This window comes from Phyllostomus discolor, chromosome 1 (genome assembly GCF_004126475.2).
Source record: "Phyllostomus discolor isolate MPI-MPIP mPhyDis1 chromosome 1, mPhyDis1.pri.v3, whole genome shotgun sequence".
Taxonomy (NCBI): domain Eukaryota; kingdom Metazoa; phylum Chordata; class Mammalia; order Chiroptera; family Phyllostomidae; genus Phyllostomus; species Phyllostomus discolor.
The window spans coordinates 89,836,162-89,944,420 of NC_040903.2; the positions used below are offsets into that span (position 1 = coordinate 89,836,162).

The 108,259-nt window shown below is 36.7% G+C and overlaps 3 protein-coding genes across 7 annotated transcripts; all 3 read left to right on the forward strand.

Annotated features, from left to right (window-relative positions):
* Positions 1-15,907: 15,907 nt before the first annotated feature.
* On the forward strand, positions 15,908-18,379 carry LOC114492639 (histone H2A.Z). The gene is made up of 5 exons (XM_028507060.2): positions 15,908-16,259; positions 16,701-16,778; positions 17,057-17,170; positions 17,512-17,641; positions 17,945-18,379. Exons 1-5 carry the CDS (start codon positions 16,257-16,259, stop codon positions 18,004-18,006), a joined length of 387 nt encoding a protein of 128 aa, XP_028362861.1. The 5' UTR covers positions 15,908-16,256; the 3' UTR covers positions 18,007-18,379.
* Positions 18,380-19,482: 1,103 nt separating this feature from the next.
* Positions 19,483-70,087, forward strand: DNAJB14 (DnaJ heat shock protein family (Hsp40) member B14). 3 transcript variants are annotated; one of them, XM_036026040.1, is made up of 9 exons: positions 19,517-20,047; positions 40,668-40,839; positions 51,171-51,316; positions 62,773-62,958; positions 64,541-64,635; positions 65,380-65,489; positions 66,326-66,498; positions 68,564-68,691; positions 69,621-70,087. In XM_036026040.1, the coding sequence occupies exons 1-8, from the start codon at positions 19,915-19,917 to the stop codon at positions 68,686-68,688; spliced, it is 1,140 nt and encodes a 379-aa protein (XP_035881933.1). In that variant the 5' UTR covers positions 19,517-19,914; the 3' UTR covers positions 68,689-68,691; positions 69,621-70,087. The 3 variants fall into 3 exon arrangements, with proteins under 3 accessions (XP_028361872.1, XP_035881933.1, XP_028361870.1); XM_028506069.2 differs by lacking the exon at positions 69,621-70,087 and having other exon boundaries at positions 19,518-20,047; positions 68,564-69,553; XM_028506071.2 differs by lacking the exons at positions 51,171-51,316; positions 64,541-64,635; positions 65,380-65,489; ... (1 more) ...; positions 68,564-68,691; positions 69,621-70,087 and having other exon boundaries at positions 19,483-20,047; positions 62,773-62,955.
* Positions 70,088-81,840: 11,753 nt separating this feature from the next.
* LAMTOR3 (late endosomal/lysosomal adaptor, MAPK and MTOR activator 3) lies at positions 81,841-100,759 on the forward strand. Of its 3 annotated transcripts, none has more exons than XM_036026049.1 (7): positions 81,841-82,101; positions 82,358-82,403; positions 85,317-85,351; positions 91,489-91,547; positions 97,191-97,324; positions 98,370-98,433; positions 99,924-100,759. In XM_036026049.1, the coding sequence occupies exons 2-7, from the start codon at positions 82,395-82,397 to the stop codon at positions 99,995-99,997; spliced, it is 375 nt and encodes a 124-aa protein (XP_035881942.1). In that variant the 5' UTR covers positions 81,841-82,101; positions 82,358-82,394; the 3' UTR covers positions 99,998-100,759. The 3 variants fall into 3 exon arrangements, with proteins under 3 accessions (XP_035881942.1, XP_035881943.1, XP_028363779.1); XM_036026050.1 differs by having other exon boundaries at positions 81,841-82,067; XM_028507978.2 differs by having other exon boundaries at positions 81,842-82,075.
* The last annotated feature ends 7,500 nt before the right edge of the window (positions 100,760-108,259 follow it).

Sequence of the window (108,259 nt, forward strand, 5' to 3'; positions counted from 1 at the left end):
TCCCCCTCTTTATTCCCTTCTGTCTTGCACACCCCCTCCCACCACATTCTCCTCCTTTAGTTCATGTCCATGGGTCATACATATAAGTTCTTTGGCTTCTACATTTCTTATACTATTCCTAACCTCCCCCTGTCTATTTTCTACTTACCACTTATGCTTCTTATTCCCTGTACCTTTTCTATCTCCCTCCCACTCCCCTGCTGATAACCCTCCATGTGGTCTCTATTTCTATGATTCTGTTCCTGTTCTAGTTGTTTGCTTAGTTTGTTTTTGTTTTTTCTTTAGATTCAGTTGTTAATAGCTGTGAGTTTGTTGTCATTTTACTGTTCATATTTTTGATGTTCTTTTTCTTAGATAAGTCCCTTTAACATTTCATATAATAAGGGCTTGGTGATGATGAACTCCTTTAACTTGAATTTATTTGGGAAGCACTTTATCTGCCCTTCCATTCTGAATGATAGCTTTGCTGGGTAGAGTAATCCTGGATGTAGGTCCTTCTCTTTCATGACTTCAAATATTTCTTTCCAGCCCCTTCTTGCCTGCAAAGTTTCTTTGGAGAAATCAGCTGATAGTCTTATGGAAACTCCTGTGTAGGTAACTGTCTCCTTTTCACTTGCTGCTTTTAAGATTCTCTCTTTATCTTTAATCTTGGCTAATGTAATTATGATGTGCCTGGGTGTATTCCTCCTTGGGTCCAACTTCTTTGGGGTTCTCTGAGTTTTCTGGACTTCCTGAAAGTTTATTTCCTTTGCCAGATTGGAGAAGTTCTCCTTCATTAATTTTTCGAATAAGTTTTCAGTTTCTTGGTCTTCCTCTTCTCCTGGCACCCCTATGATTTGGATGTTGGAATGTTTAAAGACATCCTGGAGGTTCCTAAACCTCTCCTCACTGTTTTGAATTCTTGTTTCTTCATTCTGTTCTGGTTGAATATTTATTTCTTCCTTCCTTCTTCTCTAAACCATTGGATTGAGTCCTGGTTTCCCTCCTGTCACTATTGGTTCCCTGTACATTCTTCTTTATTTAATATAATGCAACCTTCATTGCTGCCTGAGTCTTTTTTATGCTGTTGAAGTACCCAGTGAGTTCCTGGAGCATCCTGATAACCAGTGTTCTGAACTGTGCATCTGATAGGTTGTCTATCTCTTTGTCACTTAGTTGTATTTTTTTCTGGAGCTTTGAACCAATGTTTCATTTGGGCCTTTTTTTCGGGGGGGGGGGGCGTGGTTCAGCACACCTGTTGTGTAATAAAGGGCAGAGCCTTAGGATTTCGCCAGGGCAGGGCAACCCATGTTGCTGCATTGTCACACTATATGTGGGGGAGGCAGCCCAGAGGGAACAGTGCCACTTGTTCCACTCTCTGCCAGTTTTCAGTCACTTCCCCTGCTACCCATAATCAAATTGTGCCCTTCTGGTGCCGGTTCCTGGGTGAGTGGCTTTGTGTGCATTCTAGGACCCTGTGGGTCTCTCCAATAAACTCTCCTGTGAGGCGGGTAGTTTCTCCCACTGCTGCCTCAACCCCCACAGGTATTTTCAGTCAGAGATTTTGAGTCTTTATTTCCCCATGCTAGAACCTTGGGTTTCGAGGTCTATCTCACTCCCTATTTGTTCCTCCAGCTTTATCTGCAGACAAATGTAGGACCACCCAGTCTGCAAGCCATCGCCTCACCCTATCCACCAGCCTCTGCCTTTTTGCGAGTCCTCTCCACCCAGCTGCCCATCAACGCCCCTCCAACTGGTCTGGATGAATATTTTTTCTTTAACTCCTTGGTTGTCAGACTTCCATACAGTTCAATTTTCTGGTCGTTCTGGTTGGTTTTTTTTGTTTGTTTGTTTTTAAATTTGTTGTTGTTCTTCTTTTGGTTGTTTGAGGAAGCAGTGTGTCTACCTATGCCTCCATCTTGGCTGGTACATGGAATAATTCTTTTCTCTGTTAGAATACATAGCATCAACCAAATATCCATTTAGTTTTATTTCATTCCACTTGCATTCAATATTTACAGATTGCCTATTAAATTTTTAACTACATAAAAGCATTCACAACATTCAAAAGTAAAACTATTAAAAACAAGAAGTTTTTCTTTCATCCCTATTCTTTCTATCCTCCCTCTTGCTATAATAATTTTTATTATTTTTGTTTATCAATTCACTCTTGTTTTTTAAAAATATGTACAAATATGCAAATTGCTACAAGAACATAACATATTAGATACCTTGTTCTGTACTTTATGTACTTAATTTATTCTGAAGAGCACTATATATCAGTGTATACAGATTTTCTGCATCCTTTTTTGTAGCTCTTCTTTATGTTGACATAGTTTATTAATAAGTTCTCTTAATATAATATATGAATATACCATATATGAGGGGAGACCCCCAAAACCCAGAATTATCCTCTGGAGGGAAGGCCCCTTGTACTATAGGCTTTCCCTGCTAGGTGAGTGTTCTAGGAATCCATCTCTATCAGTGTACTAGCTGGTGTAGTTGTGAGAGGCTGTGTTTAGCTTCAATGAATTTTTTTTTTGAAGACTCTTTTGACACACTTGCCTATTTCACAATGGGTGACTTACAAGCACACCTGTCCATAGCATGCTGAGTGTTCAGCAGTTTTTTGACAAAAAATGGCATGATCCCCATGCCCCACCCTCCCTATTCACCTGATCTTATCCAAAATGAATTTTTTAATTTCCTCAGATGAAAAAAGCCCTCAAAGGGAAAAGTTTTGCTGATGTAGAAGAGGTGAAACAAAAATGGCAGAAGCACTAAAAGGTGTCAAAATCAACAAGTTCAAAAACTGTTTTGAGCAATGGAAAAAATGTCTTGATAGGTGTATTGCATCAAATGAAGAGTACTTTGAAAGTAACTGAAGATTAAACATATAAGAATAAATACACAATTTTTAATAAATAAATTCTGGGGTTTTGAGGGGTCCCCTCTCATATATCATAAATTATTAAAAAGTTCTGTGTTCATGATCATTTGGATTATGTCCAATCTTTTGCCTTTATAAATACTGCCACAATAAATAACATATGTATGTTATTTTGTATATTTGCAAAGAAGAGTTTTTTAAAAAGTAGGGAATAATAAAAACACTGATTCTTTAGTGGGGAAGCATTCCCCCACTAAAGAATCCCACAAAAGTTGCCTTCTCTTGTACAGTATTAGCAAATAAGAGTAGCATCCCAAAAACAATGGATTAGACAGTGCAAAATCACCTTCACATTGATTGTTTTGGCTATAAACTCTGTGCATTAGTCAGGGAAGGCTAACTACTATAACAAACAGACAACTAAATTGTAGTTAGTTAGCACAATAAAAAGTGTTGGTCCTATTACTGGTTGGCAGTTGGCCTTTAGAGTGATGATCTGGAGGATCTAACCTCCTTTCTTACTTTGGAATCTCCTGCTTTGTGTACAACCCTCAATTACAGAAAAAGAGGGTGGAGAAGGCACACTTATTTTTTAACAGCTTGTTGTAGAAATGACACATGCCACTTCCACACACCTTGATGAAAACCCATCAGATGGCCACCCTCCTGAGGGAGCAGGAGTTCTAGTGAAAGCTCAGGAAGGGGAAATGGTTTGGTGAACAGTGGGCCAGTCTGGGCCCTTCAGGGCTCTGATTGCCTACCTCATTCTTCAGTATATTTATCCCAATGGTTATATACAAATCTATAACCAACATAAAGATCATGTCAGTGAAATGGCACTGTGGCCCTCTTTTAAAAGAACCTTTGGAAATGTGTGAAGTAAATGGAGGGAGCTTACAACAGGTGCATTCTTATAAATGTATTTTTACATGAGCTATCAATCAAGGCAATCATTCAGCACCTAGGGGTGAATTGAGAGATCCAGCCGCCTCCATAACATGCAGTCTGAATAAAAATGTGATGCTTTGTGAATGCAGTTTCAAGCCATGCCTCCCAGTCTTTGAGACTAATCAGATTGCCACAGACAATCAAGAGTAGAGCCTCTGTATTTCAGATTCTACTCATATGGATTTTCAATTTGTCACTAGAAATTGAAGTATAGTTTTAATTATCCACAAAAAATGTTTATAGGCTAACTTAGAGAACACAAAATATAGAAATTTTCAAATATATACTTTAAAAGTTCTTAACTTTGACAACAGCATTACAATTAGTGCTGTTATGAATTGGTTTCTTTTTTAAGCAAATATAGTATTCTTGGCAATACTGTTTAACAGTGACTTGAAGTTTTATGTATATCATATATTAAAGTATTATAAACTTGTCACATATTTATATTTATACCTATCATATATATTATCTTCAAGTGCTCTAAAATTCATGATATTAATCAATTTGAACAAGCTCTTTCAAGTTAGTAAAATTTTGCTATGTTACAAAATCAGTGGTGTGATGTTGATGAGAATTGCATTAAATCTGTATATTGCTTTGTGTAATATACACATTTTAACTATGTTGAGTCCACCAATCCATGAACACAAAATATCTTCTTATTTCTTTGCGTATTTTTCAATCTCTTTTAATAATTCTTTATAGACTTCAGTGTATAGGTCCTTCACATCCTTTAAATTTGTTCCTAGGTATTTTATTCCTTTTGTTGCAACTGCAAAAGGAACTGTTTTTTCCATTTCTTTTTCTGAAATTTCACTGTTAGTATATAGGAATGCAGCAAATTTTTGTATATTAATTTCGTATCCTGCAACTTTACTGTATTTGTTTATTGTTTCTCATAGTTTTTTTTTTTAGTGGAGTCTTTAGTATTTTGTGTATAAAGAATCATGTCATCTGCAGAAAGTAACAATTTTACTTCTTCATTCTTAATTGGATGATATCCTAAATTTCTTTTACTTCTTTCTCTTGCCTGAATGCTCTGGCTAGGTCTTTTAGTACTATATCAAATAATATTGGTGAGAGTGGACATCCTTGTCTTATCCCTGACCTTAGGGGAAAAGCTTTCAGTTTTTCACCACTGAGTGTGATATTACCTGAGGGTTTCTAACATCAATATATGGCATTTACTGTGTTGAAGTACTTTTCTTCTATACCCATTTTATTGAGTGTTTTAAACATAAATGGATGCTGTAGATTATCAAATGCTTTTTCTACATTTACTGTTATGATCACTTGATTTTATCCTTTATTTTGTTAGTATGGTGTATAATATTGATCAATTTACATATGTTGAACCATCCTTTTGCCCCTGAAATGAACTCATGGTGTATTATTTGATTGTGATATACTTTTTACATCACATCAATTCAATTTGGTAAAATTTTAAATACATCAATTCAATTTGGTAAAATTTTGTGTAGGATATACAGATTTAATGCAATCCCCATCAAAATCCCAATGACATGTTTTTAAAGAAATAGGAAAAAAAAATCATCATATTTGTAAGGAGCCACAAAAGACCCCAAATAACCAAAGCAATCCTGAGGGAAAAAAAAATGAAGCCAGAGACATCACACTCCTTGACTTCAAATTATACTACAAAGCAACAATAATCAAAACAGCATGATATTGGCAGAAAACCAGACACACAGACCAATGGAATGGATTGAGAGCTCAGAAACAAATCCACATGTATATGGGCAAATAATGTTCAACAAAGGAGCCAAAACATACAATGGAGAATAGAAAACCTCTTCAATAAGTAGTGCTGGGAAAAATGGAAGGCCACATGCCAAAGCATGAAACTAGACTACTGTGTGTCCCCATATACAAAAACTCAAAGTGGATCAAAGACCTAACTATAAGACCTGAAACAATAAATTATGTAGAATAAAACATAGGTACTAAATTTATGGATCTTGGTCTTAGAGAATATTTTATGATTTTTAACCCAAAGGCAAGGGGAATAAACACAAAAATGAATGAATGGAACTATATCAAATTCAAAAGCTTCTTCACAGCAAAAGAAACTGCAAACAAAATAAAAAAGCAAACAAATGAATGGGAGAAGCTATTTGCAAACAACAGCTCTGACAAGGGGGTAATATCCAACATACAAAAAGAAGTCAAACAACTCAACACCAAACAAACAAACAATCCAATTTAGAAAAATGGGCAGAGGACCTTGACTGACATTTCTCTCAAGAAGACATACAAATGGCCAACAGATGTATGAAAAGATGCTCAACTCACTAGCTATTAGGGAAATTCAAATCAAAACTACAATGAGATACCATTTCACTTCTGATAGAATGGCTATTATCAATATGACAAGTAATAACTGATGGAGAGTTTGTGGAGAAAAAGGAACCATCATTCACTGCTGGTGGGAATGTAAACTGGTACAGCCACTATGGAAAACAGTATGGAAGCTCCTCAAAAAATTAAAAATAGAGTAACCATGTGACCCAACAACCCCTGTTCTGGATATCAGGCCTCCCAAATTGAAAACATTTATTGCAAAGACATATGCACCCCAATATTCATTGTAGTATTATTCATGGTGGCTAAGACATGGAAACAACCAAAGTGTTCTTCACTAGCTGATTGGATAAAGATGTGGTACATATATGCAGTGGAATACTACTCACCCATAAAAAGATGAAATATTGCCATTTGTGATGACATAGATGGACCTTGAAAAAATCATGCTAAGTAAAATGTCAGAAAGAAATAATTAAGAACCATATGATTTTATTCATACATGGGATATAAACTGAAAACAAGTGAATAAACAACAACAACAAATCATGGGCACAGACAACAACAGTATGGTGGTTACCAGGGGAAAGGGAGATGAGGGTGGGATAGTAAAGGATGAAGGGGCTCAAATATATGGTGACAGAAAATTTGACTTTGGGTGCTGGGCATACAATGTAATATACAGGTGATGTTCTATAGAATTGTACACTTGAAACCTATATAATCCTATTAACCAATGTCACACTAATAAATTTAATTTTAAAAAGATACAAATTTTATTTTTAATATATTTTATTCATTATGCTATTACAGTTGTCCCATTTTTTTCTTTTATTCCTCCATCCTGTACCCTCTCTCCCACCAACATTCTCCCCACCTCCAGTTCATGTTCATGGGTCATACATATAAGTTCTTTGGCTTCTACATTTATTATACTATTCTTAACCTCCTCCTGTCTATTTTGTACCTACCATTTATGCTTCTTATTCTCTGTACCTTTTCCTTCATTCTCCTTCACCCCCTCCCTGCTGATAAACCTCCATGTGATGTCCATTTCTATGATTCTGTTCCTGCTCTACTTATTTGCTTACTTTGTTTTCATTCTTGTTTTTAAGTTCAGTTGTTGATAGTTATGACTTTGTTGTCACTTTACTGTTCATATTTTTTATCTTCTTTTTCTTAGATAAGTCCCTTTAACATTTCATATAATAAGGGCTTGGTGATGATGAACTCCTTTAACTTGAATTTATTTGGGAAGCACTTTATCTGCCCTTCCATTCTGAATGATAGCTTTGCTGGGTAGAGTAATCCTGGATGTAGGTCCTTCTCTTTCATGACTTCAAATATTTCTTTCCAGCCCCTTCTTGCCTGCAAAGTTTCTTTGGAGAAATCAGCTGATAGTCTTATGGAAACTCCTGTGTAGGTAACTGTCTCCTTTTCACTTGCTGCTTTTAAGATTCTCTCTTTATCTTTAATCTTGGCTAATGTAATTATGATGTGCCTGGGTGTATTCCTCCTTGGGTTCAATTTCTTTGGGATTCTCTGAGCTTCCTGGACTTCCTAGAAGTCTATTTCCTTTATCACATTGGGAAAGTTCTCCTTAATCATTTGTTCAAATAAGTTTTCAGTTTCTTGGTCTTCCTCTTCTCCTGCCCCCCCCACCCGCCATGATTCAGATGTTGGAATGTTTAAAGACATCCTGGAGGTTCCTAAGCTTCTCCTCACTGTTTTGAATCCTTGTTTCTTCATTCTGTTCTGTTCAATTTGTTGATTTCTTCCTTCTGCTTCAAATCATTGATTTGAGTACCACTTTCCTTCCCTTCCCTGTTGGTTCCCTGTATATTTTTCTCTATTTCACTTTTCATAGCCTTTGCTCTTTCCTCTGTTTTTCAACTATGCTAAACCACATCTGTGAGCATCCTGATTACCAGCATTTTGAACTCTGTATCCGATAGGTAGGCTACCTCTTCAATGCTTAGTTCTGTTTTTTGAGCTTTGATCTGTTCTTTCATTTGGGCCATAATTGTTTTGTCTGGGAGGGGCTGTTACATTGCAAGGTATGAAGCCTTATGTATTCACCAGGGAAGGGCAACCTACCTCATATCCCCTGCTACTCACAAGCAAATTGGGCCCTTCTGGTGCTGATTCCCAGGTAGATGGGTTTATGTACATTCTAGAACCCTATAGGTCTCTCTAATGAACTCTCCTGTGAGGCTGGGAGTTTCTCCTGCTGCCAAAACCCCCACATGTTTTTTTCAGTCAGAAGTTTTGAGGCTTTACTTCCCCATACTAGAATCCTGGGTTTTGCGGTCTGTCTCACTCCCTAGTTGTTCCTCCTGGTTTATCTGCATGCAAATGTGGGACCACCTGGGCAGCCAGCTGCTGCCTTGCTCTGCCTTGCCTCATGTCCTCTCTGCCCCAGCTGCCTATCTCCACTCCTCCTACTAGTCTGGATGAATATTTCTTCTTTAACTCCTTGGTTGTCAAACTTCCATACAGTTCAATTTTCTAGCAGTTCTGGTTAGTTTTTGTTTTTAAATTTGTTGTTGCCCTTCTTTTGGTTGTGCAAGGAGGTAAAGTGTATCTACCTATGCCTCCATCTTGGCTGAAAGTCCTAGAAGCGTTCCAAAAAGATAAATAATTTTTTTAAAAAAAATCAATGATGTGAGCCCCGGTGGTATAGATGGATTGGTTGGAGTATTGTCCCATCACTGAAAGGTCATAGGTATCATTCCTGGTCAGAGCACATACATAGGTTGTGGTTCGATCCCCAGTCGGTGAGTGTGTGGGAGGCAGCAAAAAGATGTTTTTCTCTCACATCAATGTTTCTCTCTCTCTTCCCTCCCCTCTCTCTAAAACCAATAAATGTATCCTCAGGCAAGGTTTAAAAAAGTCAGTGATGTGAAGCAAGTACTTCCACATTATTATCATATACAATAACACTGATTTGCCAGACTTTTCCCTCTCCTTACAGATTTTGTAAAATTCCCAAATTTTCACTTAGTTTGGAGAAAAAGTAACTTGTTTCATTTTTTAGAATAAAGATGAATACACTGTTTTCATTTTAAAACAGGGAATAAAAATCTAAACAAGGAGACTGATTGTAAATTTCCATATCCTGTGGTGAAATATGGTAAACGACTGGATAGCTCTTGACTAGAGTTGTTGGGCTAATCTATTAATGGAGGAAGAAATCCTCTCAGACTGTTTCCTGCTGAGATTTTGAGCTAGTAGAGACATCTTGCTGAGGAAATTAATGGCTATTTTATGAAACATCAAGACCCTAGAAGACAATGAAAACAATATCTATCCAGAAAGAATGACATTGCCTTGATGTCTTAAAAGCTGTTCAGTTAGAGTGTTTATATATTTCACTTAAGACAGAGAAAATCACAGGTGTGTATGGTCATAGGTCCTACGACATAGGCACTCATTAAATCCTCTTCTGAGATGTTTTTAATTCACAAGTACAAAGCTATAGGAAGAGCATGAAGAACCTACATCTGTAAAAGTCCATTTCTTCATCTTTTAAAAATGAAGATAAGCTATGCTCATGTCTACTTCACACAAGTTTAGGTTGAAAAGGGTCAAATTTCATGGAAAATTCATAAAATGCCATATGAATGTAAAGAATCATTAGGAAACAGTTTTGAGCAATTGATCTTGCTTGATATCATGTCTCAAATATCCTAAACTTACTGACTCATTAAACATTATCTGATAACCATCTATCTACTCTTATAAGCAAAAGCACTGCTCTTTCATTCTCTGCCTGGGCCCTGACAATATTAAATCTCAATAAGTCATTCTATAACAAACTGGGGAAAACTGTTTATCGCAATTATAATTCCTACCAACATGACTCTCAGATGTGTTTTTAGCTGAGTAGGTTATTCCGTGCTAGCCAATAGTTCCAAACTACCCACCCTACACATACGATACCACACACAAAATGAAATTGGGAAATTCTAAGGTGCTGGAAAAGCCTTTAGATTCTTTTTTGAGCCATTTTTGTCCAGTTGAGAGGACAGGGGATTCACAGTTATCTGCACAGGTTGTAACAATAGGTGTGGTAACCACATCTTTTATGTGGTTTTTGCCCTGAGGCTGATTCTGTGTAGGGATAGGAGCATCTGTTGTAAGGTTTTAGATTCTTATCTTTTTTGTGGTGCCTCCCTTTCCTCTTTAGGATGACCATGGCACTTGGAATCCCTCTACTACTAAGAAAGCTCCATGGAATTTCAAACTTACAGAATTTAGCTACCTGGCTTTTCTTAGTTATTATCTTGTAATATTGGGCATAACAGATTTATATAATAATGAAGAGTGTTGATAAAATCAGATCTAGTCACAGAATCCATGGCAACATATCATCTTTGATAAACAGAAGACAGTAGTAAAGATAAAAAATAGATGAACATTCCTTACCCAGAGCTAGCAAACACATGTGGAAATGTTCTCAACATCACCTTGTTAGATGTTAGAATTACATGAAGTTTTCTAGTTTGGTATGAAATCATTACGCCTAGTGAGACACCACACTTAACTTCTTTGGGTCTGTTTCTTTACCCGCTCTTCAGCTTTCAGCTGTATTCACTCTTTTCCTTAGAATTCTTATCCATGGTGTTATTAAACAAGGAGGCCATTAGACTGAGGTGGTTCTAATGTTGTGGTGGCCTATGGCAGCAAACCAAAATTTAAGGTTACAAAATTAAAACCAAATTGATGACCAATGACAAACAGCCAAGTAGGATTTAAGCTTATAACCAATCAAATAATTTACTTGCTTTGCTTCCACAACATCTTTATAAATCTTTCCCCCAGGTCCCATCAGCAGTCTAAAACACTTCCAATTTGGTGTTGCCCAGTTGGATCAGTTTTTGCTCAAAGAAACTCTTAAAATTTTTAATATGCCTTGGTTTATTTTTTAATAATTCTAACATCACCTAACATTTTTGTTAAAATTCTCCTTGTGATATATCTTTGAAATGTTTTCCTTTCTTAAGCTCCTGACCTTATTGCCAATGTAGCTACTGAAAAATTCCACTTGGATTTCTTTAATGCCAACTGAAAGTAAATATTTCACAACTTTCCTTTTTTTCTTTCTCCTGCCCCCAATCTATCCACACCTAACTACTCTTATGGCTTTCCTATTTCTATACATTCTTTATACCGCAGATCATGAATCTAAAACACCTGGCTCTTTTCTTTGACTCAGTCTTTCACTTGTACCCATTTCCATCCCTTTTGCCTTCCTAAATGTCACAACCAGTCAGTTATTAAATATCAGTGATTCTTCCTTCAAGATGTTTTACATCATTCTCTTGGTTTTAGCTTTATACTGGTTTCAGGCTTTATACCCAAATGACATACATCATTAGCAAACAAAAACCTTGCTACTTTTCACAGCTGGATGTTATCTAGGTTCCTTTCTAGCTCTGGTGCTGTAGGCTAGGGGGGCAAACTTGGAAGTTTCCACACTTCTCAGGGGGAACCTCCCAGCCGTTGAAATCTTTCTGACACTTCAGCTTCTGCCCATGGGTGCCCAGCCAGCCCTCTCTTTTTTTCACACTCCCTACCAGTCACAATGTAGTGAAATGGTTTCTTCTGTCTGTCCATGGTTCTGAGGCTTCTCTCCAGCTAGTGTTCAGTTGGTTATTCAGGATGATTTCTCTACAATTTATCTGTAATTCCAGAACTGTCCTGGTAGGAAGTTAGTATAGCTTCCATTTACTCCTCTGCCACATTGGGTCTCCTTGGTTGATTTTTGTGTAGCCATTTTAATATTGAAGATGGAAGAAAATAAGCAACATTTTTGGCATAGCATGCTTTATTATTTCAAGCAAGGTAAAAATGCAACTGATGTAAAAAATAAGATTTATACAGTGTAGGGAGAAGGTTCTGTGAGTGATTGAACATGTTAACAATGGTTTGTGAAGTTTTGTGCTGGAGATTTCTCACTGGATGATGCTCCATCGTTGGGTAGACCAATTGAAGTTGATAGCGATCAAATGGAGATATTAATTGAGAACAATCAACATTATACCACACAGGAGACAGCCAACATACCCAAAATATCCAAATCAAGTATGGAAAATAATTTATACCAGCTTATTTATGTTAATTGCTTTGATGTTTGGGTTCCACATAAGTTAAACCAAAAAAATCCTTCCTGACTGTATTTGTGCATGCAATTCTCTACTTAAATGTAATGAAAACATGTTTTTAAAACAAATTGTGATACCAATGAAAAGTGGATACTTTAATATAATGTAGAATGTAAGAGATTATGGAGCAAGCAAAATGAACTACCTCCAACCATACCAAAGGCTGGTCTTCATCCAAAGAAGGTGATGTGGTGTATATGGTGGGACTGGAAGGGAGTTCTCTATTATGAGCTTTTTCCAGAATACCAAACTACTAATTCCAACAAGTACTGTTCCCAATTAGACCAAATGAAAGCAGGACTTGACAAAAAGCATCCAGAATTAATCAACAGAAAATGCGTAATCTTCCATCAGGATAGCACAAGACCGCATGTTTCTTTGATGACCAGGCAAAAAACTGTTACAGCTTGGCTGGGAAGTTCTAATTCCTTTGCCATATTCACCAGACATTGCACCTTTGGATTTCCTTTTATTTCAGTCTTTACAAAATTCTCTTAATGGAAAAAATTCTATTCCCTGGAAGACTGCAAAAGACACCTGGAACAGTTCTTTGCTCAAAAACATAAAAAGTTTTGGAAAGATGGAATTATGAGGTTGCATGCAAGATGACAGAAGGTAGTGGAACAAAACAGTGAATCTGTTGTTCAATAAAGTTATTGGTGAAAATAAAAAATATGTCTTTTATTTTTTACTTAAAAATAGAACAAATATTTTGGCCAACCCAATTATTTAGGGTATCAACTTACTGTGATGGTTAAAATTGGGTTCCATTGCAAGTAACAGATAATCCAAAATAAAAGTGGCTCAAACAAAACAGATGTAATCATTCTGAGAGATCTAGAGCAGGCTTGATACTCTATAGTATCAACGACCTTGATCCTTCTATGTCATTATTCCTTTATGGGTGGCCTACATTCCCAATGTCATTTCATGGCCCAAAATGGCTTTCCAACTCTGTCTTCATTCCAGTTGGTAAGTCCTACCACTGCTGCTTACACCCTTTCGCCAAAACTATTTCCATGGCCAACTGTACTTACATCCTGATGACCAAGTGTCCCACTACAAATTGGAAGTTCTATTACTGAGGGAAATAGGAAAATAGAAATAGGGTTATAACCAGCAATCTCTCACACACCTACCTTCTAGCAGCTACTTCCTTATACCAACCTGCCATTCTAGACAAACTCCCCTTGTTCCTTTAAACATAAATTCTCCAAAACACTCCAACCCACAGTTGTCTTTGCCCTTTAAACTAGAGGAACAGTCAACTTGGCACTCAATTGTGTACTTATTTTATAACAACCCTTAAAGTCTGCTGTCAAACAGTATGCCGTGTTACACCCACAGCAGCCTTATACATCTCATGTTTAATGCCACCTTTTGATCACAACATTTTCTCTAGTGCTTGATTTACTCTCCTGTTGTTTAGTACAGTAACGTGCTGTACAGGCTTGTAGCTAGGGGCAATAGTCTACACCATATAGCCTAGCAATGTAGCAGGCTATGCAACCCAGATTTGTGCAAGTGCACTTTGTAATGTTTGCAAAATGATGAACTTCCCAATGATGCATTTCTTAGAACACATCCTTGTAGTTAAGCAGTGTATGACTGTATGTAGTTAATTTGGTATGACACTAAACAATAAGAATTACATAGCTCCAGCTCTATACATGTATTAACATAACGCAAGTACAGGAGAGATAAGCCAAGAATATTAACATATTTTCCCAATACCTTTTCAGAGGAGCAAAGAGAATAAGAAATCTTCATACAACTGCTGTGAAAAGTGGAGAAACTGAAACAGTCCTGTTCTTCAAAGGAGGGGAAAAACAATTGAAAGTATTAAACCAATTTTGGATTTTATTCCGTATGTTGAATGACTTGGCTATGTTTACTTTGGGCAGGCTTCAGGCTACTTTCATGGTTGAAGAAGACAATGCAGTACATATGAAAAAAGATTTATGAATCAGATACTTTATTTTAATCCCTTCCCAGTATCCAATGCAGAAGATAACAGTAATTATCATTGAGTGATTATGATGTGAAAAATGCATGCTAGAGTGCACAATGAATACATCTATAATTTTTCAACAACCAAATGAAAATAGGTGTTCCTATACTCTTTCCACAGAAGAGGAACTCAAGGTTCCAAAAGGTTATTAAGATGACAATGGAAAGAATGCAGAGCAGAATTTACATCTACCTGTACCTAAGCTCATTCTCTTATCCACTATTCAGGGAGGAAACAGTGATTTTCTTTAATTGAACCTCATAGTAAATATAGCACCTATTCTCTAAACTGGAAAAGGTATTAATGTTGGCTTGTAAGTTATATTTCAGGAAGCCATAGTGAAGCTCAGGTTAACTATTACATTAGGTTTCATTGCTTTTTATTGTTATTACATCAGTTCAGTGGGGGAACTGATTAACTCTTACTATTGATTACATCATAAGAATTCTTCAGTACCAAGGGGAAGAAGTAAGAAGACTGTGTCAAAATTATTGGGAACCTCTTTTCTAGAATTTAGAAAATAAATACTAAATTCCTTGAAATAGGGAGGTTTTCTAATTTAATAAGAGCCTTCAAATTGAAACCCAATCCAAAGTACTTAAGAGTACATATTTCAAAATGTCATCACATCGGAAATATTAAATGTAATAAACTAATAAACACTACAAATATGAAAGATTTAGATTACTAGTATTACAAGCAGCTAGAGATGTACACAGGTGTTAGTTGGAAGACTAAGTAACTGGCATTATTCTAGTACTGTGTGTAGAGTACTAATTTTTAAGCCCACTATTTGCAATTTGTTGTATGGACCATCTTGCAACTACCTCTGAATCACAGTAGGAGTTACCCAACGACACATGTTAACAATTGTCATTTGTCATGTAGCAAAATGTTTATAGAAAAATGGACACATAATAACTTTAAAGTATCAATCAACGTTAAACACCAGGGTATGGGTGGAACGCACTGATGGGTAGTCCAGGAAAATCTAGCTTACTATCTGATTAAAGAAAACAGTAGCGTCTCACCCCAAGCCTTCTGTGCGAAGACCAAAAGGTCTTTTGTGTCCAGAGAGGTGACTTTGCTACGCTGTTTGTTCCCGTGTAATTGTCCCGTCGGGAGTTTCAAAAGTAGCGAAAAAGGAAGAGGTGGGAGATACTGCTGAAAAGGAAGTGGGGGCACAGGGTCTTGACTAGACGGTGGTTTGGGGACTCGCCTAAGGTGTAATAAGGCAAAACCGCTACGGAGGAGGAGTCCGTACTCCTCTTACAAAACGCATTCGCGCCACCTGTCAAACTCAAGGGACATATAGTGGGGCGAAGAGGAGGTTGCTCGGGAAGAAGGTTGAACGAAGCAGGTCGCTGACTTATGCGATGGGGTGTATGCGTGGGGTGGGGGGGAACAGGAAGGAGGGAACGCTAGACCCGGAGGCGACTTCGCGTGGCCACCGGAACCCGGCTAGGAGACCAGGGGGCGCTACTGCGTGCTCCTCCCCAAAGTCTCTCAGCGCCTCCTCCCAGACACGTGACCACTAGCAGACGGTGTCCTCGTTCCCGCAGTGTAGCTCGCTCAGTTTCTTTCCTCCCGCCGCGGTGCCCTTCTCTCCGGTTCCTATCCCTCCGCCCTCTCCCCCCTCCCCCCCTCTCGTCCCAATAGCGGTTCGAGCTACGAAGCGCCCGCCCCTCCGCCTTTTTCTCCGTTTGCTCATTGGCTGAAGCCTCAAGGACGCGTCCCCAGGGCGGATGGCAGCCATTGGTGGGATGAGCAATCCGAGTTCCCGGATGAGGGAACATTCTGCAGTATAAAGGGAGCGGGGAAGGCGGGAGACAGCGCAGTTTGAATCGCGGTGCGACGGAGTAGGCGGTGGGATCTCGCTGGGTGTCTGACTAGTCCTTTCTCTGCCTTGCTTGATTGAGCTTCAGCAGAATTCGAAATGGTAAACTTCTCAGAGGCTCTTGAAGGCTCCGCGGGTTTTTGCCTGCGGAGAAAAACCCGTTACACACGGAGATGAGGGTGAAGTGGCGACGGTTGGGAACGCGCGGAGATAGGATTTGGAAGAGCGGGGGGAGGTGATTTGTCGGTGGCGAGCGCAGCCGCCTGCGATCTCGCAGCAGGCGGCGACGGTTGGGTGGCGCGCGCAGTGCCGGTGGGGGCCAGCGGGTGGCCAACAGGCGGACGGGGGCGCGCGGCCCCGACGGGCGCGCAGCGGGGGGCGTGCAGGCGGGGTCGCCCTTGCGGCGCGCGGCGTACCGGAGACCCCGGCGGAGCACGGGGGCGCGCTCGCGCCCGGGCCGCGCCGCGGTGGGGGAGGGGCGCGCCTCCCTGGTAATCCTATATTCTCCGTTCCTTCTTCCTCGCGGGCGTGTGCGCGCCGTAGGCTGGCGGTAAGGCTGGGAAAGACTCCGGAAAGGCCAAGACAAAGGCGGTTTCCCGCTCGCAGAGAGCCGGTTTGCAGGTCAGTGCTTCGGTACAGTCTGGGAATCGTGACGTTTTTCTTTTCTCCTCCTTTCTTGTTTATCATCGCTCTAAATGGGCGTTTCGTCTTTGCGTGGGTGATGCGGTGTCGCGACTTGTTCTGCCCATACGATAAATATCGGGGAGGGGGTAAGATCACGTGTGTGGATACGGGTGAGCGTTGCTGCAGTAGTGTCCTTGCCACTTGCTTTGGCTCGCGTGTAATTTTTATAGCCTTTGATTCATATTTTTGTCCATTTGTTTGTGCTTAAAATTAAGTTTCCGGTGGGCCGTATTCATCGGCACCTGAAATCTAGGACGACCAGCCATGGACGTGTGGGCGCGACTGCTGCTGTGTACAGCGCAGCCATTCTGGAGTACCTCACCGCAGAGGTAAATGGGTATACGCCTATAATCTGAAAAGGTTTGGCGGTGGGGGGTGCGGTGTAGGTGGTGAGAGGGAAGGAGGAAAGTGATGCAAGAAAACTCGAAGGCCCTAAACGCGGCGAGAACGCTAGAGGGAGCTGGTGATCATTAAGGGATCATACTGAGCTTCAGCTGCTCTTGGAAATAAAATTGCGTGCCCCCTTTATAGTTTATGCTATCCTGACATCGAGGTAGTGGAGGCAGGAGGGAGACAATTGATAGATTTACGTTCATGAAGGTTCAGCTCTTTGGATTTTGGCCTAAACAAGAGTTGGAAAGAGACTGATTGGTTAGCCCCTGCCTTCTAGGTACTTGAATTGGCAGGAAATGCATCAAAAGACTTAAAGGTAAAGCGTATTACCCCTCGTCATTTGCAACTTGCTATTCGTGGAGATGAAGAATTGGACTCTCTCATCAAGGCTACAATTGCTGGTGGTGGTATGTAAATACTAAAATTTTACTTTAAATTTCTTTAGAGAAAATAGTTCTTTTAAAAAAAATTACCATTAGTAATTTTTAATCTAAAAGAGGGCGCTTGGGTATGTATTTCACTGACATACAATCATACTGTTTGTATGATTAAAAATAAACTATTAAGAATAAATCATACAGAAATGATTTATTTTGGGGGATCATTCTTCACATTTAAAGACGTCTTCCAAGTTGAGCAGTAAACAGTCTTGGTTTAAATGTAGTGTATAAAATATGTACTAAAACGTAAAATTTCTGTTCCTCTCCTAGGTGTCATTCCACACATCCACAAATCTCTGATTGGGAAGAAAGGGCAACAGAAGACTGTCTAAAGGATGCCGGGATTTCTTATTATCTCAGGACTCTAAATACTCTAACAGCTGTCCAGTGTTGGTGATTCCAGTGGACTGTATCTCTGTGAAAAACACAATTTTGCCTTTTTGTAATTCTATTTGAGCAAGTTGGAAGTTTAATTAGCATTCCAACCAACCAAATTTCTGCATTCGAGTCTTAACCATATTTAAGTGTTACTGTGGCTTCAAAGAAGCTATTGATTCTGAAGTAGTGGGTTTTGATTGAGTTGACTGTTTTTAAAAAACTGTTTGGATTTTAATTGTGATGCAGAAGTTATAGTAACAAACATTTGGTTTTGTACAGACATTATTTCCACTCCAGTGGATAAGCTCAATAAAGGTCATACCCCAACTAGTTGTGTCTTAAATTTGCTTGATTGTATTAGAAACATCTTTCGAATAGGCATCATCCAGCAATAATAAATTAAGCATATTTCTTACTGAGAAATTAAATTGAATTCTCTAAATCAATAGTTAGGTGGCCCAACTGTAATTTTTAATATGTTATTAGCTACTAAAGATTTTAAAACTTTAGCAGGAACTGGAATGGGGCAAGTTTTATAGGTTAGTTATCCATCTCAGTTTGTGTCTTGGTCAAAGTTTCTGTATGTGACAGCACTGCACTGGTAGAGTATTTCTGTGGTGGACTTGGGGAGAGCAGGTGTAGGGAAGCCTTGTATCTACCACCTCCCCAGGCAGAACTTCCAGCTTAGACATGAGATACCAGTGTTTTCTGTTGGCTAAGCACAGTTTTTTAAAGTCTCTGAATTAAATTATTAATAACTCATTAACATCTTGGTGGGATATTACATTTCCTAGAAGAGATTCAGGATTTCTTTTGGGAAGAAAGGTTCAGTTTTGGTATCTCCAACAGGCTAACAAACACTTGAGTGAACCTTGTAAACAGTGGTTATTTTGTGACTGGATTGAGGGGATTATTTTTACGTTTGGTTTCTGGCAAATTGTCTTAATTTTTGTTAATTTGGATAATATTCCCAAGTAGTAAGTACCTCCAGCCCCCAGTGTTTTACAATGGCACTGTCATGGAAATGGGTAAGGAAGAAAAGTGAAGTAGTTAACCTCTGATGGCAATGAGTTTCCAGAAAGCTGGTGCCTGCCTTGTTTTGGTCATAAAGGGGTTGGGGTTAAGGCCAGAATAACTGCAAACGATCTGCTTTGAACCTCAATGGTATGACACAATTCATGAATCTGGGTCAGGAAAATGGTGTGCAGCTTTAAAGAGAAAAAAAGCCAAACCAGCCCTAGAGTTAGGGTCTAACCATGCTCTACTGTGTTCGTCAACACCTGTGCCGGAAGCGCTGCCTCACGGATTGACAGCGCGGTCGTCACCTGACCAAATCCTCCCCGGGCAATGGGCGCTAGGGGGCGGGGCCTCCGGTATCTGGGAATTTTCCTGAAAAACGGTGTCCCCACCTCCCAACCTCCCAACCGTCGCTCCGGCCGCCTGGAAGGCGGGCTGCGCGAGGCTGTCAGGGGTTACGGAGCGGCCAATGAGGGCGGCGGTCCCAGCCTCGGCGGGACTTCCCCCGGAGCCGCTGGGCTGGTGGCGTCCGCCCGCCCGACCCCTCGGGTAGATCCGCTTTGAACCTTTTGGCGCCCCGCAGAGACCGCTGATTAGACTCGTACCCCGGGGTTTGGGGGCCTGGAGATGCCGCTTGCTCCTTAGCGGCCCGCAGGGCGGGCCGTGAGGAGGCGGAGCCGCGAGCCCGCCAGTCAGCCCAGGCCTCCGCAGACTGGGTCTCTGCGCTCCGCCCGCTCGCCTCCGCACGCCCCAACCCCGGCGAGCCTCGCCTCCTCGGAGGCGGCGGCTTCCGCCCCCTGGTAGCGGCGCTCCCGGAGGAAACGGAAGAAGGCGCAAGCCAAGCCATGGAGGGGAACCGGGATGAGGCAGAGAAATGTGTCGAGATCGCCAGGGAGGCCCTGAACGCCGGTGACCGCGAGAAGGCCCAGCGTTTCCTGCAGAAGGCCGAGAAGCTCTACCCACTGCCCTCGGCCCGCGGTGAGGCCCTCTGTGTCCCTTCTCCGCCTGTCCGGTCCCCCGACCGCCACGCACTCCTCCCCACCCCCACCATCGTCCTTTCGGGAGACGGCAGGACCCCGAATCAAGCCGACCCCTCTGCGGGACGCGTCCTGGGCCGGCTGGGCATGGGCTTTGGATGGGCTGCCCGAGACTCCCCATGCACCAGCCTGCCTGCGAGATGCGGGTTCTCAGCTGACAGGCGAGCGTTGTTGCTTCCCTCCCTGGTCCGTTTTCGGAGACTGTCCACGGGACATTTGTGTCCCGTCTTAGCCTTACTAGAGTGGGCTTTATAATTGGGTGTCCGGTTGTGCGGCCCTCTCTTTCCCCATCCTCACCCCCAAATAAGGCCTAGGCTCCTAATGAAGTGAAAGGAACTGGGAACTGTAGTCGAGAATGTACAGGTCCTCGGGTCCCACCATCTCTGGGGACAGAACATTGTCCCAAAGCAAACATTTCCTAATACCTGGGATGACGTTTTTACCTGGGAGGGAGTTCGTTTAGCAATGAACAACACAAATTTGGCAAGAATGATAATGATTTGCTAAATAGTATCTGAGTTGATAACACCATAATTATCGACAGATTAGGCAGATCTTTAAGGAACAGTCCTGGACATCTTTTAGTTGAATTCACCCTGTTCATGTCCTACCTAGACTTTCAAGTCACGCTCTCTAGACTTGAAAAGTAATTATAATGGCCAACACTTATAGAGTGTCAGACCATGTGCCTAGTGTTTTATATGAATTATTTCATTTACCCCTCAGGAAAATCCTGTGTACAGGTACAGGATTCATTTGAACAGAAATACCCATATGGAAACAGACTATCTTTTGGATGGGTGGATGGATGGGTTGGATGAATAAAAATATCTTAATACAAGGCTACACAGTAATTTAGTAGCCAAGTCAGAGCAGTACTTGAGCTTTCCTGCTCCAAAAAGCCTTTAACCATTATACTGCCTTGCTAATAGGGTACTGGTGTACTAGAGATTCAAGGTATTTCCAGGTTAAGAAAAAACTTATTGGTAAGAATGTGGGGTTACCTATTTTATTTTATTGTTTTCTTAATTTATTTCTACATTGTTGAAACTCTTGTGTTCTTTTGTTTTCTTCTATCCCTTCATTACATCACTTTTGAATACTATACCAGAGCGGAAAGGAAAGGGAAGTGAAAGAAAAGAGTTAATAATTTTTTAAATATGACAAAACACTTAAAGTATACTGGTTTAACCATTTTTCATTGTCCAGTTTAGTAATATTAACTATTTTCACATTGTTGTGCAACAGATCTCCAGAATGTTTCATCTTATAGAACTGAAACTCTACCAAGTTAAACAACTTCCCATTTTCTCTAGCCACCAGCCCCTAGCAACCACCATTTTACTTTCTCTTAAAATTTGACCACTTAGATACCTTACCTAAGTGGAATCATATACAGCAATTTCTCACCTAACGTAGTCCATAGTTTCTGCAACTTTAGACAAAATGACATGTAAAGAAACCAGATATGCCATAGGCTAATTAATGTAAACAAAAATTAACTAACTTCCTGTGGCCTCTCATCAACCTTATAACAAAATGAGGTTGAATGAAGCAGTGTTATTCAAGGACCTGTCTTTTTTAACTGGCTTAGTTCACTTGGCATGATGTCCTTGAAATACACCTGTGCTATAGCATGTAGGATTTCCTTTTTAAAAGCTGCACAATATTCCATTGTGTTTATATACCACATTTTCATTATCCATTCATCCATCAGGAGACATGTAGATTGTTTTTATATTTTGGCTATTGTGAATAATGCTGCTATGAATATGAGTATGTAAATATCTCGATGATTCTGCTTTCAATTCTTTTGGATATATATGTATATATGTGTGTGTATACATACATATATACACGCATATGAAGAAATGGAATTGCTGGATTATATTGGTAGTACTATTTTTACTTTTTAGGAAAACTACTATACTGTTGTCCATTGCAGTTGTACCATTTTACTACCAACAGTGTGCCAGAGTTCCATTTTTCTCCACCTCTTCACAAACACTAGTTATTTTCTCTTTGCTTGGTTTCCTTGTTATTGTTGTTGTTTGTTTTTTGTTTTTTTGATAATAGTCATCCTGACAAGTGTAAAGTGATATCTCATTGTGGGGTTTTGTTTTAATTTGCTTGTTGTCTATTTGTATATCATCTTTGGAGAAATGCCTGTTCAAGTCCTTTGCCCATTTTTTAATTGGACTTTTTTTTTGTTGTAGGAGTTTTTCATATAATCTGGATATTAATCCCTTATAAGATAGGTGGTTTGAATTTTTTCTCCCATTCTGTGGGTTATTTCATTCTGTTGATCGTGTGCTTTGATGCATAGAAGTTTTTAAGTTTGATGTAGTCCCATTTATCTGTATTTTGCTTTTATTGCCTGTGTTTTTGGTGTTCCATATAAGAAATTGGTGCCCAGAGTGAAAATTTTTTGAATCTCCTTACTGTATAAATACATGAGTTCATTCAGTCACTAGTCCTAGATGGAGAGTTTGAACATTAAGCAAGTAACCGCTTGAGACAGAGTACCACGGCCTTGAAACCTATGTCCTCCACCTACTAATTTACAGCCTATATTTGGGCAAGTTAGAGAACCTATCTAACCTTTAGATCTTGCATCTGCAAAATGGGACAATAATGTACTGATTTCATAAAGCTGTGAGGATTAAATGAGTTAATACATGGAAAGAATTCACAATAAGCACTCAGTTTGGTGTCACTCTTATTTTACAAGTGTGAGGCTCAGAATATTTAACCTTGTCTGGCATTCTGTCATACTAACAACTTGAATCAGTATACTGAAAGGATAGTATAAGAAATTAAAGCACAACACAATTATTGCTCTTAAAGACATGAACATGGGAAAAATTAAGCAATATGAAGTAAAAGTAGTACAATGTATTATAAGGCAGCAGAATGTGATTGCCAAATAAAGTGATGACATATAGTTGTGGTATAGTCTGAAAACCATAGTTCAGATGCAGACATTGCTTCTGACAGGTTTGTAACCAGAGACAAGTTACTTAGCTTCTCTAAGCTTTGTCTAGTTACGCATAAAATGTGGATTACATCACAGAATTGATGTGAGCATTAGCTGAAATAATGTTAGGGACAAACATTTAGCACAGTGAATTTTACATTAAATGTTTTCAGATGTTTATTGAATAATGTAAGAATTCAGAGAAGGGAAAAGTTTGAAATATTTTTGTAAGCTCCTGGTGAAATGTTTAGTGTACAAAGAAATTGAAGCTATTGGTTAAAATGAAATTTCATGTGTTTATCCCTAAATTTCACCAATTCTAGACTACTATCAAATTCTTATAACTCAGAGTTTTGACTGTATGTTCCTGTGGATGTGTTTTCATACTAAGATAGACAAAAGAAAACATTGCATTTTAACCTTCCTATTCTTGTACATATAGTCAATGGAAGGATACGAAACTAAATTCCAGAATTTTTGTCCACTTTACATTTTATCTTGCCAGGTGAGTAGTCTGATTAATAAAACACGTTTAAATACTGGCAAGAGGTTTTTTTGTGGAAAAACTCAGATCTTCAAATGGATCTAGGATATTACTTTTTCTGTGTGTTTAGTTGAGAATATTATTTTACAGTTGTTGTAGTGAACTTCTAAGTGAAGTGAATTTTACAGCTTTCAAATATTTTCATACTAGGAGTTTAGTTTATGTTTGAGAGGATTGATGCACATGAGTAGCTACTACTAAGGAAATACAAATATTCTAGAGAAATAATGTCAGCAGGCAGAAATTAAACTACATTTTAGTTTCTTCAACTATGTTTATTGAATTATTGATATGTTTTAGACTCACAGAAGGATACCATCTCACTGTTTTAGTGCTTTATGTTGCTATTTTAATACTTTAGTGTTTCATATTAATTGGGGGAACAGTTTGAGATACAATTTTTTTCAGAGAAAAGCATTTTGATTGTTCAGGAATTTCATAGTAATTTGACCAGTTGGAGGTCTTCAGCTTCAAGGCCATTCCCTGTCGGCTTTAATGAATGGATAGCCTATGTATAATTCATAGCATCTATTTGCATAATAATTAGTCTTATTTTTATTTTTTCTTTCATGTGAGAAATGTGTGTGTAGATTTTTCTTCCTTTTTTGCAACATTATTTTAAAACTCAAATCTAATAAAAAATTCAACTTTCTGTCCACTTTTGTCTCACTTAAAATGGTTAGTTTTTGAACTGTCATTACACATCTGAAGTATTATCCAACCTATTCCTTTTAGACAATTTTTTTTTATTTCTGACTTAATTAAAATTTAGTGCCAAATACAAATTATACATTCAGGACAATTATTTTGCTAGCATGAAGTGTTATAAAATGATTTCAACTAATAGCCACATGATTTCAGATATTATAGTTGAAGAAAAAATACTGAAATTTGGTTTTGAACCTTAATTTAGTGGTTGTGTAACCTTGCATTGTATAATTATCTTTCTGAGCCTCAATTTTCTCAGCTGTATAATGGGAAGCTAGTTATTCAACAGATATTTACTAAATGCACACATTTTTTAGTCATACAGTTCTGGGAACTAAGGAATCAATGAACAATAAGACAACGTCATTGTTCTCTTGGAGCTTACATTTTAGAGGAATGAAATACGAAGTTCCTGCTGGACAGTAATGGCTCAATTCAAGTGCTCTAAGAATGTCATGTGTAATTACTATGGCAAAAGTATTTGGTTAGGGCCTTGGAGTTAACAGTATAATTATCTCCTTTCTGTTATTTTTTTAGTTATCTGTTTGGGCACAAAATAATTGCTTTAAGTTAGCATTAATCCCCCATTTTTATTAAACTATTTCATGTTTAGTTAATATGTTAGTCCTCCCTGCTTTGCTGCTATCATTCTTTGTATTATCTGTGCATATAGCTATCCCTCTCTTAGATTAAAAACACCCTTGCCATTAGGGACCATTTTAATTTCAATGTCTTGTTAGTCTCATGGTGCCTAACTGTTTTGCATATACTTGTGGCATTTATAAGACTGGATTTTCGAGAACAATACCTGTTTATATAATTTTATTCCCTTCAGGTAAGATGATTTGTTAAACAAAGAAGGATTTATAACAGTAAGGCTTTTCACACTGATTTTTTTTTTTAATGAAGCTTTTCCATAATCTGACAAGTGTACAAATGTGTAATACAGGGTCCGGCAGAAGTAACACCTACTTGAATTTGGTTGGTAGGATAATAATATGGTTATAATAATTTATAGATTTATTTTTAATTTTTTCTATTTTATTGTTAAGTACAGTTATCTCCTTTTTCCACCCACTTCACCCCCTCACCCCAGCCATCCCTACCTCCCTCCCCTGAATACACCCCTCCTTGGTTTTGTCCATGTGTCCTTTATAGTTGTTCCTGAAAATCCTTCACCCTTTTCCCCACATGGTCCCCTCCCATCTCCCCTCTGGTTACCGTCCATTTGATCATAATTTCAATGTCACTGGTTATATTTTGCTTGTTTGTTTGTATTATAGATTAGGTTCCACTTAAAGGTGAGATCATGTGGTATTTGTCTTTCACCGCCTGGCCTGTTTCACTTAGCATAATGCTCTCCAGTTCCATCCATGCTGGCACAAAGGGTAGGAGCTCCTTTCTTTCTGCTGCGTAGTATTCCATCATGTAAATGTACGGTAGTTTTTTGATCCATTCATTTACTGATGGGCACCTAGGTTGCTTCCAGCTCTTGGCTATTATAAATTGTGCTGCTATGAATATTGGGGTGCATAGGTTCTTTTGAATTGGTGTTTCAGGGTTCTTAGGATATAGTCCTAGCAGTGGAATTGCTGGGCCAAAAGGCAGTTCCATTTTTACTTTTCTGAGGAAATTCCATACTGTTTTACATAGAGGCTGCACTGGTCTGCAGTCCCACCAACAGTGCACTAGGATCTCCTTTTCTCCACAACCTCTCCAACACTTGTTGTTTGTTGCTTTGCTTATGATGGCCATTCTGACCAGTGTGAAGTGGTATCTCATTGTGGTTTCAATTTCCATCTCTGTGATGGTTAACAGTACTGAGCATCTTTTCATACGTCTTTGGACCCTCTATGTCCTCCTTGGAGAAGTGTCTGTTCAAGTCCTTTGCCCATTTTTTAATTGAGTGTTTTGTCTTCCTGGAGTAAAGTCATGTGAGTTCTGTATGTATTTTGGAGATTAAACCCTTGTCTGAGGTATTGGCAAATATGTTTTCCCTTACAGTTGGTTCTCTTTTTACTTGACTACTGTTTTCTTTAGCCATGCAGAAGCTTTTTATTTTGATGAGATCCCATTTGTTTATTCTTCCCTTTATGTCCCTTGCTCTAGAGGACATACTGGTGAAAATATTGCTGCATGGAATATCTGAGATTTTCCTGCCTATGTTCTCCTGGAAGACTTTTATAGTGTCAGGACTTATATTTAAGTCTTTTAGCCACCTTGAATTTATTTTTGTGTATGGAGTAAGCTGGTCATCAAGTTTCATTTTTTTGCATATAGCTGTCTAGTTCTTCCAACACCATTTGTTGAAGAGACTGTTTTTACTCCATTTTATGTTGCTGCCCCCTTTGTCAAACATTAATTGACCATAGAGACTTGAGTTTATTTCTGGGCTCTCTATTCTGTAGCATTGGTCTATGTGTCTGTTCTTATGCCACTACCAGGCTGTTTTGATTACAGTGGCCTTGTAATACAGTTTGGTATCAGGTATTATGATCCCTCCTACTTTGTTCTTTTTCAAAATTGCTGCAGCTATTTGGGGTCATTTATGGTTCCATATAAATTTTTGAAGTGTTTGTTCTATATCTGTGAAATATTCTATTAGCCCTTTAATAGGTATTGCATTGAATCTATAAATTGCTTTGGGTAATATGGAAATTTTGATGATGTTAATTCTTCCAATCCATAAACACGGTATATGCTTCCATTTTTGTGTGTCTCCCTTAATTTCTTTCTTCAGTGTTGTGTAGTTTTCTGACTACAGGTCTTTAACCTTCTTTGTTAGGGTTATTCCTAGGTATTTTCTTTTTCTTGTTGCTATATCAAATGGGATTTTTTTCCTGATTTCTGTTTCTGATATTTTGTTGTTGGTGTACAAAAATGCCTTTCATTTCTGAATATTGACTTTGTATCCCACTGTTTGGCCAAAGTCACTTATTAGGTCGAGCATTTTTTTGGTGGATTCTATAGGATTTTCTGTGTACACTATCATGTCATCTGCAAACAGTGACAGTTTTATTTCCTCGTTTCCAATTTGGGTGCCTTTTATTTCTTTTTCCTGTCTCAGTGCTGTGGCTAGGACTACCAGTACTACATTGAATAGAAGTGGTGAAAGTGGACAACCTTGTCTTGTTCCTGATCTTAGTGGGAAAGCTTTTAGTTTTTGCCCATTGAGTATGATGTTGGCTGTCAGTCTCTTGTGTATGGCCTTTATTATGTTGAGGAATGCTCCCTCTATTCCCACTTTGCTGAGTGTTTTAATTATAAATGGATGCTGTACTTTATCAAATGCTTTTTTGCATGTATTGATATGATTGTGTAATTTTTGTCTTTTCTTTTGTTTGTGTGATGTATTACATTTATTGATTTGCAAATATTGTACCATCCTTGCATCCCTGGGATGAATCCCACTTGATCATGTTGTATGATCTTTTTAATGTATTGCTGGATGTGATTTGCCAATATTTTGTTGAGGGTTTTAGCATCTACCGTATTTTTAAGACTATAAGACACACCAGACCATAAGATGTGCCTAGGTTTTAGAGGAGGAAAATAGGAAAAAAATTTTTGAAGCAAAAAATGTGGTAAAATATTTAATAATGTAAATAACATAGGCTGCCACCCCCCCCCTCCCCCAAACACACACACACAGTGAGCCAGGTAAGCTATATTCGGACTCTAAAACATATCCCCATTTCCTCCCAGATTTGGCGGGGGGGTGTCTCAGAGTCTGAAAAATACGGTATGTTCATCAGCAATATTGGCCTGACATTTTCTTTCTTTGTTATGTCTTTGTCTGGTTTTGGGATTAAGATGATGCTGGCTTCATAAAAAGACTTTGGGAGTCTTCCATCTTCTTGGATTTTTTGGAAGAGTCTGTAAAGGATAGGGGATAGCTTTTCCTTAAATGCTTTGTAAAATTCTCCCGTGAAAACAGTCCGGTCCAGGGCTTTTGCGTGCTAGTAGTTTTTTGTTAACTGCTTCAGTTTTGTTAGCTTTTATTGGTCTGTTCAGGCTTTCTGCTGCTTGGTTCAGTTTTGGAACATTATATTTTCCTAGAAATTTGTCCATTTCACCCAGGTTTTCAAATTTCTTGGCATATAGTTGTTCTTAGTAATTTCTTACAATCCTTTGTATTTCTGTGGTATCAGTTGTAATCTCTCCTCTTTCATTTCTGGTTTTGTTTATTTGTGTCCTCTCTCCTTTTTTCTTGATGAATATGATTAAAGGCTTGTCAATTTTGTTTATCTTTTCAAAGAACCAGCTCCTGGATTTATCGATCCTTTGAATTGGGTTTTTAGTCTCTATGTCACTTAATTCTGCTCTGATCTTGGTTATTGCCTTCCTTCTACTTGCTCTGAGCTGTCTTTGTTGTTGTTCCTCCAGTTCTTGTAGGTGTAGGGTTAGGTTGTTTATTTGAAATGTTTCTATCTTTTTTAGGTATGGTTGTATTGCTATGCACTTCCCTCTCACAACTGCCTTTGCTGTGTCCCATAGGTTTTGCACTGTTGTGTGTTCATTTTAATTTGTTTCCAGAAACCTTTTGATTTCTTCCTTGATGTCATTATTATTCCATTCCTTGTTTAATAGCATGCTGTTCAGTCTCCATGAGTTTGAATATTTTTGAATTGTTTCCTTGAGGTTGGTTTCTAATTCAAGCCCTTGTGGTCTAAGAAAATACTTGATATGATTTCAGTTTTCTTGAATTTGTTGAGGCTTGTTTTGTGTCCTGTTGTGTGGTCTATCTTTGAAAATGTCCACGTACATTGGAAAACAATGTGTATTTTGCTTCTTTGGGATGAAAGTCTCTTTATATATCAGTTAAATTCATTTGATCTAGGACATTGTTCAGTGCCACAGTATCTTTCTTGATATTTTGTTTGGAAGATCTATCCATTTTTGACAGTGGGGTGTTAAAAACCCCTGTTGTAATTGTGTTGCTGTCAATATCTTTCTTGAAGTCCTCCAAGATTTTCCTTATGTATTTGGGTGCTCCTGTGTTGGGTGCATTTGTTTATAATGTTTATGTCTTCTTGATGGAATTTTTCCTTGAGTATTTGAAGTGTCCTTCTGGGTCTCTTTTACGGCCCTTGTTTTGAAGTCTATTTTGTCTGGTACGAGTATTGCTACCCCGGCTTTTCTTTCCTGTCCATTTGCTTGGAATATTTTTTTCCAACCCTTTACTTTCAGTCTGTGTAGGTCTTTTGTACTGAGATGGGTCTCTTGCAGGGAGCATATGTGTGGGTTATGTTTCCTTATCCATTCAGCTATTCTATATCTTTTGAATGGAACATTTAATCCATTAACATTTAAGGTTATTATTCATAGGTATTTGTTCACTTTTCCCCCCTTTGTACCTGTGTTCCTCTCTCTTTCACTGCTTTTCCTTTCTCTTGTTATAGTAGTCCGTTTAGTAAATCTGGTAGGGCTGATTTGGTGGAGATGTAGTCTTTCAGCCTTTTTTTTTGTTTGGGAAAATCCTTATTTCACCTTCCATTTTAATTGAGAGCCTCTCTGGGTAATCTTGGGTGCAGGTCTTTGTTTTTCATCATGTGGAATATCTTTTGCCATTCTCTCCTATACTGGAGTGTTTCTGTTGAGAAATCAGCTGTTAACCTTATTGGAGCCCCTTTTTATGTTATTTCTTGTTTCTCCCTTGCTGCTTTTAAGATTCTCTCTTTGTCTTTAATACTTGGCATTTTAATTGTGATATGTCTTGGAATTGGCTTCTTTGAGGGCATCTTAATTGGGACTCTCCTTGCTTCTTGAACTTACATGATTTTTCCCTCTCCAGGTTCAGAAAGTTTTCTGTCACTTTTTTTTCAAACAGGATTTCTATCCCTTGTTCCTTTTCCTTCTGGTATTCCTCTGATTCTAATGTTGTTGCGTTTCATATTATCTTGGAATTCCCTTAAGCTATTTTCATATTCTTTTAGTCTTTTTTTCATGCAGCTGTTCTACTTGGGTGTTTCTTTCCACCTTGTCTACCAGCTTACTAATTGGGTCCTCTGCTTCGTCCAGGCTGCTTTTAATTCCTTGTAGTGCATTTTTTATTTCCAAAATTTTATTGTTCATTTCTTCCTGGTTTTTGCTTATAGTTTCTATTTCCTTTTTCATATTGTTGTAGTTCTCACTTAGTTCCTTGTAGTTGTCTGTGAGTTTCTTGAGCATCTTTATAAACATTATTTTGAATTCTATATCTGATAGTTTGCTTACCTCCATTTCATTTAGCTCTTTTTGTGGGGAGTCTTTCATTCCTTTAGATTGCAGGTTTTTTCTTTGTCTCCATATTACGTGACTTTTTGTTTCTGTACATCCTGATGTTTCGCTTTGCTAGCTATCTTTGTAGGGTGAACTCCTATGGTAGGAATTCTGTGTGATTCAGTGGTATGGTCTCTGATCTCCTTGTCTGGATGCTTTGAGGTTTGCCCTTTCCTCTATTTGTGTGGGCTCTCTTGTACTTGGGTTTTTACATTTTGGTGATTCCTTTGTTGGTGGGTTCTCTCCTCCATTGGGTATATTGATATTTGCAGCTCCCACCTGTTTTTATGGGATCAGTGGCAGGGGTTAGGCAAAATGGATTAAGACAGCGGGAGAGTATTCTATGAGATTTAAAGCACAAGCAAGTGGAGAAGAGATAGGAGATTCTTTGGATAAGTATAGTGTTAATCATGATATTTCACCCAACTAGCCATCTTTTATAAAAGGGAAAGAGAGATAAGACTCTTGTTAAAGCAGAGGAGGATTCTGAGCTGAATCCAGAAAACAGAGCATTTGTGCAAGGTTAGATGGTGAGATATAGTGGGAATAAAGGATAGAAAGTAGGCATAGAGTGCGAGAGAATAGAGTTAACCACAACAATAATAATACTCAGGAATAAAGTGAACTGGGCTAAAATCAGAGAGGGGTGCTGTGTAGTATTTACCATTGTATGGAATAGCAATCATTTACAATAGTATTAGAACAACAATAATATGACAAGAAATATATACTTTGGATAACAAGAATAGAAAGTAGACAGTTAAAACTAGTGTGTTATTGGAGCACAAGTAAAGTGAAAAAAAGAAAATTAAAATATAATATGATGACTTCCAGCCAAGATGGAGGCATAGGTAGACACACAGCGCCTCCTTCCACAACCAAAAGAAGGACAACAACAATTTAAAAACAAAAAACAACCAGAACTGACAGAAAATTGAACTGTATGGAAGTCCGACAACCAAGGAGTTAAAGACATACTCGTCCAGACCGGTAGGAGGGGTGGAGACTGGCAGCTGGGTGGAGAGGACTTGAGGCAAGGCAGTGGCTGTTGGAGCAGGCAGTCCCACATTTTGCACACAGATAAACTGGGAGGGACAACTGGGGAGCGGAATGGACTGTGCAACCTAGGGCCCTAGCGAGGGGAAATATAACCTCAAACCACTGATTGAAAACACCTATGGGTGTTGAGGTGCCAGGATAAACTCCCAGCCTCAGAGGAGAGTTTGGTGGAGAGATCCACAGGATCCTAGAATGTACACAAACCCACCCACATGGGAATCGGCACCAGAAGGGTCCAATTTGCTTGGGGAAAGCAACTGAAATCCGGCAGAGAGCAGAGCAAGCACCATTGTTCCCTCTCAGACCCCTTCCCACATACAGCATCACAATGCTGCGACATGGGTTGCCCCACCCTGGTGAACACCTAAGGCTCTGCCCCTCACTACATAACAGGCACGCAAGGCAAAAAAAATGGCCTAAATGAAAGAACAGATCAAAGCTCCAGATAAAATACAACTAAGTGATGAAGAGATAGCCAACCTATCAGATGCACAGTTCAAAATACTGGTAATCAGGATGCTCACAGAATTGGTTGAGTTTGGTTGCAAATTACATGAAAAAATGAAGGCTACGCTAAGTGAAATAAAGGAAAATGTACAGGGAACCAATAGTGATGGGAAGGAAACTGGGACTCAAATCAATGGTGTGGACCGGAAGAAAGAAAGAAACATCCAACCAGAAAAGAATGAAGAAACAAGAACTCAAAAAGATGAGGACAGGCTTAGGAACCTCCAGGACATCTTTAAACGTTCCAACATCTGAATTATAGGGGTGCCAGAAAGAGAAGAAGAAGAGCAACAAATTGAAAACCTGTTTGAACAAATAATAAAGGAAAACTTCCCCAACCTGGCCAAGGAAATAGACTTTCAGGAAGGTCCTGGAAGCTCAGAGAGTCCCAAAGAAGTTGGACCCAAGTAGGAACACACCAAGGCACATTATAATTACATTACCCAACATAAAAATTAAGCAAAGAATCCTAGAAGCAGCAAGAGAAAAGGAGACAGTTATCTACAAATGAGTTCCCATAAGACTGTCAGCTGACTTCTCCAAAGAGACCTTACAGGCCAGAAGGGGCTGGAAAGAAGTATTCCAAGTCATGAAAGGCAAGGACCTACATCCAAGATTGCTCTCTCCAGCAAAGCTTTCATTTAGAATGGAAGGGCAGATAAACTACTTTTCAGATAAGGTCAGGTTAAAGGAGGTCATCATCACCAAGCCCTTATTATATGAAATGTTAAAGAGACTTATCTAAGAAAAAGAAGATAGAAGGGACATTATTCGTGCCAGATCCTATATGTAAAGGTGTCACTGTAGCAAAAATTTGAAAAGAGTATACTGGTAAATATCCAACAGTGAGAATTGATAAATAAGTTGCATTGCATTCATGTACTCTGTACCTGTTAAAAAAGATGATGTGTCTTAGTAATTTTTCATCCATTGACCCCCTCACTCTGCTCCATTGGCTCTAAATCCCCAACTGTCTTTGCTGAATTCTGAGTTGAGCATTATTTCTCTCTCTCCCCCCTATTACAACAGTCCCAAATAAGGTCTTCATAAAAAAGGATCATGTGAACCTATATTTATTGCTGTAAAATGACATACACTGTGTTATGAACTAAATGAAGGCAGGCTACAAATATAGTGTAGATTATTCTAATTTTGTTTAACAATATCTAAGCTGCTAGAGCACTAGGTAACTAGAGTAACTATAGTTAAATATCCATAATGAGTGTGTGATTTGTTTTATAAGTATATTTTGTTGATAATGCTATTACAGTTGTCCCAATTTTTTCTCCCCTGTATCCCCCTCCACCCTGGACCATCCCACCGTCCAGCATTCCCCCACACCCCCACTCTTAGTTCATGTCCATGGTCTTACATGTACATTCTTTGGCTTTTGGCTCTCCATTTCCTATACTACTCTTAACCTCCCCCTGCCTATTTTGTGCTTACCAATTATGCTTTTTATTTCCTGTACTGTTTCCCCTATTCCCCCCTCCCTGCTGATAACCCTCCATGTGATCTCCATTTCTGTGCTTCTGTTCCTGTTCTAGTTGTTTGCTTAGTTTCTGTTTTTGTTTTTGTTTTTAGGCTCAGTTGTTGATAGTTGTGAGTTTGTTGTCATTTTACTGTTCATAGTTTTGATCATTTTCTTTTTCTTAGGTAAGTCTTTGACATTTCATATAATAAGGTCTTGGTGATGGTGAACTCCTTCAGCTCGACTTATCTGGAAAGCACTTTATCTGCCCTTCCATTCTAAATGAAAACTTTGCTGGATAGAGTAATCTTGGATGTAGGTCCTTGCCTTTCATGACTTCAAATACTTCTTTCCAGCCCCTTCTTGCCTGCAAGGTTACTTCTGAGAAATCAACTGATAGTCTTATGGGAACTTCTTTGTAGATAACTGTCTCCTTTTCTCTTGCTGCTTTTAATATTCTCTCCTCATCTTTAATCTTAGGTAACTTAATTATTATGTGACTTGGTATGTTTCTTCTTGGATCCAACTCCTTTGAAACTCTGAGCTGCCCCGACTTGCATGTCTAGTTCCTGTGCCAGATTGGGGAAGTTTTCCTTCATTATTTGTTCAAATAAGTTTTCAATTTCTTGCTGTCTTGCTTTTCGTCTTCTCCTCCTGGAACCCCTATATTTCAGATATTGGAACATTTATAGTTGTCCCAGAGGTTCCTAAGCCTCTCTTCATTTTTTTGAATTCTTGATTCTTCATTCTGTTCTGGTTGGATGTTTATTTCTTCCTTTTGTTCCAAATTGTTGCTTTGAGTCCTGGTTTAGTTCCTGTCACTGTTGGTTCCCTGAATATTTTGCTTTATTTCACTATGGGTATCCTTCATTTGTTCTTTCATTTTGCAACCAGACTCAATCATTTCTGTGAGCATCCTGATTACCAGTGTTTTGCACTCTGCATTTGATAGAATGGCTATCTCCTCCTCGCTTAGTTCTTTTTCTGGAACTTTGATCTGTTCTTTAATTTGGCCATATTTCTTTGTCTTGGTGCACCTGTTATGTATAAGATCGGAGCCTTAGCTATTTGCCAGGGTGGGGCAACCCAGGTCTCTGCTTTGTGGCACTGTCTATGGGGAAGGGGTCAGAGGAAACAATGCCGCTTTCTAGCTTGCTGGGCACTTAGCCCACTTTCCATCACTTCTCTGGCTTCCCACAAGCTGAGTGTGCCCTTTCAGGTGCTGGCTGCCAGGTGGATGAGCTTATGTATGTTCTAGGACCACCTGGGTCTCTCCATGGACTCTTCTTTGGCACTGGGAGTTTCTTCTGCTGCCACAACCCGCACAGGTTTACAGCCAGAGTTTTTAAGGCTTTATTTCCCCACACTGGAAACCTGGGTTGGGCAGTTTGTCTCACTGCCTAGTTGTTGCTCCCGGCTTATCTGCACTCAAATGTGGGACCCCTGGTCCTCCAGCTGCTGCTTTGCGGTTCATCCTCTCCACCCAGCTATCCATCTCCACCCCTCTTACCAGTCTGGACGAATGTTTCTTTTTTAGCTCCTTTGTTGTCAGACTTCCATGCAGGTTGATTTTCTGGCAGTTCTGGTTGTTTTTTATTTTTAAAATTTGTTACCCTTTTTTTGGTTCTGTGAGGAAGTGAAGTGTTTGTATCTACGCCTCCATTTATTTCTTGTGTGGGAATTATACATGATTTTTTTTTACCGTGTTACGTTTTCTTTTTTAAATTAGATGAGCAACACTACTTTTGTAATCACACAAATAAAAGCTATTTCTAGATTTGTGAAGAAGAGGGGGAAAATCTCTTTGTTTTTCAAATCATGTGTTCTTATTTTAGACTCTGCTAATGATGGCCATTATATATAATAGATGTGTGGCAGAACCTTATAAAATAAAAACAGACCTTGTTTCTTCACATCTGGATTATCCACATAAACATTTTTAATATTACATTTACTGTATTTTGTGATGTATAATGTGCACTTTTTTAGCCCAAATTTTTGAGGGAAAGAGAAGGATGAGCATTATATATGGGTGGTACTAATTCTGTATCTATATAAATGTTCTTAATTCTTTTACTGAGTTTTAAAAATAATAAATTTTATTATTTTAAAGTATAACTCTAGAAGCAATAATGATACCTGTATGCAAAATAATACTCTAGAACACAATAATCAGTTTTGTTTCAATCAATCAATAATTGAATTAAAAAATTAAAAGGAAAGATTTTTTTCTTGAACGTTTGGACCAAACACTTGGGTGAACATTGTACATGGCAAAATATGGTACTTTTCACTGCTTCTTAAAAGTGCAGAGTATGTTAAAACTCCAGGCAAAGCAGTATGTCTGGAAAGTGAATGGAGAAAAATGAGGCTGGATAGTTTTCAATCCAAAAATAAATGTAATCTGGATCATAATTACTATATCTGCCCAACTAATGTTTGTAATACTGTACATTATTTTAAATGAGAACTCACGTGATAGCTAAGACTTAATAAACAGGAAAATCCAGTGTGTTTTAAATTCTGGCAGTACTTGAACTGAATCATACTGCCTTCTCAGACATTGGTTCCAGTGACTGCTAATACAGAAAATTTTGCTGATTCCATTTGTTAGATGACAAAACTGGATATTGAGACCCAGAGGTAATGGAGCCTGTGCACATTTTAACTCTTTGGAACCAGTGTTTGGTGTGAGCACATGTACACACATAATCATTGTTAAGTAGGACCCTTATATATGGAATTTTAGAAAAAATTTCAGTATCATAATACCTGTTAAAAATCTAAAACAACTATATAATACTGCTTTAGTGCAGTATTCAGCATATAGGTGTTAAAATGGAAGATGTCCAGAAAAACACTGGGAGAACATGTTTGTGCTGAAAATGAAAGGGGGCATACAGATAACTTCTAACTAGCATACATGGGGACATTGTGGCCACCTGTAAATACTAACCACTTTCATTTCTGGCTCTACAATTTTTAAAAATATTTTATTAATTAGCTAAAATATTTCTATGAAGAGACACTTCCCCTTCACCTATCTTAGGGTTACACAGTGGTACAATTCATATAGGAAAGGCTGAATAAGTTCTTTATTGCTTTGATCAGTTTTCAAGAAAAGGAGTTGGTTCCTTTCTCCAAAAGTAGCGGGACTCCCTATTAGGTTACTCAGGCAGTCTTGTAGACAGTCTGCTTTTTGGTATAACATTGTTTCATGCTCCTCTTGTACATTTCCTGTACTAGACCTGAAATCAAGCATATTGCCAATAAGAGCCAAAGTTTCTTTTAATGGAACATGGTATTTCAGCATTACAGTCTGGCATTAAGGGTGCTGTGGATACCAGATTATTCATTTTTTTCTGGACCTTTTTAGTGTACAGAAACAATTCCTTCCATAGTAGTAATTGTTTCTCAAGGCCATAGTAAATAATAGATATGACATGATTGTTTATTTGCTTTATGCCACATCATATACATAAAAGTTTCAGAGTAATGTTACCAACACTACCCACTAATATAATTATTGAAAACACTTCAGTTGTCTTTGCATATATTCTCCATTTCCCTCCCCGTTTTAATATTTTTTTAAATTTTGTGATAATTTCAAACTTAGGGAAAAGTCACAGAATAATGCAAACTTACCATGTATATTTTCTCAGCTTCCATTTGGATAAAAAGTTTGCCACAATTGCTTTATCATGCCCTCCCTCCCTATATCCTGTGCCTTCCTCCCCCAACCCTACCACCAAGCATACATGCAATATGTTGTTGTATTTCTTCCTGAACTAATTAAGAGTAAGTTGTAGGCATGATGTCCCATTACCCTTAAATAACTCAATGTATGTTTTCTAAGACAAGGGTATTCTCCTAACATAACCACAATATAGCCATCAAATCATGAAGTTAATACATGTACTTCATTCAAATTCTGCCATTTTTTCCCATTGTATCTTTGATAGCAAAAACAATTCAAGTTGCATTTATGGACATATTTTATTCTCCAGATACAGCTTTTCTTTTCTTTACTTTGGCATTCTTGATAAATACAGGCCACTCATTTTATTCACTTTCCCTCAATTTGGGTTTGACATTTCCACATAGAAATTTTGGGCAGAAATACCATAGAAGTGATGTTTTCTTAGTGTAACATATTAGGAAACACATTATGTTGATTTGGTCCTTATTTGTGAGGTTAACTTTGATCACTTGATTAAGTTGGTGATGCCAAGTTTCTCCACTCTAAAAACTTACTTACTTATTTTTTACTTTATAATTAATAAGTATTTTGTGGGAGAATACTTGGAGACTATGTAAATGTTCTGTTCCATAACATACTTTCACCAACTCCTTTTAGCATTCATTGATGATATTTTCATGGTTAAATTTCTGATAGTGGTCAAATGGCAATTTTTCTTAAAGATTTTATTTATGTGTTTTTAGAGAGAGGAAGGGAGGGAAAGAGGGAAGAGAACTATCAATGTGTACATGCCTCTGGAATGTCCCCTAGGGGGACCTGGCCCACAACTCTGACTGGGAATCAAATCAGTGACCCTTTGGTTCACAGGCCAGCACTCAACCCACTGAGCCACTCCAGCAAGGGCTCAAATGGTAATTTTCTAATTCTATTATTCATTCTACAACTTATTAGCTGGCATTCAACTTACTCAATTTATTAGTATGGATTTAAGGATTCCTATTTAATCTATTACTATAATTTATTTTGAGGTTCAGTTTTTCTCAGATTTAGTCAGCAGGAGCCCTCTGTCTTTTTGACATGTCCTCATCATTTTTCAAGCATCTCTACTTTATGGCACAAAAATTTTTTCAAGCCCACTTTTTGTTTTTTACTCTGGGAATCAGTTGTTCCTCTAAGGAGCCCTGATTCTTTTTCGTAGACAGTGGTACTTGGGAATAGATATAAACACTAGATAAACTCATTGTAACAGGGATGTCATTGCCCCTAGGCCTCTTCAGGAGACAGAGCTAGGAAAATATATGTATGTATGAATGCATGTATGTCTGTGTATGTATATCTGTGTTATATGTGTTTGTATGTGGGACTGTACACATCTATAGTAATTTAATCTATGTTCATTTTAATATCTGTATGAAAGTCACAAACCTCTCTTTAAAGTCTACCACAGAGTTCATTCTAGCCTTGTGCATTTTCATATTTATAATTCTATTCTCTGACAGTGAGAAATGTTTCTCCTATTATCTTCAGTTTACTTAATCAATTCCCCCTGTACATAATGAGTTCCTCCTTAACCCCATAGGTGCAGGCTGTATCAAACTCAGCCTTATTTTTGGTTGTTACTGCTTCCTTGGTCTCAATAAGCTTCCAGGCCTAAGCTGCCAAAAGGAAGGAAAGGGAAGAGAAGGGAAGGGGAGGGGAGGGGAGGTCAATATATATATATATATTTTTTTCAAGTAAAAAGAAAGACTGAATAAGCTCACTATTTAAAAAAAATATTTCAACCTATTTAGAATGTCAGAACATATTACTTACTGTATACTCTCTTTTTAAATCATCGTTCATTCTAATCTCTAGGTCACTAGACATTTAATGTTCCCCATCAGTCCTTGTGTATATCTAAATACTTTGGATTCCTGAAGCTTGTTGTCTAGCAGATTTCTAGCAAGGGTCTATGGGAACTATGCTCAGTAAGTTCTGGAATATTAAAAACAGTTGATCTGTGGTCTTAATGCTTAAAGTTAGATGGATATGAAATCCTTGGCTCCAGTTTTCCTTCTTTGGCTATCTAAGTATGTTATCCCATTGTTTTGTACAAGTATTTACTGTTGATGATCAAAGTCTGATGACAATCTATTTTTCTTTCCCTTATAGTCATTTTATCTTTTTGCATAGAAGCCCAGTTAATTTTATTAGATTATAGTTTAATGTTCATTAATCTGGATCAATATTCTTAAGGTTTTTTTCCCCCGTTAGGACTCCTAGTGTATGTATGTTGGATCATCTTTATCTTTAATATTTGCCATTTTCTTTCTAATTTTTCATCTTTATCATTTAAAATATTTTGACTTTCTATATATTCTCTTTGACATAGACATCTGTTGTGTTTATTAACTCCTTGTTTCTTCTAATTTAATAATTCTTAATTTTTTATTTCTTATAGACATAATTTGGGGGGTTCTAATTCTAATATTATGTTATTACTTTGTCTAATGTGTAACTTCTTAAAGTTCTTTCAGTGTGGCTTGAAGTAGTAAGTTATATTGTATACCTGTTTTGTCAGCAAGTCTTCGTGGTTCATTTTCTTCAGAGATTTATTTTATTCCCATTTTTTTTCCTTATAATAACTTTGTATAATATTTCACTTCTCTCATTTTCTTTCATGCATTTTTATGTGTAGTTAACCTTTCTAAATACACAGAGAGACTCTTCTTCATTTTTTGTGTAATGGTTGAAAATACAGGCTCTGGTAGAAGTAACACCATTGAACGTGGTTGGTAGGGTATGTGAATGTCTCACACAAGATGGACAGCAATGTGAACATTTCACTAAAATGTCATACAGTGTGCTTGAGTGTGATATGGTTATGTTACAGAATTACATGCTTATGATTTTTTAATAAAAGATTTGGTACAGATTACCAGCTCATAAAAAAGGGGCATTGTTTGTGCTGGACCCTGTATATTACCTTGCTAAATAAGATCTCACTCCTTTCTCTTTCCCCATTTATCTGGAGTTTCTCTTTCCTTTTTTTCTATTGCCCCTGCCCTCTTCAGTTTGGGTACTGTTCCTGGTAGTTTCTCCTTGATGTGGCTTTGTTCTGGAAGAGAGCTGTGACTGATTAGTTTTGAGAGTCTGCCGGTAAGAGTTTGTTATGAATCCACTTGCTATTGTAGCAAGCAAAACCCATTCCTTTTTATCACTTTTATCAATTTTGCCTGTTGTGCTATATAGAGAGTCCATATTGGTAATTTTGGAGTTCTTTTGTTCTTCTCAAGACCATGTTTATGTACCTTGATGTGAACAGGCATAGTATACTTTCTGTATCTTTCTACAGCACTATTGGAAATAATTATGAAAAATGGAAGCACGGCTGGAAATAGCCCTCATTGCCGAAAACCATCAGGTAATGCTGACCAAAGGAAGCCTAACTGCACAAAGGACACCTCAGCTGGCAGTGGTGATGGTGGAAAAGGATACACCAAAGATCAAGTAGATGGAGTTCTCAGGTAGGAGGAATAAATATGACTTATTTCCCAACGACATTTGCTGCTAATATAATTTTTAAATGGTATGGTACCTAAAAAAAAGTTTGAATTATAGTTCAGTAGAAGAACAGACAACAAGGAATTGAACTCGGGTTGTGTTATGCTTCATATTCTTTATAAAATCAGACTATAAAATGCCATCTTTATGGAAGGTTTCATCTTTATTTTTTTGAGTACTTCTGGATGATTATTTTTGAGGAAAATTATTTCAATTGTTTGACATAGTGTAGTATTTAGATAAAATATTGAAAGAGAATAGAATTGTTCTGATATATATATATATATATATATATATATATAGGTAGATAGATATACTGATATATATATATATATATATATATATATATATATAGTCTTTCCAGAAGGTATCCAGCCATCCAGCCATGTACTATGAAAAACAGAGTCATTTTGAAGAAGATAAAAGAAACATTGTACATAGGACAGTGACGCCTCAGTACCATAAAAAGTAGGAACCTTGGGACCTCACATATTCTTCCAGTCACCATCAGCTGTCCCATCGTATTTTTCTAAATCTTATCGACGGTCTGAAATCTCTTCCCTTTCAAAGGTGATTTTCATTTTGGGAAAAGTCAGAAGTTGCAGGGCACCAAATCTGGGCTATAGGGGGGCTGAGGCACCTGGGTGATTTATGTTTCACCTAAAAACTCTGCACGAGATGTGATACATGAGCCGGTGCATTGTTGTGATGAAGCTGCCAATCACCAGTTGCCCATAGCTGTGGCCTTCTGAATCATCCAAATAGTTTCTATGGAAGAATATTCAAGCCTGATACAAAATTTGACACAGATTTGTTGCTCTACTAACTCAGTCATTTTGAATGTGACGGCCACACAGTACATATGCTCACTCAATAGCATCTACTGCCTACACTGACTAGTACAGTGAGGTCATCATTGTTCACATATATGCATTCCAGTCTGCTTTCCTTGGCTGCCAGATTACATCTATGTCACACAAACCATTCTTGTTATATTAACAATGGCTAGGCTTTTTCTGGAGAGACCTCATTATACATGAAAGCAGAATTTTATGTGAGACAAAAATTGAGGGCAATAGTAATAGCATTTTTAATTTCCTATTTAAATTAATGAAGGATAGTTTTTTTTCTGTTTACTGTGTATATAGAGATATTAATATCAATGTTCTCTTTTAATTTTTAAAAAATTTTTATTGAATTTGTGGGGACAATATTGGTTATAATTATATAGGTTTCAGGTGTACAATTCTATAATGCTTTATCTGCATATTGTATTGTGCATTCATTACCAAAGTCGAGTCTTCTGTCACCATTTATTTCCCTTTTACCCTCTTCTACTTCTTCTACCCCCTTTTCCTTCTGTTCCTGCTGGTAATCACCATGTTATTGTCAGTGTCTGTGAGGGTTTTTTTTTTTTTCTGTTTTGCTTAATCCTTTTTCCATACAGCCCCCCAACACTCTATTTTTTTTTTTTGCCCTGACTATTCTGTCTCAGTGTTTTAGTTTTACCTCATGGTGTACTTCCACTTAAAGCATAAGAATTAGGTAGAGTTAAAAAATTATGAACTAGGTTTTAGGCATTTGACTTTACTAATTTTATAATTAAGAAAAAAAAGTTCTCCATGAGCAAGTGGGATTCATTCCAAGGATAAGGATGGTACAATATTAGCAAATCAGTAAATGTAATACATCACATAAACAAAAGCAAAGACAAAAACCACATGATCATATCAATAGATGCAGAAAAAGCATTTGATAAGGTACAGCACTCATTTATGATACAAACACTAGGCAAAGTGGGAATAGAGGGAGCATTCCTCAACATAATAAAGGCCATATATGAGAGACCTACAGCCAACATCATACTCAATGGGCAAAAACTAAAATCATTTCCACTAAGATCAGGAACAAGATAAGACTGTCTACTTTCACCACTTCTATTCAATATAGTACTGGAAGTTTTAGCCACAGCAATCAGACAAGAAAAAGAAATAAAAGGCATCCAAATCAGAAAGGAGGAAACAAAACTGTCACTGTTTGCAGATGACATGATAGTGTACATAGAAAATCCTATAGACTCCACCAAAAAACTGCTCGACCTAATAAATGAATTTGGCGAAACAGCAGGATACAAAGTCAATATCCAGAAATCAAAGGCGTTTGTGTACACCAACAATGAAACAGCAGAAGCAGAAATCAAGAAAAAAATCCCATTTGAAACAGCAAAAAGAAAAATAAAATACCTAGGAATAAACCTAACCAAAGAGGTAAAAGACCTGTATTTAGAAAACTACATAAGACTGAAGGAAGAAATCAAGGAAGACACAAACAAATGGAAACATATACCATGTTCATGGACTGGGAGAATATCATCAAAATGTCCATACTACCCAATGCAATACCTATTAAAGTACCAATGGCTTATTTCACAGACATAGAACAAACACTTCAAAAATTTATATGGAACTATAAACAACCCCAAATAGCTGCTGTGATTTTGAGAAAGAAGAACAAAATAGGAGGGATCACAATACCTGACACTAAACTGTACTACAAGGCCAAGGTAATCAAAACAGCCTGGTACTGGCATTAAAACAGGCACATGGACCAATGGAACAGAACAGAGAGCCCAGAAATAAACCTAAGCCTCTACAGTCAATTAATATTTGACAAAGGAGGCAGCAACATAAAATGGAGTAAAAATAGCCTCTTCAACAAATGGTGTTGGGAGAACTGGACAGATACATGCAAAAAAATGAAACTCAAGCACCAACTTACACCTTATAGAAAAATAAATTCAAGGTGGATAAAAGACTTAAATATAAACCGTGACACCATTAAAGTCCTAGAAGAGAACGTAGGCAGGAAAATCTCAGATATTTCATGCAGAAACTTTTTTACTGACATGTCCCCTAGAGCAAGGGACATAAAGGAAAGAATAAACAAATGGGAACTCATCAAAATAAAAAGCTTCTGCACAGCTAAAGAAAACAGTATCAAAATAAAAAGAGAACCAACTGTATGGGAAAACATATTTGCCAGTGATACCTCAGACAGGGTTTAATCTCCAAAATATATAAAGAATTTACACGACTCCACTCTAAGAAGACAAGCAACCCAATTAAAAAATGGGCAAAGGACTTGAACAGACCCTTCTCCAAGGAGGACATAGAGAGGATCCAAAGACATATGAAAAGATATTCAGTATCACTAGCTATCAGAGAGATGCAAATTAAAACCAGAATGAGATACCACTTCACACGAGTCAGAATGGCCATCATAAACAAAGCAACAAACAACAAGTGTTGGAGAGGTTGTGGAGAAAAGGGAACCCTAGTGCACGTTGGTGGGACTGCATACTGGTACAGCCACTATGGAAAGCAGTATGGAACTTCCTGAGAAAACTAAAAATGGGTCTGCCTTTTGACCCAGCAATTCCACTGCTGGGGCTATATCCTAAGAACACTAAAACACCAATACAAAAGAACCTTTGCACCCTGATGTTCATAGCAGCACAATTTACCATAACTAGGTGCTGGAAGCAACCTAGATGCCCATCAGTAAATGAATGGATCAAAAAACTATGGTACATTTACACAATGGAATTCTATGCAGCAGAAAGAAAGAAGGAGCTCCTTCCCTTTGCAACAGCATGGATGCAACTGGACAGTATTATGCTACGTGAAATAAGCCAGGCAGTGAAAGACAAATACCATATGATCTCACCTTTGACAAGAACCTAAACAACAAAACAGAAACAAGCAAAATATAACCAAAGACACTGAAATAAAGAACAGACTGACAAGAGTTCAGAGAGGAGAGGAGCGGGAATTCAGGGGAAAAGGGGAAGGGTTTATAGGAACGAGTATAAGGACACATGGATAAAAACTAGGGGTGTGTGGAAATGGGAGGGAGGAGGGGAGGGTTGGGTGGGTGGGTTGGGATGGGAGTAAAAGATAGAAAATTGTCCTGCAAGAACAATTTAAATAAAATTTTTAAAAATTCTGGAAATAAGATGAACCTCTGAGTGTGAAACTAGAGAAAATACTGTTATTTCCTGCTACAGCTTTAGAAAGCTGAATTGATGTATTAATGTTGTGCTCTAGGGAAACAAAGTGTAAGGATGAAGGACTCTGAACCGTGATTAGATAATTCATACAATACAGTGAATTATAATACAGTGAACTAGCTCAAGTGAAGAGTAGGTAAAACTATTTAGATTCTTTCTCTTTTGCCCTGTCTTATTTCTTTCATTCTTCTTTCCTTACCCTTTTTTCTCCATTCTTGCTTTTAGTTCATTTTTACTCACCATAGCTTGAAACTAAAATCATTTCAAATCAAATAGCAATCACTTATATTTTGCTTTTTTCCCTATATGCCTGGATGCTAACGCTTAATTTTAAAAGAATTCCTGATCATTGTAAAGCCCATGGTAAAGGGTGTTTGATTTGCATGAATGGTAGTGAAGTACTTTTAGAATATAAATAATGTTGCTAAATACTTTTAAAACTGTAGTATTATGTTAGAGTAGGTTGAATAAGTGAGATACATGCATAAATGATGCTTGCTTTTGAATTTTTTAAGAAAAAGTTTTAATTAAACAGTGTGTTGAATTACATTCCATGAAACCCCATGTAACTGAAAACAAATTGTATTTTCTTGCAGAAATTACTTTTGGGAGGAGAACATATTCTCAGTGAAAGACCTAAATAAAGTTTACTGTATACATGTGATTTTTATTTATTATCATTGTGATTTTTTTTAGAAAGTCTGTAGAGTCACTGATGTATTTGAAAATATCATTTAAAAATATAGTTGAAACTTTTGGAAAAGAGGAATATCCTAAATCTGGTGTTATTTTTTAAAGTTTTTTTTCCTTAATTTCCTCTGCCCTAGCCTTGAAAGAAAGAGAAGAGTAATTCAAGGTATGGTAGAAGTGAGGTAGGGAAAGCAGCACTTCATTTTTCTATCTCTGTTTTAGTATGTAGGAGGCGTTATGTTAATGAGAGATGATGGTAGGTGCAGATACACTTTGTATAAGGTAGAGTTGGCCAGGTGTAAACAAAATTTTGAGGGAGTTTTTGTCAGTTGTCTTCTATATTTTCTGTGAAGTTGAAGAGGAGGTTATCCTTCGAGAGTTATAAAAAAAGAGATGAGATTGAAAGCTTGAGGAGAGTGATAAAACTATGAAATATTTGCAGAGGGGAAAAGCAAAGGGAATGGAAGCATTGCTGGTTAGCATTCAGGATCCAGCTATGTTTGAGACCATGAATTCTTATCAGGTAGAAATGTTAGTATACCCATATTAGAGATTGTTTCTCTGGGCAGTAATTTTATTATACATTTTTTATTAAATAAATGTAGTTTACTTTTCCTTTGGGGACTAAACATGATTGGGACATTTTTTAGAATCCCTAACTTATCCAAAATACTTCCATTAATACCTTTATAAGAGTTGCTTCGCCCAATCATGGAACACTTATTCATTATATTAGCCTTCTTAAATGTTGCCTTAGTAAGGTAACAGATCACCAGCACACACTTACAAGTGGTATGCTTTGGGGTTTTGTTTTTTTTTTCCCTATACACAGGGGATTTTTCTGAAGAAAGCCGTGTTATCTTGTTGGTTAGCACAATTATGCAAACAAGTTGCTCAGTAACTATTTGGCTCAGTGGGAGAAGCCATGCAATAATACTGCATCCATTGCATAAGTAAGAGCTAGGTTACAGTAAGATGGAAGACAAAGCATGCAACTTTTCAAAATAACATTCTGTGAAACTAAGCACTATTTATTGTCTTTGACATTGCAAAATTATTGAGAAAAAGGTGTCATCAATCTAACTTGAAAAGGTTTTTCATATCTCATTGAAAAAAAAGCCCATCTTTTATTTTAAAATGTATAAGATCAGTGCAATATCATTAACTGGGTCATCATTATATTTATCAATTCAGAACATATCTGTACAGCTATTCAATCATGTGAATTATGGGGGTTTTATTAGTATTTGATTTAAGTTGTCCTTTAAATGAAATTGCTTTATTAAACTTATACAATAATCCTTTGTGTCCAAGAATAAACAAGTATTTCCCTAAACACCAATTAAACATGGAATCTATTTAAATAATCAGCTATATCATATTTTTAAAAAGAACTGAAAAAAGACTCTCCTCCCCTGCCACTGTTTTTATACACATAAAGATATGAAGCCTGAGCCAGACATACTTCTCCATTGTTGAGCTCCCAGACAGATCTTTCTGCCTTTATTTCACAATATTTCCTTCCAGGGTAGGTAATGGGTTACCTCTTTTTAATTTATTTTCTTTTTTTCTTTCCTTTTTTTAAAAAAATTCTCTGGTGTGGATGGAGAAAAAAGTTTGAATCTTTCAGTAAGGAGCAAACTGTTAAAAGTGTGACAGTGCATTTTATCTGGTAAAAAGGAGCATAATGAACAAAAATACTAATTAAAATAAATATATGAATGGTGTTTTCTCAGTCAGGTGTGAAAAATTAGAAAAACAAGTGTATTTAGAGTATTAACTTGAAATACATAGCCTTCAGCTTTCCATTGGTGATACCAACTTCATACCTTTCTGCTGGTTTCTCAAAGATTTCTCCTTTAATATATGATGAAAAATTTAGTGCATGGAAGATATGACAGAGCTAGATACAGCTAAGAATTAGTGAATTAATTGTTTTTCTTACTTTTTTTTCCCACTGTGGCAATTCTTTTACCTTTATGACCCATCTCTAGAGGATTGTAAATTCCAACCTAATTTCTCTATAATATCCAGCAGCCCCTTCCTGGGCTGCCTTTTTCTATTGCTTAGCCTTTTGTGCTCAGAAATTGTCAACAGAACAAATTTAAAGGGTTAATGTGATCCATAATTAAACATCTTACGCAGTCAAACCAAACAGAAATGACTTGAGGGTTGTTCAGTGTTTGGTTTACTACCTTTTGTTTTCTACATTCAGGCAGTGTGTGTCATATTCTTAGCTCTATTCCTTTTTTTGTAGTCAGTTCTCCTCTGTTCCAAATTGAGTTTTGATGCCAACTACATTTTCATTATAGCACTTACTACCTTTGGTCCAAAAGTTACTTTTGGATCCTCACCATTTCTACCCTTAAACTAAATCAGTCATCCATCCATCTGTCAACACATACAGTGAACAAGACAGTGTCTACCTTCAAGGGGCCTATAAAAAGAGAACTCAGACAAGAAAACAGTAATTGCAGTACGGTGTGGTAATTACTGGCATAGGGCTAAGTTCTGCGAGCTTTGAGAGGCTATAAGACAGTCACCAAACCTAGTTTTGAGGAATTTGAGTTTTGGAAAAGAGAAAGAGCTAAGCTGAGGTTTGAAGAAGTGGTGGAAACTAAGCAAGAAAAGAGGCAGAGAACACATGTTCTGGGCACCAAAACCAACATTTGAAACTATCTAGAAGGTGAGAAAGTTTGTCTAAACACTGATTAGAAAAAACAAATTGGAAGAAAGAAGATGGTTACTCTGGAGTCTGAGGAGGCTCCTTTTTTATTCAGGTTCTGAACAGGATTTTCAAGTCATACAAGTGAGCTTCGCATTCTTACTCTTACTTGTGATCCCTTTCCTAATCACTCTAGCAAGCCTCCCCTTCCATTCTCTGTTCACCTTTGCCACTTTATTTTTCTCTAAATATTTATCACTATATGATTCTCTTTATATTTTACTTGCATGTTTGTTCATTGCTTGCCCCTGTCCTAATTGCACATTTAGTAAGAGCAGGAATTTTGTTTGACATTTTATTTACCACTATAGTATTTGAAACAGTGTTTAGCAGAAAGTAGATGTTCAGTAAATTTTTGTTGAAGATAAAAATCCTGGTTCCAATCTATTACTTAGTTATATGACTTTTGGCAATTTAGTTAACCAGTCAAAGCTTTGATTTCCTCATTGGTTAAATAAGAATAATATTAACTCAATGAGGCACAATGAGATAATTTGTGTAAAATAATCAGGATAAAAATAAGACTCTATAATTCTCTGTGAGAAAACCTCATGGACCAGATGTATTTTGTAATCAGAATTCGTCGTATTTTAGAAAGCTAATAAGGAGCATACATTCAGTATACATCATATAACTGGTAAGCAACTTGGACACTAATGATAATATTTCTACAACAAAACATACAACTATTCACACTTAAATGGAATAAATGCAGACTGAAGCAGTTTCACATTTATTTAGGTCAAATTTTACCTTTAAAAATGTTCAAGTCAGGTTTTTGCAGTCAGATTAGTGATGGAATAATTTCACAGTTTTCAGGGCTTAATGAATATTAGAACATGGGTATGGGATTGTGGACCTGTGCCTGACAAAAGTAGGTATTCTATAAATGAGCCCTTCCCTTTTTTTCTACTGCATAGTTTCTCATCATATTTAGGGGACTGAGTCTCTACCATGGCAAGATAGTTCTCTGTTTTATTCACTAATGTATCTCAGGCACCTGAACACTGTCTGGGACATAGTTGGTACTCAATAAATATTGTTGACTAAATAAAAGAAATGTCATGTTCATGAAATGAAATTAACTTGTGTTAATATTTATTAAGTATCTAAAGTAGAAAAATCCAATTTTAGTTATCATTACTAGAAAGAAGACTGCATAACAGATTTTTATTGATGTGATATGGACAAATTTCTATAATCTTCTACAGTTTTTTCTCTTGCTACTTCACATACCAAATGATGATTTTTTCCCCCCCCCGAAGTGGAGTCTTATTCACACATGCAGACCCAGAGAAGACTGTCTCCAAGTTCTGGGCCCTGAGCCAAATGATGAATGTTTTCATTATAAAAGAAGAGCTGAGGCTCATTTATTCCAGAAATATTTACTGAGAACCTATTCATGTACCAAGTAGTGTGATGATTAATATGTTCAGCAGTTTAAAAAAAAAAAGACCAATCCTGACTTTTTCTTTGAAAACTGTGAGTCAGGGTTTACAACACTTTAGCTGCCAGTGAACAACTGTGCCTCGGATCCTTTTACCTGTTACTTACTACTTCTGTCATCAAGCCACTCACACTGGAACACATCTAAAATCATAAAGTATGGCACAAAAATGTATAAAATATTCCTGGATTTTAGTGAAGAAAAATTATGAGGTTGTGGGAGAATGTTAGCATCCAAAGATATTAATGTTCTCTGTCCCAAGTATTTCTTTTCATAATATACATTAAAGATACCAGATTCAAATCAGTTATATCTTCAGGGTTATAAATTATGCAAATACAGTAGGTCATTGAATAACAGTGATTCATTCAACATTGTTTCATATCATTGCTGAGAAGCTATAGGAACTTAACTCTTGTTTGTGTCAATTAGCCAATGGTAAAATTGGAATCACAGAACCTAATAACATCAAATGAGGACTTAACTGTAATTTTAAAGAGTATGCTCTTCATGATGAAAATGGGGTTAAACATTTTTGAGTCCCATGATATATTTTATTAAGAGCTTTTGTCTTTCACAGATGAATTCTCTTTAGCGTGGCCGAGCTAAATTAACTTGCCTTGACCATAGTGTGCTGTAATTATTTTACATGCACTAGAACTGTTGCTTTGATATTTGGTTAGATATACATTATGCAACAACAAAATTCTTGGAGTGTAATGCATACTATTCCGTAGCTGCAACGTAATCTGTGAGGATTATTGAATTCCTTTTTTTAAAGGTTTTATTTATTTATTTTTAGAGAGAGTGGAAGGGAGGGAAAAAGAGAAGGAGAGAAACATCAATGTGCGAGAGATACATGGATCAGTTGCCTCTTGCACTCCACCAGCTGAGGACCTGATATGCAACCCAGGCATGTGTGCCAGCTGGGTATCAAACCCGCGACCTCTCAATTCATAGGCTGACACTCAATCCACTAAGCCATACCAGGCAGGGCTTGAATTGCTTTATGATCTTAAAAATACTGTAAACGTATTCTTATCCTCTCATTTCAGTTACGGTTCTATGCTCTCTCCTTTATCCACAATTGTTACGGACTTTGCTTTACTTTTCTGTAGTTGTGACAAGTTGCACCAAGGACATTCTCATGGTCAGTTCTTCTTAGACTGGGAAGAGGTTGGAGGAATAGTCTGTGGTTAAAAAACAGAATGAAGTAATAACCCTTAATGTGATAAACTATCATTTGATACTGAGAAAACAATCCACAGACAGTTCTTTATACTATTCTAATAAATAAAACATTACAGTATTATATGAACTTCTTCCTTGAAATTTTCATTATAACACACTCTCTTGTTCACAGCATAAGCAAATGTAAAAATTACTATGAAGTACTTGGAGTTACCAAAGATGCTGGTGATGAAGATTTGAAAAAAGCTTATAGAAAGCTTGCTTTGAAGTTTCATCCAGACAAAAACCATGCACCTGGAGCAACAGATGCTTTTAAAAGTAAAGTAAACCTTTTAAAGCAATATTACTAAGCTCTTTTTAGAATACACTTATAGTGTTTCAGAATATTAAATTCCGCCTTTAGACTGGTGCATAGAATCTGGCATAAGCAAGGCTCCTCAAAATCCTTTAAAACTTCACTATTAACTTCTTGTACCAAGAGCCAAACAAATGCAGTTTGCCTTCATGAAAACAACATGCCAGTTTTGGCAAAGTCCTAAGTAACTTGTAGATACCCATGCATGCTTTCTCGTTTACCATGAACAAGTGATGTGATGATTATGTACGAACCTGTAGCATATTATACCATATGGTTCTAAATGAAATAAGCAAAATATAGTTTTTGAGAGTTTTTAAGATTAAGATATTAAAATTGGGAAGTTACTTGGAATTGCTTTCTGTCCAGTATTCTTATATTTCTATTAACTTGGGCCAAATTTTGCATTTTTTACATGTGATTCTAACTAATGTGACTTTTTTCTTTTTTCATAATTAGTGTCATTTCTCTTGACTACTTCATTTGTCTTCATTTCTTTCACAATATTTTTTCAGTTTTTGCCAATTTAGCAAATAAATGTAAAAGAACTGATTTTGTAATTTCCTATTTTGTTACATACAATTTATTTGTAATAGTTAAATTCTAATTCATAGGAAAATGGTTAAATTTGTAATTGCTTGTTCTTATGAATTTTGACATTTACAGAGCCAACTATAATGCTTACAGTGAAATAAATGCTGGTATCTTGGAATAATAGGAAAGAGATACTCATTTTTTTTAAAGATTTTATTTATTTTTAGAGAGGGGAAGGGAGGGAGAAAGAGAAAGAGAGAAACATCAATGTGTGGTTGCCTCTCATGTGGCCCCCACTGGGGACCTGGCCCGGCAACACAGGCCTATGCCCTGACTGGGAATCAAACCGGTGACCATTTGGTTTGCAGCCAGTGCTCAATCCACTGAGCTACACCAGCCAGGACAATACTTATTTTTAAAATATTCCTAAAAGATAGATGACTTGGTTGGTCTTTTACACAGAACAGTTTCCAAATGGCTTTATTTCTTAAAAGAAGTTGCCAAGCAAAATTCATTTGGGGATTGTTAATATATTCCAGTAAAAGCAGCCACCAAAGTGGTACTGGTAAAAGTAAAATATCACTGGGACAGACCCTTCTCAGTTGTTTTGTTAAATTAAAAGTGGTGTCTTGATATTACAGGAAATTTTTCTTTACTCAAAAACATTAACTTCACCATGTATTCCCCCAAAAGCTAAAGAAAAATTTCTACATTATGAATTAAAGTCATTTAATTTTTTTGTTGTTTTTTAAAAACATTTAAAAACAGGTGAGAGTTATTTGCATGTTTGTGATCTGCTTGGTGATGTCAGTATTAATTCTTCATTAATATTAAGAATGTTAGCCCTGGCTAGCATGGCTCAGTGGATTGAGCACGGGCTGCGAACCAAAGCATCACAGGTTCGATTCCCAGTCAGGGCACGTGCCTGGGTTGCAGGCCACAGCCCCCAGCAACGGCACATTGATGTTTCTCTCTCTCTCTTTCTCCTTCCCTTCCCTCTCTAAAAATAAATAAATAAAATCTTTAAAAAAAAAAAGAATGTTAAACTGCTTTTTTCTCCCATTTCTGCATTGAAGTCATGTTAGCATTATTGGTTTTAGAATAACAGTGAGTGGGTCTACCAGTATTTTTTACAGCCTGTATTGCATTTTGAAGTGGTGAATGGCATAAATATGCACCCAAGCTGGACACCCAGAAAGGGCTTAACAGAGGTGATTGTACTTTGCTCTAGTGTATTTTAGATTTTAATGATCTTCTTTACAAAACTAGAAACTTAATATTTTATACACATGCTAAGAGGTGATTTATCTCTAGAGGAGAGACTTATATTATTCAATACACAGGAGATTATCTGTAAATCAGAATGCCAGATAACCCCAAAGAGGTTAGGAATAAGGAGTGGTTGACGAGCCCATTTTTTATTGAGTGAAAACTACATAGAAAACCCAGGTTGTAATCCTAAGATGCTTGGTGAGTAAAGGCAGTTAATTAGAAAATATTACATCTCGTGTCATCGTACAGAAATGACAGGTTGTATTCATTCAGCACACAGGATATTTTCATTACCTTCTGGGTCATCTTTAATTTTAACCAATTGATCTTAACTTCTGTTTTGGGGATACAAAGTAGTTTATTTTAAGTAAAGACTGTATTTTTTTGTTTTGTATAAAAGGTAAGTATAGATAGTTTGCTCAATAATTACCAAAGCATTTTTGTAGACTATAGAAACCACTTGCTTTTAATTTCCTCTGAGGAAAAGAGGTTGAAATCGGTTTAGGGAATTAAATTAGGTAGAAGAGAGATTTTCATTTGTGTGTTTTGTAAAGCTTTAAAAATAAAAGGTTGTTATCAAGGATGTGGACTAAATGGACTCATAAGTTCATGTGGCTATTTGTTCTTTACAGTTAGGATTGTAAGTTTCTCAAAGCAGAGAATATTTTATTTATATCTTGAGAGTAACTTGCATAATATATGTAACCATACTTTTAAAAAATATTTGACTGAAATAGGTAACTTCCCTTCTGACATGGATATTTTCAAAATAGTTTACATTGTTTTCAGAGAGTCATAAGTATTTCTGAAACTATTTGTTTTTCTTGAAATTATAATGTATTGATTATGCTATTGCAGTTGACTTAATTTTTCCCCCTTTACTCCCCTCCACCCAGCACCCCCCACTCCCTCAGGCAGTCCCCACACCATTGTTCATGCCCATGGGGTCCATGGATCATGTGTAGAAGTTCTGTGGCTACTCAGTTTCCTATACTGTACTTTACATCCCATGGCTATTCTGTAACTACCTATTTGTACTTCTTAATCTCTTCACCTCCTCACCCATTCCCACAACCCCTTTCCATTGGACAACCATAGGGATGCTCACCATATCCATGAATTTGTCTTTGTTCTTCTTTGCTTGGTTTGTTTTTTTAGATTCAATTATTGATGGATATGTATTTATTGCCATTTTATTGTTCATAGTTTTGAGACTCTTTTTCTTAAATAAGTCTCTTTAACATTTCATATAATGGTTTGGTGGTGATGAACTCCTTTAGTTTTTTCTTATCTGGGTGCTCTTTATCTGCCCTTAAATTCTAAACAATATTTTTGCTGGGTAGAGCAGTCGGGGCTGTGGGTTCCTGCTTTCCATGACTTTGAATATTTATTTTTTTTTCTTAATTTTATTTTAATCATTGTTCAAGTACAGTTTTCTCCCACTACTTTGAATATTTCTTGCCAATCTCCTCTAGCCTGCAAAGTTTCTTTTGAGAAATAAGCTGACAGTCTTATGGGAACTACCCTGTAGGTAACTAACTGCTTTTCTCTTGCTGCTTTTAAGATTCTCTCTTTATCTTTAACCTTTGGCATTTTAATTACCATGTGGGCCTCTTTGGAACCATCTTGTTTGAGATTCGCTGTGCTTCCTGGACTTGTATGTCTATTTCCTTCACCAAATTAAGAGAAGTTTTGTTTCATTACGTTTTCAAATACATTTCCAATATCTTGCTCTTTTTCTTCTCCTTCTGGCACTCCTATGATGGAAATGTTGAGACTCTTGAAGTTGTTCCAGAGCTGATTACAGACAGTATCCTTGGTTTTGTTTTTTGTATTCTTTTTTCTTCTTGTTGTTCTAATTGGTTATTTTTTTTGCTTCCTTATATTACAAACCATGGATTTGTTTCTCAGCTTCATCAGCTCCATTGTTGATCCCCTGTAAATTGTTCTTTAGTTCAATTAGTGAACCTTTTGTTTCTGACTGGATCTTTTTATGCTGTTGAGGTTCTCACTAAGTTCCTTGAGCATCCTTAAAACCAGTGTTTTGAACTCTGCATTTGAAAGATTGCTTATCTCCGTTTTGTTTAGTTTTTTTTCTAGAGTTTTGATCTGCTCTTTCATTTGGGCCATGTTTCTTTGTCTCCTCATTTTGGCAGCCTCCCTGTGTTTGTTTCTATGTATTAGGCAGAACTGCTGTGACTTTCTATCTTAGTAGTGTGGCTTAATGTAGTAGGTGTCCTGTGAGGTCCAGTGGCACAGCCTCCCCTATAACCCAAGCTGGGTACTCTAGGTGTGTCCTCCATGTGGGCTGAGTACACCCTCCTCTTGTAGTTGAACCTTGATGGCTGTTGACAGGTCAATGGGAGGGATACCCAGGTTAGTCAGCTGTAAGGTCTGGCCATGAACGTGGAGAGCCAGCTGTGCAGGGGCAGGGTGGGGGTGCTTCAGCGTGTTCTGTAGCTGTCTCCTGGATGCACAGGCTCTGGAGTTTCCTGGGTGATGCAGGCCAAGGTGACCCCCTACCCACGTTTGCCCAGGGCCACCCTACCTGGGTTATAAAGTAATCTCAGATGGCTGCTACTTGTGCTGTGCTTGGGAGAGTCCCAGGTGAAGACAAGCTGTGAATCTAGGCTGACTGCTGCTAGTGCTGGGCCTGGTGCCACTTAGCAAGAGGTTACAGGGGTTGGGGACTCATTGAGGCCAGCTTTGTTGAGAAGTTGCTTTTTTGAGAGGTTTTAGGAAGTTGTAATGCATGAGTGAGGACCAGCCATTCATATGGAAAAGTCTCTGGTAACAGCTTGGGTGGGCCTGTAAGTTGGGTGGGATGGAGCCTCAGGAGATCTCCAGGGTGGGGTGAACAGTGTTAGCCAGGTAGAAGGAGTTTCAGATATGGCACATGCCTGCCGGCTCTGTGGTTCTATGGTTCTGTGGGGTAGGGTTCAGAAAAGGGACAATGGTCTCTGCCTACCTTTCTGTCTGGGAAAAGCTGCCCCTCCCGCTTTCACCTTGATGCCAGACACTTTAGTTCTTCTTGTATGTTATTGGCACCTTTTAAGTTGCTGCCCTGATGCTGGAGCTCAGAAGGAGTGAGTCTGAGTAAGTCCTTTGTGGGTTCTTTAAGAGGAACTGCTTGGGACTCTAGAAGTTTCTTCCACTGACTCAGTCCCTACTTTTTTTTTTTTTTTTTTTTTTTTTTGTAGCCAGAAGTTATGGGGACTTGATTCTTCTTGGCACTGGAACCCTGGGTTGGGGTGCCTAGTGTAGGGCTGGGAATCCTCACTACTGATATATCCCTCCCAAATTTTTATCAACTACATATGATTGGGGGACCTGCCCATTCCGTGTCTCTGCCCCTCCTACCAGTCTGGATGGATTTCGTTTCTTTAATTCCATAGTCATCAGACTTTATTCAACTCGATCTGACAGTTCTGAGCTATGTCAAGTGATGCTGTTCTATAATTAAGTTATAATTTTTTATTGTGGCTATGCAAGGAGGCAAGCTGTTTTTACCTATGCCATCATCTTGACTGGAAGTCCCAGAAACTATTTGAATAGTGTCTGTCTTGTTGATGTATACATGAATGTCATAACAAGGGACATGGATTTGCTGTATATGTGTTTGCTTGATAAATAATAATGGATCGGATGCCATTGCCTGTGTTAGATCTATTAGTTCAATATTCTTAACATCTAGAGTATATCTCTAAACACAAAGAAATCATTACAAAGGAAAGTCATGTCTTACACAGAAATTTGGAATAACAATAATACCTAACATTTGACAAGCATTTTATAGTTTTTCATTTAATGCTTATTAAATATCTTATGAAATAGTCAGGGGACCAGTGTCATCCTCCTTTCACAAATAAGAAAATTGAGGGTCACAGAGATTAACTGATTTGCCCAGGATCTCCCAGAAGACTGAATATAATTAGATATAAAAACAGAATAAAGATAGCTGAAGAAGAATCAGAAAGATGAAGTAGTATGATCAGAAAAATTAGAGAAATCTTCATATAACAAGTGAGAATTAAGAGTTTTGTCGAGATGAATATGATTTCTATGGTTAGAGATACAGTGGCAGAAACTTGGGTATGAGAATGAAGCAATTTATTTAAAAATTAGTGAGAACTTTCACTTCAAAAATTGGAGTGTATTTACTCTTACTTGTTCCTTGCCCTAAGTGCAACCGAATACTGTATGTAAAACAAAACAAACATAAGAATACTCTGAAAGGAGGAGAGAAGGTAGAATGGCTAGGGACCTTGGGACCGAAAGAACAACATGGCAGTGACATGGTTGGGTTCCCTTCATTTTGCCTTTTATATCAAATGGGGTGCTGGCGAAGCAGACAACCAAGAAACATCAATGAACACAATTCCCGAGAAAAGCCTGATTTCTAAAGTTAGCCAAATGAACAGGAAAGGGGTATCACAGCCAGACAGCAAGCTTTTAAGCAATAGCCATTCTCCTGCAGCCAAATACCATAGAAACAAAACTGTGGCCCCACTCACAACCCACACTTTACCATTTACAGTCATACACATAAGAGACTTAGGTATAAATTTTAAAAAATTTTTATTTTGTATTGGTTTCAGGTAGACAACTTAGTGGTTAGATAATCATGTACTTGACATAGCGTTCCCCTTGATCTTTCCAGTACCCCAAATGGCACCATACATAGTTACTACCATATTATTGGCTGTATTTTCTATGCTTTAATTACTTCCCTTAACTATTTTTTAACTGCCAATTAGTGCTTCTTATTCTCTTCACCTCCTTCACGCAGTGCCCCAATTCCCTCACCAATACAGTTCTCTCTCTGTATCTGTGAGTCTGTTTCACTTTCGTTTATTTGCTTTGTTCTTTAGATCCCACATGTGAAATCATATATCTGTCTTTCTCTGGCTTACTTATTTCACTTAGCATAATACCCTCTAGGTTCATGCATGTTGTAGCAAATAGTAAGATTTCATACTTTCTTATGGACAAGTAATATGTCATTGTGTATGTGTACCACATCTTTCTTATCCTCTTGTCTATCGAGCACTTGGGTTGCTTCCATAGCTTGGCTATTGTGATAATGCTGCAGTGAACTTAGGGCTGTGTATAGTCCTTTGAATTGATGTTTTGGGTTTCTTCCAGTAAGTCCCCAAAAGTGGAATCACTGAGTCATAAGGCAGTTTCGCTTTAAATTTTTTGAGAAACTTCCATACTGTTTTCCGTAGTGGCTGCACCAATCTGCCTACCTACCAACAGTGCACAAAGGTTTCCTTTTCTCCACATCCTTGCTAGCACTTGTCATTTGTGGATTTATTGATGACAGCCATTCTGACAGACGTGAGATAATATTTCATTGTGATTTTAATGTGCATTTCTCTCAAAATTAGTGACCTTATTGACAAAATTGAGCACCTTTTCATATGTCTATCACCTTCTCTATGTCCTTTTTGGAAAAGTGTCTCATTCAGGTCCTTTACCTGTTTTTAAATTGAATTGTTGGTTTGGTTTGGTTTGGTTTGAAGTAGTATGAGTTCTGTATAAATTTAGAATATTAACTTTTTATCGGATATATCATTGGTGAATATGTTCCCCCATTTAGTAGGTTGTCTCTTCATTTCTTTGATGGTTTCCTTTGCTATGCAAAAGTTTTCAGTTTGATGTTTAACAAAACTTGTATAGGATTTGTATGCTGAAAGCTATACAATACTAATGAAAGAAATCAGAAGATCTAAATATAATAATTGTTCATTGATTGGAAGAGTCAAAAAAAGTAAAAATATCAAGTCTCTACAAATTGATACATATACTTAACACAGTGCCTGTTAGAATCCTACCTAGCAGGACTTTTTTATAAATAAAATCAAGTTTATTCTAAAACTCATATGGAAAGGCAAAGAATCTGAAAAAATAAAAAAAGTTTATTAAAAGAATAGAGTAGGAGTAATCAGTATACCTGATTTGAGGGCTTACTTTATAGCTACAGTTATTAAAAGTGTGTGGTATTGAGAGAGTGATAGACTTCAGTCTGGGGACCCCAGATGTAGACCCATACAAATATACCCAGTTGCTATTTTACAGTGGCGCAAAAGCAATTTACTAGAGGAAAGACAGCCTTTTTAGCAAATGGTTTTGGAGTAATTGGATATTCATAGGTCTCATGCTTAATACAAGAATGAACTCAAAATGAATCATGAATGTAAATTTAGAACACTTTTTGAAGTGTTGGCAAAAAATGGGAGCAACTCCTTAGGATCTTGGGCTAGGCAATGATTTATACAGAAGGTAAAGTTACTAAGTTGGACTTCATTAAAACTTTTTAAAGTTTTGCTTGGCGGTTTGCTCTGCCAAGACTCTATGAAAAGGATGAAAAGACAAACAGCAGGAAGGGAGAAAAAATTTGCCAAACACATAGCTGACAAAGGACTAATATCTGGAATATGTAAAGAATTCTCCAAACTCAAATTTAAAAAATTGACAGTTCTGTTAGGAAATAGGTAAGAAACAAGAAGAGACATTCCACTAAAGATGATATACAAATGGCAACTAAGCATATGAAAATATTCTTAACATCCATTCATTAGCCATTAGAAATAATGCAAAGTAAAACTAAAATGAGATATCATTACATACCTATCAGAATGGCTGAAGTAAAAAATAGTGAAAATACCAACTACTGCTGTGGATACAGAGAAACTGTATCACTCATACATTGTTGATGGGATGTAAAATGACAGTTACTCTGTTAAACAGTTTGACAACTTGTCATAAAAACTAAGTATTCAGATTCCTTTGCAGCCTAGCAATTGCACTCCTGGGCACTTATCACAAATAAGTGCAAATTAATGTTTACACATAAACCTGTACCAAAGACTAGAAACTTGAGATGCTGTTCAGTGGGTGAGTGATAAAACAACAATATATCCATACTGTGAAATAAAAAGCAATGAACTATATTGTTTTTACAAAACAACCTGGATCAATCCCCAAATAATTATGCTGGTTGGAAAAAGCAAATCTCAAAAGGTTTTATGTGGCTTATATCCTGCATTATTTCACTTATGTAACATTCTTGAGATGCTGAAATTATAGAAATAAGGACTAGATTAGTGGTTGTCAGGGGTTAAAGAGGGGGTGGAGGGGTAGGAAGTGGGGAGGGCGATAAAATGGCAACATGAGGGTGGTGACGGAAATATTCTATATCCTGATTGTACCAATGTCAGTACCCTATATCACACTGTACTATAATTTTACTAGATATTACCATTGGGAGAAATTTGAACAGGTCTGTATTACTCATTTCTTACAACTTTATGTGAATCTAAAGCTATTTCAAAATAAGAAAAGTTTAATTAAAGAGAAGTAAATAAAGGGAAAATGTCTTTTTGTGAAGTAACTGAGCCAGTACTAGAAATGTATCTTGTAAGCTATTTGAATACCGAAATAAATTTTGAATTTCATTCTCTAAATAATAAGGAACTGAAAAAATTTTTGATTATGGTATAGCACAAAGTAAGTTAATAGAAAATTAGCACATTGGATGGAATAAATTTTCTTACATGTCTCTAATTATGTATTATGAAAGTATTTCACAAGTATCTTATAAAATATCTTAACATTTGGAATTTTTTTAGAATACTTTTTTTAATTGTATTTTTTCCCATTACCAATTATCCCTCTTTATCCTCTTCCACTTACACCCATTCCTGGAATTAAAAAAAAAAAAATGCAAAGCCTTAAAAATAGAATTGGGTTGACAATATATTATTACTTTACAAAGTAAAAACATTATGAAATTACCTGAAATAGTCCATTTAGTGAATAGAGGTTAAACTCTAAAGCTGATATTATTACTCAGAGTACAACTTTGGCAGATATTGATAGACGGGGTTTTTTTGTTTGTTTGTTTGTTTTTTTTTTTTTAGGTTATAGGTTAATACCTTGGTGGTGTTTGCAAGTGCATTGTTGGGCTTTCTGCTTATACTTTCCCACTGAAACAACTTTATAAATAATGGCTACATTTCTAAGTCATAGATCTATTTGAGAATATAAAGAAAGTTTTGGACCATCTCCTCAAATAAATGGATCATTCACCTAATTTTTCATGCATTAGGGTTCCCATACCATCTGAGACCTATCTCTGAAATCCAGGTTTAAGAAGCCCTATCAGAAGAAAGTTCCAGAGTATCTGTATTTAATTAATTTCAATGTGATACGTGATCAGCCCCAAACAACTACCTAATGAGTGTCTATTTGCTTCACAGTACCTATGGCAGCAATCACATGGGATTCAAAAAGTATTTTTAAAATATCTCATATTGCAAGAGGCTTATGTGATGTAGTTTAAGAAGCAAGCTATATTTATGAAATGTTTAATTATTAGAAATGTCAGAATGAGAATAGGGTAGTTCTGCTTTTAGATGAAAGCATTACACTTTTATAAATTACCTCAGGAAGATATTTTGATAACGAATGTACCATTGCCTCTTTTTAAAATAATTTTTAAAAATTCTTCAATTACAGTTGACGTACCATATTATGTTGGTTTCAGGTGTACAATATAGCGATTATAAATTTATATAACTATGAAATGATCACCCCCTATACCATTGCCTGTTTTGGATTCAGGAGCATGAGATGGGAGGTAGAATTCTTAAAAATAAATATTATGAAAGTAACAAAGTGAGAGGGTAAAACTAAAGATCATCTGGATTTATTCAAAAACAAATTTGGACTTTATGTTGAACCATGGGGATAATGCAGTGAAAACATAGACACAGTCCTTACCCTCATGGAGTTTACAGTTTTGTTTTGTTTTTTTGTTTGTTTGTTTGTTTAAAGATTTTATTTATTTATTTTTAGAGAGGGAAGGGAAGGAGAGAGAGAGAGAAACACCAATGTGCAGTTGCTGGGGGCCATGGCCTGCAACCTAGGCATGTGCCCTGACTGGGAATCGAACCTGCGATGCCTGGTTCGCAGCTTGCGCTCAATCCACTGACCTATGCCAGCCAGGGCGAGTTTACAGTTTTAAGAGGGATAAATTTTTCAGGAATAGAATGCAGAATAGCTGCAACGTGCAAAATAAGATTTATGATGTAGGTTGCATACAGTGTACTTGCTGTGCTAAAAGAAATTGACCTTGAACAAGTTCCCTAATCTTTGTGAACCTTAGGCAACTCATCTGTACAGTGGGTATAATAATGGATAATATAATAAGGTTTGGGGTCCATGGGTTGGGTTCAGAGCCCAGCAGTTGGTAGCTAGCTACTGCTATTATTATAGGTTTGAACCATACTAATGAATTGACTAGATTAGGATACTCAAAAATGAAGAAGCAGGATATTAGGATATAGAGCACAATAGTAAGAAAGTAAAATCAACATTCCTTTATATTTAAGGTAGGAGGGATACTTGACTGTGTAGTATAAAAATTGTATTGGGAGGTAATAATATGTGTAATTGCAAGCAAGTATAATACCTTTAAAAGAAATTGTTACTGTTTTATTAATTAGCCTCAAGTAGTTTTTGTTGTTAATATGACAGTTTTTTTTATATGGGGTAGTCTTAAAATGTAAAAACTTTGCTTATCAACTTTTACTCATTACTTTTGCAGAGATTGGAAATGCTTATGCTATTTTAAGCAATCCAGAAAAACGAAAACAATATGACCTCACAGGCAATGAAGAACAAGCATGTAATCACCAAAACAATGGTAGATTTAATTTCCATAGAGGTTGTGAAGCTGATATAACTCCAGAAGACTTGTTTAATATATTTTTCGGTGGTGGATTTCCTTCAGGTATTTTAATGTTAATTGTAAATATTATATTTTTCAAAGCTAAAGATTCTTACCTCCATATAGGTTACTTAGAGATTCATCTACCTTCTTCCCTACATTTCTTACATTATTATTATCCTGTGATGGTTTGAAGGTAGAAGAAAATGTTAGACTCATTACATTTGCTATAAATCTGCCTTTTTCCTAGAACATATTTTAATTGAAAATACAAAGAAATGAAGAGTACAGATATTCTGTATTTTATGTAAAGCTGAAGAAAGGATATGTAAGTAGGAAATCCAGTGGCAATGTCTTAGTTAAGTGCTATTATGACTGTGGATAACTATTTGACATTGGTTCCTTGGGGATCTTTGTAGATATTTTATTATAATATTGTCAGTTGCTAATTTGGATAAATGTAGAGGTGTTTTCCATTGACATACTATTAAAATATCTGATTTGTAGGTTATATAAAAAGTGGGTTTTTAAAATTATGTTAAGATAGAAATAATTACTGCAGGCTATCAAAATAAAATATTATAGAGGTACTACTAAATGAATAGATTTTATAATAGCATAAGTAGTACTAAACTCTGCTTACATTTACTGTGAGTCGTTGTGTGGAAATTAATTTTCTTTAAGAGCAGTTCCTCTAAAGTGTTCAAAATTAAAGCTCCAGTCTTTTTTTTTTTTTTTTTTTTTACAACATTTCCTTATGTTTTAAAGTTAAACATCCCATTCAAAATTAGGGTAATTTTTATAAACTTAGCATTGTAATTTGGTCTGGTGGCCCTGTCCTAATATTACTGAGAAAGGTGATGGTCATTAATAGGACATTTTATAAAGAATCCTGGTAGGGAAGATGATGTATAAATACAAATTATTGACTGAAAAATATAACCTGTATTTTGAAATATTAGGATATATAATTACCTCTCAAAAATATTCAGAATAATAATTCTGACTAATAATATGTTAGGAACGATCAAAAGTCTTTCAGGTAATAGTAAATTTTCTGATAGTTTTTTCACAGTTCGTTTGCTTTTTTAACATAGCTTACTTTGTCAGTTGTAGCCATTTCTGGTTGGTCACCTTATTTGAAAACAACTTGAATGTCCATCAGAAGGAGAATAGTCAAATAAATTGTGGTCCACCTCTACCATAGTGTATTCTACAGATGTTTTTTTTTCTTTCCAAAAATAAATTAGATCACTGTCTTTTGATTTTTAGAGGTATTTGTGATTAGTAGATAAATGCAGAAAGCAGAGTTTCAGAGTAATGATCTAAGGTTTGTAAAAACAACCAACCACAATGAAAGTTCTTCATGTATACATATTAGGAAAGAACTTGTATTCAAGTTTTCATGAAAAAATTAATTTTTAAAGGAGGCAAAGTCTGGGAAGAATCATTTCTGTCCACCTTTCACTCACAAAAAGAGAAGACAATAAGCTTTCACTATTCAATAATGCATTATTTTAGTAATTTTTAAAAATTAAATGTTCAAAGTATAAATAAAAATTTAAAATATTTTCTTTGTAAAGGAAAATATAATTTTTTATCATAATTGCTCTCCCTAATTTAACCTTGCTTTTAATTTTTCTAGGTAGCGTACATTCGTTTTCAAATGGGCGAGCTGGTTATAGCCAACAGCATCAGCATCGACATAGTGGACATGAAAGAGAAGAGGAAAGAGGAGATGTATGTTTATGATACGATTACAAATTGTAAAATGGCAAATTTCAGTTCTGAAAAAGCAATTAGAGCTGTCTGAAAATAGAGCAAGTATTGACTAGAATGTCCCTTAGAGATATTAGGGGAGCACGTGTAGAAGTCAAGGTGGACAGTGATTGAGCAATATGACACCTTTAAATGTGTTTTTCTGTGATTCTAATGAAGGTAACCCGCAGTGTGTATATTTTGAAGGTTATGTCTTATTGTTGGTCCTAAAGAATTTAGATTTTACACTGGAAAACTTAAATTGGATGTAACTTTCCTTGTTTTAATGCAGTTATACCTAATTGCATACAGCAATTAAATCACATGAAGTAGAAAGGTAAGTGGAAAGCGCACTAGACTATAAATTAAAAGGCCTGGGCCCTCACTCTGCCACTCATCAGCTTCCATGTTCTACCCCTCAAATCCAAAGTAAAAGTGCACCTGCTGCATATTTGATAGGGTCTATGAGTGTGAGAGAGGGAACTCCTGGTCTGTAAAATAAGATTAGGTTGTATTAATGTTTTCCAAATCAGGATCACTAGGTGAAGCACCTGGAAAGCTGTATTTTAAGAACCACCTGAGCAAGTTGGTATGTTCGGACAGATTTGAAAACACTGAATCAGATCTCAAATACCATTTCTGCCTCTAAAAATGTATGATAGCTGATGGATTATTGACAAGTACAGTTATATTACAGTTTTTTGTTCTTTGATGATTTCTTTATAGGGAGGTTTTTCTGTGTTTATTCAGCTGATGCCGATTATTGTATTGATCCTCGTGTCATTACTAAGTCAATTGATGGTCTCTAATCCTCCTTATTCCTTACATCCCAGATCGTAAGTAACTAAGTAACGTTTTACAAAAAAGAATTACAATTGTTTCTTACTTGGCTTTCCTTAAAAGGCCTTGTGCTTTTTTCAGCTTTTAAGTGCCATATCTTCTATTACTGTAAGTGTATATCAGATTTTAAAATGCCTAATTTTTAAAATAGTTACTCAAGTGATAAAACATTATGTTGTTAGTTTACATCTTTTCCATTGTGGATAAAGACTGAAGTGCTATACTATTTAAATTTGATAGCAATTAATGTAATATGTTGACATTAAAGACAAAAATAGAATTTCCATTAATCTCACATAGATTTTTGTTATTAAGGGGAAATTGATTTCACTCTTCTGTCTGTAAAATATTGATGAAATAAAAATTTCTTTTATATGAAGTATTTTTCCATAAAATACTTTATATATAAGGTGTGTGCATACAAGAAATTTAATGCATCTATTCTAGAAACTTCACTATAATAATGGTATTTAGGTTCAAGAGAACCTATAGGAGACTTTATAAGATCATACTGCCAGTGATTTTACAGTATTAAAAACATTGGTCTAAAAATAAGAGATAACTTTATATTTCTTTCAAGTAAGATTTATGTTAACTAAAAATTAAGAGAAGTTACAAGAACATACTGTATCAAAATGATTGTTAAAAAATATGATTACTTCTTTATGACATGAATGATAGTGGTTGGTGATGTGAAATAATGTAAATAAATGATTACCAGTAATGACTTTTTAATTATTTTTCATTATTTTGTTAGCTTGGTTTATTTATACTAGCAGATCAGAATGTACAGTTTTAATTAAAAATAATGAGCAAGCATTTTCTTTTACAGTGGATCAGGACAAACTATTAAAATGCAGACAGAAAACTTGGGTGTTGTTTATTATGTCAACAAGGACTTTAAAAATGAATATAAAGGAATGTTATTACAAAAGGTTGAAAAAAGTGTGGAAGAAGATTATGTGACTAATATTCGAAATAATTGCTGGAAAGAAAGACAACAGAGTAAGTTTATCAAATGCTTAATATTTAAAAACGTATTCAAAGTCTTGGGAATTGATAACTGCAGGTTTCCCTACTCAAGGAATAGTCTAGAATTGCCTAGTACATAATCAGAGCTCAATACTTAAATGAGATAGAATGTTTTAATATACATTCATCCTATAACAGTATTTTGCATATAGCAAGGATTTAAATGGTATTTGTGGGGATTTTTGTCATCAGTAATATTTTTGAGGTTTGAATATGGACTAGATATTAGATAATGGTATTGTATCATTGTTAAATTTCAATTTGAAAATTGTATTGTGGTTATATAAGAGAAAGCAATTGTTCTTAAAAACATGCTGAAGTAATTAGGAATGAAAGGCCATGATATCTGTAACTTATTCTCAAATGTTTCTACAAAGTTATAATATCACCACAACAATAACAACAGGCTTTATTGTAGAGATAGCTAAAGCAAATTTGACAAAATGTGAAGAACTAATCAAAGTAAAGGGTTTTAGGGTATTCATTGTAGTACTCTTGTGTAGGCTTGAGATTTTCAAAATAAAATTCAAACCCTGGCTGGCGTAGCTTAGTGGATTGAGCGTGGGCTGCTAACCGGCGTCGCAGGTTCGATTCTCAACCAGGGTACATGCCTGTGTTGCAGGCCATAACCCCCAGCAACCGCACATTGATGTTTCTCTCTCTCTGTCTCTCTCTCTATCTCCCTCCCTTCCCTCTCTAAAAATAAATAAATCTAAAAAAAAATAAAATAAAAAATAAATAAAATTCAAGCTCAGCACATCTATGTTAGTGGTTTTAAATGAAGATGAAAATGGGGAGGGACTCTATAACATTAATTAATCTATTGATTTAATGTTTCACTTGTTAAGATGAGATTCACTTGTTAAGACAATAATTAATTTATTGTTCTATAAGTTAATATCAAAAAGGTTATTGTCCAATGTATATTCTTTTGCCAGGGTTTTTCTGTTTTAAATTCACTTCCAACACTTTGTAATGCCTAGATTGGTAAAATAGTTATTTTATAAAATACAATAATTTGAGTTAATGGAAAGAATATTAGACTAGGAGTGGGAGATTTTGATTGGAATCTAGATTCTACCATATACTATCCCTGTGAACTTTGGATTAATATACCTCATTTGGGAAGAATCAGCTGCAAATGGATTTTTTAAGTGCCTCATTTGTTAATTAAAGAGGTGAACTGATTTATTTAGTTGTTAAAATCCAAGCCTGATTTGATTGCATAAAGATCATTTTTGAAGATCTTTAAAAATAGGTAACACTCTTACTTTTGAGTATCTTATTTGTAGTCCTGACTAATTATCTCTACTGTGGTCACTGTTTTCCATTTTTTCCCTTTTTTTGTTTCATCCCCTCTAAGCACTGCTACCCTTTGGAAGTGTTAACAAACAATGAAATGGCTGAGAATAACAGGAAAATAAGAGACAACTTCCCTGAAGAATGTTTGATTTCTAGTTCATTTACTTTTCTTTAGTAAAAAAATGCATTCCACATACTGAAGGCAGCCTCAGAAGTACTTATTTGGTGAATATCACTACTATGATTGTAGTGTAAGCTTTTTTTCTCATTTGTGTTCCTTCAGTAAGGGGTGTGTGTGTGTGTGTGTTTTAATTCAAGAAAACTCAAAAAGATTTCAAAATTTTCTTCCAAGTCTTGGCATAATTAAGTAACATGAAACCTTAACAAAAGGTCACAGCAAAAACAAACAGTAGCAGTACTGAATAGCATAGGATATCTTTAGGATAAGGAGTCAAGATGATGCTTTAGAGCAGTTCTTAAACCATTGGGGACTGGAGTGGAGGGAAGAGGTTGGTAGGATTCTATCCTTGCTTCTTTTCCTGAACAGCTCTGTGTTTTTTACATGCTAGGTTTCCAAATGGCTTTTAAAGGTAGCAATTGGATTTTTCCCTATTTTTAGAAAGTCAGTTAACAGAAGTATTTGAAGGGCTTCTATCTATGAAACATCATTTAGGTTAAAGCAACTCAGTGATCTAAATTATTATTTACTTAGCAAAGTATTTTTGTTTGTTAACAGAAACAGATATGCAATACGCAGCAAAAGTGTACCGAGATGAGCGACTTCGAAGAAAGGCAGAAGCCTTGAGCATGGATAACTGTAAAGAATTGGAGCGGCTAACCAGTCTTTATAAAGGAGGATGAACTGTAATTTTATTTATATCTTTTAGCATACTATTTATTTTTTCTGTGAATTTAGTTTCATCATGAGAGCTAAAGAAGATTTGTTAGTAAAAACTAAACTAAATTAGTTGGTCCCTGAAATCTTGGACTGTTTATAACCTACTGACTCCTTTAAATAATAAGAAACTAAAAACTAAAATATTTTAGTTATGCTTCTGTAAGCTTATCTGATTACTAAGTAAAAAGGTCTAAAGAAAGGATTGTCACACCTGTAGCAGTTTCCAATTTTAGTGATTCTCCATTTTTTCCCTTATGTAAATATTTATGGAATGATCATTTTGTGTGTATATACAGGTTATTGCCTTTTTTTAAATGTGAATTCTTTTAGTGTTTAGCTCTATGAGACACTTCAGTTTAAACTGATGGAATAAATGTTCTATGAGAAAATTACATGTTCCTTGTCAGATGTCAAATGTGTGGAGTTTAAATAATGAAACTTTTCCAAAAGAAAAAACAAAAGCTGTTTAACTTTGTGTGAAATCTTATAGCATTATTACCTATTTTAATATTGCCATTATATTTAAAAATATATATTGAGAGAAATGAACTGGTGTAGAGTATCAGTTTGCTACTTATTTAGTTTTATTCATTGCAAAGCCATGCATAGAATGAAATGCTATACTGATAGATTTTAAAGAAAATATGAGGAAATGGCTATATAGATACTAAACATAAAGGGTCTTTAACAGTAAGTGGCAGTTTGTCATTTGCAATTTCAATTATTAAAATACCCCCAAATGTTCATATAAAGGGGAGGACAAAAAAGTAGGTTTATAGTTGTAGTACAAATAAGTAATACAGTAATTAGTGGATAATGATTCAAGAATAAACTCCGTTTCATGTACTCACAACTATAAACCTACTTTTGCCAACCCCTGTATATGTCTTTGAAGGCTGCTAAATTTATGAAGATGACCTACCTGTTCCCCCTTACCGGCGTGGAAAATTATAGTTTCCTCTTAGTGATCATTTAAACAGAACCCAAAAGTAAATAGATTCTTCTACAACTAAGTAATAGGAAAAAAATTACTACTTTGCTTTGTGCCTTTTTACCTTATTGCCAACTTTTAAACATGTAAGTAGATCACAGCACACTTACTTGATCAGGGCATGATCTTTTTGGCCACCTGCAACAGTGAGCAGAAACAGCAGCAGGTAGAATAGTGATTCATAGCAAGCTATCCTTATAAAATTCTGACCTAAAATCTATTCACCATTGAGTAATTCATTTAATCCTGTAGGAATAAACTCCTTGTAGTCAAATCCATAATATAAATTTGAAAAATCAGCTGGAAATTGAAGTATTTAGTGCCTATATTGGGTATGAAACTAGTTGATTTCTAATCTTGTGTTTAACATTGTAATATTTTAATAATTTTGTTTTGTACTCAGTAGAACATGAATACATCTTTTATAGGTTTTTTTTTAATATGAGAGAATGCTAGTTAAAGTTGCTGTATTCCTTTGTTCAAAGATTTTTTTCTGAATGTAGTTAATCTATAGCATCTGTCGAAACTGTTACAATGACCATTCTTTTAAAAATATTTTCTTGTGTCCCTTTTCTGGATGAATCAATAGAAATACCTAATTGAGTTAGTAGGTTAAACTAAACTATGTATTGTCCTAGGAAAACTGAACAGCTTAACCAACTTTCTTTTCTTTTAGAAATGCCACCTTTAAAAAAATAATAGTGCTTAAAAGAAAATACAATTTTAAATATTTTCTTGAGCTTGTAGAATGAATTTTTAAAAAAGAAAATCAATTTTTAAAAAAGAATCCATCAGAATGGTTCACAAAACATTCTGATTGTGAAAGTTTGTATGCATCAGAAAACTTATAAATGAAAAATTTCATCCATTTATTTTTCCATTATATTGGGATATTTACATGACTGTGGTTGATGCTTATAGGAGTTGACTCTTGTTGACTGATTCTTTTTCCCTTAATCCTGGCTTTAAGGCTATAGATGAAGTTATCAAAATAAGTGAAATTATGTATTAAGAAGTTATACTTGGCTTTGGACAGTATTATTATATTGTATTTCACATACCTTACTGCATTCCATTACATTTCATAAAATGTTGGGGGAAGTGTGTTTGATAATATTTTCAAACAATTTTGAGAAATGACTGAGTGCCTGACAATTTAAGCTACATATAAAATATGCAAGTAAAGATTAAGTCCTTAATGTTACCTATATTATGGTGTGAAAGCCCAACTAAGTATGTTAGAATTGGGGGGTTAATTCTACAAAATAAGAAAACTTTTTAGCTATCTTAACATGTGAGATTTCCATATTTTTTGCTACTTTTAAAAATCCCAACATTTTGTCATCTTAGTTTTACCTATATGAGCTTTGCAATGTCATTTGTAAATTTGTATTGTTTATTTTAATCATTGTCTAAAAGCCCTCATTCTTTAAGTGTCGCTTTACTAGCTTTTCTTAACTGTATTTTAGAAGTTTTATAGCAATTATATTTATTAATGCTTTACATTTTTATCCCTTCTACACATATACACAAGCATCATTGTCCTTGTGAGGATTTAGGAGGAATAAATAATACCTTTTCTTCTACTGTTTTTGATCCCTTAGTTCTCAAATAAATGCTAGTCATTTGCAAGTTTCAGAATTTATTTTAATGAAATCTGAGAATTTATTTCTCAACAATGAAAAATTTCAAATTATAGTCCATCCAGTGAGTGAAAACAATATATTTTGGAAACATTTGAATGCTGAAATAGGTATTTGTTTCATAATCATTACATGCTTATTTATGATTTATAAAGATTTGGTTGAGAAAAGAAAGTCCTTTCTCATATGTATATACCAAGGCATTACAGCACTCTTCTTTTGTGTCAGCTCAGGTGGTCCCAGAACAGGAATGTGAAATTCCAGCCCTTTACTTTAATTGCACTTTTATGCTTACATTTCTTCCTGTTAAGTCTTCAGCTACACTAGTATGTAAAATAGTAACCAAGAAAACTGATTAACATCTTGATGTCCCTTTGTTGATTTGCAGTATTTTTAAATTCAGCTATTAATTTAATATACATGACATGTTAATATTACTTATGTATTCCTGCATACTCTTTAAAAATAAATAAATCTCCCACCTTTGTTAAGGCAGTGAAATATTTCTTGATGTTGGCCTGAGGTCCAAATGAACCATTTTTCCAGTTCAGTAAGCATTGCATTAAAGAACTAAATGGTTCAAAAGGATAATTTGTGCACTTGTTTAGCTTCCACATATGAAGCTTGGCTTTAGTATTACCCATATTACCATCTTCATACTAAGTGATGCAAACTAAAAGGGTTTCATAATCTTTTCTTCTCAGAAGAGAAAAACTTCTGAAAATGAACAATATAAATCAGAATTTTAATCTTTACTAAATAGTTAAAAAGCCTTGTCTACCAACCACATTGGACTACACATAGTAAAAATCCATAAATTTTTCTATAAACCAGTAAGAAAGAAAAGAGTCATCTAATAACAACATCCTAACAAAAAGTGGGTAGAATGAGGATTTTCAAAGAATTCTTGCATATCCCTTCAATAATCTGGCAGGCAACACAGTCCTAGAATTCAGACTTTCCTTTTGGTTTTACTACTATTTAAATAGATATTTTCATATAAATGGAAACATTTTCCCTCAAAGGTTAATTCAAAACATACTCCTTATATTAAGGATTTTGTAACCACATTTTTTTTTGTAAATTCCGTGTGTAACTTTTTCCTTTTGGTACGTGATTCCTTATTTATTATCTGCTGGTTTTGGGGCCAATAGATTTGTGAATATTCTGTGGATGTCTCCGTGTATAGCTGTATATAATATTTTTTCCAGCTAATACCTCAAATGTGTGATTATGTTATACCACACTACGTTTGCACAGAGCAGGGCTTCCATTAGCAGCGGATATTCCCATTTCTAACTTTGAAAGTCAGCCCACAGAATTTCATTGGTGTGAATTCTGTTAATATTTTTCGTATTTTAAAACAGATTCCTGTTGTAAGGCCCGTACTTCAAATATAATTATATCTTCCTATATCTAGCAATCTGGAAATATGTAGGTGGTAAGAAGTATTCCTTGAAATGTCTTAGTTTAATTTATTATTGAAAATTGGGATTACTGGTTGCCAAACTGTCTAGTAACTGCATAGCAGATGACACCCGGCATGAATGTGAGCAAGTCTCATTCACTTCAGCAGGAGAATTGGGACATTCCAATCTGATATCCTAACTTTGCCACTTGAGAGCACCACTAAAATGGTGGGACTTTTTCAGTGACATTGGAGTATTTTAAGTATCAATTTCAAAATGAAATTTTTTGAGTTGGATAACTATGCCAAGGAGAAGAAACTCGCACATAAATGATACCTTGTAACTTATTTGTATTAAGAAATGCTTCTTACATATATGTTTGTGTTTTTGTTTGTGTATTGCTACATAGACTTTCCATTTAAGTCATGTATGTTTAAAAGCTGCAGGTCACTTTCAAGGTGTCATGGAATTTTAATGGAAGCCTTGTATTAGTTAACGAAGTGAGACTGGTATAGGAAATCTTAACTTTGTCTATAATGGATTCTAAATTATACATTTAGATTTAAAAATGAAATGTCTGATTGTAAAATATTTAACGTTATATCAGACTTAATAAAATAAAATTTTCTGTGTGAGAACTCTTAAAGAAAATGAATTTGATTTTTAATGTTCTGAGTGATTTATGATTTTTTGTCTTTCAGTCTCTGCAGTTTATCTCAATATATGAATAAAAAGGTCTGTTCTCACTCTACAGGATTTGTTATCATGTTTTATACTCTTACTAAGTTATTTTTTTCTTTCAGCCATTCAATAAATGTATGAATACCTGCTATATCCCAGGCAGGGAGCTAAGTAATTAATCACTGAACAAGACAAAAAACCTTATAAAGTTTATATCTAGCAAGGAAGGTAAATGTCAAGTAAATAACTAATTATAATTATGATGAATGCTATAAAGAAAATTACAAGGTACAGGTGACAGCATATATCTAGAAGACTTAACCCACTTTGGGAGGACCAGGGAAGATTTCTCTGACAAAGTAAGCGGAGACTGACACCCAAAAGATAAGAGTAGGAGTAAGGCGAATTCTAGAGAAATGTTTGGGGCAGAGTGTGTTAAATTGATAAAAATCATAGAAACTTTATGGCAGTGAAAACAATTTGTATGAGTATGGCATAAGGAAGCCAGGGAAAGTTAGAGAATTAAAAGAAGATAGGGGCCAGATTCCGTAAGACCATGTATAAACCATGAAGGTGATCATTGGACTTTTAAGTCAGCAGAAAACCTTTGTGGTTTTTAAGGAAGTAATTATGAGATTTGGGTTTTTTAAGTATCATTTTAGTTGCTGTGTAGAGAAGAGTGAAGGGCAAAAGTGAATGTAAGAGGATAGGAATTGTCAAAGGAGAGATGATCGTGGCTTGGACCAGAGTAGGAATCTAGATCAGTAAATGATTTTGAGAGATATCCAGAAGGTGGAATCAAGGGAATTATTTGATTGATTGAATTTTGGATAAATAGAAACAAAATTAAAACTTTTCAAAATTTTGGCTATAGAGGGAATAGAGAAAAAGGGTGGTAGCTGGGAGAGAATGTGCTTTCTAAAGGAGGCTTTTTTTTTTCAATTATTTATTACATGAGACCTTACTACTTACTACATGGGAGAATATCTTAACTAATTTTTTATTCTAGTATAAAGGGGCAAGTAGAAAATGAAAGAGTGAAGATAGGGAAAAAGGGATAATAGCATTAAATACCTGATATGTCCAGAGGATATAGGATCCACTGTCAAAATGGAAAAATTACTTTAAGAGACGCCACCAGCATTCTTTCAGAAGGGAATATACAGAGGATGGGTACAAATGCAGGTAGATATGTAGTGTTGGTAGGATAATGGTATGGCTCGCACTTTCCCGATGAAATAGTTTGTTAAATTATTGGTGGAGGGAGAGGGAAGAAGGATAAAAAGAAGCTTAGAAAGAAGACAGTTTGAAGAAGTCATTTTCACTGAGTCAGATGACTAGCAAACAAGTGGGATTTTTGTGGGTTTCAGGTTAGTAACAGAATTTACAATATGTATAATAATCACGATCAAAGGCAAATACATACAAGAAAAGCAGTGGCTCAACCAGTATAAAGCTTGTACAAAAGTTAAAAGGCAAAAGTATGAAGATCATGTGTAATTACAACAATAAATTAAGGGATACACATAAACACACCCAAAAGAACTAAAAATAGTGACAAGTGGATGAATATGGAGGGGAGAGCAAAAATTGTAGTGACCACTATAAAGATAGTTTGGCATATAGAAAGCACATAATAACCACAATCCAAAAGCCTACAAGAGGTATAAGAGGTATACATGAAATAAGGAGACAGGATTCCAAGCACAACATTAGAGAAAGTCATCAACATAAAGAAAGAGAATAAGAAAAGAACAGATAACTATAAAAATCATCAGAAAGCATTAATAAAATGTCAATACTACATACTTGTCAATAATTACTTTAACTGTAAATGCACTAAATGTCCCAAACAAAAGACATGGGTGTCTGAATGAATGAAAAAACAAGACCCATACATCTGCTGCCTACAAGAGACCCTGTTTAGATCAAGAAAGTAAAGGGATGGAAAAATATTTTGCATTTCATGCAAATGGAAATGAAAAAAATATGGGAAAGCAATACTTATATCAGAGGAAACAGACTTTAAATCAAGGGGATTAATGAGACAAAGATGGTCACTTCCTAATGATAATGGGAGCAATCCAATAAGAGGACATAACTATCATAAACATCTGTAAACTCAATGTAATAGCACCTCAATATATAAAGCAAATATTAAGACACAAAGGGAGATATTGACAATAGTACAGTAATAGTACCAGATGTTAACATCTCAATGTTATCAATGGGTAGATCACCCAGACAAAATTAACAAGGGAACAGTGCCTTTAAATAATGCAGTAGATCAGATGGAGTTAATTGATATTTTTAGAACATTTCACCCAAACACAGCTAAACATAGCTTTTTTTCAAATGCACAGGGAACATTTTCCAGGATAGACTGCATGTTAGGCCATAAGACAACTCTCAACAAATTTAAGAAGACAGTAATCCTATCTAGCATTTCCAGTCACAATGGTATGAAGCTGGAAATCAACTATAAGAAGAAAACTGAAGCCCTGGCTGATGTAGTTCAGTTGGTTGTAGTGTTGTTCCATAGCCAAAAGGTCATGGATTCAATTCCAGGTCAGGGCATATACGTGGATTGTGGGTTTGATCCTTGGTCCAGGCACGCACAATCCCCTGTCCAGACACATATGGGAGGCAACCAACTGATGCTTCTCTCACATTGATGTTTCTCTCTCTCCTTTCCTCTCTTTCAGAAAGCAATGAAAAAACAATGTCCTCAGGTGAAGATTAAAAAAAAAATTTTAAACTGAAAAACACACAAACACAGGGAGGCTAAGTAACATGATAACTAAACAATGAATGTATTAACTATGAGATCATGAAAGAAATCAAAAGATACCTTACGACATAAGAAAATGAAAACACAATGACTTAAAAATTTATGGGACACAAAGCAGTTATAAGAATGAAATTCATAGTCTACCTCAAGAAACAAGAAATATCTGAAACAATCTAACCTTACACCTAAAGGAACTAGAAAAAGGGAAACAAAGCCCAGAGTAGAAGGAAGGAAATAATAAAGACCAGAGTGGAAATAAATGAATTAGAGTCTAAAAAAAAATAGAAATGGCTAATGAAACCTAGAGCTAGTTCTTTGAAAAGATAAACAAAACTGATAAACCTTTACTCATCAAGAAAAAAAGAGAAGGGCCAAATAAATAAAATCAGACATGAAAGAGAAGTGAGAACTGACACTACAGAAATACAAAAGAGCATAAGGAAATACAATGAACAATTATGTACCAACAAACTAAAAGAAATATATAAATTCCTAGAAACATACAATCTTCAAAGATTAAATCAAGAAGAAACAAAATCTGAACAGAAAGATAACTACCAAGGAAATCAAGTCAGTAATCAAAAAACTCTCAACATACAAAAGTCCTCAACCAAATGGCTTTACAGGTGAATTTTGCCAAATATTCAAGCAAAATTAATATCCTTCTCAAAGTATTCCAAAATATTACAGTGGAAGAAAGCCTCCCAAACTCATTTTACAGGGTCAGGATTTCCCTAATACCAAAACCAAAAACACTACAAAATTGTTATAGGCCAATATTCCTGATGAACACAGGTGTAAAAGACCTTAACAAAATATTAGGAAACAAAATTCAACAACACATTTAAAAGATCATATGTCATGATCAAGTGGGAATTTATTCCTGAGATGCAAGGCTGGATCACTATCTGCAAATCAATTAAAGTGATACACCACATAAACAAAATAAAGGATAAAAATCATATGATCATATCAATAGATGTAGAAAATAGATTTTTACAACATACAACATCCATTTATCATAAAAATTATCAGCAAAGTGGGGATAGAGGAAATATACCTCAACATAACAAAGGGCATATGTGACAAACCCACAGCTATCATTCAATAGTGAAAACCTGAAAGTTTTTTCTTTAAGATCAAGAAGAAAGGACAAAGATATTCACTGTTACCCCTTAGATTCAACACAGTATTGGAAGTCCTGGCCACAGCAATCAGAGAAGAAAAGGAAATAAAAGGCATCCAAGTTGGAAAGGAAAAAGTAAAACTCATTATTTGTAGAAGACATGATACTATACAAAAAGAACCCTAAATAATCCTCCAAAAAAGAAAAACAATGATTATTATAATGAGTAAATTCAGTAAAGAAGCATAGTACAAATTTGACATTCAGAAATTGGTTGCGCCCTGGCCAGGTAGCTGAGTTGGTTAGAGCATTACCCCAATACACCAAAGTTGTAGGTTCAATGCCTGGTACACACAAGAAACAACCAATGAATACATAAATAAGTGGAACAACAAATCGATGTTTTGCTCTCTCTTTCTCTGTCTCTCTCTCTCTCTCAAAATCAGTAATTTTTAAAAATAGATTATATTTTTATACACTAATAATACATTATCAGAAAGGGAAACTAAGAAAACAACCCCATTTATAATTGTATCAAAAATAATAAAATTCTGAGGAATAAACTTAACCAAGGGGTAAAAGACCTGTACTTGGAAAACTATAAGGCAATAAAGAAATAAAATAGAGAAGATCCAAATAAATAGAAGCATATAACTTTAAAATGTTTATACTACCCAAAGCAATCTATAATTCAATGCTATCCCTATCAAAACACCAATGACATTTTCTCACATTTTATAATCCTAAAATGTAAATGGAACCACAAATCCTAAAATGTAAATGGAACCAAGAAAAAACTCCAAATAGCCAAAGCAGTCTTGAGAATAAATAACATAGCTGGAGGTGTGCTACCTGATACCAAACTATTCTATAAGGTTACAGTAAAAAAACAGCATGGTACTCACATAAAAACAGACATAGAGATTTTTGAAATAGAATAGACAATCCATAAATAAACCCATGCCTATGCAGTCAACTAATATAAGACAAAGGAAGCATTAATATGCAGTAGGGTAAAGCTGGACTCTTCAATAAGTGGTACTGGAAAAACTGGACAGACACATGCAAAAATAAAACTATCGCTTCCTTACATATACAAGAATAAATTCAAAGTGAATTAAAGGCATAAATGTAAGGTCCCAAACCATACAACTCATAGAAGAAAACAATAAGCAGTAAACTCTTTAACATTGTTTGTAGTTATATATACATATATATATATGTATATGCACATATATATGTATATATAAATTTTATATGTCCCCTTGGGCAAGAGGAACAAAAGAAAAATAAATGGGACAATCAAACTAAAGAGCTTTTGCACGGTGAAGAGTACCATCAATAAAACAAAAAGACAACTATTGAAAAAAGGGAAGATATTCATGTCAATGATACCTCCAATAAGGGGCTAATATCCCAAATATATAAGGAACACATGCAACTTTATACCAAAGAAAGAATTCCATTAAAAAATGGGCAGAGGACCTGAATAGACATTTCTCCAAAGAGGACATACATATGGCCAATAGACATGGAAAATGCTCAATATCATTAATCATCAGGAAAATGCAAATCAAAACAACTTCACAATTGTCAGAGTGGCTATCATCAATAAATCAACAAACAATAAGTGTTGGCCAGGATATGGAGGAAAGGGAACCCTCATGCACTGTTGATGGAATTGTAAATTGGTGCAGCCATTATGGAAAACAGTATGGAGGTTCCTGGAAAAAAAAAAAAAAAAAAAAACAGCAGCATTACCAGCCAGCAATTTATCTGAAGAAATCCAAAATATTAATTTGAAAAGCATATGCACTTCTATGTTCGTTGCATCATGATTTACAACCAAGCTATGGAAGTAATCTAAGCGTTCATCAATAGATGAATAGATAAAAATGTAGTACATATGTATAATGGAATATTAGCCATAAAAAAGAACAAAATCTTGTCATTTGTGACAGCATGGATGGAACTAGAGAACATTATGCTCAGTGAAGTCAGTAAGAGAAAGACAAATGCCATATGACTTCACTTATATGTGTAATATAAAAAACAAAATAAATGAACACACACAGATGCAAAGAACAACACAGGTTGCCAGATGGGAGGGGGTTGGGTTGATTGGTTAAAAAAGAGAAGGGATTAAGAAGTGCAAATCAACAGTTATAAAAACAGTCATGGGAAAGTAAAGTATGGCATAGAAAATATAGTCAATGATGTAATAACTCTGTATCGTGTTAGATAGGTACTGGTCTTATTGGGCTGACCACTTCATAAGTAGTGTGTCTAAACACTATGTTGTACACTTAATATTGTATGTTGACTGATATATATAAACATTAGAGAGAATGTTATGGATGAGAAGGTGTAACAGGGAAACAAGATTTAAATAGCTAAGGTAGAGAGTGAAGATGTTCAGAATATGCCACCCCATAATATGCCATTTTGGCATATTGACTATTTTTAGCCTAAGGCACTATAAAACAGAAGATGCAGTAAGGGCATCTTCTCCGCTTTCCACCTAAAATCAGGTTTTAACAATTCCCATGAGAAAGTTCCTTCTTCCTGCTAGGAAGAGAACATTCCTAACACCATATACTGGGAATTGATGCTGAAACGGACCTGTACAAACCTACTAAAATAACCCTTATCTCCCATTATTTTGCCTTGTATATTTAAGTCACTGTCCCACAACTACTGCTTCTAGCCTAAGCCCCTTTGTCTTATTCACATCCCCACAACTTGTCATTTTTTGTGTGTAAAAAGGTATATAAACTTTTGCGCCTAATGGCTTCTTTGGATCTTCATTTTCCTTCTGGGAATTCCCATTTACATGTAAAAATACATAAATTTGTATGATTTTCCTCCTGCTATCTATGTCAGATTAATTCTTAGGCCCACACACAAAACCCAAGTGCGTAGATGGAAGTTTTTCCTCCCCTACAACAGAAGAAATCATTCCAGGCGAAAAGAACCTCCAGAACCAGTGTGAGAAAAATAAAAGTCATTTTGCTGGAACAGTGAGGTAATAAATTTGGCTAAGTATAGGATTCACATTAGAATGAGTTCAGAAGTAAAATAAAAGGATATGTTAATGCCAGACTGTCAACTTTGCCATCGTCTGAAAAAGGTACATCACTAAAATTTTTGAGCAGCAGTGATATGTATTGTTTTAGGAGGGCTTATCTGGTCATTATAAAGTGGCCACTGATATAGTCTTGCTGAATAGAATAATAGTTTGAAGGAAGAATTGAAAAAATATATAGATATAAACATTGTTAGGGAAGAGGACACAAGGAAGAGAGTACAAACATGATACCTGACTGGTAGAATCACAAAACCAATACAGACATAGATAAGGAGAAACAGATTTATTGGAAACCTTTTCAAGTTTTTGAATTAGAGCCTACAGACATGTATGTAGAAATATCCATCAACGAGCAGCTGTAAATATGAACCTAAATTCAGATAGACGGTGAAGATTTAAGACTCACACTCTTAGGATGGTGTAGAAAGAGAAAACCATAGCTGAGAAACCAAAGACAAGCATCATTTAAGAGTTAAGCAACTAGAGTGAGGGCCTAAAATAAATGTAGCTATGCCCCAGATGCTAAGAAATCAAAAAGGTTTAAATAAGGAAAAGGAAGGGATTTTCAATGATAGTTGCTGTAGAACTATTAACTTCACCTGTAATAATTAAGAGTCATTTGTAACATTGGGGAGCTCTGTAGTATACCATTTCATCTTCTCAGGAATAACCAGGAAATTAGTATCCAATTCTTTTCTCCACATCTTGGGCTTGGGTTAATTCTTTTTTTACTCTTGATAGAGATTGGAATTGAAGCTTAATCGTAAATACGTTCCCCTAGACCTCATTTTCCTACTTCCTACTGCAGGTTTTTGTTAAATGCACAAACAAGCAAGGCACCAAACAAAAAAGTAATATGTGCACTCTTTGCACGCCTGATCTTCTAATTCAAGAGCCGGTGAAAGGTTGTCCAACATCTGCATATGCTGAGGTGCAAACAAAACAGTGAGACCTCCAGACAGCCCATGGCTCCTCAATTAAATCTACACAAGACCATAAGTAAGGAGCAGTGGATGGCAAACAGGAGAAAGCCCAAGACTAGAAAACTGGGGACTGATTTTAGGATTTCTAATGAAGGGCAATCTGGTGCTTGCTGTTCAGCTTGCAACACAACCCCCTCAAATTTTCTCAATGAAAAAAAAAAGGTTTTAAGATACTGGTCCCTGAAAAACTAATGAAAATAATATATCCCCCGCACCAAAATGTCCTTTGTCATGCTTTCTTCTGCGTGGGGCTACAGGTAGCGACCTCACACGAATACTCTCCAACAGCTGCCGTCTCAACCGCCCTAGGTCCCAGCATCTGCGCAGGCGCAAGCGCAGGCGCCTGCCAAAGAGGGGAGGGGAGGGGAGGGGCGAGGAGGGGCGGGGCTAGGCGCACTAGCTGCGTGATCTCCGTGTCAGCGCACGTCCCCGGAAATCTTGTGTAAACGGGCGTCCAAGGGATAGAGAGTGCTTCCTGGAGCACAGAGGAGGACAGAAATCATGTGACGGCGGTGTTCTGAAGGAGTTGTTTTTGAAGCCGTCCCTGAAGTGACAGCAGACAGCCACGAGCCCTGCGCTACGGAGAACCAGGCAGCCCAGAGAGTTGGGCAGCTGGAGCCACTTTGCCAGGTGTTCAGGTCTGACCCTGCAGGTGGCGCGAGCGTTGAGCTGAAAGAGCAGTGGGCGCCCCTACCGTTCTTGTTTGGCCTTAGATCCTGGGGGCTGGGGTGGTGGAGTTGGCTAAGGCAACTGGCCACCTTTATCGGTATCTGGGAACTCCGATTCTCTTCGGTGTCTGCGAGTCCCAGAGGCTCGGATTTTTGCCACACCCTGGTGCGGGCTCACCTCGCTTATTGGGGGTGAGGGTGGGAAGGGTGAGGTAGCCCTGACGGGAGTGTCACCAGGAGTTTCTCTTTCAGGTGTGGCTTTTGAACTTACGTGAGAAAAGGGTTCATCATGGCGGATGTGAGTTAACACCCCCCCGCGCAAGAGTGAGGAGAGAGTGGAGAGTTTGGAGACTATTGGGCGGGGAGAAGTAGCGCTTCCCGAGTAGGAATTTGTTTCGTTTTGCACCCCCCGCCCCTTAATTATTTTCTCTAGGCCTTGGAGTGAGAGACCCATGAATGGATTTACTTGGGTCTCGAGTAGGGCCTCTAACAGGGATGGAGGACACCAAGGTGCTGTTTCCACTCCCCGAATCCTGCATCCATAAGGGAAGCTCTGAACATTTACCATTTTGAGTTTCTAAAGTGCTTTGCTGTTTGGAATCCTTTTTTTCAGGAAGTGGTTATGGTTGTCTTTCTAGGTTTGTTGTAACAATTTTAGTTGATTTCCAGCTGATGTCTCTAGCATGTCAATAAAAGTCAAATTCAAAGTTTAGGCAGCTTCATTGTGATAGTTACTAGAAATAGCAAGAAATTAGTACTCATACTACTGTTTATATTCTGCATCCTGTTACTTTGCATATATACATGCTAGGTGTTCTAAATATTGAACATTTATTCATTTTAGGAGGTAGGCACTATCATCTCTGTGTTATGAATGAGGATGATAAGGCACAGGGACATCAAGTAACTTGCTTCAGATTACAAGCTAGTACTTGTCGAGTCAAGATACCAACCCAGGCAGTTTAGCTCCAGAATCCATGTGACCATTACACTAAATTCAGCATTAATATGAATATGCTTTTTTTTAGGTTGCAAGATTATGTGTTTCAACATTAAGCAACGTTTTATTTCTTTATTACTGCATTTTTGGGTGTCTTCTGTTATACAGGGTCTGGCAGAAGTAATGCCTGCTTGAGTGTGGTTGGTAGGGAAATTATGAGTGTAATAATTTATAGTTTTTTAAATATATTTATTTTTAGAGCAAAGGGGAGGGAAGGAGAAAGAGAGAAACATCAATGTGTGGTTGCCTCTCATCCCACCCTGTTGGGGACCTGGCCCCCATCCTAGGCACGTGCCCTGACTGGGAATAGAACTTGCAGCCCTCTAGTTCGCAGGCTGCCACTCAATCCACTGAGCCACACCAGCTAGGGCATAATTTATAGTTTTAATTTGAACATTTCACCTAAAGTGTCATGTGGTATGCTTGAGTATGATGCTTATGATTTTGTAATAAAAGACTTTGTAATAAAAAGGGGGTGTTACTTGTGCTGCACCTTATATTTCTGAATCCATATGAGTCAGGCACAATTAAATCACTAAATACTGTATGTATTGAGCATCTGCCTTGCAAAGGTTTTGGTAATAAGGGTTGTAGCTGAAATGATGATTAAGGTATAATTCCTCTCCTTCAGGGCTTTACAGTTAAAAAAATAGTATGCAAGTAAGCATAGATTTGTGTGAAAACTCAGAGGAGAGAGGGATTACCTCTAGTTTGTGTCTATCAGGAAAGCTTGATTGGAGGATTTGGTGGTTGATATTGGCTCTAAATGATGCGTAGCAATTTTTCAAAGAGTAAGAGAGAAAGAATATTATTAAAAGAATGAATAGCCTAAGCAGTTACAGAGCTAGGAAAGGGAGAGGTATATATGGAAGAATTGTGAATAGTCCAGTTTAGTGGGAGCTGAGGATGTGTATAAGGAAGTGTTAGGAAGGAGGGCTAAAACTTAGTCATAGGCCATATTTTAGATTCTCAAATGTCCAAAGAATTTATACATACTTCAGTAAATAGTTAAGAACCATGCAAATATTGATTGGTTCTCAACCTTGGTTGCATAGGGAATCATCTGGAGAGCACCTCCAACCCAGGCATCAGTGGTTTGTGTGCATGTGTGTTAATGGTCCTTATATGTTATGCATAGCCAAAGTTGAGAACCACTGCCATTATGGCTTTAATGAGAGTGGAAAATATGACTCTTCGCCTGTGTAGAGCTGAATGGGATAGAAACATGAGATCAGCATACCAACTGGGATGTTAGTGCAAGTCATAAGTAATAAAATGAAAATAAAGTGTAATGTCAGTTGAAAAGGAGATCAGTTTAAAAACATTTGACTTCACAAGTGACTTAAAAGTGACAAATTTGAGGTTAGGGTTAAATGTTACTTTTAGTTTCAAACCTGAATAATGGGGTTGATAGTGCCATTAGTAGAAACAAAATGAGGAAATTCAGATTTTATATGAACTGTGATAAGTTGAGGTTTTTTTGTATATGTTTAAAATGAGAGCAAAGATAAACTGGTGGTAACAAATGAACATTCAAGTTTGGAGAATTGTAGGATTTAGAGGTTTAGAACAACAGATTCCTGATTTATCTATGCAGAGCTCATAATTGATACCTGATTGTCAATGAAATTCCCCAGATGAGAGAATGTAATAAGACAAGTAAAATAGCCTTATATTTCTTTTGTCTTAATTATGTTCCATATTAAACACTTGACATACATTTTCATATATTTAGTCATGTGAGGAACTGAATTTTAGAGAAGTAAATCAACTTACCCAAGATTGTTAACATGATGTAACAAAGTTTATATATAGATGTGGAAAGATGTTCATAGTATATTCTCAAATGAAGATACCAGTAGCAACAGGATATAAAATGATATGAAAAGTCTGATCATAATTTTATAGCTAATATATATTTTTGTTTCCCATTTCCAGAAAGCAAATCACTTTCTCACTAAAATTCTAAAACTATTTTATGACATAGGTTCTGCTATTATTCCTACCCAACAAATATTGAAACTGAGGTTTAGTGAAAAGGGTTAACTTGCTTCAAGTCACACAACTAATGTGTCAAAATCAGAAAGAGAAAGAAAACAGAAGCAAGAAAAGTCATGAATGTTAACTTAGGGTACCTAGAATGTTAATGGGACAGAATCTAGGGAACTAGTGCAAGACATGTTATATGATTTCTTTGCTATCCTCTTTCAGGACCTAAAGCGATTCCTGTATAAAAAGTTACCAAGGTAAAAAAATTATTAATTTGTCATTAAATTCTGCATAACCTGTTATTTTTATATAGTGTTTTGTTTCTTATTTTATATTAATATTGTGTGTCTATTATGCTACTGTTTTGCACTGTAAATACCTAGTATATCCCTAGGTAGCGTAAATGGTGTCCTTTGAATTTGCAGCTAAATAACAGGGCGCCGAGATGTTAAAGGACTTAAAGATTAAACAGCTTGTGGATACTGGAGGGCTAGAACTCATTTCTTGCCACATTAAAGCTCTTTCAAATATACTATCATAGCAGTTTATTGGGTTATAGTTTGAAGTCATTAGAGTAATTTTAAGGGGAAAAAACTAAGAACTTGTCTTTACTTTTAATATGCTTTTAAGACATAATTGTCAAGTTTACACATAATCCAGAATGCTAGACCTAGGCAGCACTTTATACTTGAATACTCACAAGGCTTTCTTTAGCCTGCATACAGTCCATGTGATATACCACTTTATATTTTTATTGTTGTTCAAGTACAGTTGAATCTATTTTCACCCCACCACAACCCCCCACCCCACCTATCCCCACCTCCTACCCTGGAAAACCTACTCCCTTTGGCTTTGTCCATGTGTCCTTTATCCATGTTCTTTGATGGCCCTTCCCCTATTTTCCCTCTACCCACACCCCTTTGGTTACTATCAGTTTGTTCTTTATTTCAGTGTCTCTGGTTATATTTTGCTTGCTTGTTTTGTTGATTACGTTCCACTTAAAGGTGAGATCATATGGTATTTGCCTTTCACTGCCTGGCTTATTTCACTTAGCGTAGTGCCCTCCAGTTCCATCCATGCTGTCGCAAAGTGTAGGAGCTCCTTCTTTCTGCTGAATAGAATTCCACTGTGTAAAAGTACCACAGTTTTTTGATCCACTCATTTGCCGATGGGCACCTAGGTTGCTTCCAGCTCGTGGCTATTGCAAATTGTGCTGCTATGAACATTGGGGTGCATAAGTTCTTTTGGGTTGCTGTTTCAGGATTCTTAGGGTATAATCCCAGCAGTGGTATTGCTTGGTTAAAAGGCAGTTCCATTTTTAGTTTTTTGAGGAAATTCCATACTGTTTTCCACTGTGGCAGTATCATTCTGCATTCCCACCAACAGTGCACTAGAGTTCTTTTCTCCTTATCCTCTCCAACAGTTGTTTGTTGATTTGTTTGTGATGGCCATTCTGACCAGTGTGAAGTGGTATCTCATTGTGGTTTTAATTTGCATCTCTCTGATGGCTAATGACGCTGCGCATCCTTGTATATGTCTCTGGACCCTCTGTATGTCCTCCTTGGAGAAGTGTCTGTTCAGGTCCTTTGCCCATTTATTAATTGGGTAGTTTGTCTTCCTGGAGTACCATTTTATAAATTTAGGCTCTTGTGTTGAGGACAGCAAATTTCATTTTAGAAATTTTACTGATTGAAATGACTTTGTCAGTTTAGTTCAATTAAAATTTGCATTTAGTTTAATGTGAAATGATACCTTAGAGTTACGGGCGTAAGAGAGAAGAATATAACTTGAGACATCCATTCTCATATTTCAGAATAACCGAATAACCCTTGAGATAATATAGCAGAATATGTTATTTTAAAATGTTTTTTAATTTTTTAAAAAATTTTCTATCCTCCAAATCTGTTTGAAGTTAAAAAGGTTTTAGATGTCAGTTTATTTCTATAGGTAGGGAAAGAAAACCCTTGTTTGGATTTTTTCCTTGAACTGTTTGGTGTGACTTGCCTATTTACTGGTGCATTACTCCAATTATAGACCACTAAAAATTAATGATATCATCTGGTTTTGATTTATCTATATTTTTCTTACATATTCAGGAAGAAGACACTCTTGATGTGTTAAACAGTTGTTTGTTAACACTGATTTTATGTTAATGCAATACTTAAATTAATTGTTGGTTTTTTCTTCTTAGTACTGGCTGCTGATTCTGTTTTCAACCTAATGACTAGCAATACAGACAGTCCTAGCTTTGCACAGTATAAACATCGAGAATTTAGAATATATTTATTTATTTGTAAAAAAAAAACTTATGGATGCTACATCCTTAAGATAAAGAACAGGCAGCTTTTCTGTGCCATGGCAAATAGACATACTCCCAGGTTTGGATCAGCTGTCAACATTCTGTTCTTTGTGCTTTTGCTTTCACTTTTCACAGTGAAATATCTCTTGGAGAGTTCTTTAATGTGAAGTTTATTTTTGCCAGTGTCACTTCCTCTCGGACATCTTTATCCTTTTCATCCCAACCACTTTCTCATTTATGTCAATAAGTCCACTTTACTAAGTTCCTCTGGCTGCACATTCCATGCAGAACAATTATAATGTGAACCTCTCTCAACCCGCTATTTCTTTTTTTAACTCCACTTACTTTCTATTCTGGTTTCACTTCCAGCATTATCACTTTTCATTTCTTTGCTTTATTTCATCTTTATTGGCCTTCTTGCTGTTATTTCCTAATATCATTGGACAAAATAAAAGTGCATGCTTTGTTCTCTGCACAATAGATGCTCAGTGACCAATCACCAACACACTTTGAAAAAGGCAATGTGACTGGTTATTGATCACGAGTGTATCTATTATTTGCAGTTTTTTGCATAGTGATTTATGAACTTAAGGGTTAGCGAAGTTTGTACTTTATGCAGTTAATTCTGTTAATATACCATACTTACTGAAATTTGAACTATGGTATTAAAAGTGAATGGTGTTATTTAACTGAACTGGTAATTAAAATGTTTCCACATTGGGACTTTAATAAATGAGGGCTTTCTGTATTTATTTGTATTTGCCTTCCTAGAGACTTACCATATTAAAAGGTTGATAAAATTGGTGATGATGATGGTGGGGGATAGGGGTAGGGTCACACTGATGACAAAATACAGAAACGGAAGCATAGTTGATATTCATAAAAACATAATGAAAACTGTTTTTTAATGGAAAGAAAAAGGTTAGCACCAGGTGGTGTTTTTTTCCATGATGACTGAGGCCAGTGTGATTTATATTTATGACCATTTCTTCTTGAAAGTTAGGCATATTGCATCCCAAGAGCCAGAAGAATGAAAAAGTAATAATATTGAACACCTACACATAAAATATTAGCATACACACTTTGATTTGTGGCTAGACATATATAAAAGTTAAGAGGTTAGACACAAGCAGCCTGGCTTCAGAGCTGTTTGGGTCCAGGCTTTTAAATGTACTGCTGTTCCTCTCATGAGACCAAGTCAGACAGCTACAGATATTAATGGAATGTGGTTTTGTTTCTTTTTTTAAATTCTCTGTTAATACAGTTCTTGGATTTATATTTTAAAATCTAGTTGTGACACAAGCAGTTTCAGGCTTAAATAGTCACAACCTTGTATTTTAAAATAAGCAGACGTTTCATTTTATGAATAAAACTAAGTATGATGTCTTTCATTACTAATGTAACATTTGCTTTTTTTTGGAATAAAAAATGTTTTAGTAAGTGTAAGCTTTAGATTTCGGCAGAATATTTCATAAAATGTAATCCATCCCAAATATAGTAGGGTGCCTGTCAGTGCATCATAGGTATTTTCAGTTATTGGTAAAAATATATTCACGTTTTTCTTTGTTGACTCTGTGTGTAATTAGAAATGCCTTTTATATTTGTAGCCTAATTTCTTTGAGTGGTCACTCTAAGTATGTGAGTAATTTTTCTACTTTGTTGAACATTTATCCCTGTGAATTTGAAATCTATTAAAAAGAACATCTTTTTATTTGTCTCCTCTTTTGGTGCATTAGTTGGCATTTAAATTAATTAATGCAAAAAGAAAAAAAGAAGCTACTTATTGTGACATAGGTTTTTAAAACATTTTTGTAGTACTCTTACCCATTTTTTAGTTTGCTTATTTTTGAGTAGGCAATACATTCATAAAGTTCAGTATTCAAAAGTTAGTCAAAGGACATAGAGTGAGAAGTTTCTCATCATTGCCCTTTAGTCATAGTGTCCCTCTCCTAGGCACCCAATGTTACATACAGTAACAGGCAAACATGTGTAAACACATATTTACATGTATACACAGAGGTCCCAGTTTAGACTGCTGTAACAAGGTATTATAGATTGAATATTCCTTACAAATGACCAAAATTTATTTCTCCTATTTCTGGAAGCTGGAAGTCTGAAATCGGTATCAACATGGTTGAGTTCAGGTGAAGGCCCTCTTTTGGGTTGCAGCTTACAGACTTCTCATATTGTCACAAAGGGAAGGAAGCTAGCTAGGTTTCCACTCTCTTAGGAGTACACTAAGTGCATTCATGAGGGCTCCACCCTTGTGGCCCAATACCTCCCAAAGACCCCACCCCCCAATACCATCACATTGGGATTAGGGTCTTAATATATGAATTTTGGGGGTGACACAAGCATTTAATCTGTTGGAACATACACACGTGTACCTACATGTGTTATTATATTAGTAAGTTGCTTGTACATACTATTCAAAACCATGTGTTTTTTCACGTAACATCTATAACTGAGATCAACCTTTCCCAATACCCAAAGAGCTGCTTCTTTGTTTTTTATGTCCACAGAGTATTCCATTGCATGTGTGTGTCTTAACTTATTTAACTTGTTCTTCTTGATGGACCATTAGGTTTCCAATCTTTTTTTGTTGAAATATTTTAAGAGATGGTGCTGTTGAGAACTGCACAAAGTGCTATGTAGTTGTCCATGTATCTGCTGGATATAGTTTTATATAACCTAATTTTTAACTTAGAAGAATATGTTTGTTTTATGTATTCATTATATAGGGCATGTTTTAATCCACCACTAATTTTAGCATTGAATGATAATAGGAAATAATACTAGTAAATATTTATACACATTGTTTCATCATTTTTATTTTTAATGTGAGGCAGATAAATGACTTTGTTTGTAAGGTTTTCTCCTCAAATGCCACTAACACTTCTCTGACTTAAACATTTTTGACAACGGGATTTTTAAAAATATAATTTCAGTATCCTAAGTTAATATGAATATTCATCATTCCTAAGTTAAAATATTAAGGTTAACACCATAAGGAGTGTGTAATTCTGGGCTATATAGTAGGAACACTGAGCATATTTCTGAATTGTAATCTCCATGTGTTACAAGATAGAACAAAGCTATTGGTTTTGTATAAATATTGCAAGTTTGTTTCCACATTATAATTTTTAACACTGTACTTTTGTGCTCTAGGAATTCTCACTAATAATTTAATACCTAAATTGCAGTGATAAATTATGTCATTGTCAGGGAGCACAGATGATATCCTGGTATTAATAATTAATGTTTTTTAATGTAAACTATGTACCAACTACATGTATGATTTTATTAAATTTCACAATAGCCAAAAAGTACACTTATCTTCATTTTCAGATTGTTAACTAAGGCTTAGAGAGGTTTTATAATTGGCCCACGGTAGCATAACTAGTAAGCAGGAGAACCTGGATCGAACCCAGGTCTTTGTTTTGGAAATACAGTCTTGACCATTCTGCTTAGTGCTCCTTATGTAGGCATGGCTGAAGGGATTGCTGCAGGACCTTCATTCTCCCCATCCAATTACTTCAGCTTAGAGGTCTTTTCCCCCTTCTATTAATCAGAACCATACATTTAAGCTGAGCTATCATGTCCTCAGGGAGGCCTTCCCTGACCCACCTGTCTAAATCAACCTGCCAACTCCATTATAATTTCATGTTTTGTGAAGGCAGTGTGTTTGTTTTTGCTTAGTGTGGTATTATAAATATTCAGTGCCACATATAGTGGGCATTTGTTATTAGAACGAATGAAAGAAAAAGTCTTTGTCATTGTTACCATTGCTGATAAACTGTCATAGTTTTATGACAGTAAACTGTAGAATAATTACCAATTTTAATAGAGAGTCAGCTACGTGTAGATCTTTATCAATAAACTACATAAAATTGTAAAGATTAAAAACATGTTAATAATACACATTCATTCAGTTTCTGGAAAAGTTTTGGCAAACATTGGAGCTTCTGCTGTCAATAATTGTATTTCCGTTTTTTTACCAGAAATATATACATGAAAATTACCATTATGATGTTGACGTACATATTTTCAGAAAGTGAAATGTTTTACAGTGTTTTACCTGTTTTTCCTTTCTAGTGTTGAAGGGCTCCATGCTATTGTTGTGTCAGACAGAGATGGAGTGCCTGTTATTAAAGGTAAAACTGAGTACTTAACATGGTGGTGTCATGTTTGCTTTAGAATGAAAATGAACTTATATCTGAGTAGTGCAGAAGCAAGCATATGAAGCCCCTTTTAATAAATTCAGAAGATGGTCTTAATTTGGGGGAAATGTTTGCTTTTGTATATTGAAGACTGTGTTGAAACTTACAACATATGTTAAATGTATCTTGTTACCATTCAGAGCATGGATGTGTCACAGGCCCAGTTTTCCACTAAAGACATTTTATGGTATAATATAAAACCATTAGTAAATCTAAATGGTAAGGCTGGGAATGTATGCAAGCTAGATATATTATGCACAAGACTCCCCCTACTATGTGTATTATCAGTAGTTCAGTAGTTTTAGATAAACATTCATACATTTGAATCAATATAAATTGACTTTTGTTTAATCTTTCTTGATTTTTTATTATTTTACTGGAAATAAGATCTTAAAAATAATTACTTTAGTTAGCTAGAACCTAATAAGAAATTTTCACCTAATGAAGATCTTGCTGACTTCCAGCTAAGATGGAGGTGTAGGTAGACACACTTTGCCTTCTTGTACAGCCATAAGAAAGGTCACAACTAACTTCAAAACAAAAACCTGCCAGACCTGCCAGAAAATCAAAAGTTGTATAGAAGTCTAACAACTAAGGATTTAAAGAGGAAATATTCATCTAGAGAGGTAGGAGGAGTGGAGACAGAACTGGGAATGAGAGGATGTGGTGCGACAGCAGTGAGATGGCAGCTAGAGGAATGGGTGATCCCACATTTATGTGTGGCTGATAAAAACCGGGAGGGACACCTCAGAAGTGAGTCAGCCCCAGGCCAGACCACGCAGCCCAGGGTTCCAGCACAGGGAAAATAAAGCTTCATAACTTCTGGCTGTAAAAACCAGTGGGGGTTGGGATGGTGGAAGAAACTGCTGGTCTCAGGAAAGTCTGTTTAAAGGGCTTCCCAGAGCATATGCAAATCCACCCACTCTGGGAGCCACCACCAGGGCAACAGCTAGAGGCGTGCCAGTTGAATACTGGAAGTGGATAAGTGACTGAAAATGGGGCGAGAGCCTAACAAGCAGCATTATTCCCTCTCTGACCCCTCCCACATACAGTACCACAAAGTGGCAAAGCAGGTTTCCCTGCCTTGGAGAATTTCTAAGGCTCTGACCCTTACAACACAACATGTGCCTTTTACAGGGAGTCAAAGCAGCTATACCTAACACAGAAACAAACACAGGGACACTGCCAAATTGAGGAAACAAAGAAATATGGCCCAAATGAAAGAACAGATCAAAACTCTCCAGAAAAAGAACTAAGCAAAATGGAGATAGCCAACCTATCAGATGTAGAGTTCAAAACACTGATGATAAGGATGCTCAAAGAATTCACTGATTACAGCAAACATATAAGAAGAAATAAAGGCTACACTGAGTGAAATAAAAATCCACAGGGAACCAACAATGAAAGGAAGGAGGTTGGGATTCAAATCAACAATTTGGAACATAAGAAAGAGAAATAGTCAACCAGTATAAAATGACAAAACAACAATTTAAAAAACGGGACTTCTGGCCAAGATGGAGGCATAGGTAGACACACTGTGCCTCCTCGCACAGCCAAGAGAGGGACAACAACGATTTAAAAACAGAATAACAACCAGAACTGACAGAAAATTGGACTGTATGGAAGTCGGACAACCAAGAAGTTAAAATAGACCTGTTCATCCAAACCAGGAGGAGAGGCAGAGTCGGGCAGCTGGGTGTGGGGTGTGGCACAGAGAGCAGAGAGCGTTGGGACCGGGTGCATGAGGCATCCACAGGCATGCAAGACTGCAGGGGTGAACCCAGAGCGCGCAAGCGGCAGCTGGCAGACCCTAGCTGAGGGGTGGCAACCGGCAGACCCAGCGAGGCAGGACTTGTGAAGCAAGGCACTGTGCATAACCCAGGATCCCAACGCTGGGAAATAGAGCCTCAGGCCACTGATTGAACACATCTGTGGGGGTTGAGGCACAGGGAGAGACTCCCAGCCTCACAGGAGAGGTCCTTGGAAAGTCCCACGGCGTGCACAAGCCCACCCACATGGGAATTGGCACCAGAGGGGCCCAGTGTGCTCGGGGGAAGTGGCGGAAGGGACTGACGGAGAGTGGAGCAAGTGCCATTGTTCCCTCTAGGACCCTGACCCCACATACGATGACATAATCCAGGGTGCCCTGCCCTGTTGAACACCTAAGGCTCTGCCCCTCATATGTAACAGGCACAACCGACCAAAGGGGGAAAAAAAAGATGGCTCAAACAGAATTGAAAGCCCCTCAACCACTACTTTTAAGCGACCGAGAGACAGCCAACCTATCAGATGCACAGTTCAAAGCACTGGTGATCAGGATGCTTACAGAATTGGTTGATTTTGGTCGCAAATTAGATGAACAAATGCAGGTTACCATAAAAGAAATGAAGGAAAATGCATAGGAAACCAATAGTGATGGGAAGGAAATTGGGACTCAAAATAATAGAGTGGACCAGAAGGAAGAAAGAAACAATCACACAGAAAAAGAATGGAAAAATAAGAATTCAAAAAAAACGAGGAGAAGCTTAGGAACCTTCAGGACATCTTTAAACATTCCAACATCCAAATTATAGGGGTACCAGAAGGAGAAGAAGAAGAGCAACAAGTGGAAAACTTACTTGAACAAATAATAAAGGAGAACTTCCCCATTCTGGCAAAAGAAGTAGACTTCCAGGAAGTCTAGAAAGCTCAGAGAGTCCCAAAAAAGTTGGACCCAAAAAGGAACACACCAAGGCACATCATCATTACATTAGCCAAGATAAAAATGAGAGAATCCTAGAAGCAGCAAGAGATAAGGAGACAATAACTTACAAAGCAGTTCCCATTAGACTGTCAGCTGATTTCTCCAAAGAGACCTTACAGGCAAGAAGGGGCTGGAAAGAAGTATTCCAAGTCATGAAAGGCAAGGACCTACACCCAAGATTACTCTATCCAGCCAAGCTTTCATTTAGAATGGAAGGGCAGATAAAGTGCTTCTCAGATAAGGTCAAGTTAAAGGAGTTCATCATCTTATCATATGAAATGTTAAAGGGACTTATAAAAAGAAGATAAAAAACATGTATAGTAAAGTGACAGCAAACTCACAATGATTAACAACCACACCTAAAACAAAACAAAAAGAAACTAAGCAAACAACTAGAACAGGAACAGACCCACAGAAATGGAGATCACATGGAGGGTTAGCAACAGGGGAGTGGGAGGAAGAGAGAGGGGGAAAAGGTACGGAGAATAAGTAGCATAGATGGGAGGTAGCAAATAGACAGGAGGAGGACAAGAATAGTATGGGAAATGTAGAAGCTAAAGAACTTATGACACAAGGACATGAATTAAAGGGGGGAATGTGGGTGGGAGAGGGTGTGCAGGGTGGAGGGGAATGAAGGAGGGTAATGGGACAACTGTAATAGCATAATCAATAAAATATATTTTCTAACAAAGAATTTAAAAAACAAAGACTAGGAAGACTGGGGTATCTCCAAAAGGGCCAGCATCCAAACCAGAGGATGCCAGAAGAGGAAGAACAAGAAATTGAAAATTTATTTGAAAAAAATAATGAAAGAAAACTTCCCTAATTTGATGAAGGAGATGGACATACAAGTCCAGGAAGCCCAGAGTCCCAAACAAGTTGGACCTAAAGAGGATCATGCCAAGACACATTATAATTAAAATGTGAAAGGTTAAAGATAAAGAGTGAATCTTATAAGCAACAAGAGCAGAGAGTTATCTACAAAGGAGTTCCCATAAGACTATCAGTTGATTTCTCAAAAGAAACCTTCCAGTCAAGAAGGGACTGGCAAGAAGTGTTCAAAGTGATGAAAAGCAAAGACCTATAACCAAGATTACTCTATCCAGCAAAGCTATCGTTTAGAATGGAAGGGCAGATAAAGTGGTTCCCAGGACCAGTGAAAAGGAGATGCACTTTCTTTTCAAGTTAAAGGAGTTCATCATCACCAAATCCTTATTATATGAAATGTTAAAGGGACTTCTTTAGGAAAAAGATCAAAACTATGAACAGTAAAATGACAACAAAGGAACACCTATCAACAACTGAATCTAAACAGAAACAAACTGAGCAAACAACTAGAACAGGAACAGAATCACAGAAATGGAGGATTACCAGCTGGGAGGGGGAAGTGGGAGAAAGGGGGGAAAAGGTACAGGGAAATAAGAAGCATAGATGGTAGGTACAAAATAGAGAGGAGGTTAAGAGCAGTATAGGAAATGGAGAGGACAAAGAACTTACGTGCACAACCCATGGATATGAACTAAGGGGGGTTTGCTGGAGGGAAGGTGGGTACCGAGCAGAGGGGGGCAAAGGGGAAAATACAGGGATAACTGTAATAGCATAATCAATAAAGTGTACCCTCAAAAAAAGAATTTAAAAGGTAACAAAAAATAAAAGCTTGATAACTGGAAAAAAATATTTTTTCAAAGATTTTATTTACTTTAGAGAGGAGAAGGGAGGGAGAAAGAGAGGGAGAGAAATATCAATGTGTGGTTGCCTTCATGTGCCACAGTCTAGGCATGTGCCCTGACTGGGAAATGAACTGGTGATGCTTTGATTCACAGGTCAACACACTCAGTCCACTAAGCCACACCAGCGAGGGCTGAAAATTTTTTTTAACCTGATTTCAGCCTTTTTTCTTTTTAAGTGTATATATCACAGTTGTATGGTAAGACCGTTATTACTACTGTCTGGTATCATCAGATTGGATGTTTACTGGGACACTGTAATAGCTTTAATAGCTTTACCAAAGAAAGATTATTGTTCTATACATTTTTGTTGCCAATTTATTTTCCACCTGAGGTTATCATATATGTCAAGTAATTTTAAATTTAGAATTGAAAGGAAACTTAGAAGTCAGTTGCAAAGAGTACATTGCCGTTTTCTAATGGCAATTAGAAAGTGAGTCAGTGAGTCAGTGACAAAAATAATATCAGAACCCACTGTCTCCTGATGTGTGCTGTGGTGTGCTTTCTATCCCACCATGAAACAGGTGGCTGTGGGCAAGTCACTTGGCTTTTCCAAATTCTGTAATGAATGCTTTCAACAAAATAATCTTAAGACATTTTCCAGCTTTAATGTTCTTTTTGAAGATCTCTGTGTTAGTGCCTTAAGCTTGCACAGCTAACTCCATGACATTAATGTGTGAAGGAAAAGAGCTGGCCAGCTGCAGGATTAGTAATGTCTATACGTGATACAACTGTGGCTTTTATGAGAGCAGAGTTTTCTGAGCTTTTTTTACTTAGGGTTGACTGACAATTTATTAAACATACTGATTAATCTGTGTTTTAAGATAGATAGGTATTAAGGAAATATAAACATTTAGTGTATTTTTGAAAATTAAAAAAATATTGTGAGAATCATAATTTCTTCCCTTTAGTTGTGATCACTCAACTTCTGAGCAGTTTTTCACACCTAAATTGGTGAGATCCACCAGTCAGTGATACGATTTTAAATATTGGAAGCAGAACCCTATGCTTGATATTTTTATAGATACATGTTTAAAAAGTGCTATAAATCTTATTTTTACCATGTCCACTGCTTAACTTTTTTACTTAACTCATTTGTGTTTCCAGTGGCCAATGATAATGCTCCAGAGCATGCTTTGAGACCTGGTTTCTTATCTACTTTTGCCCTTGCAACAGACCAGGGGAGCAAACTTGGACTTTCAAAAAATAAAAGTATCATCTGTTATTATAATACCTACCAGGTAAGTTTATAACTTTTGAATGGTTTGCTGATTTCAGCTGTTATTGTTATGTTTTCTATATAACATAGCTTGTGTTATGATTCTAAATTTGAGTTTTGAAGGGGGTAAAATTTTAAAATCTTGGCCTTCAATTTGGTTATGTTAAATCACATTTTACACCAGGAATTAGTTACTGTGGGACAGCAGTAAAAAAGGTAATAAAGTACATGTTACCCTGAAAAGAGGAAGTCAGGTCACTATTACCTCCAGTAGATGGTGCCCTGAACTTAACAACTGGTATCTCAAGAGACTGGTTGTTGTGACAGGAAAAAATGTCTCTTGAAAGTCAAATGATAAGTTATTTAAATGTGTTATTTCAGCTAATTCTTTCATTTGGTAAATAATATTATATATATATAAATAAATATTATATATATAAAATAAGTGTCCAGCTGCATTTTTTTAGAATAAATTAATCGCTTGTGTTTTAGTGATGCTTACCAAAGTATGACTTATTTACTACTGATAATACACAAGTAACATCTTTCATTTTAAAAGTTATATTTTTTAATGTATATTGGGCAAAACCCATCTCACCTTTAATTTTACTGATAAGGGTTAGATTGAAGCTAAGTTGATAGTTGATTTGAAGTTAATTTAAATTTGTTTAAATTATAGTGGTACATAGGAAGCAGAAAAATCATGAGAATACAACCACTTGAATGACTGAGAAATACTTCCTTTAGCCATTAAATGATTAAATTTTTACTGAGCTCTTACTATGTAATTTACACTGCTGGTCTTCTAGAGATAAAAAGATGAAGACACAGTCCCACCTTAAAAACTTTCCAGGCTAAATGGTAATGTCTCTAAGAAATAATCATTAACTCTGTTTTATGGAAATACTTCTTTTCAGCTTTCATATTTCGTGATGTGGTGCCATGATGTTGTGCTGGTATCTTACACATTTACCGCTTAAAAGTTTTTTGAAGGATTAAGATAGGTCATTGAATTATACTGCTTTTTCACAAAACAACATATTATTTACATCTTATTTTCTTTTTAGGTGGTTCAATTTAATCGTTTACCTTTGGTGGTGAGTTTCATAGCCAGCAGCAATGCCAATACAGGTGTGTTTTAATTACACTAAGTAGAGCTTTTAATTTTTTATAGTACCATATCTGAGCAGTCTAATATGATAGGAGTAGTAGTTTTAGGGTAAAAATGAAAAAAACTGAATTTGTAGTCCAGGTCCGCAGTCTGGTCCTTGCTCTATTTTCCATGTCTGTGTAATGGAACTAGTATCTGCTTTCACCATTTTATGAGGCTATTTTGTAGTTCAGAGACATGCGTGTAAGTATGTAATCCTTTAACATAGAAAAAATGTTATCTTTACTTCTTGAATGCCACATTTGCTCACATTAAAACAGCTTAAAACAGAAAGAGAGTAGAGAACCAAAGAAAACATAAAATGGTCAAAGGTGAGTTAAATTCCATGTAGACCAATCTATGAGAAATTTTTAAAATCTTGAACTAATTGAGCAAGATGAATGTGAAGAGTGTGAATATGAAGAATATGATAGGATGAAAAAAATCACATTCTTCTTGAGGGTTGAATTGAGAAAAGTACTAGGAAGCTGTTCTTTCTGTAGAGGATAGTAAGATCTCATTATATCCAGTAGCCTTCACTAGTTATGTATGTGTAAAGTAATACTATTCAGTTGAATTGTATTTGTTTACTCCCTTTGATAAAGTGGGAATTTTTTTAAAGATCTGTCTCCTTCAGATTTGACTGCTATTTAGAACTGTTACACATTCATTTTCTGTTTTTTTATTTCCAAGCTGTTTGAGCAAGTCCTATTTCTCTCTGTGTCACTGAAGCCAGTCGCTAGATTTCCAATCTTTAAAATGAGGGGTTTAGATTTGATGATCTAATACATCGTTTCCTTTTCTAAATCTTTTGAAGCTGTAAAATATATATGTGAAAACTCTTGGTAATTTAGACAGAGGTGTGTAAAAGTAGGTTTACAATTATAATACAAATAAATATTACAATAAAATGCAAGAATAAACTGTGTGTTTTGCCTACTTACAGCTGTAAACCTACTTTTGCCCACCCTTATATAGGATATTAGTGGTGTCCATATTTTAAGTATATTAAACATCAGTTGTGATATGTCACCATCACATACTAAGTTATTAGTTGTTATAAATTATGATGTACAGAATTATATTTTAGTGCTTAGAACATTTCTTTGGTAATTCCAATGCTTTTAATATTGTTTGAGATAGAGGAAGATATTGATTTGAACATAGAACAAGCAGTGTCTGAAATATATAGCCTTTCACTCTGGTAAACTGAGGACAAGCCAGATCTACTAATTTCTAGACTAGGTTTTCTTCAGATTCATCATTAAATTTCCTTTATACATGGAATTATGTGTAAACTTCATAATGAATATGTTTTTTGGTCACTTAGAATTCTTTGTTTTAGTACAGGGAATAAACTATGTCTCATCTATTTTTTAGTAACTAAATTACAAGAAAAGCAAATTTAAGTCAAAAACATTTTAGGAACATTTTTTTCTAATGTCTAATTTTCTTAATCTCTTTGTTTTAGGACTAATTGTCAGCCTAGAGAAGGAACTGGCTCCATTATTTGAAGAATTGAGACAAGTTGTAGAAGTGTCTTAATCTGACCGTGGTTTTGATGTATACCTTATCTTCAGTATAACAGACATAAACAATATCAATTTAGCAATCTTGAGACCACAACAATGTTTGTATCCATGTACTCAACAAAGGGCCCCTTTTCTACCTTACACTAAAGAGTCTACAGAGACCGATCGATTGCTATCTTTTCTTGTATAGATCTTGTTTACTGAGACCTGGGGATACCGCAGAAAGGGTTCAGTTTATCGCAGCTCCCATGGAGTTAGTCCAGTCACCAAATCTGCATGGGATTCTGTTTGGTGGGTCAGAATCAAAATGTTACCTTGATCCACCTGAACCATGCAGTGCTCCCTCTTGTACATTCTGCTGGGCCTGCAGAATGAAGTCGATCCTTTTTATTGTGAATAATAATGAGGACATATTTTTCTTCATATTGTTTTATTTCTTTGCATTGAGTGTGGGGAAGATAAAATGGCATAGTAAAGTAATAAAATCAGTACAATCACTAACTTTCCTTTGTATATATTATTTTGCAATATAGATGAGTATTACTAATTGATTTGATTCTCCCCAGAGGGTGCTGCTGTTTAATGAAAATGATAGCTGATGGTTTTCCCCCTCTCTGCTTTCTATAACCAATCAGTGTTTTAATGTTTGTGTGTTCTTTATAAAATTTAGGTGTAATTCATTATTGAACTGTTTCCAATATTGATATGTATGTAAACATGATACTACAACCATTTTTTTCAATATATAAGTATAAATAAAATAGTATTTTTAAAAGTATAGTTTGAGCATTGTATAGTTCCCCCCCACCCCCCGCAGACTTCTTTCAAAAGTTTAAAGAATATAATTACTACATTCATTCTTTTCAACCACATGAATAAGTAGTGAGTTTCTTGCAGATATTGCTTGGGAGATGGTTTTACCTAGCATAAACTGTCAGTTGGAGAATAAATATCCATGAGCCTAATTTAATTTCTATGAAGTTGGTATCATACTAATAGAATATGCCCTTTATATTTCAGGAACGCAATCCATAATTCGAGGTTGTTAATTTCCTCCTAGGTTCTTTGACAGTCAGAGTTTGTTCTGGTACGTACAGTTCAGAACATGTGCCCTGAGCACCCGTGTGCCATTCACCAGAACTACCACATTGTAGAAGTCTAGGGAGCACAGTTCACATCCTACTTCCATGCTCTGGGGGTGCATTTTCCATGGAGTGTGTGTAAATGTGGTCCCTGGGGCTGTGGAGTGAGGCAGTGGGCCAGGCACTGGGCCTGCTTGCCGCTTTCCCTCACTCCCTCCTTTCCTCCTGTACAAATAGGAGACTAAATTGTGGTACCCACCTTTAAAGAATTTAAAGTTCAATAAAGGAGACAGGTATATGAAATGCTGTGATACGGATTGCTATAGAGACAGAATAGGGGCATTGATTTATTTTATTTATTTGTTTTTTTAGAATTAGGTTTTGCTTCATCTTGAGAGAATGGGGACATTTAAATTGGACAAGAACAGCCTTTACAAAGAAGTAGGCAGAAGAGAGATGTTTTATCTGCAAGGAATTGTATAATCTAATGAAACAGGTACACCCATTAAAATCAGAGTTCCCATTATCTGGATTATTATTTAGTAGTACCCTGAAAATTTCTTCTAGGGCAATGCTTCATAGAACAAAGTCTTTTATAAATGAGTTGACCAAAATTTTAATTGCAGGTAACAATTATGTACCTAAAAATCCTAGGAGAGAAAACTCTATTAAATGGAGGTACTTAACCTTTGCATGGCAAATACTACTCCTGTTAAAATTTCTCTTTGAGGGGGTATAATAAGTTGTATAGTTCATCTAGAAAAATAAGGTGAAAATCTCAAGTTTTGGAAAGGCTAATGCTAAACCTGACCCTAGACCTAGACCTATCCCAGCCCTAAATATTTCTAACCGTAGCCCTAGCCCTATCCTGAACTGTCACTTTATCCCTAGCCCTACATCTAGCCCTAATCCTAACCCTATGTCAAAAAAAGAAAAGCTTTCTGAAAAGGTAGTATAAAACAAAGCACACAGCTAGACAGATGAACAGAACAGACTAATCCAAGAACAGTCTTTAGTACGTATGTACGAGGACTTAAAACAAAAATTACATAAGTCAGTGGGGAGAGAATTATTCAATAACCAGTAGAGCATGCATTTTTCTATACTCTGCTGGTGAAAGTGAAAATCATTATGCCCCTTTATGAGGAGCAGTTGGGCTTTGTCTATCAAACTTTCAAATACTAGGATTCTCCAGGGAAACAGCACCTCCAGACACAAAATACTTAAATTGGGTACCTCACGACCAGTCAAGTTGACACAAAATTAACCATTATAGCCAGCAATTCCACTTGTAGATATTTATCCTACTAATGCACATGGACATGTGCAAAATTATATATTTTCAGGTCTATTCATTTCAATTTGGTTAACACCCCCCCAAAATGGAAACCTAGATACCTATCATAGATAGGGTGACCATGTGTTCTGGTTTTCTTTTAACAGTACCAGTTTATACATTTCTCCTCACAGTATAATTATGAGAGCTTTCAACTCTCAAGTGTCCCATTTTACGTAAGAAACGATATGGTCACCCTCATCATAGAGGGTTGGTTAAATAATGGCTACATTTGTCCAATGGAAAAAAAGAATAAAGAAGACCGAACAGCAAGAAGGGTCCTGCTTCCTTTTTTGGCCTCCCCACCCTGCTTCTAAGAACACCGTGGCCTGTTTTATCTTCCCTGCTTCCCAGGCATTGTAAACCTTCAGTGTTCTGTCCACCAGCTGAGAGGGATTCATTCCTAATGCCCCATCTAAATGCTGGAGTTTCTTTCTGATATCCAGGGTACTTTGCCCAGTAACGGTCATGTTTACCATCTGCACATTCTCTGCTGCCTGTGGGTCAGCATCAGTGTGCTTCCTACAGGCCTGATAGATCCTCTCTGAAAATTTAGAAGGGTCCTCTTCGGGCTTTTGCTGAAGGGCTTGTATTATATTTAGACTCTTTTGCTAGGGCACCTCTTTAAGCCCTTCCAATATGCACTTTCTGTAATGTTCCAGGAAGGCTAGGCCCCCACCATTTGGGTACCAGTCAGGATGTGCAGGGAATTGCTGCAGCTGGGTTGGGGGTCCCATTAGGATTCTCTTGGTGGAGACCTCTTCATTAGCTCTATTTATAACCAGCCATCTCTAATCCACAGTCAAGATATTGAGGAGAGTTGATAATATCTGCCCAGTTTGGATGATGAATGGCAAAAATGGAGGCGATAAAATCTGCCATTCTCTGAGGATCATCCCTATATGAAGGGTTGGAATTTTTCCAATTCAGTAAGCCTGAAGTGGAGAATGGAGTATGGGCCCAATAGTAGCCAGCAGGCTGGCCTTCCCGATTTACTCCACCAGTAGGATATTGCCTCAAAGGAAACTGGTTTGCTCTAGATAGGGATGCTCCCTTGCCAAATTGGGTGCCCTGATGGGTCTTTGACTGGGAGACCCACCCCTCACCATACAAGGGTGGAGCTGTTTGCTTTGTGGTCTCTACTTCAGGGGCAGCTCGAGAAGGGAGTGGTGGCATAAAAGCTTCTCCTGCCACGAACTTGGCGTTCCCTGGGTTCAGAACATTGACGAGGTTTACCTCCTCAGTCTCCTTTTCTTCCTGAGTCTTACTATGGGGAAGAGGTTTGGGGGCCTCTTCCCTTCTCTGTACCGTCAAGCAATTCTATGTCCCTGTCAAAATCCTATTATTCAATGACATGAATGCATTGACAAAAGGAATTTCATTCTATCTGTCTAACTGTTGGCAATGCTGTTTCAATTTCATGGCAGTACAATAACTTAGGGAGCCATGCAGGGGCCACCTTTCCTCGCAAGCCAAAACTTATGTAGGCCGCACAGTGTTACAATAACAAATCAATGCCTTAGTGTGGACGCTGGGTAATGGCAGTTCATGCTCCAGTTTGCCAAAATCCTGCCCTGTGGGCTTCCTCCAGGAGCCAGCCCAGACCTACCCTTATTGGCCCAGACACATGGGCCAAAAGCTATAACCAGAAAAATCCAAGAAACTTGAGAACAAATAAACAAAACAGGTATCTTCTACTCCATTATTCCAAAGAGTACTCACAAGCAAATCTGCCAACCAATCTCACAAACCCTGGTTCCCACAAAGTGGCTTCCCCAAAGCAGCCCTCACCTGGACCTCGTTTCACACGGCCTTTTCCTAGACCCATCTCCTTTTCACCAGCCAGGCCTGTTCAGGTGGCTGGTGTCTTGAGCAGATGTGCAGAAAACTTTCTGGAGACTGGGAAACCCCACAGTCCCACTCTTGGGGTCCACTAGCCACAGGCTGCCTGCTTCCCAACAGAGTTGCCATTGCTGTTACTGAACAGCAAGTGGGGCCCTGCTGCCCACCACCACCCTCTAGGCAAATTCCAGAGGCAAAGTTTTGATGACAAAGGAAAGGAGTCTTTATTCAAAAGCTACACAGTTTTGGAATAACAGCTTTCCACATGCATTAGGCACTTAAGCCTATTGATTAATGCTAAAACTCCTGAGTTCCCCTATTATTCTCGTCAGTTTTTAATTATCTTATTTCTATGGGGTTAGTTTACACACTAAAACAACATAAGATACAAAAGCTACACAATTCTGGAAGAATGGCAGGCTTCTGCCTCAGGGCCATTCTCCTCTTGAACACCAGAAAAGAATAACCCTGCCACCCCCTGCCAGGGCAGCCTAGCCCTAGGCTGCGCCCGGAGTTCTTTCCCATCTACAATACCGTCCTTTGTGAAATGCAGGCAGCTGCAACACAATCATCCAGGCATCCTCCAGGAAGAAGAGCTTCTTCCCTCTTTTTATTTTAAATCTTCTGGCCCATAATTCCTCGCACTCTGGAGGCATTCAACTTTTTAGCTAATCTCTATCTAGGCTGTTTACTATTGCCTCCAGCAACCTCCTCCTACCGCCCCTCCCTCCTCTACAGTGATCTGATCTGACCTCTCTGTGTCAGAACTGAGGTGGAATGATCTGACACAATGTCGACTGAAAAAAAGCATGGTGTGAAACTGCGTGTGGCATGGTACAGGAAGGGAAGATACATGTGTGTCTGTTTATATTTGCTTGTATGTGATAGAGCATCTCCGCAGATACACAACCTGGTCACAGTGGTAATCCCCAAGGAGTGGACTAGGTACCTGGGTGCAGATATCCCAGAAATGAGCCTTTCACTGTAAGCTTTATTGAATTGAAAATTTTTAACTATTCAAAAATAATAAAATATTTTACCAAACAACAAACCTGAAAATAAACTGGTGATAAGGGGCAGAATTCTGTGTCAGTCAGGGTTTGTCAAAGAAACAACCAGTGGGATATTATGTGTGAGACTTATTTCCAGGACCTGGTTTATGTGACTGTGGGAACTGGCAAGTCCAAAATCTGTAAGGCAGGCTAGAAGCCTGGAAAATTTCAGGCAGGAACTCAGACTGCAGTCTCGTCAGAAATCCTTCCCCTTGGAAACCTCAGTTTTGCCCCAAGCAAAACTGACCTTTCAGCTGATTGGATGAGGCAGTCCACATTACGGAAGATAATCTCTTTTATTTAAATTCAGTGGACTGTAGATATTAAGCACATCTACAAAATACCTTCACAGCAACATCTGCATTCCTGTTCTACTGAGCAAATGGGTAGCCTAGCCAAGTGACCCACAGCATTCACTGTTTATCCTCAGCAGCTTGACAGCTGTAAACTGTGTTTAATTCCAAATAATGAAAATAACTAAGTCATACACCTGTCTAACATGATACAACTATCCAGTGTATAACTGAAAGCATATTATTTCTTTCCCTGGAAGAGGGTGTAGTCCTTGAGTAATGATATACTTTAGCGTAAATACTATGATGGAAGGTTAACTGGTTGTGATGTATCTTATGTAGGAAGGTAAGAGGAAAGAAAACAGACATTGCTTAATATATGTATGTGTGTTATATACATTATAAATATATATTATAAAATATATATTTGATACATGTACATACAAACATGAAATGAGGAAAAATAATCATCACAGTCCTTGTTTCCCGTCTGGATGTGTGGTTGTATGTGTGGTTGTATGTGTGGACCAGCTGGTTTTTATAAGCACCTTCCATTACTAATTCCATATTCCCTCTGCCCTCAGCAGCTGGTCATGTCTGTTTGCCTGGTAGGGTAATGCAAACCTCCATTTCTGAAGAATTTGAGCCATTAGGTGTCCTCCCTGAATTGAATTTTGTAGCTTTCCATGGACTTTAGTTACAGGGCTTGGGGGTACGAAGATTCCCTAGGAGATCTGTGCTTTAGACATGCCCTTCCTTACCTCCAATGTGCAGTAACAGACCAATTTCCCCTTGGCATTCAGGATAAATCACCCCAGCCAGGACCTGGTTTTGCTTGTTGATTCAGAGGCATGAGGAGCCCAAAGTAACCAAGTAGTAGTCTTAATGTCCAGATTAATGGAATTGCTGTGTCCCCTCAGGGAGGAATTCCTCCTTTTGTAACAAAACCTCTACACCAGCACAGCCTAAGAATGTGGGGACAGCAGCCAAAAGGTCACTAGGGTTAATAGGGGTGGTGCCATGTACATTTTCATCCCTTGATTCTTGGACCTATGGGAGGAAGAGCACCATGTGTCAAATGTTGATGTAGAGCATACATAGCTTCTGGGGAACATTGCCACACCCTGCAAGCTGCTGCCTGCCATACAGGTAGTGTAGTGATACCTGAGTCCTCAAAAGGCCATTCCCCCGTTCTTTCAGGCCCGCAGCTTCAGGGGGATGGGGAATGTGATAGGTCTAATGAATTCCATAAGCAAATAAGAAATATATTATCTCCAAAATCCAAAGAGACCCATGAGGTATTGTGCCTCTTTTTGGGTTTGTGGGAGAAGTCAGATGCATCAAGTTAACCTTTACCTTACAAAAGATACCTAGACCTGTCCCACACCACCAGACCCCTAGAGTTTCAGTGAGGTAGAAGGCCTAAATTTTTTGCTAGAGTTATTTCCCACTCTCAGGCACACAGATGTCTTAAAAATAAATCTAGAGTAGTTGCTACTTCTTGCCCACTATGTCCAATTAGTATATCATCAGGGTGGTGGACCAGTGTGAGAATGTCTCATGTAGGGAAAGGTGGTCAAGGTCTCTGTGGACTAAATTGCATCACAGGGCTGGAGAACTGATATACCTCTGAGGGAGGAGAGTGTAAGGTATATTGCTGGCCATGCCAGATAACCTGTTTCTGGTGCTCTTTACTAATAAGTATAAAGGAAAAAAAAAAAAAAAACATTTGCTAGATCCATAGCTGTATACCAGATCTCAGGGGGTGTGTGAATTTGTTCAAGCAATGGAATCACATCTGGGCCAGTAGCGGCAACTGGAGTCACCCCTGGTTAAGTCCGTGAGGATCCACTGTCATTCTCCAGGAGTCATCTATTTTCTGCACAGGCCAAATAGGTGGGCCAAATGAGGTAGGAAACACCACCTTGATCCTTCCAGTCTGATGGTGGCACTAACCTCTGAAACCTTACCATTGCTTTCCGTTTACTATCTTCCTAGGTAAAGGCAGTTCCAGTGGTTTACATTTGTTGTTTCTTGCCAGAATAGCCTTCATGCCAGCGGTCAGAAAACCAACGCGACTATTTTGCAAATGACTGCATATGTCTATATCAATATTGCTCTCAGAAACTGGGGCAATGGCCACAGGTTCCAGAGCTCACTGGACCACTTTTCTGCTTCCATTCTTGCTGCTTCTGTGGAAAACCCAGTCCTTCTCGAATGCCTTCCAGATATTTCCCCATAAAGCCTTTACATTTACTCTTGAAACCAGTTTTTGCAGATGCCACATGGCACTGGCCAATTTCTTTTGCTCTTTTTTCTATTCTCCAGATGATCTCTACATGTACCCCAACCGTGGCCATTGGTACTGCTGCTGACAGGGCTACCTAGAGGCTGCTGAAGGCTAAGAGTACCATCTTCACAGCTATAAATGTGACACAATTATCAGTGTCTGTCCCTTGAGACTCTAGTGAAAAAATTTCTTTAGGTTTTGTGGAGCATCAGAGTAATAGACAAGAATGTGCTCAGAATCACTCTATTATGGGTGTCCATAACTCATCAATAAAACATGAACACCTCAATCCTCTCTACCTTCAGGTGAATCCTTTCTCAAGAGGGCTTTTTGTTCCTTTTAGCTGCCAGCCCAGTGACTAGACCAGAGCTCCTCCAAAT

What these genes read in the sequence shown, in the direction of transcription:
- LOC114492639 (XM_028507060.2), top strand. An exon ending in TGGAGTACCTCACCGCAGAG is followed by an intron (nt 17,171 to 17,511) that starts GTAAATGGGTAT and finishes CCTGCCTTCTAG; the next exon opens with GTACTTGAATTGGCAGGAAA. An exon ending in GGCTACAATTGCTGGTGGTG is followed by an intron (nt 17,642 to 17,944) that starts GTATGTAAATAC and finishes TTCCTCTCCTAG; the next exon opens with GTGTCATTCCACACATCCAC.
- DNAJB14 (XM_036026040.1), top strand. Translation starts at nt 19,915, where the DNA reads ATGGAGGGGAACCGGGATGAGGCAGAGAAATGTGTCGAGATCGCCAGG. An exon ending in CAAGTAGATGGAGTTCTCAG is followed by an intron (nt 40,840 to 51,170) that starts GTAGGAGGAATA and finishes TCTTGTTCACAG; the next exon opens with CATAAGCAAATGTAAAAATT. An exon ending in CGGTGGTGGATTTCCTTCAG is followed by an intron (nt 62,959 to 64,540) that starts GTATTTTAATGT and finishes TAATTTTTCTAG; the next exon opens with GTAGCGTACATTCGTTTTCA.
- LAMTOR3 (XM_036026049.1), top strand. An exon ending in CTGTATAAAAAGTTACCAAG is followed by an intron (nt 85,352 to 91,488) that starts GTAAAAAAATTA and finishes TTTCCTTTCTAG; the next exon opens with TGTTGAAGGGCTCCATGCTA. An exon ending in TGGAGTGCCTGTTATTAAAG is followed by an intron (nt 91,548 to 97,190) that starts GTAAAACTGAGT and finishes TTGTGTTTCCAG; the next exon opens with TGGCCAATGATAATGCTCCA.